This window comes from Pleurodeles waltl, chromosome 2_2 (genome assembly GCF_031143425.1).
Source record: "Pleurodeles waltl isolate 20211129_DDA chromosome 2_2, aPleWal1.hap1.20221129, whole genome shotgun sequence".
NCBI classification, from domain to species: Eukaryota; Metazoa; Chordata; class Amphibia; order Caudata; family Salamandridae; genus Pleurodeles; species Pleurodeles waltl.
The window spans coordinates 1,191,300,265-1,191,444,443 of record NC_090439.1 but is presented as its reverse complement, the minus strand read 5'-3'; the positions used below and the strand labels follow the sequence as shown (position 1 = coordinate 1,191,444,443).

Sequence of the window (144,179 nt, the reverse complement as noted above, 5' to 3'; positions counted from 1 at the left end):
GGGCAGTGGGTCTTTTCAAACAACAGTGGCCATGGCATCAGGGATGTCCCAGCCAATGTTCTCTAACGTGTTGTCCAGAGTGTTATCTGCCCTGCTGAAACACATGCGCAGCTACAACGTGTTCCCTCAGGTGGGTGATTTGCCCACAGTGAAAGGTGACTTCTATGCCCTGGGACACATCCCCAACATCATTGGTACCATTGATGGCACACATGTGGCATTTGTTTTCCCCTGCAGGAACGAACAGGTGTACAGAAACTGGAAGAGCTACCATTCTATGAATGTGCAGATGGTGTGTTTGGCAGACCAGTACATCTCCCATGTGAATGCCAAGTATCCTGGCTCTGTGCATGACGCTTACATTTTGAGGAATAGCAGCATCCCTTATGTGATGGGGCACCTCCAGAGGCACCGGGTGTTGCTAATAGGTGAGCCCAAGGTCCCAATACAGTTGACCAGTACATCTCCCATGTGAATGCCAAGTATCCTGGCTCTGTGCATGACGCTTACATTTTGAGGAATAGCAGCATCCCTTATGTGATGGGGCACCTCCAGAGGCACCGGGTGTTGCTAATAGGTGAGCCCAAGGTCCCAATACAGTTGACATGGGTGTCTGGGTATGGGGCTGTCCCTAAGGGTTAGTGTGTGTCTAAAAGTTGTCCCTCGACATTTGCAGGTGACTCTGGGTACCACAACCTGTCATGGCTACTGACCCCTGTGAGGAATCCTAGGACAAGGGCAGAGGAATGCTACAATGAGGCACATGGGTGAACTAGGAGGGAGATCGAACGCACCTTTGCCCTCCTGAAGCCCAGATTCCAGTGCCTCCATCTGACAGGTGGATCCCTATACTACTCACCGAAGAAGGTATGCCAGATAATCGTGGCCTGCTGTATGCTGCACAACCTGGCATTGCGACGGCAGGTGCCTTTTCTGCAGGCGGATGGTCCAGCTGGTGGTCTTGTGGCAGCTGTGGAGCCTGTGGACAGTGAAGAAGAGGAGGCAGAAGAAGAGGATATTGAAAACCAAAACAACATTATCCAGCAATACTTCCAGTGAGACACAGGTAAAAAGAAGTCACTGCTTCCCACATCTCATACTATTGTTTGAGCTAGCATAAGTCTGTCATTTTCATTTAGTGTATGGACCCTGACTTGTGACTTTGACTTTCCATTTCACAGTTCTGGGTCCCACTTTGTGCCCTCTGCTATGTTTACTGCTGGCCTACAGCTGTGTTACTTTGGTATGTGAACAAGTAAATTGACATTGCTATATTCCATAGTTATTGCAATTACACATTTGTGAAAGCACAGACTGACTCCAGATTGTTTTGTGATTTAAGTATGTTTATTCCTGTGCTAATAAGTGGAGGAGGTTGTAAAATGGGCTGGTGGGATGGTGGAGTAATGTCCATGGTAGAGTCCAGTCTATTTGTTTCACAGATGCATTGTCCAAAGGGACATAAGAAGTGGAGCAATGGCAGTTTAAAGATGGACAGGGTGACATAGTGGGACAGAAGGGTGACATTCAGGGGGGTCTCATTTCCTGGCGGGGGTCTTGGCAATGTTCTCTGTCTTGTTCCTGGATCTCAGGGACCGTTTGCGGGTTGGTTCTCCATCTGCAAGGGGTGGGGTGCTGGTGTCCTGTTGTTCCTGTGGCGGTGCCTCCTGTCCACTAGCGCCGGCGGAGGTGGAGGGTTGTTCATCGTCCAGGCTAGTGTCAGGGGCCCCTTGTTGTGCCACTGTGTCCCTCCTGGTGTTGAGAAGGTCTGCCAGCACCCTTGCAATGGTGACCAGGGTGGTGTTAATGGACATCAAGTCCTCTCTGATCCCAAGTGTTCCTCCTGCAGCCCCTGGGTCTCCTGAAACTTAGACAGTACCGTGCCCATGGTCTCCTGGGAATGATGGTATGCTCCCATGATGATGGAGAGTGCCTCGTGGAGAGTGGGTTCCCTGGGCTTGTCCTCCCCCTGTCACACAGCAGTCCTCCCAGCGTCCCTGTTATCCTGTGCCTCTGTCCCCTGAACTGTGTGCCCACTGCCACTGCCCCCAGGTCCCTGATCGTCCTGTGTTAGTGGGGTTGCCTGGGTTTCCTGTAGTGGTGAACACACTGCTGAATGATGTGTCCTTGGGACAGAGGGATGGGCCCGCTGGGTAGGTGCTGTGCTGGTGTAGGCTGAGGGGGGAGGCTCTGTGGTGGCTTGTGACAGTGGCAGGGGAACTGACTGTCCAGAGGTCCCAGATCGGCCGGGCTGGTCATCTTGATCCAGGCGTGCAGAGCTGCTGTCATCACTGTGGGCCTCTTCTGTGGGGGGACTGGATATGTCTGGCACCTCCTGTCCAGTGACGTTGGGTAGGGGTCCTGTTGGGGTGTAAATGCATAATTATTGTATCTGTGTTTGCCATCGTGTGCAATGCGTGAGTGACCCTCCACTCCTGTGCTTGCATTATTTGCTTGGTCCTTGTGTGATTGGTGATTTGGGGGCATGAGTGAGTCTCTGTACTGGACATGCTTGGGTGAGGGGTGTCCATGCATTGGTGTTACATGCAGGGCTTGGTATTGGGATGGCTGGGTTGTGATAGTGGGGCATATGTGAGCTGTTAGAGTGATGGGGGTGAAGGTGAGGGTGGGGGTATGTGATGGCATGCAGGTGAGGTGTGGGATATAGTAGTAAAGATTTGACTTACCAGAGTCCAGTCCTCCTGCTACTCCTGCGAGGCCCTCAGGAATCAGTATTGCCAAGACTTGCTCCTCCCATGTTGTTAGTTGTGGGGGAGGAAGTGGGGGTCCACCGCCAGTCCTCTGTACAGCAATCTGGTGTCTGGAGACCATGGAACGCACCTTCCCCCATAGGTCTTTCCACCTCTTCCTGATGTCATGCCGTGTTCTTGGATGCTGCCCCACTACGTTCACCCTATCGACAATTCTGTTCCATAGCTCCATCTTCCTTGCAATGGATGTCTGCTGCACCTGCGATCCGATTAGCTGTGGCTCTACCCGGACGAGTTCCTTCACCATGACCCTGAGCTCCTCCTCAGAGAACCTGGGGTGTCGTTGAGGTGCCATGATGTGGTGTGGGTGATGTGTGAGGTGGTGTCTGTTGTGATGTGTGAGGGGATGTTGGTGTGTGTTGTTTGAGGTGTGTGGATGTTGTGTATGTGTTGGTGTTGTGTGTCTGTGGATGCTGGTGTTGTTTTTGGTAGTGCCTGCTTTCAAATTTCTGGTTGTGAGGGTTTGTGGGTAATGTGGGTGTGTGGTTTATATTGGGTTGGGTGTGTGGATGTGGTGTGTGTATGTGTATCAGGTGCGTGTATTTCGAATTGTCCAATGTGGTGGTGTTTTGTAAATGTGTGTGTTTTTGAGCGCAGCGGTGTGTACCGCAAATGGTTTACCACGTTTGAAAGACCGTCACGTTGATTCGTGGTCGTGATACTGTGGCTGTATTCATGTTGGCGTGACAGTGTCGGTTTTGTTTTCACCAGTTTATCACTGACCTTTGGTGTGGCGGACTTGTGTGGGTGTCTCTATTGTGGTGGATTCGGGCTGTGGGTCGTAATACCTGTAGCGGAATTCCGCGGACGCAGCGGTATGTTGGTGGTCTTCTGCACGGCGGTAAGCAGGATTTACTGCCAGGGTTGTAATGAGGGCCTAAGGGTATTACTTATTAACTGATGTCAACATGCTTCTGTTTTTTTAACAGCCTGTATGGGGTTGCGCACATTTGTAAGGACAAAAGTAGCATATGCTATGTGATTATTATCCTGAACATGACTAAGGTAAAAAAAAACAATCAGTCTCCTGGGAGTGTGTAACTGATAATGTATTCTACAGCACCTGTAAAGAAACAATAAACCCTGTTCTGTGTCTGCACTGGTAGGATCACACCCCGAGCACTGATTACAGTCAAGCTCAGTTAGTGGACTGTCATCGGTTAACCCGGATGTAGCTCAGGATAGCTTTCTGATGGAATTAAACTCAAATGAGGGAAAATATTCCCATTTTAGTTACTCTTCCACTGTTCATACTACTCTTAGAGAAGAGACCTTTTAGTATTATGGTAATCAAGAATGATAAACATGCATCGTGCCTACCTCACCATTGTGCAACCGCATTAGAGCATTCAATGTGTGGTTCAGAGACTGTACTAAGTGGTGTTTCACCTATTTCAGAAGGCAAATACCACTAGGAAGTGCTAAGAAAATGATGCCCAGCATGCCATAGTAATATGGCAGGGGATGGCCTCCAGCTTGCCTGCGGCCTCCTCCCCATGGCCTTAACAGGCCACCGGTCAGCCCGCCAAAGTCATAATGAGGCCCTAAGTTTGACCTAAAATCTAACTTTACTCATAGTAAAGTTAAACTTTTGGTCTAAGTTTAGACTTTTGGTCTAAGTTTAAGTTGAGACTGTGCCCGTGCGTCCTGTAATGGCTTCAAAAATGTCTTTCATGTTGAAGCCAGCTAATCAGATCCCTCAATACCATGGACCTGAACCAGCTGGAAGGAAAAAAAGCCCCCACAGTAAATCAAAACACTCTTTTTTATAAAATCTGCACTCCTGCTGGAATTCCATGGGCCTTCCACAGGACCAACCTCCAGATGTTTCTATTTTGCCAAACTGAGGGGCATATTTAGGAATCTCTAGTGCCATTCTAATGCCACATTAGCGTCATTGCTTTACTCTAATGTGGCATTAGTAGGCCAAAAACGCCACGCCATATGTACAAAGTGGCGCAATGCATGCATTACGCCACTTTGTAACCCTTTGCGCTACGTTATGCTTGCAGCAGTTAGAATCTGTGGAAAAGGGGCATTCCCCTGTTAGGAGGGCCAGATTTCCTTGTGTCATTTTTTTCACCACTTCAAAACAGGCGCTAAAAGAGGGCATACCACTGTTTACAATGGTTTACAATGGGCTCCTATGTACTCTGCAGGCGTAGCGCCCAAATAATGCTACTGTCCCCTATCCTGCACCATGGTGAGTCATATTTTAAATACGGTGCTAAATGGTGAAGGAAAAGCACTGAGGAGCACCACCGCTGCGGCAAAAAAATGATGCAGGAGTAGTGCAAAGGCCCAGAGAGAGGGAGAGTGTGTGTGATTTTGCCTGTGTGTAAACATTTGTGGTGAAATCCGACAAGCACCTCGCCATACCCAACTGAATGCACCTTCACCCAACTATTTATCACAAAATACATTCTTTAGGAGGCTGTAAGACCCCAAACACCCCTCTGAAGGTTCAACCCTGCTCCCAGTATTTTATCTGGGTACAACATTCTGAACAATCTTTAGTTTTCCTAATACATACTGAAGTCATCTAGCAGAAACATAATCGCTGTAATGTAGACACGACATAACAGGCACCTGAATGAGGGATCTGTGACAATTAATAGAAATAATTGGTAGAATATTGTGCAGTACTTTCAATGTAGAAATGCAAGTGGCTGTTTTCTGGTTAAAGAGAATGACAATAGTTATTACCATTTCTTGGAGAGGTTGAAGGAGCCCACATTAGTCAGGACCAAAGACTAATTTTGCCTCAATAATTACAAACTTTGGGCCTCATTTATGGGACTCTGGCATGGGGCAGAGCCACAATTCTGCTTGCAGGTCTGTCTTATGCCAATGTGAAAGGGCAGGAATGCACAGAATTTATTAAATATGGTGCAGTCCTGTCCTTTCCTTGTGCTGGTGCCAGTTTGGCAGCCTAGTGCCAAAGTTGGCACTTTTGCACCATGGTGCAAAGGTGCATCTGTTGAATCTAGGATTGTGTTTGTGCAGGAAGGGGCAGTTACCTGGACAAAAACAATACCACTAGGCGTTTTCCAGCACACATGGAAAGAGGAAAAAACAAGGAGAAATAAAAATATGTCTCCTTCTTACGCCTGCTTTGGGGAGGCGTAAGGTTTTGGCTCCGCCCCAGGTTTACACAATTTAATAAATCTGGGGCAGCATCATAATCCATTAGTGTTGTGAGCGAAAACCCACTGCAAAGTCCTTGGAATGCCTATTTGGCGCAGAGCAAGGCAATGCAGTGTTTTGCGCTACCTTGCCATACTCTATATCTATGAGACTATGCTATGCCACGCAGAGTGGCTTTGCATCCCCTCAAAAATTTGATTGAAAAGCCTGCACCACCCCTGTGCACATTAAGCTGGAGCTAAATCTGTTTCTTCCAGATAGCAATGCCACATAAATAATGTCTAAATGTCTCCTGAAGGCAGGGGCGTATCTTGATCAGTAAGGTTGAGGGGGTGTGAGCTTCAGATTTCCCAACAATCATGCTGGCCTATAATGTTACATATATTATGCGACGAGCAGGGCATCCAAGATGGGCATAAGGAGCAGTGGAAAGGGAGAGGAATGCAGAGTGGTAGGGGTATGAAGTTAGATAAAGCACATTATTTTTTGAAATAATGAAACAAATGTAAGTATCCAAACAGACAGAGGGAGAGTGTGTGTGTGTGTGTGTGCATTTTTGACTGTGTGTCCTGGTGAAATCTGACAGACATCTCACTATAGCTGACTGAAAGCACCTATGCCCAGCTATTTATCATAAAAGGCATTTATTATGGGTGTAACACCCCAAATACCCCCACCAAAACTACGTCCCTGCCTGAAGGATCTCTGTTTTGCTTCCTGTAGGTAAAACTGATTGTGCTTCATTTCCGTAGATTGCATCTCGTTGCCAAAAGAGCCTGCCAGCTCTGAGATCGAGGGCCACCTCATCCCTGGTGGCCTAGTGGCCATCTGCTTCTGTCTTTTTTCCACTTTGTCTCTGGATTTCACTCTTTCTCTTGTTTACTTTGCTACTTTGCTACTTTTCTGCTTTTTTTCTGCACCTTTCCCCATTGCTGCTTCCCTGCGCTTCCCTCCCTGTGGCTGCTGACCCTGAGACCCTGCCCATGAAGCACTTTTCCCAACCTCCCACATCTCAGCTGTCCAGACCCTCCCACCTCCCTCCCCTTCTTAAGGGTGGCCACTGTGTGGGCACACAACGGGCGTGCCACTGGCACACCAAAGGTGCTCCAAAGGCCAGCCCATCTGCATCCGTCCACACCTGGAGCACCTCCAGCACCACAGACCTGGTTCTCGCTCCATCCATCGTTTCAACTTCAATACTCTAGTCGCCCTCAACTTGGGAAGCTCCTCAGCCTGCCACCTAGCTGATCCAAGGAACACTCATGGACTCTTCTCGTGCCACTCATGCTGCCACACCCTCCACCGATCACCACCCGATCCTGCACCAAGCCCAGACGGCCACCTCAAGTTCATACTCCTTAACATACGCTCCCTCTTCAAGCATGCAGTAGAAGTCTGGGACCTCCTTGACTCGACCGCCCCGGACGCCACCTTCCTCAAAGAGATCTGGATCACCCAAGACATCACCATTGCCATTCCAGACAACTACAAAATCATCCACAAGGACAGAGTCAACCGTACAGGAGGAGGTATCACCCTCCACCTGACAACCACCAAGTCACAGAACCAGCCAACCCATGAACAACTACACTTCCAGAATCAGACCAACCCTACCTCCTGCCTTCGGGGCATGCTCGTCTACAGACCACCTGGACCCAGACCTCAATTCAGCAAAGCCATCACCGAGCTTGTCACTCCCCAAGTACTCACCTCCAGCGACTACATCCCACTTGGTGACTGTTAGACCTGACAGCCTTAGGGTAGTCACCCCTAACTTTTTGCCTGCCTCCCTCCACTTTTTGGACACTGTTTTTGCTGGCTTTTAGACTCTGCGCACTTTACCACTGCTAACCAGTGCTAAAGTGCATATGCTCTCTCCCTTTTTAAACATGGTAACTTTGGATCATACCTGATTGGTGTGAGAAGGTAGCCTCTTTCTAGCCTTGTTACCCCCACTTTTGGCCTGTTTGTGAGTGTATGTCAGGGTGTTTGTCACTGTTTTCACTGTCTCACTGGGATCCTGATAGCCAGGCCTCAGTGCTCATAATGAAAACACCATGTTTTCAGTATGGTTGTTATGTGTCACTGGGATCCTGCTAGTCAGGACCCCAGTGCTCATAGGTTTGTGGCCTATATGTATGTGTCACTAGGACCCTGTCACACAGGGCCCCAGTGCTCATAGGTGTGCATGTATATGTTCCCTATGTGGTGCCTAACTGTCTCACTGAGGCTCTGCTAACCAGAACCTCAGTGGTTATGCTCTCTCATTACTTTCAAATTGTCACTAACAGGCTAGTGACCAATTTTACCAATTTACATTGGCTTACTGGAACACCCTTATAATTCCCTAGTATATGGTACTGAGGTACCCAGGGTATTGGGGTTCCAGGAGATCCCTATGGGCTGCAGCATTTCTTTTGCCACCCATAGGGAGCTCTGACAATTCTTACACAGGCCTGCCACTGCAGCCTGAGTGAAATAACGTCCACGTTATTTCACAGCCATTTTACACTGCACTTAAGTAACTTATAAGTCCCCTATATGTCTAACCTTTACCTGGTAAAGGTTAGGTGCAAAGTTACTTAGTGTGAGGGCACCCTGGCACTAGCCAAGGTGCCCCCACATTGTTCAGAGCCAATTCACTGAACTTTGTGAGTACGGGGACACCATTACACGCGTGCACTACATATAGGTCACTACCTATATGTAGCTTCACCATGGTAACTCCGAATATGGCCATGTAACATGTCTATGATCATGGAATTGCCCCCTCTATGCCATCCTGGCATTGTTGGTACAATTCCATAATCCCAGTGGTCTGTAGCACAGACCCTGGTACTGCCAGACTGCCCTTCCTGGGGTTTCTCTGCAGCTGCTGCTGCTGCCAACCCCTCAGACAGGCATCTGCCCTCCTGGGTCCAGCCAGGCCTGGCCCAGGATGGCAGAACAAAGAACTTCCTCTGAGAGAGGGTGTGACACCCTCTCCCTTTGGAAAATGGTGTGAAGGCAGGGGAGGAGTAGCCTCCCCCAGCCTCTGGAAATGCTTTGTTGGGCACAGAGGTGCCCAATTCTGCATAAGCCAGTCTACACCGGTTCAGGGACCCCTTAGCCCCTGCTCTGGCGCGAAACTGGACAAAGGAAAGGGGAGTGACCACTCCCCTGACCTGCACCTCCCCTGGGAGGTGTCCAGAGCTCCTCCAGTGTGCTCCAGACCTCTGCCATCTTGGAAACAGAGGTGCTGCTGGCACACTGGACTGCTCTGAGTGGCCAGTGCCACCAGGTGACGTCAGAGACTCCTTGTGATAGGCTCCTTCAGGTGTTAGTAGCCTTTCCTCTCTCCTAGGTAGCCAAACCCTCTTTTCTGGCTATTTAGGGTCTCTGTCTCTGGGGAAACTTTAGATAACGAATGCATGAGCTCAGCCGAGTTCCTCTGCATCTCCCTCTTCACCTTCTGATAAGGAATCGACCGCTGACCGCGCTGGAAGCCTGCAAACCTGCAACATAGTAGCAAAGACGACTACTGCAACTCTGTAACGCTGATCCTGCCGCCTTCTCGACTGTTTTCCTGCTTGTGCATGCTGTGGGGGTAGTCTGCCTCCTCTCTGCACCAGAAGCTCCGAAGAAATCTCCCGTGGGTCGACGGAATCTTCCCCCTGCAACCGCAGGCACCAAAAAGCTGCATCTCCGGTCCCTTGGGTCTCCTCTCAGCACGACGAGCGAGGTCCCTCGAATCCAGCGACACCGTCCAAGTGACCCCCACAGTCCAGTGACTCTTCAGCCCAAGTTTGGTGGAGGTAAGTCCTTGCCTCACCTCGCTGGGCTGCATTGCTGGGAACCGCGACTTTGCAAGCTTCTCCGGCCCCTGTGCACTTCCGGCGGAAATCCTTCGTGCACAGCCAAGCCTGGGTCCACGGCACTCTAACCTGCATTGCACGACTTTCTAAGTTGGTCTCCGGCGACGTGGGACTCCTTTGTGCAACTTCGGCGAGCACCGTTTCACGCATCCTCGTAGTGCCTGTTTTTGGCACTTCTCCGGGTGCTACCTGCTTCAGTGAGGGCTCCTTGTCTTGCTCGACGTCCCCTCTCTCTGCAGGTCCAATTTGCGACCTCCTGGTCCCTCCTGGGCCCCAGCAGCGTCCAAAAACGCCAAACGCACGATTTGCGTGTAGCAAGGCTTGTTGGCGTCCATCCGGCGGGAAAATACTTCTGCACGACTCTCCAAGGCGTGGGGGATCCATCCTCCAAAGGGGAAGTCTCTAGCCCTTGTCGTTCCTGCAGTATTCACAGTTCTTCAGCCTAGTAAGAGCTTCTTTGCACCAACCGCTGGCATTTCTTGGGCATCTGCCCATCTCCGAGCTGCTTGTGACTTTTGGACTTGGTCCCCTTGTTCCACAGGTACCTTCAGACAGGAATCCATCGTTGTTGCATTGCTGATTTGTGTTTTCCTTGCATTCTCCCTCTAACACGACTATTTTGTCCTTAGGGGAACTTTGGTGCACTTTGCACTCACTTTTCAGGGTCTTGGGGAGGGTTATTTTTCTAACTCTCACTATTTTCTAATAGTCCCAGCGACCCTCTACAAGGTCACATAGGTTTGGGGTCCATTCGTGGTTCGCATTCCACTTCTGGAGTATATGGTTTGTGTTGCCCCTATCCCTATGTTTCCCCATTGCATCCTATTGTAACTATACATTGTTTGCACTGTTTTCTAAGACTATACTGCATATTTTTGCTATTGTGTATATATATCTTGTGTATATTTCCTATCCTCTTACTGAGGGTACACTCTAAGATACTTTGGCATATTGTCATAAAAATAAAGTACCTTTATTTTTAGTATAACTGTGTATTGTGTTTTCTTATGATATTGTGCATATGACACTAAGTGGTACTGTAGTAGCTTCACACGTCTCCTAGTTCAGCCTGAGCTGCTTTGCTAAGCTACCATTATCTATCAGCCTAAGCTGCTAGACACCCTATACACTAATAAGGGATAACTGGGCCTGGTGCAAGGTGCAAGTACCCCTTGGTACTCACTACAAGCCAGTCCAGCCTCCTACATTGGTTGTGCAGTGGTGGGATAAGTGCTTTGAGACTACTTACCACTCTTGTCATTGTACTTTTCATAAGAGAAAAATATACAAAACAAGGTCAGTGTATATACACATAGCCAAAAAGTTTTGCATTTCCTCTTTTCACTCTTTTCTAAGTGCTGAAAAGTACTTCTAAACTTTCAAAAAGTTCTTAAAAGTTTAAAAAGTTTTTTCTGTCTTTCCAAAAAGTTCTGAAAACTTTTTTCTCTTTGTCTATCACTTTAACTCTCTCTAAAAATGTCTGGCACAGGCCAAAATGTTAAACTGTCCAAACTTGCATATGATCACCTTAGCTGGAAAGGAGCAAGGAGTCTCTGCATAGAGAAAGGTTTGAGTGTAGGGAAGAATCCTTCCTTAGAACTGTTAATTAATATGCTTAGAGTACAGGATAAGGCCATAAGTGCCCAATCTGTAGAAAAAGTAGCTAATGGTTCTCAATCTGATCCAGGGACTCCCCCAGGAAAAGGTTCAGGAAAGAAACTTCTCAGCCTGCCCATTACTAGACAGTCTAGCATAGTTGGTACAGAGGTTGAATCACATCATACTGATGATGTGCTCTCACATTATGCTGGTAGCCAAGCTGTTAGGGTGCCCTTGGTAAGGGACAGGTCTCCTTCTGTTCATTCCCATCATACCTCTGTATCTAGAAATGTCCCTCCCACCCACCCTGATGACAGATTGTTAGAAAGGGAGCTCAATAGATTGAGAGTGGAGCAAACCAGACTGAAGCTCAAGAAGCAACAGCTGGATTTGGATAGACAGTCTTTAGAAATAGAGAGGGAAAGACAGAAGTTGGGTTTAGATACCCATGGTGGCAGCAGCAGTATTCCCCATAGTCATCCTGCAAAAGAGCATGATTCCAGGAATCTGCATAAGATAGTTCCCCCTTACAAGGAGGGGGATGACATTAACAAGTGGTTTGCTGCACTTGAGAGGGCCTGTGTTGTACAGGATGTCCCTCAAAAGCAGTGGGCTGCTATCCTATGGCTATCATTTAGTGGAAAAGGTAGGGATAGGCTCCTTACTGTAAAAGAAAATGATGCCAATAATTTCCAAGTTCTTAAGAATGCACTCCTGGATGGTTATGGCTTAACCACTGAACAGTACAGGATAAAGTTCAGAGAGACCAAAAAGGAGTCTTCACAAGACTGGGTTGATTTCATTGACCAGGCAGTGAAGGCCTTGGAGGGGTGGTTACATGGCAGTAAAGTTACTGATTATGAAAGCCTGTATAACACAATCCTGAGAGAGCATATACTTAATAATTGTGTGTCTGATTTGTTGCACCAGTACCTGGTAGACTCTGATCTGACCTCTCCCCAAGAATTGGGAAAGAAGGCAGACAAATGGGTCAGAACAAGGGTGAACAGAAAAGTTCATACAGGGGGTGACAAAGATGGCAATAAGAAGAAAGATGGTGAAAAATCTCAAGATAAGCATGGGGATAAGGGTAAAACCAAAGATCCCACTTCAAATCTTAAACACTCTTCAGAGGGTGGGGATAAAACTAATTCTTCCTCTTCTTCTCAACCTGCACACATTAAAAAGCCTTGGTGCTTTGTGTGTAAAAACAGAGGCCATAGGCCAGGGGATAAGTCCTGTCCAGGTAAACCCCCTGAGCCTACCACCACTAATACATCAAGCTCTAGTGCCCCTAGCAGTAGTGGTACTAGTGGTGGGACTGCTGGCAACAGTCAAGCAAAGGGTGTAGTTGGGTTCACTTATGGGTCCATAGTGGAAACTGATGTAATCAGTCCCAAGACAGTTTCTGTCACACCTAGTGGCATTGGCCTTGCCACACTGGCTGCTTGTCCCCTTACAATGGATAAGTACAGGCAGACAGTTTCAATAAATGGTGTTGAGGCCTTGGCCTACAGGGACACAGGTGCCAGTTTCACTCTGGTGACTGAAAACCTAGTGCCTCCTGAACAACACATCATTGGACAACAGTATAAGATTATTGATGTCCATAACTCCACTAAGTGTCTTCCCTTAGCTATAATTCAGTTTAGTTGGGGTGGAGTTACTGGCCCTAAGCAGGTGGTGGTATCACCTAGCTTACCTGTAGACTGTCTCTTAGGTAATGACCTAGAGGCCTCAGGTTGGGCTGATGTAGAGTTTTATGCCCATGCAGCCATGCTGGGCATCCCTGAGGAATTGTTCCCTCTCATTTCAAGTGAAATGAAAAAGCAAAGGAGAGAAGGCCTGAAAACTCAGGATCCCTCTCCATCAACAGGTAAAAAGGGTATCACAGTATCCCCTAACCACCCTACCATTCAGGATACTATTCCTGTGGTGGGAGAAACCTCTCCTGGGGTGGCACCTGTTCCAAGGGAATCATCAGCTGGCAAAGCTGGACTCCCTGAGGTGGAAGTACCTCTCTGTGGGATAACTAACATTGGTGAGAAAAACAGCACCATTTTAGTTAACATGGAGCATCCCTCCAACCCTCCCAGAGAAACTTTAGTGCAGAAACCCTGCACTACCTCACAACACTTAGGACAGCATCCCTGCCCTAGTGTGGAGCTCATAGGACAGCATCCCTGCCCTGCTCCAACTCAAGAGAAACAGCATCCCTGTTCTCTCTTCCAGCCAGATGGACAAAGTTTTTGCCCAGCTATGGCTTTTCTGAGACAGCATCCCTGTCTGGCATTTCCATCATTACAAATAGGTTCAGTGGATAATTCCCACTGCTCTAAACTAAAACTTACTGATAGAAACTCTGAAAATACATCTTCACATTGTTGCTTAGCTAAAAAACTTCAAACAGGGTGGTTTACATCCCCACAGGGAAGTAACCATATAGTGGATGATAAAGGGAGTAACCAGTCTATTGCAGAGCTACTCTCTACTTATCACCACTTAGACAATAAAGTCTCAACTGGCCAAGGTTAGCCTTATTGTCCTTCGTTTGGGGGGGGGTTGTGTGAGAAGGTAGCCTCTTTCTAGCCTTGTTACCCCCACTTTTGGCCTGTTTGTGAGTGTATGTCAGGGTGTTTGTCACTGTTTTCACTGTCTCACTGGGATCCTGATAGCCAGGCCTCAGTGCTCATAATGAAAACACCATGTTTTCAGTATGGTTGTTATGTGTCACTGGGATCCTGCTAGTCAGGACCCCAGTGCTCATAGGTTTGTGGCCTATATGTATGTGTCACTAGGACCCTGTCACACAGGGCCCCAGTGCTCATAGGTGTGCATGTATATGTTCCCTGTGTGGTGCCTAACTGTCTCACTGAGGCTCTGCTAACCAGAACCTCAGTGGTTATGCTCTCTCATTACTTTCAAATTGTCACTAACAGGCTAGTGACCAATTTTACCAATTTACATTGGCTTACTGGAACACCCTTATAATTCCCTAGTATATGGTACTGAGGTACCCAGGGTATTGGGGTTCCAGGAGATCCCTATGGGCTGCAGCATTTCTTTTGCCACCCATAGGGAGCTCTGACAATTCTTACACAGGCCTGCCACTGCAGCCTGAGTGAAATAACGTCCACGTTATTTCACAGCCATTTTACACTGCACTTAAGTAACTTATAAGTCCCCTATATGTCTAACCTTTACCTGGTAAAGGTTAGGTGCAAAGTTACTTAGTGTGAGGGCACCCTGGCACTAGCCAAGGTGCCCCCACATTGTTCAGAGCCAATTCACTGAACTTTGTGAGTACGGGGACACCATTACACGCGTGCACTACATATAGGTCACTACCTATATGTAGCTTCACCATGGTAACTCCGAATATGGCCATGTAACATGTCTATGATCATGGAATTGCCCCCTCTATGCCATCCTGGCATTGTTGGTACAATTCCATAATCCCAGTGGTCTGTAGCACAGACCCTGGTACTGCCAGACTGCCCTTCCTGGGGTTTCTCTGCAGCTGCTGCTGCTGCCAACCCCTCAGACAGGCATCTGCCCTCCTGGGTCCAGCCAGGCCTGGCCCAGGATGGCAGAACAAAGAACTTCCTCTGAGAGAGGGTGTGACACCCTCTCCCTTTGGAAAATGGTGTGAAGGCAGGGGAGGAGTAGCCTCCCCCAGCCTCTGGAAATGCTTTGTTGGGCACAGAGGTGCCCAATTCTGCATAAGCCAGTCTACACCGGTTCAGGGACCCCTTAGCCCCTGCTCTGGCGCGAAACTGGACAAAGGAAAGGGGAGTGACCACTCCCCTGACCTGCACCTCCCCTGGGAGGTGTCCAGAGCTCCTCCAGTGTGCTCCAGACCTCTGCCATCTTGGAAACAGAGGTGCTGCTGGCACACTGGACTGCTCTGAGTGGCCAGTGCCACCAGGTGACGTCAGAGACTCCTTGTGATAGGCTCCTTCAGGTGTTAGTAGCCTTTCCTCTCTCCTAGGTAGCCAAACCCTCTTTTCTGGCTATTTAGGGTCTCTGTCTCTGGGGAAACTTTAGATAACGAATGCATGAGCTCAGCCGAGTTCCTCTGCATCTCCCTCTTCACCTTCTGATAAGGAATCGACCGCTGACCGCGCTGGAAGCCTGCAAACCTGCAACATAGTAGCAAAGACGACTACTGCAACTCTGTAACGCTGATCCTGCCGCCTTCTCGACTGTTTTCCTGCTTGTGCATGCTGTGGGGGTAGTCTGCCTCCTCTCTGCACCAGAAGCTCCGAAGAAATCTCCCGTGGGTCGACGGAATCTTCCCCCTGCAACCGCAGGCACCAAAAAGCTGCATCTCCGGTCCCTTGGGTCTCCTCTCAGCACGACGAGCGAGGTCCCTCGAATCCAGCGACACCGTCCAAGTGACCCCCACAGTCCAGTGACTCTTCAGCCCAAGTTTGGTGGAGGTAAGTCCTTGCCTCACCTCGCTGGGCTGCATTGCTGGGAACCGCGACTTTGCAAGCTTCTCCGGCCCCTGTGCACTTCCGGCGGAAATCCTTCGTGCACAGCCAAGCCTGGGTCCACGGCACTCTAACCTGCATTGCACGACTTTCTAAGTTGGTCTCCGGCGACGTGGGACTCCTTTGTGCAACTTCGGCGAGCACCGTTTCACGCATCCTCGTAGTGCCTGTTTTTGGCACTTCTCCGGGTGCTACCTGCTTCAGTGAGGGCTCCTTGTCTTGCTCGACGTCCCCTCTCTCTGCAGGTCCAATTTGCGACCTCCTGGTCCCTCCTGGGCCCCAGCAGCGTCCAAAAACGCCAAACGCACGATTTGCGTGTAGCAAGGCTTGTTGGCGTCCATCCGGCGGGAAATCACTTCTGCACGACTCTCCAAGGCGTGGGGGATCCATCCTCCAAAGGGGAAGTCTCTAGCCCTTGTCGTTCCTGCAGTATTCACAGTTCTTCAGCCTAGTAAGAGCTTCTTTGCACCAACCGCTGGCATTTCTTGGGCATCTGCCCATCTCCGAGCTGCTTGTGACTTTTGGACTTGGTCCCCTTGTTCCACAGGTACCTTCAGACAGGAATCCATCGTTGTTGCATTGCTGATTTGTGTTTTCCTTGCATTCTCCCTCTAACACGACTATTTTGTCCTTAGGGGAACTTTGGTGCACTTTGCACTCACTTTTCAGGGTCTTGGGGAGGGTTATTTTTCTAACTCTCACTATTTTCTAATAGTCCCAGCGACCCTCTACAAGGTCACATAGGTTTGGGGTCCATTCGTGGTTCGCATTCCACTTCTGGAGTATATGGTTTGTGTTGCCCCTATCCCTATGTTTCCCCATTGCATCCTATTGTAACTATACATTGTTTGCACTGTTTTCTAAGACTATACTGCATATTTTTGCTATTGTGTATATATATCTTGTGTATATTTCCTATCCTCTTACTGAGGGTACACTCTAAGATACTTTGGCATATTGTCATAAAAATAAAGTACCTTTATTTTTAGTATAACTGTGTATTGTGTTTTCTTATGATATTGTGCATATGACACTAAGTGGTACTGTAGTAGCTTCACACGTCTCCTAGTTCAGCCTGAGCTGCTTTGCTAAGCTACCATTATCTATCAGCCTAAGCTGCTAGACACCCTATACACTAATAAGGGATAACTGGGCCTGGTGCAAGGTGCAAGTACCCCTTGGTACTCACTACAAGCCAGTCCAGCCTCCTACAATTGGACTATTTAATTTACTTATAAGTCCCTAGTAATGTGCACTATATGTGCCTAGGGCCTGTAGATTAAAGGCTACTAGTGGACCTGCAGCACTGGTTGTGACACCCACTTAAGTAGCCCCCTTAACCTTGTCTCAGGCTTGCCAATGCAAGGCCTGTGTGTGCAGTTTCACTGCCACTTCGACTTGACATTTAAAAGTACTTGCCAAGCCTAGAACTCCCCCTTTTCTACATATAAGTCACCCCTAATGTGTGCCTTAGGTAACCCCTAGAGCAGGGTGCTGTGTAGGTAAAAAGCAGGACATGTACCTGTGTAGTTATATGTCCGGGTAGTGTAAAACTCCTAAATTCGTTTTTACACTACTGTGAGGCCTGCTCCCTCGATAGACTAACATTGTGGCTGCCCTCATACATTGTTTAAGTGGCAGCTGCTGATCTGAAAGGAGCAGGAAGGTCATATTTAGTATGGCCAGAATGGTAATACAAAATCCTGCTGACTGGTGAAGTCGGATTTAATATTACTATTCTAGAAATGCCACTTTTAGAAAGTGAGCATTTCTTTGCACTTAAATCTTTCTGTGCCTTACAATCCACGTCTGGCTGGGCTTGGTTGACAGCTCCTTGTGCATTCTCTCAGACACACCCCAAACACAGGGTACTCAGCCTCACTTGCATACATCTTCATTTTGAATGGGTCTTCCTGGGCTGGGAGGGTGGAGGGCCTGCTCTCACACAAAGGACTGCCACACCCCCTACTGGGACCCTGGCAGACAGGATTGAACTGAAAGGGGACAAGGTGCACTTCTTAGCCACTCTTTGAAGTCTCCCCCACTTCAAAGGCACATTTGGGTATAAAACAGGGCCTCTGCCCTACCTCATCAGACACTTGCTGGAGAAGAAACCTGAACCAGAAACTAAATCCTGCCAAGAAGAACTGCCTGGCTGCTCAAAGGACTCACCTGTCTGCTTTCTACAAAGGACTGCTGCCTTGCTGTTGGCCTGCTGCCTTGCTGAACTCTTGTCTGGCTGTGAAAGTGCTCTCCAAGGGCTTGGATAGAGCTTGCCTCCTGTTCCCTGAAGTCTCAGGACCAAAAAGACTTCTCTTTTTCACTTGGACGCTCCGTGCGCTGAAATTTTCGACGCACAGCTTGTTCCGCGGCACGAAAAACGCCGCACACCGACGCTGAACGACGCGACGCCTTCGGGACGATCGAAACTTTGACGCACGGCCTCGCAAGGACAACGCCGCGTGACTTCCAAGGAGAAATCGACGCGACTCCTGCCGTGAGATCGAAACTTTGACGCACGGCCTCGCAAGGACAACGCCGCCCGACTTCCAAGGAGAAATCGACGCAACGCCTGCCGTGAGATCGAAACTTCGACGCGCAGCCCCGCAGAACGACGTGCAGCCGGAAAACAAGCAGGAAAATCCACGCACAGACCCGGGACATCTGGTAATCCCCGCGATCCACAGAAAGAGACTGTCCGCGCGCCGGAAAACGACGCACGACTCCCCCGCGTGGAACATAACGACGCAAGTCCGTGTGTGCTGGGGAGAAATCGACGCACACACCCTTTTTCCACACACCTCTTCTTTTGTGGCCCTCTGAGGAGATTTTTCCACTCCAAACCAGGTACTTGTGCTTGAAAGAGACTTTGTTTATATTCTTAAGACTTAAGACACTTTATATCACTTTTCAGTGATATCTCTACAATTTCAGATTGCAACTTTATTCTGTTTGACCTACAATTATCCTGATAAATATTACATATTTTTCTAAACACTGTGTGGTGTATTTTTGTGGTGTTATATGGTAGTATTGTATGATTTATTGCACAAATACTTTACACATTGCCTTCTAAGTTAAACCTGACTGCTCGTGCCAAGCTACCAGAGGGTGGGCACAGGATAATCTTGGATTGTGTGTGACTTACCCTGACTAGAGTGAGGGCTTTTGCTTGGACAGGGGGTAACCTGACTGCCAACCAAAAACCCCATTTCTAACAGTGACTTCAACTTTCACCTTGATATCCACGATGACCCCAACACCACAAACCTCTTGGACAACCTTGCAACACTTGGCCTCAAGCAACTTGTCAATGTCCCCATCTACACAGCTGGGTACACCCTGAACCCCGTCTTCTTGGCAGGGAACAACATCACCATCTTTCACACCTCCGAACACCATTGGAATGACCATAGGTGTGTCCATTTTACGTTCACAAAGAACACTGCATGCCACTATGCCCTCCACCCCACCGGCAGACACTGGAGCAAAGTCACAGAAGAGCAACTCACTGACACACCTAGATGCAGCGAACGCAAATTAATCTGCACGCAATCTACACTGCTGGACCTTGGAATGCGCTAACAGTATAGCTTCCCTCAGGAAACCCGTAGGAAACCAACGAAGCAAAACACCTAGATGGTTCATGACAGACCTACAAGAGTCCAAATGCTACTGCAGACTACTGGAATGGAAATGGAGGAGCAGCAAATTAACCAAAGACAGCATGGCTTACAAGAATGCAGTCACCGTGCACCGCCAGAACATCAGAGCCGCTAAGAAAGCCGCCACTCAAGAACGCCTCAGCACCAGCGGTTACAACACCATTGTCAAAGAGTTCACAAACCCTGGGACAGACATTTCAGTCATCCCTCCCTCTGACGACCTTACCACCTACTTCCACTGGAAACTCGAGGACATCTACAAAGGCGTCAAGAACCAAAACCCGTCGCACCACCCATTAACACCATCTTGGACCCTGCGCCACACCAGATCTTGAACTCCTGGGCCCCATCACCACAGAGGAAACCCAGAAACAAATGAACTCCATCCACTCTGGAGCACCCTTGGATCCATGCCCACATCACATTTTCAACCTGGGCAGCACCACCATAGCACCAGAGCTCTGCCGGACTATCTACCGATCCTTCAAGACTGTCACCTTCCCACCCAAGTGGAAGCATGCCGAGATCAACCCAATACTCAAGAAATCTAAAGCCAACACAAGGGAGCTGAAGAACTACAGACCAATCTCTCTGTTCCCTTTCCCAGCCAAAGTAACATTAAAGGCTGTCAACCAGCATCTCACTGAATAGCATGATACACACCAGATCCTAGACCCATCCCAATCCAGATTCAGGAGCAGCCACAGTACCGAAACAGTACTTCTAGCAGCCACCAATGACATACGTGCCATACTAGTCCATGGAGACACGGCCGCATTTGACAACGTCTCCCTTTCCGCCCTCTGTGCGAGACTCCACAATGCCTGCATACACAATTTAGCACTGGATTGGATCAGATCCTTCCTCACCGGAAGAACAAAGTATCAAACCTCCACTGTTCTCATCCGAACCCAAAGAAACATACTGCAGAGAACAACAATGATCCTTACTCAGCCCGAGACTCTTCAACATATACATGGCCCGCTCACCAAAATCATCATACAACACGGCCTAAACATCGCCTCCTAGGCTAAAAATACCCAACCGATCCTCTCCCTGACCGATGACCCAGCAAATGCCAAAAGAAATTTCAACACAGGAATGAGAGCAGTCGCTTCCTGGACGGAAGCCAGCTGCCTCAAACTGAACTCGGACAAGACAGAGATCATCGTAATCAGCTCCACCCCCTCTGCCTTAAATAACTCCTGGAGGCCTACCGCACTGGGAAACGCCCCAGTTCTCACCGACCAAGCATGCAATCTGGGCATCATCCTGGACTCCTCTCTATCCATGACCCGCCAAGTCAATGATGTCTCTCCGTCATGCTTCCACATCCTTTGACTTCTTCAAAAGATCTTCAAGTGGATCCCCAACGAGACAACAAGGACAGTCACCCATGCACTCGTCACTAGCAAACTTGTCTATGGCAACGCACTCTATGCTGGCATCAACAAGAAACTTCAATCAAGACTACAAAGAATTCACAATGCAGCACCCAGACTCATCCTGGACATCCCCTGGCACAGCCACATCTCCTCCCACCTCAACAACCTATACAGGCTCACAGTCAACAAGCGCATCATCTACAAATGTCTGACACCTATCTACAAGGCACTACACAATATAGGACCGGCCTACCTCAACCACTGCCCTACTTTCTACGTACCAAACAGATACCTCCATTCTTCCCAGCCATTCCTAAGATCTGAAAAAGTACAGCAGGGGAAAGATCCTTCTCCTACCTCACAGCCCAGACATGGAACATGCCACCTCTCAAACTCAGACAGATCGCATCACTGAAGCATTTCAGGAAGGACCTCAAAATCTGGCTATTCGATTGAATAGCACCCCAACAACAGTGCCTTGAGACCCAAGGGTGATAAGCCGCATTATAGAAGTACTGATTTATTGATTGATTGACCTAAAAGGAAACTCAAAGGTTGTATGAAAATGGCTAAAGCTTTAAGGTAACTATTGAATAAAGTAGGGCTCAATGGGTGTAAGAGGCTGGCAATTAGTGAAAATCACTTTAGAGAATAATGGTCCTAGGGGGAGCATAAACCATTTACTAAAGAAATGTAATTCAAGAGTCTGTCCCCCACCTAGGCTGTGGTAGGCTGGGAGTATTATTAAAGTCCAAAGATAAGTACTACAACACCCTCCAGTGACCAGAAAAGCAGAAGTAAATCACTATAATTTCCCCAGAACACCCACCTATAAGAGAAGAAGAAGAATGAAAAATCCAGAAAAGACTGCAAGACACCAATTGTTGGACAAGAGGGCCTGTGGAAGAAGGGTACCAAGTCCAACAAGCACAGCAGAGTTCAGGAAGGACAGGAAGCCCTACCCACCATACTGAAGGTACAAGAGATGAGTCAACGGTGATAAAGGAGAGTCAGCCCTGCAAGCTAGAAGGTGGAGTCAAGTTTGTGGACAATGCAGATGATGTCCCATGCCGGAAGGAAGGTTGCAGTCGGGATCCACGCAGCCGGTCATCGTTGCAGTTGGCGCCTGCAGATGCAGGTGAGTGACTCCTTCACCCCAAGGTAGATTCCTTCTTCTTTCCTGTGCAGACTGAAGGCGAGATGTCCTCAGAGGATGCACAACCGGGGAAATGTTGCAGAAGCTGGTAGGAGCCGGAGAAACAATGTTGCAGGGGAACTTTTCATCCTTGTTACAGATTGTCAGGTCGTGGTCCAGTTTCTTTGATCAGAAGTCAAAGTGGATGTTGCAGAGGCAGCTTGCAAGCTGAATCTGAGGAACCACCCAAAAGAGAGACCCTAAATAGCCCTGAAAGTAGGATTGGTCACCTAGCTGGGTGACCTCCTATCAGGAGGGGGCTCTGACATCACCTACTTGGCTTAGCCACTCAGATGCTCCCAGAGTTCCCTACCAACATTGGATTGAAGATGGCAAAACCCAGGGACCACCTGGAGGAGCTCTGAGCACCACCCCGGGGTGGTGATGGACAGGGGAGTGGTCACTCCCATTTCCTTTGTCCAGTTTCACACCAGAGTGGGGACTGGGAGTCCCTGAACCAGTGTAGACTGGTTTATGCAAGGAGGGCACCAAATGTGCCCTTTAAAGCATTACCAGTGGCTTGGGGAGGCCACCCCTCCCATGTCTGTAACACATATTTCCAAAGGGAGAGGGTGTAACACCCCTCTCCCAAACAAAATCCTTTGTTCTGCCTTCCTGGGCTCAAGCTGCTTGAGCAACAGGAGGACAGAAACCTGTCTGTGGGGTGGCAGCAGCTGGGACTGCCTCGAAATCCTCAGAAGGCTGTTGAGGCAATGCTGGGGGTCCTCTAAGGAGCCCCCATAGTGCATGGAATCATACAACCAATACATGCAAAAGTATTGGGTATGACTCCAACACGTTTGATACCAAACATGCCTAGCTTCGGAGTTACCATTATGTAGTTGGGCGTAGGTAGTGACCTATGTCGAGTACACACACTCACAAAGTCCAGGAAAATGGGTCTGGGGTTTGTGCGGGTAGTTCTGCTAGTGCATGGCTGCCCTCACACACAGGTACATGCACCCTGCTTTCTGGGCTGAGAGAGCCTACCATAGGGGTGACTTATAGTGATCTGTTGTTGTCACCTATAGTGAATATGGGTGTATGCACCCAGTTCATGCAGACTGCAATGATACCTGGGTATCATATACTAGGATCTTTTATGGGGCTCCAGTATGCCAATTGTGAGTGAAATGCAGAGATAAGTTACCAACAACAAAATTTAGGGGAGATAGCATAATCACCTGGGTCCTGGTTAGCAGGATCCCAGTAGACACAGCCAAGTACACTGACAAACAAGCCAAAAAGGAGGGCAACCAAGCTAGAAAGAGGCTACTTTCCCACAGTGAGGAACCCAGCAAAGATTATAATCTAAGGAGCATCAAAGGACATATTGAGTTCAGTCTGGTATACTGCCACCCATTCCAACCTCCCTCAAGTTATGGGTGAGAACCAGTATCAAAGGGCCACCGAGAAGGCTGCCTGACCTCTGACCGGGGGACATGAACCTCATTCAGTACCATTTATAGGCCACACAGAATGCCACTGCTCTCCAGACGGTCAGATAGTTGGGTGTTCACAAGGCCTTCCAGAAGTATTTTCTAAGGAAGGTAAAGATGTAGGATGATGCAAGGTTGGGTCAGCCCATTTATTTTTCAACAGCAGAATAACTGTTGCCTCTTTCTCACTTCACAGAACCTTATGCTCCCTTAGCAACTGAAGGAAGAAGTTAGTGATATTAACACTGACAATATCATTGTCAGCTTAACAGGAATTGTCCTGAAGATGTCTACATTGCTGTGGTATATGGTTTATGGCAGTGGTTCCCAACCTTTGGTCTGGGAAACCCTGAGGTTTCGCGAAGTCTCTCCCGGGTGTCCATAACTGCTTAGAAAATTAATTTAATGATAACAGAATAAGAAAAATATATATAAACGAAATGTCTAAATGTACAATTGAAATTGGACGCTAAAAGAAACAATTTGTATCCTTGATTCGTTGGAGCAGTGCAGCTTCATCAAACAGAATATAGCATGGGCGATGTGCGGCCTCAATTGAATTTAGAAAAGCTCCAACCTTCCTATTTAAATTATTTTTTGTACTTTTTATATTTATATTTGTATGCAAATTAAATAAACTGTGTTATCATTTGTATTTGATGAATGTTTGTTTCTGTATTTTGTGTGTATTGTTTTGTGTTTCAAATCATAGATAATGTTTAAGCTGGGGTCCCCGGCTTTAAGTAATGACTCAGTGGGGGGGGGTACCCAGGTTGCAGTAATGAAACAGTGAGGTTCGAACAGAAGACCAAAGGCTGGGAACCACTGGTTTATGGTTTACGGAGGAGCTCAACAAGCAAGTCAACAGACAAGGTGAAGCGTGTCATGCACCACTGTGTGTATAAGCTCAACCACATTCTATGTTTGCTTGATCCTAGGTCTGCTATGACTTGTAGATGCTGCTATTCATTATCAGCCGTCTTTAAATGTCAATCCAAGACATCTTGTGAAGGGCAGGATTTATCACAGACTGGAACAGCTTGAATGCTGAAGCTGTGAAAAGATTTCCTGATCTCGTTTTCTAGGAGGTCTGAGTGCCACGTTGAACTGCCCCACCTTTTGGGGTATACCAACTGAGCGATAAACGTGTGCTGGTCAATAGTTCCCTCTGGATTGGGAAGTAAATGTGCCCTCATTGCATCCACAGCTTCAAGATATTTCAAGAAATGTATCCTTAAATTCCATGTGCTAGATAAACAGATGTATGAAATGGGCCTGAGATAACAAGATGCAGCACAGTATCTTTACCAAAGATGGCAGTGCTATGACATAAATGTAAGAATCCAATGATTCATTGTAGGAGGCTGGCCTGGCGTATAGTGGGTACCTGATGGTACTTACACCTTGTGCCAGGTCCAGTTATCTCTTATTAGTAGATTAGTATTGTTCTAGCAGCTTAGGCTGATAGAAGGTAGCTATAGCAGAGCCGCTTAGGCTGAACTAGGAGACATGCGAAGCTCCTACTATACCACTCATGTCATATAGCACTATATCATAAGAAACACAATATTCAGGGTTACTAAAAATAAAGGTACTTTATTTTAGTGACAATGTGCCAAAAATATCTCAGAGGATATACTCCCTTAGGAGGTAAGTAAAATACACAAAATATACACACAAACCAAAATCAGGTAAGTAAACAGTTAGAAAAGTAGTACAAACACTGTAGAATACAATAGGATGCAATAAGAGACAATATGCCTAGGGGCAACACAAACCATATACTCCGAAAGTGGAATGTGAACCACAAATGGACCCCAGGCCTAGTGTAGTGTGTAGAGGGACGCTGGGAGTGTAAGAAAACACTAAGGGTGTCCAAGATACCCCACCCCAAGACCCTGAAAAGTAGGAGTGAAGTTACCCTACTAAAACCGGAAACACAGTAGTGTTGTGATAGGGGATTATGCAAAGACAACAACTGACTGCAAAGCACTGAAGATGGATTCCTGGACCTTAACAGAGACATGCAATCGTTGAGTTCCAGGTATATTGGTCACATTTCCAGATGGACATTTCCACAATCTTCCATCTTGTTTAGTTAGTGACTCCTTTCTACATGATACAAGTCTCTATCAGGTGTAAATACACTTTTCTGATGATTGTGAAAAGAGCAGAACTTGTGATGTAAGGTGTAAGAAGTAGAATGAATGAATGTTCTTGCACCCTCACTGAATTCTATCACACGTTATAAATCACAATAACACGTACACAAATAATTAGTGTGCTATCAAACTATAACTAAGCAAATTTTATATGTTGGACACGTGCAATCAGTACTTAATGGAGTACATATCTGATAATTAAAAACATGCACTTCGATACATGGATATATGATTATATAAAATGCAATGGGGGAACATATGGAGGAAGAGCAAATATTTGGATGAACTGCTGCAGAACTTACGTATTCAGACCAATGAGCATGGGCAAGAGGCAAAAGACACGGGCAACAGAACGTGAGCAGACCAAGGGCCAGATTTTATGAAAAGTGGCGCAGCGCGCTGCTGCGCCAAAAATGGCAGTGCCGCACTGCGTCACTATAGAAACGCAAGGATACGCTGTATTTAAGGGAATACAGCGCACCCCTGTGTTTCCCCCTGCACTGGTGCTAAATTTGGCTGCCAACGCAGGCAATAAATGCACCATGATGCAAGGATGTCTGTGTTGAGGGGTGTGATTGTTTATGTGCGGGAAGGTGTCCCTTCCCGCACATAAACAATCACTAATGGCGCTTTGGCACTACTGTGTGTGCTGCACAATGCAGCACACACAGAAGGGCCAAAGCGTCATTTTCAAATGATTGTTTATGTGCAGGAAGGGACACCTTCCCGCACATAAACGATCATTTCTGGCAGAATGCAGCACACATAGAAAAAGCAAAAAATTAGGAGGAATAAAAGTATTCCCCCTCTTTGTGCCCTGCTAATGCCACCCCTAGGGGTGGTGTTAGATTTTGGCGCTGCCTAAGGTTTACGAAATTTCATAAATCTGAGGCAGCGTCAAAATGCAATTGGTGTTGCTGTGGCACGCTCACAGCAACACCCATTGCATGCCTCTTCCACGCACAGTGCTGCGTGGGAAGGGGCCGTATTTACAAGGTTGCTTAACGCCACCTTGTAAATACTCATGTTAGTCTGATCCCTTCTGTAACTTGTTGGCTCCCGGCGTAGAAACATAAAAATGAGGTCCCTCATCTACAGACACATCCCAATTGGCTCCTATCCCACCCGTCCCTTCATGTCACGAAGTGCTCAGTAAGCTCTAACCCATCCCTGTTAGGCGGGCCGCAATGATGGATGCCCCCCAGGAGAAAAACTATATAATTATTCAGGTGTTGAAGAAGCTTGTTGTTCTGTTGGAAATAACCCATTCACTTCGACTTCATGCTGCTGTTGGTCCCTCCAAGAATACACAGATAGTCCATCCTACCTCTGATCCAATGCATTCTCCTTCTATTTCTCTTCTCTTCTACCCTCATTGTTCACATAACTTCCAAGACTTCTTTCAAACCCTGTATAAAAGAGGTCTTCAGCTGGATGCATATGAGCAAGTTAAAGTGCAATTTAGACTTAGACCAAAATGCTGTTGTTCGGTTCCTTCACCCCCACCTCCCTGTCCAAAGGTGGCAAACAACCTGAGTTTTAAATGTGACAACCATTTATCTTTTCAAGCCCAGATGTCAGCAATTGTTGGTTTCTGCTTCAGGCTTCACCAGGCCCTCAAGATTTTTCTCTATTTTTTAACTACTGCACTCTTGATGACCTCACAGTTGGACTATGCTAATGCTCTCTACCTTGGTTTGTCAGAGGGTCTAACCAGGAGCTACAGCTCACCTCATCCTTAGAATACCTTAGGGTGCATCTACATCTGCTCATCTAAGCTCTCTTCAACAACAAGAACAAGTAGCAGAAGAAGATTATATTTAAGTTTTTTGTTCTGGTCCATTGGGCTCTTTTCTAATCAGGGACTCAGTATCATACTGACAGATTTCAGTTTTATTGAGATCTCCGGTGAGCATCGATCGGGCTGGCAGTGGTGCCTAAGCTTGAGAAAGGGGGAAATCTTGTTTGCTTACCTAGCTATGAAGGCCTGAAACCAATTTTCTTGGCATCTCCGTACTCGTTCGGAAAGTCCATTTCATACAAAATCCAAGACATCATTGTTACCCTGCCCCAATTGCCTGGGCCTCCTTTTGCTTCTTGACTTGCAGACCCTTAGCATCAGGAGTAGCCGTGCCTTTGCAAAAAACGTCATTCCTTTTTTTATCCAAAGTGACAGGGCACCTAGTTTCACGGGATACACAGGGCAATGATGATGGCCAGCTTGGTTGCCATCCAGCAAAGACGGGGCTGTTACAGACTTCCAATTATCGGAAGCACTTTATTATTTGACATGTTTTAGAAGATTGCATTTTTCCCTTTTACTGCAATCTTGAATATTAAAATATCTACATTTTTACCACCGGATTTATTTTGTGAGAAAGACTTCACTTTCTCTGTGGTGTGTATTTTTTTGGATTCCCCACCCATCTTCTACTCACCCCTTTTTCAGAAGACAGAAAATATATATAGGTTCTGAATTTACTCATACACACCATAGAAATTCGGCAGTCTTGGTTAGAGTTCTATGGAAACATGGTCCTAACTATTACTACCTAGTGGTGATCGCCACTCGGTAGTTATAGCTAGGACCATGTTCCCATAGAAATGTGTTTGTTTGACTTGCTTATTTCTTTGGCCCAGTTTAACGAATCTTTACAAACCTTCCAAAAAAAAGTGTGCCGGTGATACTTGTTGCACACTGAAAATTTTGGAGTGATCTGTCAAATGGGGGCCGAGAAAAAGGGGGGGTCAAAAAAGTTTTGTTTGCTATGTTAATTCACATAGGATCTTTAGACTCAACTACAGCCCGAACCACTGGATGAAATAACACCAAATTTGGCAGAAAGCTAGGTTTCAGCACGCAGATTTACTCGTATAAAACCATAGAAATTCAGCAGATATAGGGGGTCATTTTGACCCTAGCGGTCCGAGACCGCCAGGGCTAAAATGACTGAAGCACCGCCAACAGGCTGGCGGTGCTTCCTGGCCTATTACAACCGCCGTTTTAGCCCCGGTTTTAGCAGCGCTTCCCTGGGGATTATGACACCCCTACCGCCAGCCTGTTTCTGGCGGTTTGCACCGCCAGGAAGAGGTTGGCGGTAAGGGGTGTCCTGGGGCCCCTGGGGGCCCCTGCACTCCCCATGCACAGCAGACAGTGAAAAGCGCGACGGGTGCAACTGCACCCGTCGCACGGCCGCAACACCGCCGGCTCCATTAGGAGCCGGCTCCTATGTTGCGGCCTCATTCCCGCTGGGCCTGCAGGCGCAAACTTGGTTTGCGCCCGCCGGCCCAGCGGGAATGTCGTGATGGGGGTCACGGGAGTGCGGCCGCATTGGCGGCCGCACGGCGCTTACTGCTTGGCGGGCGGCGGTAGGCGCCCGCCAATGTTGTAATGACCCCCATAGTTAGAGTTATTTCAAGCAACTATGGGGGTTATTCTAACTTTGGAGGAGTGTTAATCCGTCCCAAAAGTGACGGTAAAGTGACGGATATACCACCAGCCGTATTACGAGTTCCATAGGATATAATGGACTCGTAATACGGTTGGTGGTAAATCCGTCACTTTTCCGTCACTTTTGGGATGGATTAACACCTCCTCCAATGTTAGAATAACCCCCTATATGTCCTGCCCTGAGGTAACTATAACTCACCTTGGCATGCACAGTTTTCTTATCAATAATTTTATTGCAAATGTTTCAGTGATAATATCAAAGATGCCATAGAAGATGCCATCAATGATACAATGTGTGGAGTAATCATCTGTGCATGGTGAAGGTGTGAGCTATAGATATCTGAGGGCATGAGTTATAGTTAAAAAATCATTTCATAAAGGTTTGAAGATAGTTTCTTGGGAGTGATTCTGTAGACCATCAATTCACATGTATTAGTGTAAAAATGAGCCACTCCAACTGGAATACTTCAGCCAATGTTTATTCACAAGAAAATAACGTATACATAAAGTATGACGCATTTTGACCCTACTTGGGTCTCGGTATAATGACCTGCAATGATGTTCAATGCATTTATAAATGCCATCACATTAACAAGCAGTGAGAGGTACTCAGATTCAAACCATAATAAAGTTGTTAGGTCCACATAGTAAAATGTACATTCAATTGCGTCATGTTACAATAACAATTAATTAAGTCTTGTTGCCATTATTATTATTGCGATAATTAAAAAGGCATATTATCTATATCTCACGTTTCACAGACTAAAAGTAGCCAATACATCTGAGAACGTCAATAGGTCAACAAAGTGAAAAATGCTTCATCGGTGATCATGGAATATCCCAAATTTACCAGATATAGTGGAAAAATTCACATAGTAAAATGATTATCAATGACATTTAGTTATGAACCTGTTGTGTTAATATATTTCATAGGCTTAAGGTAGCCAATCCAACAATACTTTTCCACCTTACATATTGTTTCACTGCAACAATGATTCACGATCAAATCAAACCAAAAGGGTAATTATTCTACTTTGGTGCTTCCAAATCATTGTTTCACGGATTGAGAGTAGCCTTTAAATTTGTTTGTATCCTCCCATTTTACGACTGAGTTCATTAGAACAGGAAGTCAATTCCTTTTTTGCACCAAAGTCCATCTGTAAAAATAAAATACACAACAAAAAAAAGAAGAAATGTGTTACAAAAATACAGTATCTAACTATTTAAAATCACTTAACAAAAAATCAACTCATTTCACAAATCTACAGATCATATTTCTGAAGGGGGTGCAGGAAGCTAACTTCTATTTCTAGTAGTCATACGTGTTACAAATGAACAAATAATTCTCCATGCATGTCCATCCCTACTGGTGCAATGCGTCAGACTTCCAGAATGAACCTGGATTCTAATCTCCAGAGGGATAATATCCTATTCCCTCTTTTTGGGTGACCTGGTACTGAGTCAATACCAAAGTATTTACCCTTTCTCCGATCACTTTCATGAGTTTCACTGTAGCTCTGATCATTACTGGTTGTTGCTCACATGTGTCTAAAATGCACTTCTTTACAGAGAAAGTAGTTGAACGGATGTAGCACTTGCCACAAGGGAAGAGAATGACAAACATAAGACAATCTGTTTTACTTGTGATCTGCTTCGCTATACGCTACATTTTTGGGCATGCTAATACCACTTCCTGTGCACTGCTGCTGTATTTGAATGATTCACGCTGTCCGCATCAACTAAACCCCTTTCCCTGTTTTAGCCAGTTGTTTCACTTGGGTGACAGAAAACTGTGGACTAGTTGGCCTTTCAGGGCTGTGTTTCTCTGAGAAGTCAAAGATGGCTGAGCACCAACCTTGTCTTTCAAAATTGGGTCATGTGATAAAACAGCCCATCTTCTCTGTAGTATCTGTGTATATTTGTATGATCGCTACTTGAACTTTGTGATAAAGCAGCCTCAGAAGGAGTCCCACAGCACAGGGACAAAGAAGGTGCAAAAGGAGGCCCACGCAGCACTAGACAAAGGCATCCCACGCTGCCGGAGAACCACTCAGGAGGCTGTGCATTGCAGGAAGGAGTGTCAGGACGAGAGCTGCACAGTGCACAAAGAAGTTCGTGGAAAGATGCCAACAAGCCTTGACAACTGCAAAACACGTGGTGCACGGGGGTACTGTCTTGCGTGGGAAGGCAAGCTCTTCCTAGAATATCAAGTGTATATTCATATACAAAAAGTAAAAACAGAATAAACTGTGCCCCATTTCTAGTTTCATTAACAGGGAATTAGACGCATTGGGCCTAGTAAAGATTGCATGTAAAAGTAAGTAGCAACGTACTCTTTAGTACTACTTCCCATACCCATAAACACTTTTGTGAATCAGCCCCACATGTTATACTGTATGTTTCAGTCAATAATTGACATTGAATGTGTATCTCATCATCTTTGGAACTAAATAGGAAATGGCTATGACTAGTGTTCATGAAACAAAGGAACTGCTTCATGTGAAGAGACTGTAACATTAGAAATGAAACGTGACAGCCCAGGTGAAGTGTTTTATAATTATGCAGCCACCCGATGGGAAATGAGTTCATAACCATTCAGAAGTGGAGTGTTAACAAATGTCTTATTCATTTGTACAAACCACAGTAGTTGACACGACCTTCCATTTTGTATATGTGTGCAGAACTGTGACAATGTGCATTTTTTTATGTTTTGCTTTAATTTCCTTAATTTTATAATGTTTTAGAAACTTTACAAATACCTTTGATTTGACAATAAGCTACTAGTAAAGTTCAGTGATATTTTCATTCAGTAAGACAAATTGGGAAGCTATGCTCCTATCTGTTGTTGCTTGCTGAGCAGTGTTTTACTGTGAAACTTGTGGACTTTACTGTAGAGCTGTGATTAACAAGTCACTAACTGCAGGTTCTTTAGAAACTGGTCTGTCTCTTAAAAGTGTGGACTACTGAAATTTAGAATAGGTAATCTTGTGCCTCAAGTATTATAGAACGAGTAGCAGAGGGGGATTAAATTAATCTAATTACGTTATATACTTGTATGGTCCAAATATGTATCTCCCCTAGTAATGAATTCTCAGTTCCAACACAAACCCAGTAACATTTTGATCAAAGAACCTTTCACAGCCATTTATCTTGTTGCCTGTAGCCATTGATGGAACTCATGAAACTGTAGTTATGTAAGTAAACCTGTGGTCCACAGAGCTGCTACCATGTATCAATACAAAACATGTGTTTTTATAAATGGAACAGATTCAAAGAAGTCAAAGCTATTTGTTGGGCTACATGTTCATCATTGGGATCATCTTTCAGCGTATTAACGTTCTAATTGACTGTAGTAGCCAAAGCTGATTTTTCGCTTAATTCAGTCTTACAGTCTGTGCTATAGACAAGGTAACGAGATATATGTGTCAGTCAAAGACTAATTTATCCAGCAGAATCTGCTAAATTATGCAGCAAGAAAAGGTAAATTCACTTCATGGCAGTATTATTCGACTATATTGTAATTTTAGCACACCTTAATGCTCATCGGTCAACAGTGTCACCTAATTTGCAGCTGTTTAGCACAGGCATACAGCACTTCACAGCTTTCTTTTAATAACTTTTGATCCATCTCTGCTAGATGCAAGTTATGCAGGAAATTATGTTGCAAGTGTTCATCCATGTATTTGGGTGCAACATTGCACCAATTGAAATTAATAATTGCAGTTCCATGCCTGTAGGCAAATGACTCAATATTCATAGCAGTGAAGTCCCATGAACACCGTAGCAGCCATGCACCCAAGTATCTCAAGTGTGTTTCTACCTCTTGAAATCTACAGTGATATTCACTGCTTCTCCAATTTTCTGTCATTTGAAGGTTTTTACAAATACCCCATGTTTTGTCTCCTCCAGAAATTGCCTGTCTGATATTGACTGCTGATCTAAGCTACTTCTGACCTTAACAAAATATGAAACAGCTCTATTTTGTAGAGGACTCAGCCTTTTGTGACTTGACTAGTTACAATAAATAAATCCTGTAAATTTCAGCCAGTTGACCAATATCGACTAGACTGCTGTGTTTTGTTGTTTGGAATGATTTAATAAAGCACTTTAATAACCAGAGGTTACAAAGTATTTAAGTTCTCCTTAGGAGTCACAAATGCACAGAGCCACGTATACAGCCACGTTCACCTGTTAAATGAAACACACATGATATATTGTTTTTTAATCTACTTAATTTCTAGTTGAAGTCACAGGTCTTCATGGTCAAATGAATGCTGTTATTGTGAATAGATCTAATTGAAAGCATGGTAGTATTATGATATGTAAAATAGTTATCCAGGGACCTTATTACAGACAGACTGTCATGCTGCATGTGATTTTTTTCAGGACAATGGGTATCCCACAGAGAACATCTGGATCACCTTTCCAGATTTTCAAGAAAACTATTAAGTATACAGATTAGGGGGGTCATTCTGACCCTGGCGGTCATGGACCGCCAGGGCCAACGACCCCGGGAGCACCGCCAACAGGCTGGCGGTGCTCCCATGGCATTCTGACCGCGGCAGTACAGCTGCGGTCAGATACGGTTTCCCGCTGCCCAAGGGAATCCTCCATGGCGGCGCTGCAAGGAGCGCCGGCATGGGGATTCCGACCCCCTTACCGCCAGCCTTGTTCTGGCGGTTTTGACCGCCAGAACCTGGCTGGCGGTAACGGGTGTCGTGGGGCCCCTGGGGGCCCCTGCAGTGCCCATGCCAAGATTTTCAGCATGGGCACTGCAGGGGCCCCCTAACAGGGCCCCACCAAGATTTTCAGTGTCTGCCACGCAGACACTGAAAATCGCGACGGGTGCAACTGCACCCGTCACACCCCTTCCACTCCGCCGGCTCCATTCGGAGCCGGCATCCTCATGGAAGGGGGTGTCCCGCTGGGCTGGCGGGCGGCCTTCTGGCGGTCGCCCGCCAGCCCAGCGGGAAACTCAGAATTACCGCTGCGGTCTTTTGACCGCGTAGCGGTATTCTGCCGGCGGGACTTTGGCGGGCGGCCTCCGCCGCCCGCCAAAGTCAGAATGACCCCCTAGGTGTTTTATTTGTAAGTGTATCTTATGTATTCAAAGTAATATTTTCCTGAACCACATAGATAGTATGGGGGAGGACGTTGTGTCAGTAGTTTGTTATGTGGTTTGGGTGTGTACACCAGAAAGATGGGATCCTCACTGTCAAACTGTAGTCAATACTTTGAAATGTCAATATAGTCTAAACTGTTTTGCAATATACCTGAAATTGAAAACACATAGCGGGCATATTTATACTTGTTTTGCGTCAATTATGCATCATTTTTTTAAACGCGAACTCAGTGCAAAACTAGACCCGTCTAGCGCCAAAGTTATGGATTTAAAGTAATTTTTGGGACTTGGAACCCTACCTTGCGTCAATGAGATGCAAGGTAGGCGTTCCCGTGCAACAAATGACTCTAAGGCCCCAATGCCATATTTCTCCTCCATGCTAAAATCACAGATGGGGAGGAGGGGGGCAAAATAATGGTGCAAAGCTTGCTTTGCACCATTATTTAATGCCTTGGTCAAGGTAGGCGTTAGGAGACCTGTGGGCCTATTTCCATGGTGGAACACCATGGAATAGGCCCATAGGTGCCCTCCCCAGGTGCCAGGGACACCCCTACCCACACCAGAGGGACATAAGAGGATGGGGGACCCCATCACAGTATAGGTAAGCACAGGTAAGTATTTATTTTCTTAAGTGCCTTTGGGGGCTCTGAAATGAGCCCCCTGCATGGCAATGGGTGCAATGGCCATGCCCAGGGGACCCTAGTCCCTTGTGCTGGTCATTGGGGTGGTGGGCTTGACTCCTGTCTTTTCTAAGACAGGGGTCTTGTGGTATGAATGGTTTTGCATCATAAAGTGATGTTAGGCTGGTTAAAGTCATTTTTTTGTACTCTAACCTGTCTAATGTCATTTTTTGGTGCAACGCCCCCTTCCCACATCCCCCCTCCCCACCAGGCTAACGTTTTTTTTTTTTTTTCACGCTAACCTACCCTTTGCGCCGGATTGCACCATTCCATAAATATGGTGCCCGGCTGGCGCTCAAGAATGTTGCAAGCCAGTGGAAAACATTATGATGTAAAACTGCGTTAGTGCATATGTATAAATATGCCCCATACTTTCTTCTTTTTAGCACCTTACCTTTAGACTGGAGAGGGTTGAAACACCAGATAGTTTTCGGTATGCTGTCATCGTAGCAGCAGCCTTTTAGAGTGCATGCTTCTTTGGTGATTCCTCCATGGCCACAGTTGACTCTTGATTTGGGTTCAATGCCACATTTCTCTGTGGAAAACATGTTTGATAACTTTTAGTTAAAAAAAAGTATTTTGCAAATACTGGTTTGTAAATAAAACTGCAGATTGCCTATCAAAATCCATGAGGTTGCGTTTATATTATACATAACTTAATTGTGAATCTGTGTGCATAATTCAGAGATTAAGTAACAGATGATTGATCCACTATTGTGGTGCATTTTCCTTCTCTGCCGAGACAGAGTTGGAATTTCCAACAAATGTAGAGTTGTTGCTGCAGCAGAAGCTGTTTCTCCACCAACGCATATGTAAGCAGCATGGAAAAAGACACTTCAATGGAAAATCTACAAATTCACTCTCTTACAGTGGATTTTCATTATTAGTGGAATTTCCATCTCAAAGTGTGGACACTTGAGATGCACCCACAAATTGGAATCACTGCCAATGACAACATGTCTACTCTACCTAACATGCGTGGTGAAGTAGTCTATACTAATTGTTAAGTGAAAGTTCATTCCCTTTGTGCAGCAGACTGACCATAGGAATAACTCCAACAGACAAAGGTGGTCATTACAACCCTGGCGGACGGTGTTAAAGCGGCGGTAAGACTGCCAACAGGCCGGCGGTAATAAAATTGTAATTGCGACCGTGGCGGAAACCGCCAACATAGACAGCCACTTTAACACTCTGACCACCACGGCGGTACAGACAGCTTGGCGGTCACCGCCAACAGACAGACGGAAGACAAAGTACCGCCCACAGTATCACATCCTACCAATCCGCCACCTTTTCCGGGGCGGATTCACCGCGGATAAAAACACGTCAGAAACAGGATTCCGAATGGAAAACGCTCACCTTTACACACCCCACGAGGATCCAGGACACCAAGGAGCCGGGACTCCAAATTCTCCCTGCGACAGTCTTCCTGCTCCTCTACCAGGAGCACGAACGCCGGTGGCGAAGACCACGGTGAGTACTGCACCTTCGACACAGGGGAGGGAAAAAACAGGGACACACACACGCAACACGCAACACCCGTACCCCCACCCTCACCCACTACAACACACACACCAATACATATTTATACATGATAGTTACACCCCCCAACCCTCCCGGAAGAATGCAAAGACAAAAGAAAATGAGTAATTTATTAAAATCAAGTAGGCAAAAATATATATATACACCATAAACAAAATATACATCAAGCTCATGAGTCCAGGTAGTGCTCCAATGAAGTCCGTGGAACACTGGGCCCACACGGTATGGGCGAGGCCCACACAAGATCCCCGACCATGACGGAGAGAACACTGCAGGAGCATCAGAGAGCAAGAAAACAGGCACCTCAGGGGGAGGGAAAGGGGGGGCACCTCAGCCGGTTGAGTGCACAACGCCAAATCCATGAGAGGGCCACATGCCCACTGTTCAATCCTGGGGAGTGCAAAGCCATAGTCTCACAAGTCTCTACAGTGGGTGGGTTGGCCACTGTTCAATCCTGGGGAGTGCAAAGCCGCAGTCTCTCAAGTCTCTACAGTCGGTGGGTTGCCCACTGTTCAATCCTGGGGAGTGCAAAGCCACAGTCTCACAAGTCTATATAGTGGGTGGTTTGCCCACTGTTCAATCCTGGGGAGTGCAAAGCCCCAGTCTGTCAAGTCTCTACAGTGGGTGGGTTGCCCACTGTTCTATCCTGGGGAGTGCAAAGCCACAGTCTCTCAAGTGGATGACAGTCTCCACTGGTTCTGGAGGGGGACTGGTGCCCAGAGTGCTTCATCCTGCTAAAGACAGAGGTAGTGGATGACAGTCTCCACTGGTTCTGGGGGGGCATGGTGCCCAGAGTGCTTCATCCTGCTAAGGACAGAGGTAGTGGATGTATCTCTCCACTGGTTCTGGAGGGGGCATGGTGCCCAGAGTGCTTCATCCTGCTCGTGATGGACTCAGTAGTGTCAGTACCCTTGGTGCTGATGGGCCAGCGGTGCTTGAGGTGGCGGTGCCCTGTTCAGCGGTGCTTGAGGCGGTGGTGCCCTGTTCAGCGGTGCTTGGAGCAGCAGTGCCCTGTTCAGCGGTGCTTGAGGCGACGGTGCCCTGTTCAGCGGTGCTTGAGGTGGCGGTGCCCTGTTCAGCGGTGCTTGAGGCGGCGGTGCCCTGTTCAGTGGTGCTTGGAGCGGCAGTGCTCTGTTCAGCGGTGCTTGAGGCGGCGGGCTCCTTTGCAGTGACTCAGCTGCTGGCGGTCCTCTCTGTCCCAGCGGGGCTTGTGCTGGCGGTCCTCTCTGTCCCAGCGGGGCTTGTGCTGGCAGTCCTCTCTAGCCCAGCGGGGCTTGTGCTGGCAGTCCTCTCTAGCCTAGCGGGGCTTGTGCTGGTGGTCCTCTCTAGCCCAGCGGGAATTGTATTGGCGGTCCTCTCTAGTCCAGCTAGGCTTGTGCTGGTGGTCCTCTCTAGCCCAGCAGGGTTTGTGCTGGCGGTCCTCTCTGTCCCAGCGGGGCTTGTGCTGGCAGTCCTCTCTAGCCCAGCGGGGCTTGTGCTGGCAGTCCTCTCTGTCCCAGTGGGGCTTGTGCTGGCGGTCCTCTCTAGCCCAGCGGGGCTTGCACTGGCAGTCGTCTCTAGCCCAGTGGGGCTTGTGCTGGTGGTCCTCTCTAGCCCAGCGGGGATGATGGCGGTTGCCTCCTGGCCAGCGGGGATGTTGGCGGTGGCCTCCTGGCCAGCAGGGATGATGGCGGTGGCCTCCTGGGCAGCGGGGATGATGGCGGTGGCCTCCTGGGCAGCAGGGATGATGGCGGTCTCCTCTGCCGTGCCGCTCTTCCCAGACTTTCCTGGTTTCTTGTGGCCCTTCCCCACCTTGGAAGGTGTCGCAGCTGACTCCACACTCCCACCGGGACCCCTGGGAGCAGCTTTGGTGGCTGGAGTCTTCCCCCTCTCCCGCCGGGCACTGGCTAACTTTTGATGCTTCACAGGTGGGGGACTGTCCGTGCTGTGGCTCCGTGCCACACTGGCTGCCCTGGTGGCCGGTGCACTCCAGATTCCAGTGACTACGGGCCCCACTGGTTCCGGAAATGTTGTGGCTGAGGTGCTAGTTCTGGACCTAGGAGACGGACGGGGTGGGGGAGGTGGGGGAAAGAGGTCAAGATTGGACATTAAAAGTTTTTTGGAGACACTGGGACGGGTAGCTGGAGGGGGTTTGGGAGTGGAGGAAGAGGTTGTGGTTGTAGGAGGTTTCGTTTGCTGACTTTGGGTGAAGGTGCATGGGCTGGAGGCTGTCGTGAGGTGGATGGCTGTTGGGTGGGTGTGTGCCTGCGTTTGTGTATCTTGGGAGGTGGCGTCACAGACACACTGGGAGAGGACACAGGGGACATGTGAATGGTAGTGGGGGTGGTGACTGCATGTGAGCGGGGTGTGGTGGTGGGTGTGCTGGTGATGGCAGTAGTGGCTGTAGATGTAGTGCATGCAGGTGTGAGTGTAGACGAGACTGGGAGGGAGGAGGGAGACAAGGAGGAAGGGGACACAGTGGAGGCAGTAGATGTTGGAGTGTCTGCATGTGTGTGATGTTTGCGTGAGTGCCTGTGGGATGTGTGGTGCTTATGTTTGCCAGAGCTTCCTTGTGTGTTGACGTGTGTGATCTCTGGGACCGTTTAAGAGGTGGTTCTCCCTCTGTAGGGGGTGGGGTGCTGGTGTGTTGGTCCTGTGGCGTTGCCTCCTGTCCACTAGCACTGGCGGAGGTGGTGGGAAGTTCATCATCCAGGCTAGTGTCAGGGGCCCCTTGTAGTGCCACAGTGTCCCTCCTGGTGTTGAGTACTTCCTTCAGCACCCCTACGATGGTGCCCAGGGTGGAATTGATAGCTCTGCGTTCCTCCCTGAAGCCCAAATAATGTTCCTCCTGCAGGCGCTGGGTTTCCTGAAACTTGGCCAGTACCGTTGCCATCATCTCCTGGGAGTGGTGGTAGGCTCCCATGATGTTGGAGAGGGCCTTGTGGAGAGTGGGTTCCCTTGGCCTGTCCTCCCCCTGTTGCACAGCAGCCCTCCCAGTTCCCCTGTGTTCCTGTGCCTCCGTCCCCTGGACCGTGTGCCCACTGCCCCCAGGTCCCTGTTGTTGTTGGGTTGGTGGGTTAGCCTGGGTTCCCTGTAGTGGTGGACACACTGCTGATTGACGTGTCCTGGGGACGGAGATATGGGCCTGCTAGGTGGGTGCTGTGCTGGTGTTTACAGGGGGGGAAGCTCTGTGGTGGCCTGTGACTGTGTGATGGGAACCGACTGTCCCGAGGTCCCCGATGGGCCAGACTGGTCATCTAGATCCAGTTGGACAGAGGTGCTGTCATCACTGTGGGCCTCTTCTGTTGGTGGTGTGGACATGTGTGGACCCTCCTGTCCGGTGACGTTGGGTAGGGGTCCTGCAGGGGTATAAAAGGATGTTTATTACATCTGTGTGTGGCATGGTGTACAATGGGTGGGTGACCGTGTACCCCAGTGCTTGCATTCCCGTGTGGGACCTTGTGTGATGATGGTTTAGGGGGGTGTATGGGTATGTGCAGTGGACATGCTTTAGTGATGGGTGTCCATGCTTTGTTGTTGCATGCAGGGCTTGGTGTTGGGATGTGTGGTTTGTGATGTTGGGACATTTGTGAGGAGTTGGAGTGATGGGGGTGAGGGTGGGGGTATGTGATGGCATGCAGGTAGGGTGGGGGATGTAATAGTTAAGATTTGACTTACCAGAGTCAATTCCTCCAGCTACTCCTGCGAGGCCCTCAGGATGCAGAATCACCAAGACCTGCTCCTCCCATGTTGTTAATTGTGGGGGAGTAGGAGGGGGTCCGCCGCCAGTCCGCTGAACCGCAAGGTGGTGTCTTGAGACCACGGAACGCACCTTCCCCCGTAGGTCGTCCCACCTCTTCCTAATGTCATCCCGATTTCTTGGGTGGTGTCCCACTGCGTTGACCCTGTCCACTATTCTTCACCATAGCTCCATCTTTCTTGCAAAGGAGGTGTGCTGCACCTGTGATCCGAATAGCTGTGGCTCTACCCTGACGATTTCCTCCACCATGACCCTGAGCTCATCCTCCAAGAACCTGGTGTGTCTTTGCCTTGCCATGGGGTGGTGTGGGTGATGTGTGGGGTGGTGTGTGTGGTGATAAGTGGGCTGATATGTAGTGGGGTGTTGTGTGAGGGGCATGGATGTTGTGTGAGTGATGGTGTTGTGTGCCGGTGGATGCTAGTATTGTTGATGGTGGTGTCTCTCTGTGTGCTTCTTTCTCAATTGTGGTTGTAGGGGTTTGTGGGTGATGTGGGTGTTTGTTTTATATTGTATTGGGTGTGTGGGAGTGGTGTGTATGTGTATCAGGTGTGTGTATTTCGAATTGTCCAATGTGGCTGTGTTTTGTAAGTGTGTGTATTTTGAGTGCGGTGGTGTGTACCGCCAATGAAATACCGCGTTGAAAGACCGCTGCGTGGATTCGTGGGTCATGATAGTGTGGGCGTATTTCTGTTGGCGTGACGGTAGAGGTTTTGTTTTCGCCAGTTTATCACTGACCTTTGGTGTGGCGGACTTGTGTGGGTGTCTAAATATTGGCGGATTCCGTGCTGTGAGTCATAATAGCGGTGGCGGAATTCCCCGTCCGAGGCGGTGTGTTGGCGGTCTTCTGCCCGGCGGTAAGCGGCTTTTACCGCCAATGTTGTAATGACCGCCAAAGTGACATATCCATCATATCAGATTAGGTGACTGATATGTAACTACTTTTTAGAGTTTAAAGTACTCCTTACACTGGACAGATACTTTACAGTTATATCCTGATCAAACCACTGCCACAAAAATTGGCAGAAAAGTGAAATGAGCTTCTCCAGTTAATGTGTTGTGGGATAAATAGACATCAACATTCAACCTTCAAGTATCATTGCTCATACCCCACAAGGAACAAATTGCACAGCTGTTTTATTTAATCCTTAGTTGCTTTATGATTTAAAAAAAATCAAATTATCTTTCACTATGCAAAGATATTGCTCAAATTGGCTATCTTATGAATATTTACTTGAGGCCATCTGACAAAGTTGTTCTCAGGATTTTGTGTTAGAGCATTGTGGAATACAATGCTTGATTACTTAAATGCCATATTTGAAAGCATGACCTTTTTCATACCCTATCACTCAGCCGCTCAAAGCCCAAATAAAGTTGAAATTTGATATGGTAATGCAATATTTAACAGGAAAAGCATCCTTCCTGTAGCTGTGCTTTAGGTTTAGGAAAGGTACACATGAAGCTCTATGATTGTTGTTCTATGTCAAGATATTTTTGAGCAGGGCTCACAGGGAAATCCAGGCACACAGGCCCATAGTTATACTTTTTGAGGCAGGTTTGCGGCAAAAAGATTAACGCCGACTACCACCATTCCAACATGCCAGCCGGGCGATGTATTCAAGGAATGACACAAGTCGGCACTGCGGTCTGGTTAGTGTCAAAATAAATGACGCAAACCGGGCAGCGGAGGCGTAGGGAGGAATGGAGATTGTGTATCAAAGAATGGTGCAAGTCAGGTTAGCGTCAAACATTTTGACTCTAACCTGACTGTCGTCATTTTCTGACACACAACCCCCATGGAAATGACTCCTGTCTTAGGAAAGACAGGAGTCATGCCCCCCTGCCCAATGGCCCTGCCCAGGGGACTTCTGTCCCCTGGGCATGGTCATTGGGCACAGTGGCATGTAGGGGGGGGGGCAAGTTAGGCCTCCCATGCCACTTTAAAAAATAAAATGGAAATACGTACCGGGACTTACCTGGGATGGGTCCCCCCATCCATGGGTGTCCTCCAGGGGTGAGTGAGGGTGGCAGGGGGTATCCCAGGCTGCAGGGAAGGGCACCTGTGGACTGCTTCCATGGTCTCCCACCATGGAAATTATCCCACAGGTCCCCTAACTCCTGCCCTGACCCAGGCGTTAAAAATTGGCACTAATCAGGTTTAGCTCAATTTTTTTAAGGTCTGCCTCCTCCTGTGCATCATTTTTGCATGGGAGGATAAATAAGGCGCAAATGCCTTAGAGCCATTTTTTGCACGGGTACGCCTAACTTGCATCTCATTAGCGCAAGGTAGGTTTCTACGTCCATAGAATGACGCACACTCCATAACTTTGATGCTAGACGGGTCTAGCACCAAAGTATAAATATGGAGTTACGTTTGCGCCGGATTTGGGTAAAAAAAATTGACGCAAGTCCGCCGCAAACAGAGTATAAATATGCCCCTCAGTTTCTAGACACTGAGATAGAACTCATGAAACTGAAATTATGTAAGTAACACTGTGGTACACAGAGGTGCTACCATGTACCAATACAAAACGTGTGTGTTTATAAATGGAACAGATTAAAACAGGTCATGCCTATTTATTGGGCTACATGTTCATCATTGAGATCATCTTTCAATGTATTACCATTCTAATTGACTGTAGTAGCCAAAGTTGATTTTCGCTTAATTCAGTCTTACAGTCTGTGCTACAGCCAAGGTAACAAGATTTATGTGTCAGTCAAAGACCAATTCATTCCGAAGAATCAGCTAAATTATGCAACAAGACAAGGTAAGTTCACTTCATGGCAGTAATATGTGACTATATTGTAATTTTAGCACACCTTAATGCTCATCGGGCAACAGTGTCACCTAATGTGCAGAAGTTTAGCACAGGCATACAGCACTTTGCAACTGTGGTACTATGCGTAAAGCTTTCTTTTAGAAAGCTTTCAATACATCTGAGCTAGATGCAGGTTATGCAGGGAATTATGTTGCAAGTGTTCATACATATATTTGGGTGCAACATTGCAGCAATAGAAATTAATAATTGCAGTTCCATGCCTGTAGGCAAATGACTCAATATTCATAGCAGTGAAGTCCCATAAACATCGTAGCAGCCATGCATCCAAGTATCTCAAGTGTGTTTTCTACCTCTTGCAATCTACAGTGATTCTCCAATATTCTATAGTGAAGGTTTTACAAATAACATGTTTTTTTTTCTCCTCCAGAGAACAAAATGAATGACTTCAAAGATTCTTGTCTGATATTTACTACTGATCTAAGTTACTTCTAATCTTAACATAATATGAAACAGCTCTATTTTGTAGAGGAGTCATACTTTTGTGACTTGTCTAGTTACAACAAATAAATCCAGTACATTTCAATCAGTTGACCAATATTTACCAGCCTTCTGTGTTGTGTAGTTTGGAGTGATTTAATTAAACACTTTAATAACCAGAGGTTCATTACATAGGGGGTCATTCTGACTCCCGCCGCCCGCGGTAACTGCAGGGCCGGCGGGAGCCGCCAGAATACCGCTGCGCGGTCAGAAGACCGCCGCAGTTATTCTGAGTTTCCCGCTGGGCGGGCGGGCAACCGCCAGAAGGCCGCCCGCCCGCCCAGCGGGAAACACCCTTCCACGAGGATGCCGGCTCCGAATGGAGCCGGCGGAGTGGAAAGGGTGCGACGGGTGCAGTTGCACCCGTCGCGATTTTCAGTGTCTGCATGGCAGACACTGAAAATCTTGGTGGGGCCCTGTTACGGGGGCCCCTGCAGTGCCCACGCCATTGGCATGGGCACTGCAGGGGCCCCCAGGGGCCCCACGACACCCCTTACCACCATCCTGTTCCTGGCGGCCAAAACCGCCAGGAACAGGATGGCGGTAAGGGGGTCGGAATCCCCATGGCGGCGCAGCAAGCTGTGCCGCCGTGGAGGATTCCCCAGGGCAGCGGGGAATTGAAGGTACACCGCCGGTTTCCCGTTTCTGACCGCGGCTGTACCACCGCGGTCAGAATGCCCAGGGATGCACCGCCAGCCTGTTGGCGGTGCATCCGCGGTCCCCGGCCCTGGCGGATTTTACCGCCAGGGTCGGAATGACCCCCATGGTATTTAAGTTGTCCTTTGGAGTCACAAATGCATAGAGCCACATATATAGCCAAGTTCACTTTTTAAATGAAACAAACATGATGTACCCTTTTTAATCTAATGAATTTCTAGTTCAAGTCACAGATCTTCATGGTCAAATGAATGTTGTTATTGTGAAAAGATCTAAATGAACGCAGGGTAATACTATGACATGTACAATAGTTATCCAGGGACCTTATTACAGACAGACTGTCATGCTGTCCACATTTTTTTTCAGAACAATGGGAATGCTACAGAGAACATCGGGATCACATTTCCCGATTTTCAAGAAACCTTTTAAGTTTACTAATTAGGTGTTTTATTTGTAATTGTATCTTTGTTTTCAAAGACAAACTTTCCTGTACCACATGGATCGTATGGTGGAGGACATTGTCTCAGTAGTTTCTTATCTGGATTGGGTGTGCACTCCAGAAAGATGGTGAATTCCCTGTCAAAATCTAGTCAATACTTTAAAAAGCCAATATAGACTCAAATATTTAATTGAAAAACAGAAATTGAAAAGACATACTTTCTTCTTTGTCGCACCTTACCGTTCAATGGGAGAGGGTTAAAGCACCAGGTAGTTTGCGGTACGCTGTCATCGAAGCAGCAGCCTTTTTGATTGCATGTCTCTTTGGTGATTCCTGGATAGCCACAACCGACTCTTGATTTGGGTTCAATGCCACATTTCTCTGTGGAAAAAAACATTTGATAACTTTTAGTTCACAAAAACATTTTCAATAACAGGTTCTAAAATAAAACTGCAGATTGTCTATCAAAATCCAAGAGGTCGTACACATTATATGTAACCTTATAGTGGATTTATGGGCATAATTCAGAGATTAAGTGACAGATGTTTGAGTCACCATTGTGGTGCATTTTCCTTCTCTGCCAAGACAAAGTTGGAATTTCCAACAAATGTAGAGTTGCCACTGCAGCAGAAGCTGTTTCCGACTAAAACATATGAAAGCAGCATGGAAAAAGACACTTCAATGGAAAATCCACAAATGCACTCTCTTACAGTGGATTTTCATTATTAGTGCAATTTACTTCTCAAAGTGTGGACATTTGAGATGCACCCACAAATTGGAAGTTCACTGCCATTGACAACATGTCTACTCTACCTAACATGTTGGGTGAAGAAGACTATACTAATCGTTAAGTAAAAGTCCAATGCCTTTGTTCAGCAGACTGCCACAGGAATAACTCCAACGGACAAAGTGGCATATCCATCACTCAGATCAGGCGACTAATATGCAACTACTTTTAGCATAATTTCCTTTCAGGATTTTTTGGTGCAGGAAAGTGTCCCTTTGTGTAGAAAAGACATTCCTTACTGTAATGCAGGCACTCTTGCTTTGCAAGGATACCTTCATTGGAGCCAAGAAGCAGACAGTGCACTAGCAGAAGGGGGCAGCAGATATGCACCGTATCTTTGTAAATATGGAGCTTCATTGATGTCTCTCTTTCACGCAACTCAGCCAGCAAGGCGCCTAGCTGCACTGCGAAAAATGGTAGAAAAACTGGGCCTTTGATTCTGTCACTGAAAATAGCCAGATAACTTATTTAATTTTGAAATTGTTTCTCCTAGTTTAAAAATCATATTATTAAAGACATAGACTCTATGAGGCTTAATTACAAAGACATGTGGGAGTACATGAAGGAATACCTCTCTGGTTTTCTTTTATACATGCCCTTTTACATTGGCCTCAAAACACGCAAGATGAGAACAAAAATGGAATACCCACTGTATATTCATATACAAAAAGGAAAAACAGAACAAACTCAGCCCTATTCCTAATTTCATTAACAGGGAGTTAGACAATTTTCACCTGGTAAAAATTGTAAGTAAAAGTAAGTAACAACATACTCATTAGTACTACTTCCCATACTTACTTTTGTGAATTGGCCCCACTTGTTTCATGTTTGAGTCAGTAATTGGCATTGAATGTGTATGTCATCATCTTTGTAACTCCATAGGAAATGGCTATGACTAATGTTTATGAAACAAAGGAACTGGCTCAGGTGAAGAAAATGTAATATTAGATATGAAAGGCGACAACCCACAGTTCCAGGTGAAGTGTTTTACAATGATTCAGCTAGCTGATGGGAAATGTGTTCATATACATTCAGAAATGGGCTATCAACAAATGTTGTATACATTTGTACAAACCACAGTAGTTAACACAACTTACAATGTTGTATATTGGTGCAGGATTTTGATTATGTGCATTTTTTAATGTTTTGCTTTTCTGTCCTTAATTTTATAATGTTTTTAGAAACTTTACAAATACGTTTGATTTGACAATACGCTACTAGTAAAGTTCAGTTTTATTTTCATTCAGTAAGACAAATTGGGAAGCTATGCTCCTATCTGTTGTTGCTTGCTGAGCAGTGTTTTAATTGGAAATTTGTGGAATTTACTGTAAAGCTATGATTCAAAAGTCACTAACTGCAGCTCCTTTAGAAATTATTCTGTCACTAGAAAGTGTGTCCTACTGAAATGCATAGTAGGTAATCTGGTGTCCTAAGTATTATAGAAAGAGTAGCAGAGGGGCATTAAGTGAATCTAATTACGTTATATACTTGTATGGTCCAAATATGTATCTCCCCTAGTAATGAATTCTCAGTTCTAACACAAACCCAGTAAAATTTTGATCAAAGAACCTTTCACAGCTGTTAGAAATGGGGTCCTTGGTTGACAGTCAGGTTACCCCCTGTACAAGCAAAGACCCTCACTCTAGTCAGGGTAAAAGAGAATCACCCTCAGCTAACCCCTGCTTACCCCCTTGGTAGCTTGGCAGAGCAGTAGGCTTAACCTCAGAGTGCTAGGCATAAAGTATTTGTACCAACACACACAGTAACTCAATGAAAACACCACAAAATGACACAACACAGGTTTAGAAAAATAGGAAATATTTATCTAAACAAAACAAGACCAAAACGACAAAAATCCACCATACACAAGTCAAGTTATTAATTAAAAATCAAAAAGAGTCTTTAAGTAGTTTTAAAAACACACTAGCGCTGCTAGAGTGAAAATGTACCTGGTGTGCGTCCAAAATAACCCCGCACGGGCGGGCGTGTGTCGAAAATAACTCCGCACGGCGGTACTCGAGTAAAAAATCCAGCCGCACGATGAGTTGACGATCCAGCCGCGCAGGTTGCGATCTCCCAGCCTCCGTCAGCGATGCTGCGCGTCGTTTCTACTCCTCCGTGCTTCGATTCTTCGGTCGCGTTTCCTGCGAGCGTCGTTTCTCAGCCGCGGAGCTGGCGGCGCGTCGTTTTTCAGCCGCCGATCGGATTCGCGTCGATCTTTTCCCCGCACGGCGCTCTGTGCGTGGATTTTCTTGTCTTTAGGCTGCCAGCTTCTCCTTTCAGGGTCCCAGGACTGGATGGGCACCACAGGGCAGAGTAGGAGTCTCTCCAGAGGCTCCAGGTGCTGGCAGAGAGAAGTCTTTGCTGTCCCTGAGACTTCAAACAACAGGAGGCAAGCTCTAGATCAAGCCCTTGGAGATTTCTTCTCAAGATGGAAGGCACACAAAGTCCAGTCTTTGCCCTCTTACTCTGGCAGAAGCAGCACTGCAGGAAAGCTCCACAAAGCACAGTCACAGGCAGGGCAGCACTTCCTCCTCAGCTAACAGATCTTCTCCAGGCAGAGGTTCCTCTTGATTCCAGAAGTGTTTCTCAAGTCTGTAGATTTGGGTGCCCTTCTTATACCCATTTTAGTCTTTGAAGTCACCTTTCTTCAAAGGGGACTCACACCTACTTGTGAAATCCTGCCTTGCCCAGGCAAGGCCTCAGACACACACCAGGGGGTTGGAGCCGGCATTGTTAGAGGCAGGCACAGTCCTTTCAGATGAGAGTGACCACTCCACCCCTCCCTCCTAGCAGAGATGGCTAATCAGGAAATGCAGGTTACACCCCAGCTCCCTTTGTGTCACTGTCTGGTGTGAGGTGAAAAACAACCCAACTGTCAAACTGACCCAGACAGGGAATCCACAAACAAGGCAGAGTCACAGAATGGTTTAAGCAAGAAAATGCTCACTTTCTAAAAGTGGCATTTTCAAACGCACAATCTTAAAATCAACTTTACTAAAAGATGTATTTTTAAATTGTGAGCTCAGGGACCCCAAACTCCACATGTCCATCTACTCTCTAGGGGAATCTACGCTTTAATCATATTTAAAGGTAGCCCCCATATTATCCTATGAGAGAGACAGTCCTTGCAACAGTGAAAAACGAATTTAGCAGTATTTCACTGTCAGGACATATAAACCACATTACTACATGTCCTACCTTATCCATACACTGCACCCTGCCCTTGGGGCTTCCTAGGGCCTACCTTAGGGGTGCCTTACATGTAAGAAAAGGGAAGGTTTAGGCCTGGCAAGTGGGTACACTTGCCAAGTCGAATTTACAGTGTAAAAATACACACACAGACACTGCAGTGGCAGGTCTGAGACATGATTACAGAGCTACTTATGTGGGTGGCACAACCAGTGCTGCAGGCCCACTAGTAGCATTTGATTTACAGGCCCTGGGCACCTTTAGTGCACTTTACTAGGGACTTACTAGTAAATCAAATATGCCAATCATGGATAAACCAATCACATACAATTTCACACAGAGAGCATATGCACTTTAGCACTGGTTAGCAGTGGGAAAGTGCTCAGAGTTCAAAAGCCAACAGCGACAGGTCAGAAAAAAATAGGAGGCAGGAGGCAAAAAGACTGGGGATGACCCTGCATAAGCAAAAGTCCAACACGACACCCTACCAGCCTAAAGCCAGGGGAGAACAATCAATACCTTGATGTACTTCCCTGATTGGGGCGATAGAACAAGGACCCAGGCCCACAACAGCAGGGGCATGTTCCAGTTCTACGCCTTCCTGACTCCAGTTGGATCCCTCTGTCCATACTCTCCGGGCCCACTAAGCTAACCCATGGGGAACCCTTCTCCACATCTACAGACACCATCTGTGCAGCACCTAACTTTACTTTGCTCACAGATGAATTGCAATGGGCAGATAGTACCACCAGGGCCAACACAGTGGTGTTGCCCACTCCACCCCCGGGGTGTGACTCTCGCCCCCCCCCCCAGGGGCAACTCTGTCCACCAGGACAGCAAGCCACGGTGACCCCTGACAACTGTCAGGGATGAGAGCCCGACCTCAGGCCTCTCTAACCACTGTGACTGTGGAGAGTGGGGGGCGGTAGCCCCAGGTGCCTGGCACCCTTTGACCACTCTCTCTTCCACCAGGTCAGGGATGACAACCTGACCCTGGTCCTCCCCTCTGGGGCTCAGTACCCTCCCTGCAGAAGCGGCACCCCCAGAGTCAAAAACTGTCAGGGTGCTTGTAGAAGCAGTCCTGCACAATTCTTCCACCAGTGCAGGGCTGTTAACCTGCAACTGGTCCGCCAACCTGGGGTCTGTACCTTCAGGTTGGACCAGGGCCAGGGGTGAGGCTTCCCTCCCCCTGCCCTCCCTTCTGGGGTCCTGCACCCCCCAACTAGGGGTGGCCCCCTCAGAGGACAACATGGGATGGGCACTGTTAGCAGTAGCCCCTTCCTCCAGGTCAGGGGGGACACCCTGAACCCGGCCTTCCAATCCAGGGTCTGTACCCTTAGATTGCACTGGGGCCAGGGGTGAGGCTCTTTCTCCCCTGCCCCTACTCTCAGGGTTCTGCATCCCCCCCTCAGGGAGAGTACCCCTTGAAGTCACACCAGGGGGGGTGATTGGGCAAACCGCCCACCCCTTCAGGTCAGGGTTTACCCCCTGCACCTGATCCTTCAGTCCAGGGTCTGTACCCACAGACTGGACCACTGCCTGGCAACCCAGGACTTCCTGGGGGGCATACCTACCCCCCACCAGGTCAGAGTTTACCCTCTGAACCTGGTCATCCAACCCAGGGTCACCACCCTGCGGTTGAACCACTGCCTGGCGCACCAGGACTTCCTTGGGAGCACACTTACCCCCCATCAGGTCAGAGTTTACCCCCTGAACCTGATCATTCAACCCAGAGTCACCACCCTGCAGTTGAACCACTGCCTGGCACACCAGGACTTCCAGGGGGGCACACTTACCCCCCTCAAGGGACACACTGTCCCCAAGGGCCACACAAGAGTCTGGCTGGCGCAGGTCTCCTGACCTCTGCCCATCTGACAGAGTCTGGATTCCCCCCAACCCAGAAATGGTCTTACCAAGGTCATTCCTGGGGGGCTCTGCTCTCAGAGCTGACCCCTGACCCTCCAGGTTCTCCACTGGGGTCCGCAACCCCCTCTCAACCCTCTGTCTGGACTTCTGCACCCCCTCACTAGGAGTGGTACTGCCAGACACCAGAACTGGTGGGACGCTGGCTACAGCCGCCCCCCCAAGTTCTCCTGACACTGTGGGGTCTCCCTCAACAGATGGCCCTATGGTACAGGCTAGGCTCCCCTCCTGGTGTTCCCTCATGGAACCCTCCAGGACCTGGGACCGGATCTCGGGCACCTTGGACCTCAGCCCATCCCCATTCCCTCTCCTCAGAGACTGGACATGGGGTCCCTCACCCATCCCACTACACTGGGACCTACCTGGGACACTACAATCCTTCCCTACCTCACCTGGTTGGGAAATACCTAGACCACTCCTCTCAGGAGCACCCCCAAATGCCTCTTCAGACTCTCTGGTACTCACCAAGAGGTCTGCCTCCATTGTAAGCTCCCTGGGGTCAGAGAACTCACACTCCACCTGGTGTTGGCATAGCTCTGGAAAATAAGGACTAGACATATGCTCTCCAGCAATTACATCACTCAGCCCCTCACATGAATTAACCAAAGTACCCTTCACCCAACCATCCAGTGACTCTGCTTTGAAAAAGCACCCCACATCACCCTCCTGAGACTGGTGAGACAGTACCTGACTGTCCCTGACACTCAACCCACACTCTTCTGGGATGTCTTCACACTCCATAACCAGGACTTCTACCTGGGGGGAACCCCTCTCCCTGTCACTCTCACCTAGAGTCAGTAGAGTGTCCTTCCCACCAGTAGGAATATGACTCCCCATGCCAGTTCCCCAATCCACCTCAGGGACCCTGTGCATCACTGGAGCTACCTCACACCCCTGAACCTCCTGGTGTGTGTTAACTCCCTCCTTCAAGTAGGGCACCACATCTCTGGGCATGTGCATTTCTTCAGCAGCACTAGATATAAAATTGTTGCTGCCACCATTCCAGCTGGATTCAGCCCTCATGACTTCCAGCGGTTTCAATTTAAGCTTGTAAGCATAAATCATCCTTTGTATCTCGAAGTCCCTTTCCCACTTGTCATACTCCCTTTGCATCCTCAACTTTTCTGCCTTCAACCGGCGAACCCTTTCTGCCTGTCTGTCCTGCACATCTTTAGGAGTCAGACCCTTAGACGACACCCTAATACCCCTCCTGGGGACCCTCCCCCCAGGCGTAACAGGTACCTCCACTACACCACTGTGTATCCTCTGCACTTCCCCACCCACATTCTCCTCCTCTGTGTGCCCTCCAGCCTTCTTGATTGTCACCCCGGCCCTCTGTGCCTTTTGCAGCTCCCCCTCCCTGGTGGAGCTCTTAGTGGGACAGTCAAGATCTTTAAGGAACTGTTTCAATTGAGCAACTGAGTACTACTTCAGTTTCTCCATTTCAAACACAGCTCCAGCTGTTGCATCTCCAGATTGAGACATGATGGTCACAAGTGCAAAGTTCCAAAGGCAGAAAATAAGTTCCCAATGAAGTAAAAAGAATCAGTCAAGGGATCAGCAAAATCATGGAAGTAGAACAAAAAGGAGTCCTTAAGAGAAAAAGCAAAAGATCACCAAACAAGTAGTATGTGGTCACGTAGTGGTCTGAGATCAAAACAGTAGTGTACACTCAATCACTGTATGTCAGGCACAAATACAAGTCCAAATCCCACCGCTGCCACCAATGTTAGAAATGGGGTCCTTGGTTGACAGTCAGGTTACCCCCTGTTCAAGCAAAGACCCTCACTCTAGTCAGGGTAAAAGAGAATCACCCTCAGCTAACCCCTGCTTACCCCCTTGGTAGCTTGGCAGAGCAGTAGGCTTAACCTCAGAGTGCTAGGCATAAAGTATTTGTACCAACACACACAGTAACTCAATGAAAACACCACAAAATGACACAACACAGGTTTAGAAAAATAGGAAATATTTATCTAAACAAAACAAGACCAAAACGACAAAAATCCACCATACACAAGTCAAGTTATTAATTAAAAATCAAAAAGAGTCTTTAAGTAGTTTTAAAAACACACTAGAGCTGCTAGAGTGAAAATGTACCTGGTGTGCGTCAAAAATAACCCCGCACGGGCGGGCGTGTGTCGAAAATAACTCCGCACGGCGGTACTCGAGTAAAAAATCCAGCCGCACGATGAGTTGACGATCCAGCCGCGCAGGTTGCGATCTCCCAGCCTCCGTCAGCGATGCTGCGCGTCGTTTCTCCTGCTCCGTGCGTCGATTCTTCGGTCGCGTTTCCTGCGAGCGTCGTTTCTCAGCCGCGGAGCTGGCGGCGCGTCGTTTTTCAGCCGCCGATCGGATTCGCGTCGATCTTTTCCCCGCACGGCGCTCTGTGCGTGGATTTTCTTGTCTTTAGGCTGCCAGCTTCTCCTTTCAGGGTCCCAGGACTGGATGGGCACCACAGGGCAGAGTAGGAGTCTCTCCAGAGGCTCCAGGTGCTGGCAGAGAGAAGTCTTTGCTGTCCCTGAGACTTCAAACAACAGGAGGCAAGCTCTAGATCAAGCCCTTGGAGATTTCTTCTCAAGATGGAAGGCACACAAAGTCCAGTCTTTGCCCTCTTACTCTGGCAGAAGCAGCACTGCAGGAAAGCTCCACAAAGCACAGTCACAGGCAGGGCAGCACTTCCTCCTCAGCTAACAGATCTTCTCCAGGCAGAGGTTCCTCTTGATTCCAGAAGTGTTTCTCAAGTCTGTAGATTTGGGTGCCCTTCTTATACCCATTTTAGTCTTTGAAGTCACCTTTCTTCAAAGGGGACTCACACCTACTTGTGAAATCCTGCCTTGCCCAGGCAAGGCCTCAGACACACACCAGGGGGTTGGAGCCGGCATTGTTAGAGGCAGGCACAGTCCTTTCAGATGAGAGTGACCACTCCACCCCTCCCTCCTAGCAGAGATGGCTAATCAGGAAATGCAGGTTACACCCCAGCTCCCTTTGTGTCACTGTCTGGTGTGAGGTGAAAAACAACCCAACTGTCAAACTGACCCAGACAGGGAATCCACAAACAAGGCAGAGTCACAGAATGGTTTAAGCAAGAAAATGCTCACTTTCTAAAAGTGGCATTTTCAAACGCACAATCTTAAAATCAACTTTACTAAAAGATGTATTTTTAAATTGTGAGCTCAGGGACCCCAAACTCCACATGTCCATCTACTCTCTAGGGGAATCTACGCTTTAATCATATTTAAAGGTAGCCCCCATATTATCCTATGAGAGAGACAGTCCTTGCAACAGTGAAAAACGAATTTAGCAGTATTTCACTGTCAGGACATATAAACCACATTACTATGGGCCTGATTCTAACTTTGGAGGACGGTGTTAAACCGTCCCAAAAGTGGCGGATATACCACCTACCGTATTACGAGTTCCATAGGATATAATGGACTCGTAATACGGTAGGTGGTATATCTGCCACTTTTGGGACGGTTTAACACCGTCCTCCAAAGTTAGAATCAGGCCCTATATGTCCTACATTATCCATACACTGCACCCTGCCCTTGGGGCTTCCTAGGGCCTACCTTAGGGGTGCCTTACATGTAAGAAAAGGGAAGGTTTAGGCCTGGCAAGTGGGTACACTTGCCAAGTCGAATTTACAGTGTAAAAATACACACACAGACACTGCAGTGGCAGGTCTGAGACATGATTACAGAGCTACCTATGTGGGTGGCACAACCAGTCCTGCAGGCCCACTAGTAGCATTTGATTTACAGGCCCTGGGCACCTTTAGTGCACTTTACTAGGGACTTACTAGTAAATCAAATATGCCAATCATGGATAAACCAATCACATACAATTTCACACAGAGAGCATATGCACTTTAGCACTGGTTAGCAGTGGGAAAGTGCTCAGAGTTCAAAAGCCAACAGCGACAGGTCAGAAAAAAATAGGAGGGAGGAGGCAAAAAGACTGGGGATGACCCTGCATAAGCAAAAGTCCAACAACAGCCATTTATCTTGTTGCCTGTATCCATTAATGGAACTCATGAAACTGTAGTTATGTAAGTAAACCTGTGGTTCACAGAGCTGCGACCATGTATCAATACAACACATGTGTTTTTATAAATGGAACAGATTCAAACAAGTCACGCCTATTTGTTGGGCTACATGTTCATCATTGAGATCAGCCTTCAGTGTATTAACATTCTAATTGACTGTCATAGCAAAAGTCGATTTTTCGTTTAATTCAATCTTACAGTCTGTGCTATAGCCAAGGTAACGAGATTTATGTGTCAGTCAAAGACCAATTCATCCAGCAGAATCAGCTCAATTATGCTGCAGGAAAAGGAACATAATACAATATAATATAGGACACTTCATGGCAGAATTATCCGACTATATTGTAATTTTAGCACACATTAATGCTCCTTGGGCAACAGTGTCTCCTAATTTGCAGTTGTTTAGCACAGGCATACAACCCTTTGCAGCAGTGGTACTATGCGTAAAGCTTTCTTTTAGTAACTTTCGATCAATCTTAGCTAGATGCAATTATGCAGGAAATTATGTTCCAAGTGTTTATCTATACATTTGGGTGCAACATTGCAGCAATAGAACTTAATAATAGCAGTTCCGTAACTGCAGTCAAATGACTCAAAATTCATAGCAGTGAAGCCCCATAAACATCGTAGCAGCCATGCATCCAAGTATCTCAAGTGTGTTTCTACCTCTTGCAATCTACAGTGATATTCACAGCTCCTCCAATTTTCTATGGGTTGAAGGTTTTACAAATAACATGTTTTTTATCCTCCAGAGAACAAAATTAATAACTTAAAAAAATCCTGTCTGATTTTGACTACTGATCTAGGTTACTTCTAATCTTATCATAATATGAAACAGCTCTATTTTGTAGAGGAGTCATACTTTTGTGACTTGTCTAGTTACAACAAATAAATCCAGTAAATTTCAATCAGTTGACCAATATTTACCAGACTTCTGTGTTGTGTAGTTTGGAGTGATTTAATTAAACGCTTTAAAAACCAGAGGTTCATTACATCGTATTTAAGGTGTCTTTTAAAGTCACAAATGCACAGAGCCACATGTACAACCAAGTTCACTTTTTAAATGAAACAAACATGATGTACCCTTTTTAATCTAATGAATTTCTAGTTCAAGTCACAGATCTTCATGGTCAAATGAATGTTGTTATTGTGAATAGATCTAAATGAACGCAGGGTAATACTATGACATGTACAATAGTTATCCAGGGACCTTATTACAGACAGACTGTCATGCTGTCCACATTTTTTTTCAAAACAATGGGAATGCTACAGAGAACATCGGGATCACCGTTCCCGATTTTCAAGAAAACTTTTAAGTTTACTAATTAGGTGTTTTATTTGTAAGTGTATCTTTGTTTTCAAAGACAAACTTTCCTGTACCACATGGATCGTATGGTGGAGGACATTGTGTCAGTAGTTTCTTATCTGGATTGGGTGTGCACTCCAGAAAGATGGCGAATTCCCTGTCAAAAACTAGTCAATACTTTAAAAAGCCAATATAGACTCAAATATTTAATTAAAAAACAGAAATTGAAAAGACATACTTTCTTCTTTGTCGCACCTTACCGTTCAATGGGAGAGGGTTAAAGCACCAGGTAGTTTGCAGTACGCTGTCATCGAAGCAGCAGCCTTTTTGATTGCATGTCTCTTTGGTGATTCCTGGATAGCCACACTCGACTCTTGATTTGGGTTCAATGCCACATTTCTCTGTGGAAAAAAATGTTTGATAACTTTTAGTTCACTAAAGCATTTTTAATGACAGGTTCTAAAATAAAACTGCATATTGTCTATCAAAATCCAAGACGTCGTACACATTATATGTAACCTTATAGTGGATTTATGGGCATAATTCAGAGATTAAGTGACAGATGTTTGAGTCACCATTGTGGTGCATTTTCCTTCTCTGCCAAGACAGAGTTGGAATTTCCAACAAATGTAGAGTTGCCACTGCAGCAGAAGCTGTTTCCCACTAAAACATATGAAAGCAGCATGGAAAAAGACACTTCAATGGAAAATCCACAAATGCACTCTCTTACAGTGGATTTTCATTATTAGTGCAATTTACTTCTCAAAGTGTGGACATTTGAGATGCACCCACAAATTGGAAGTTCACTGCCATTGACAACATGTCTACTCTACCTAACATGTTGGGTGAAGAAGACTATACTAATCGTTAAGTAAAAGTCCAATGCCTTTGTTCAGCAGACTGCCACAGGAATAACTCCAACAGACAAAGTGGCATATCCATCACTCAGATCAGGCGACTAATATGCAACTACTTTTAGCATAAGTTCCTTTCAGGATTTTTTTGTGCAGGAAAGTGTCCCTTTGTGTAGAAAAGACATTCCTTACTGTAATGCAGGCACTCTTGCTTTGCAAGGATACCTTCATTGGAGCCAAGCAGCAGACAGTGCACTAGCAGAAGGGGGCAGCAGATATGCAACGTATCATTGTAAATATGGAGCTTCATTGATGTCTCTCTTTCACGCAACTCAGCCAGCAAGGCGCCTAGCTGCACTGCGATAAATGGTAGTAAAACTGGGCCTTTGATTCTGTCACTGAAAATAGCCAGATAACCTATTTAATTTTGAAATTGTTTCTCCTAGTTTAAAAATCATATTATTAAAGACGTAGACTCTATGAGGCTTAATTACAAAGACATGTGGGAATACATGAAGGAATACCTCTCTGGTTTTCTTTTATACATGCCCTTTTACATTGGCCTCAAAACACTCAAGATGAGAATAAAAATGGAATACCCACTGTATATTCATATACAAAAAGGAAAAACAGAACAAACTCAGCCCTATTCCTAATTTCATTAACAGGGAGTTAGACAATTTTCACCTGGTAAAAATTGTATGTAAAAGTAAGTAACAACATACTCATTAGTACTACTTCCCATACTTACTTTTGTGAATTGGCCCCACTTGTTTCATGTTTGAGTCAGTAATTGGCATTGAATGTGTATGTCATCATCTTTGTAACTCCATAGGAAATGGCTATGACTAATGTTTATGAAACAAAGGAATTGGCTCAGGTGAAGAAAATTTAATATTAGATATGAAAGGCGACAACCCACAGTTCCAGGTGAAGTGTTTTACAATGATTCAGCTAGCTGATGGGAAATGTGTTCATATACATTCAGAAATGGGCTATCAACAAATGTTGTATACATTTGTACAAACCACAGTAGTTAACACTACTTAAAATGTTGTATATTGGTGCAGGATTTTGATTATGTGCATTTTTTAATGTTTTGCTTTTCTGTCCTTAATTTTATAATGTTTTTAGAAACTTTACAAATACGTTTGATTTGACAATACGCTACTAGTAAAGTTCAGTTTTATTTTCATTCAGTAAGACAAATTGGGAAGCTATGCTCCTATCTGTTGTTGCTTGCTGAGCAGAGTTTTAATTGGAAATTTGTGGAATTTACTGTAAAGCTATGATTCAAAAGTCACTAACTGCACCTCCTTTAGAAATTGTTCTGTCACTAGAAAGTGTGTCCTAATGAAATGCATAGTAGGTAATCTGGTGTCCCAAGTATTATAGAAAGAGTAGCAGAGGGGCATTAAATGAATCTAATTATGTTATATACTTGTATGGTCCAAATATGTATCTCCCCTAGTAATGAATTCTCAGTTCTAACACAAACCCAGTAACATTTTGATCAAAGAGCCCTTCACAGCCATTTATCTTGTTGCCTGTATCCATTAATGGAACTCATGAAACTGTAGTTATGTAAGTAAACCTGTGGTTCACAGAGCTGCTACCATGTATCAATACAAAACATGTGTTTTTATAAATGGAACAGATTCAAAAAAGTCACGCCTATTTGTTGGGCTACATGTTCGTCTTTGAGATCATCTTTCAGTGTATTAACATTCTAATTGACTGTCATAGCAAAAGTCGATTTTTCGTTTAATTAAATCTTACAGTCTGTGCCATAGCCAAGGTAACGAGATTTATGTGTCAGTCAAAGACCAATTCATCCAGCAGAATCAGCTAAATTATGCAGCAGGAAAAGGAACATCATACAATATAATATAGCAAACTTCATGGCAGAATTATCTGACTATATTGTAATTTTAGCACACCTTAATGCTCCTTGGGCAACAGTGTCTCCTAATTTGCAGTTATTTAGCACAGGCATACAGCACTTTGCAGCAGTGGTACTATGCGTAAAGCTTTCTTTTAGTAACTTTCGATCCATCTTAGCTAGATGCAATTATGCAGGAAATTATGTTGCAAGTGTTTATCTATACATTTGGGTGCAACATTGCAGCAATAGAAATAATAATTGCAGTTCCGTAACTGCAGGCAAATGACTCAAAATTCATAGCAGTGAAGTCCCATAAACATCGTAGCAGCCATGCATCCAAGTATTTCAAGTGTGTTTTCTACCTCTTGCAATCTACAGTGATATTCACAGCTTCTCCAATTTTCTATGGTTTGAAGGTTTTACAAATAACATGTTTTTTATCCTCCAGAGAACAAAATTAATAACTTAAAAAATTCCTGTCTGATATTGACTACTCTTCTAGGTTACTAGAAACAGCTCTATTTTGTAGAGGAGTCATACTTTTGTGACTTGTCTAGTTACAACAAATAAATCCAGTACATTTCAATCAGTTGACCAATATTTACCAGACTTCTGTGTTGTGTAGTTTGGAGTGATTTAATTAAGCGCTTTAATAACCAGAGGTTCATTACATAGTATTTAAGGTGTCTTTTGGAGTCACAAATCCAGAGAGCCACATATACAGCCAAGTTCACATTTTAAATGAAACAAACATGATGTACCCTTTTTAATCTAATAAATTTCTAGTTCAAGTCACAGATCTTCATGGTCAAATGAATCTTGTTATTGTGAATAGATCTAAATGAACGCAGGGTAATACTATGACATGTACAATAGTTATCCAGGGACCTTATTACAGACAGACTGTCATGCTGTCCACATTTTTTTTCAGAACAATGGGTATGCTACAGAGAACATCGGGATCACCTTTCCTGATTTCCAAGAAACCTTTTAAGTTTACTAATTAGGTGTTTTATTTGTAAGTGTATCTTTGTTTTCAAAGACAAACTTTCCTGAACCACATGGATCATATGGTGGAGGACATTGTGTCAGTAGTTTCTAATCTGGATTGGGTGTGCACTCCAGAAAGATGGTGAATTCCCTGTCAAAATCTAGTCAATACTTTAAAAAGCCAATATAGACTCAAATATTTAATTGAAAAACAGAAATTGAAAAGACATACTTTCTTCTTTGTTGCACCTTACCGTTCAGCCGGAGAGGGTTAAAGCACCAGGTAGTTTGCGGTATGCTGTCATCGAAGCAGCAGCCTTTTTGATTGCATGTCTCTTTGGTGATTCCTGGATAGCCACACTCGACTCTTGATTTGGGTTCAATGCCACATTTCTCTGTGAAAAAAAACGTTTGATAACTTTTAGTTCACTAAAGCATTTTCAATGACAGGTTCTAAAATAAAACTGCATATTCTCTATCAAAATCCAAGAGGTCGTACACATTATATGTAACCTTATAGTGGATTTATGGGCATAATTCAGAGATTAAGTGACAGATGTTTGAGTCACCATTGTGGTGCATTTTCCTTCTCTGCCAACACAGAGCTGGAATCTCCCACAAGTGTAGAGTTGCTACTGCAGCAGAAGCTGTTTCCCACTAAAACATATGAAAGCAGCATGGAAAAAGACAGTTCAATGGAAAATCCACAAATGCACTCTCTTACAGTGGATTTTCATTATTAGTGCAATTTACTTCTCAAAGTGTGGACATTTGAGATGCACCCACAAATTGGAAGTTCACTGCCATTGACAACATGTCTACTCTACCTAACATGTTGGGTGAAGAAGACTATACTAATCACTAAGTAAACGTCCAATGCCTTTGTGCAGCAGACTGCCACAGGAATAACTCCAACAGACAAAGTGGCATATCCATCACTCAGATCAGGCGACTAATATGCAACTACTTTTAGCATAATTTCCTTTCAGGATTTTTTTGTGCAGGAAAGTGTCCCTTTGTGTAGAAAATATATTCTTTACTGTAATGCAGGCACTCTTGCCTTGCAAGGATGCCTTCATTGGAGCCAAGCAGCAGACAGTGCACTAGCAGAAGGGGGCAGCAGATATGCACTGTATCTTTGTAAATATGGAGCTTCATTGATGTCTCTCTTTCACGCAACTCAGCCAGCAAGGCGCCTAGCTGCACTGCGATATATGGTAGTAAAACTGGGCCTTTGATTCTGTCACTGAAAATAGCCAGATAAATTATTTAATTTTCAAATTGTTTCTCGTAGTTTAAAAATCATATTATTAAAGACGTAGACTCTATGAGGCTTAATTACAAAGACATGTGGGAGTACATGAAGGAATACCTCTCTGGTTTTCTTTTATACATGCCCTTTTACATTGGCCTCAAAACACTCAAGATGAGAATAAAAATGGAATACACACTGTATATTCATATACAAAAAGGAAAAACAGAACAAACTCGGCCCTATTCCTCATTTCATTAACAGGGAGTTAGACGATTTTGACCTGGTAAAAATTGTATGTAAAAGTAAGTAACAACATACTCATTAGTACTACTTCCCATACATACTTTGGTGAATTGGCCCCACTTGTTTTATGTTTGAGTCAATAATTGACATTGAATGTGCATGTCATCATCTTTGTAACTCCATAGGAAAAGGCTATGACTAATGTTTATGAAACAAAGGAACTGGCTCAGGAGAAGAGAATGTAATATTAGATATGAAAGGCGACAACCCACAGTTCCAGGTGAAGTGTTTTACAATGATTCAGCTAGCTGATGGGAAATGTGTTCATATACATTCAGAAATGGGCTATCAACAAATGTTTTATACATTTGTATAAACCATAGTAGTTAACACAACTTAAAATGTTGTACATTGGTGCAGGATTTTGATTATGTGCATTTTTGCTTTTCTGTCCTTAATTTTATAATGCTTTTAGAAACTTTACAAATACGTTTGATTTGACAATACGCTACTAGTAAAGTTCAGTTTTATTTTCATTCAGTAAGATAAATTGGGAAGCTATGCTCCTATCTGTTGTTGCTTGCTGAGCAGTGTTTTAATTGGAAATTTGTGGAATTTACTGTAATGCTATGATTCAAAAGTCACTAACTGCAGCTCCTTTAGAAATTGTTCTGTCACTAGAAAGTGTGTCCTACTGAAATGCATAGTAGGTAATCTGGTGTCCTAAGTATTATAGAAAGAGTAGCAGAGGGGCATTAAGTGAATCTAATTACGTTATATACTTGTATGGTCCAAATATGTATCTCCCCTAGTAATGAATTCTCAGTTCTAACACAAACCCAGTAAAATTTTGATCAAAGAACCTTTCACAGCCATTTATCTTGTTGCCTGTATCCATTAATGGAACTCATGAAACTGTAGTTATGTAAGTAAACCTGTGGTTCACAGAGCTGCGACCATGTATCAATACAACACATGTGTTTTTATAAATGGAACAGATTCAAACAAGTCACGCCTATTTGTTGGGCTACAAGTTCATCATTGAGATCAGCTTTCAGTGTATTAACATTCTAATTGACTGTCATAGCAAAAGTCGATTTTTCGTTTAATTCAATCTTACAGTCTGTGCTATAGCCAAGGTAACGAGATTTATGTGTCAGTCAAAGACTAATTCATCCAGCAGAATCAGCTAAATTATGCTACAGGAAAAGGAACTTCATACAATATAATATAGCACACTTCATGGCAGACTACATTGTAATTTTAGCACACCTTAATGTTCCTTGGGCAACAGTGTCTCCTAATTTGCAACTGTTTAGCACAGGCATACAGCACTTTGCAGCTGTGGTACTATGCGTAAAGCTTTATTTTAGTAACTTTCGATCCATCTTAGCTAGATGCAATTATGCAGGAAATAATGTTGCAAGTGTTTATCTATACATTTGGGTGCAACATTGCAGCAATAGAAATTAATAATTGGAGTTTCGTGACTGCAGGCAAATGACTCAAAATTCATAGCAGTGAAGTCCCATAAACATCGTAGCAGCCATGCATCCAAGTATCTCAAGTGTGTTTTCTACCTCTTGCAATCTACAGTGATATTCACAGCTTCTCCAATTTTCTATAGTTTGAAGGTTTTACAAATAACACATATTTTATCTTCTAGAGAACAAAATGAATAACTTAAAAAATTCCTGTCTGATATTGACTACTGATCTATGTTACTTCTAATCTTATCATAATATGAAACAGCTCTATGTTGTAGAGGAGTCATACTTTTGTGACTTGTTTAGTTACAACAAATAAATCCAGTAAATTTCAATCAGTTGACCAATATTTACCAGACTTCTGTGTTGTGTAGTTTGGAGTCATTTAATTTCACACTTTAATAACCAGAGGTTCATTACATAGTATTTAAGTTGTCTTTTGGAGTCACAAATGCACAGAGCCACCTACATAGCCAAGTTCACTTTTTAAATGAAACAGACATGATGTACCCTTTTTAATCTACTGAATTTCTAGTTCAAGTCACAGATCTTCATGGTCAAATGAATGTTGTTATTGTGAATAGATCTAAATGAAAGCAGGGTAATACTATGACATGTACAATAGTTATCCAGGACCTTATTACAGACAGACTGTCATGCTGTCCAGATTTTTTTTCAGAACAATGGGTATGCTACAGAGAACATCAGGATCACCTTTCCCGATTTTCAAGAAACCTTTTAAGTTTACTAATTATGTGTTTTATTTGTAATTGTATCTTTGTTTTCAAAGACAAACTTTCCTGTACCACATGGATCTTATGGTGGTGGACATTGTCTCAGTAGTTTCTTATCTGGATTGAGTGTGCACTCCAGAAAGATGGCGAATTCCCTGTCAAAATCTAGTCAATACTTTAAAAAGCCAATATAGACTCAAATATTTAATTGAAAAACAGAAATTGAAAAGACATACTTTCTTCTTTGTCGCACCTTACCGTTCAACCGGAGAGGGTTAAAGCACCAGATAGTTTGCGGTATGCTGTCATCGAAGCAGCATCCTTTTTGATTGCATGTCTCTTTCGTGATTCCTGGATAGCCACAACCGACTCTTGATTTGGGTTCAATGCCACATTTCTCTGTGGAAAAAAACGTTTGATAACTTTTAGTTCACCAAAGCATTTTCAATGACAGGTTCTAAAATAAAACTGCAGATTGTCTATCAATATCTAAGAGATCGTACACATTATATGTAACCTTATAGTGGATTTATGGGCATAATTCAGAGATTAAGTGACAGATGTTTGAATCATCATTGTGGTGCATTTTCCTTCTCTGCCAAGACAGAGGTGGAATTTCCAACAAATGTAGAGTTGCTACTGAAGCAGAAGCTGTTTCCCACTAAAAAATATGAAAGCAGCATGGAAAAAGACACTTCAATGGAAAATCCACAAATGCACTCTCTTACAGTGGATTTTCATTATTAGTGCAATTTACTTCTCAAAATGTGGACATTTGAGATGCACCCACAAATTGGAAGTTCACTGCCATTGACAACATGTCTACTCTACCTAACATGTTGGGTGAAGAAGACTATACTAATTGTTAAGAAAAAGTCCAATTCCTTTGTTCAGCAGACTGCCACAGGAATAACTCCAACGGACAAAGTGGCATATCCATCACTCAGATCAGGCGACTAATATGCAACTACTTTTAGCATAATTTCCTTTCAGGATTTTTTTGTGCAGGAAAGTGTCCCTTTGTGTAGAAAAGACATTCCTTACTGTAATGCAGGCACTCTTGCCTTGCAAGGATGCCTTCATTGGAGCCAAGCAGCAGACAGTGCACTAGCAGAAGGGGGCAGCAGATATGCACCGTATCTTTGTAAATATGGAGCTTCATTGATGTCTCTCTTTCACGCAACTCAGCCAGCAAGGCGCCTAGCTGCACTGCGATATATGGTAGTAAAACTGGGCCTTTGATTCTGTCACTGAAAATAGCCAGATAAATTATTTAATTTTCAAATTGTTTCTCCTAGTTTAAAAATCATAATATTAAAGACGTAGACTCTATGAGGCTTAATTACAAAGACATGTGGGAGTACATGAAGGAATACCTCTCTGGTTTTCTTTTATACATGCCCTTTTACATTGGCCTCAAAACACTCAAGATGAGAATAAAAATGGAATACCCACTGTATATTCATATACAAAAAGGAAAAACAGAACAAACTCGGCCCTATTCCTAATTTCATTAACAGGGAGTTAGACGATTTTGACCTGGTAAAAATTGTATGTAAAAGTAAGTAACAACATACTCATTAGTACTACTTCCCATACTTACTTTTGTGAATTGGCCCCACTTGTTTTATGTTTGAGTCAATAATTGACATTGAAAGTGCATGTCATCATCTTTGTAACTCCATAGGAAATGGCTATGACTAATGTTTATGAAACGAAGGAACTGGCTCAGGTGAAGAAAATGTAATATTAGATATGAAAAGCGACAACCCACAGTTCCAGGTGAAGTGTTTTACAATGATTCAGCTAGCTGATGGGAAATGTGTTCATATACATTCAGAAATGGGCTATCAACAAATGTTTTATACATTTGTATAAACCATAGTAGTTAACACAACTTAAAATGTTGTACATTGGTGCAGGATTTTGATTATGTGCATTTTTTAATGTTTTGCTTTTCTGTCCTTAATTTTATAATGCTTTTAGAAACTTTACAAATACGTTTGATTTGACAATACGCTACTAGTAAAGTTCAGTTTTATTTTCAGTCAGTAAGATAAATTGGGAAGCTATGCTCCTATCTGTTGTTGCTTGCTGAGCAGTGTTTTAATTGGAAATTTGTGGAATTTACTGTAATGCTATGATTCAAAAGTCACTAACTGCAGCTCCTTTAGAAATTATTCTGTCACTAGAAAGTGTGTCCTACTGAAATGCATAGTAGGTAATCTGGTGTCCTAAGTATTATAGAAAGAGTAGCAGAGGGGCATTAAGTGAATCTAATTACGTTATATACTTGTATGGTCCAAATATGTATCTCCCCTAGTAATGAATTCTCAGTTCTAACACAAACCCAGTACAATTTTGATCAAAGAACCTTTCACAGCCATTTATCTTGTTGCCTGTATCCATTAATGGAACTCATGAAACTGTAGTTATGTAAGTAAACCTGTGGTTCACAGAGCTGCGACCATGTATCAATACAACACATGTGTTTTTATAAATGGAACAGATTCAAACAAGTCACGCCTATTTGTTGGGCTACATGTTCATCATTGAGATCAGCTTTCAGTGTATTAACATTCTAATTGACTGTCATAGCAAAAGTCGATTTTTCGTTTAATTCAATCTTACAGTCTGTGCTATAGCCAAGGTAACGAGATTTATGTGTCAGTCAAAGACCAATTCATCCAGCAGAATCAGCTAAATTATGCTGCAGGAAAAGGAACATAATACAATATAATATAGCACACTTCATGGCAGAATTATCCGACTACATTGTAATTTTAGCAAACCTTAATGCTCCTTGGGCAACAGTGTCTCCTAATTTGCAGCTGTTTAGCACAGGCATACAGCACTTTGCAGCTGCAGTACTATGCGTAAAGCTTTCTTTTAGTAACTTTCGATCAATCTTAGCTAGATGCAATTATGCAGGAAATTATGTTCCAAGTGTTTATCTATACATTTGGGTGCAACATTGCAGCAATAGAACTTAATAATAGCAGTTCCGTAACTGCAGGCAAATGACTCAAAATTCATAGCAGTGAAGCCCCATAAACATCGTAGCAGCCATGCATCCAAGTATCTCAAGTGTGTTTCTACCTCTTGCAATCTACAGTGATATTCACAGCTCCTCCAATTTTCTATGGGTTGAAGGTTTTACAAATAACATGTTTTTTATCCTCCAGAGAACAAAATTAATAACTTAAAAAATTCCTGTCGGATTTTGACTACTGATCTAGGTTACTTCTAATCTTATCATAATATGAAACAGCTCTATTTTGTAGAGGAGTCATACTTTTGTGACTTGTCTAGTTACAACAAATAAATCCAGTAAATTTCAATCAGTTGACCAATATTTACCAGACTTCTGTGTTGTGTAGTTTGGAGTGATTTCATTAAACGCTTTAATAACCAGAGGTTCATTACATAGTATTTAAGGTGTCTTTTAAAGTCACAAATGCACAGAGCCACATGTACAGCCAAGTTCACTTTTTAAATGAAACAAACATGATGTACCCTTTTTAATCTAATAAATTTCTAGTTCAAGTCACAGATCTTCATGGTCAAATGAATGTTGTTATTGTGAAAAGATCTAAATGAACGCAGGGTAATACTATGACATGTACAATAGTTATCCAGGGACCTTATTACAGACAGACTGTCATGCTGTCCACATTTTTTTTCAGAACAATGGGTATGCTACAGAGAACATCGGGATCACCTTTGCCGATTTTCAAGAAACCTTTTAAGTTTACTAATTAGGTGTTTTATTTGTAAGTGTATCTTTGTTTACAAAGACAAACTTTCCTGTACCACATGGATCGTATGGTGGAGGACATTGTGTCAGTAGTTTCTTATCTGGATTGGGTGTGCACTCCAGAAAGATGGTGAATTCCCTGTCAAAATCTAGTCAATACTTTAAAAAGCCAATATAGACTCAAATATTTAATTGAAAAACAGAAATTGAAAAGACATACTTTCTTCTTTGTCTCACCTTACCGTTCAATGGGAGAGGGTTAAAGCACCAGGTAGTTTGCGGTACGCTGTCATCGAAGCAGCAGCCTTTTTGATTGCATGTCTCTTTGGTGATTCCTGGATAGCCACACTCGACTCTTGATTTGGGTTCAATGCCACATTTCTCTGTGGAAAAAAACATTTGATAACTTTTAGTTCACAAAAACATTTTCAATAACAGGTTCTAAAATAAAACTGCAGATTGTCTATCAAAATCCAAGAGGTCGTACACATTATATGAAACCTTATAGTGGATTTATGGGCATGATTCAGAGATTAAGTGACAGATGTTTGAATCATCATTGTGGTGCATTTTCCTTCTCTGCCAAGACAGAGTTGGAATTTCCAACAAATGTAGAGTTGCCACTGCAGCAGAAGCTGTTTCCCACTAAAACATATGAAAGCAGCATGGAAAAAGACACTTCAATGGAAAATCCACAAATGCACTCTCTTACAGTGGATTTTCATTATTAGTGCAATTTACTTCTCAAAGTGTGGACATTTGAGATGCACCCACAAATTGGAAGTTCACTGCCATTGACAACATGTGTACTCTACCAAACATGTTGGGTGAAGAAGACTATACTAATCATTAAGTAAAAGTCCAATGCCTTTGTTCAGCAGACTGCCACAGGAATAACTCCAACAGACAAAGTGGCATATCCATCACTCAGATCAGGCGACTAATATGCAACTACTTTTAGCATAATTTCCTTTCAGGATTTTTTTGTGCTGGAAAGTGTCCCTTTGTGTAGAAAAGACATTCCTTACTGTAATGCAGGCACTCTTGCTTTGCAAGGATACCTTCATTGGAGCCAAGCAGCAGACAGTGCACTAGCAGAAGGGGGCAGCAGATATGCACCGTATCTTTGTAAATATGGAGCTTCATTGATGTCTCTCTTTCACGCAACTCAGCCAGCAAGGCGCCTAGCTGCACTGCGATAAATGGTAGTAAAACTGGGCCTTTGATTCTGTCACTGAAAATAGCCAGATAACTTATTTAATTTTGAAATTGTTTCTCCTAGTTTAAAAATCATATTATTAAAGACGTAGACTCTATGAGGCTTAATTACAAAGACATGTGGGAATACATGAAGGAATACCTCTCTGGTTTTCTTTTATACATGCCCTTTTACATTGGCCTCAAAACACTCAAGATGAGAATAAAAATGGAATACCCACTGTATATTCATATACAAAAAGGAAAAACAGAACAAACTCAGCCCTATTCCTAATTTCATTAACAGGGAGTTAGACAATTTTCACCTGGTAAAAATTGTATGTAAAAGTAAGTAACAACATACTCATTAGTACTACTTCCCATACTTACTTTTGTGAATTGGCCCCACTTGTTTCATGTTTGAGTCAGTAATTGGCATTGAATGTGTATGTCATCATCTTTGTAACTCCATAGGAAATGGCTATTACTAATGTTTATGAAACAAAGGAACTGGCTCAGGTGAAGAAAATGTAATATTAGATATGAAAGGCGACAACCCACAGTTCCAGGTGAAGTGTTTTACAATGATTCAGCTAGCTGATGGGAAATGTGTTCATATACATTCAGAAATGGGCTATCAACAAATGTTGTATACATTTGTACAAACCACATTAGTTAACACAACTTAAAATGTTGTATATTGGTGCAGGATTTTGATTATGTGCATTTTTTAATGTTTTGCTTTTCTGTCCTTAATTTTATAATGTTTTTAGAAACTTTACAAATACGTTTGATTTGACAATACGCTACTAGTAAAGTTCAGTTTTATTTTCATTCAGTAAGACAAATTGGGAAGCTATGCTCCTATCTGTTGTTACTTGCTGAGCAGTGTTTTAATTGGAAATGTGTTGAATTTACTGTAAAGCTATGATTCAAAAGTCACTAACTGCACCTCCTTTAGAAATTGTTCTGTCACTAGAAAGTGTGTCCTAATGAAATGCATAGTAGGTAATCTGGTGTCCCAAGTATTATAGAAAGAGTAGCAGAGGGGCATTAAATGAATCTAATTATGTTATATACTTGTATGGTCCAAATATGTATCTCCCCTAGTAATGAATTCTCAGTTCTAACACAAACCCAGTAACATTTTGATCAAAGAGCCCTTCACAGCCATTTATCTTGTTGCCTGTATCCATTAATGGAACTCATGAAACTGTAGTTATGTAAGTAAACCTGTGGTTCACAGAGCTGCTACCATGTATCAATACAAAACATGTGTTTTTATAAATGGAACAGATTCAAACAAGTCACGCCTATTTGTTGGGCTACATGTTCGTCATTGAGATCATCTTTCAGTGTATTAACATTCTAATTGACTGTCATAGCAAAAGTCGATTTTTCGTTTAATTCAATCTTACAGTCTGTGCTATAGCCAAGGTAACGAGATTTATGTGTCAGTCAAAGACCAATTCATCCAGCAGAATCAGCTAAATTATGCAGCAGGAAAAGGAACATCATACAATATAATATAGCACACTTCATGGCAGAATTATCTGACTATATTGTAATTTTAGCACACCTTAATGCTCCTTGGGCAACAGTGTCTCCTAATTTGCAGTTATTTAGCACAGGCACACAGCACTTTGCAGCAGTGGTACTATGCGTAAAGCTTTCTTTTAGTAACTTTCGATCCATCTTAGCTAGATGCAATTATGCAGGAAATTATGTTGCAAGTGTTTATCTATACATTTGGGTGCAACATTGCAGCAATAGAAATAATAATTGCAGTTCAGTAACTGCAGGCAAATGACTCAAGATTCAAAGCAGTGAAGTCCCATAAACATCGTAGCAGCCATGCATCCAAGTATTTCAAGTGTGTTTTCTACCTCTTGCACTCTACAGTGATATTCACAGATTCTCCAATTTTCTATGGTTTGAAGGTTTTACAAATAACATGTTTCTTATCCTCCAGAGAACAAAATTAATAACTTAAAAAATTCCTGTCTGATATTGACTACTCTTCTAGGTTTCTAGAAACAGCTCTATTTTGTAGAGGAGTCATACTTTTGTGACTTGTCTAGTTACAACAAATAAATCCAGTAAATTTCAATCAGTTGACCAATATTTACCAGACTTCTGTGTTGTGTAGTTTGGAGTGATTTAATTAAGCGCTTTAATAACCAGAGGTTCATTACATAGTATTTAAGGTGTCTTTTGGAGTCACAAATGCAGAGAGCCACATATACAGCCAAGTTCACGTTTTAAATGAAACAAACATGATGTACCCTTTTTAATCTAATAAATTTCTAGTTCAAGTCACAGATCTTCATGGTCAAATGAATCTTGTTATTGTGAATAGATCTAAATGAACGCAGGGTAATACTATGACATGTACAATAGTTATCCAGGGACCTTATTACAGACAGACTGTCATGCTGTCCACATTTTTTTTCAGAACAATGGGTATGCTACAGAGAACATCGGGATCACCTTTCCTGATTTCCAAGAAACCTTTTAAGTTTACTAATTAGGTGTTTTATTTGTGAGTGTATCTTTGTTTTCAAAGACAAACTTTCCTGTACCACATGGATCGTATGGTGGAGGACATTGTGTCAGTAGTTTCTAATCTGGATTGGGTGTGCACTCCAGAAAGATGGCGAATTCCCTGTCAAAATCTAGTCAATACTTTAAAAAGCCAATATAGACTCAAATATTTAATTGAAAAACAGAAATTGAAAAGACATACTTTCTTCTTTGTCGCACCTTACCGTTCAGCGGGAGAGGGTTAAAGCACCAGGTAGTTTGCGGTACGCTGTCATCGAAGCAGCAGCCTTTTTGATTGCATGTCTCTTTGGTGATTCCTGGATAGCCACACTCGACTCTTGATTTGGGTTCAATGCCACATTTCTCTGTGGAAAAAAACGTTTGATAACTTTTAGTTCACTAAAGCATTTTCAATGACAGGTTCTAAAATAAAACTGCATATTCTCTATCAAAATCCAAGAGGTCGTACACATTATATGTAACCTTATAGTGGATTTATGGGCATAATTCAGAGATTAAGTGACAGATGTTTGAGTCACCATTGTGGTGCATTTTCCTTCTCTGCCAAGACAGAGCTGGAATCTCCCACAAGTGTAGAGTTGCTACTGCAGCAGAAGCTGTTTCCCACTAAAACATATGAAAGCAGCATGGAAAAAGACACTTCAATTGAAAATCCACAAATGCACTCTCTTACAGTGGATTTTCATTATTAGTGCAATTTACTTCTCAAAGTGTGGACATTTGAGATGCACCCACAAATTGGAAGTTCACTGCCATTGACAACATGTCTACTCTACCTAACATGTTGGGTGAAGAAGACTATACTAATCATTAAGTAAAAGTCCAATGCCTTTGTGCAGCAGACTGCCACAGGAATAACTCCAACAGACAAAGTGGCATTTCCATCACTCAGATCAGGCGACTAATATGCAACTACTTTTAGCATAATTTCCTTTCAGGATTTTTTTGTGCAGGAAAGTGTCCCTTTGTGTAGAAAAGACATTCCTTACTGTAATGCAGGCACTCTTGCCTTGCAAGGATGCCTTCATTGGAGCCAAGCAGCAGACAGTGCACAAGCAGAAGGGGGCAGCAGATATGCACCGTATCTTTGTAAATATGGAGCTTCATTGATGTCTCTCTTTCACGCAACTCAGCCAGCAAGGCGCCTAGCTGCACTGCGATATATGGTAGTAAAACTGGGCCTTTGATTCTGTCACTGAAAATAGCAAGATAAATTATTTAATTTTCAAATTGTTTCTCCTAGTTTAAAAATTATATTATTAAAGACGTAGACTCTATGAGGCTTAATTACAAAGACATGTGGGAGTACATGAAGGAATACCTCTCTGGTTTTCTTTTATACATGCCCTTTTACATTGGCCTCAAAACACTCAAGATGAGAATAAAAATGGAATACCCACTGTATATTCATATACAAAAAGGAAAAACAGAACAAACTCAGCCCTATTCCTAATTTCATTAACAGGGAGTTAGACGATTTTTACCTGGTAAAAATTGTATGTAAAAGTAAGTAACAACATACTCATTAGTACTACTTCCCATATTTACTTTTGTGAATTGGCCCCACTTGTTTTATGTTTGAGTCAATAATTGACATTGAATGTGCATGTCATCATCTTTGTAACTCCATAGGAAATGGCTATGACTAATGTTTATGAAACAAAGGAACTGGCTCAGGTGAAGAAAATGTAATATTAGATATGAAAGGCGACAACCCACAGTTCCAGGTGAAGTGTTTTACAATGATTCAGCTAGCTGATGGGAAATGTGTTCATATACATTCAGAAATGGGCTATCAACAAATGTTTTATACATTTGTATAAACCATAGTAGTTAACACAACTTAAAATGTTGTACATTGGTGCAGGATTTTGATTATGTGCATTTTTTAATGTTTTGCTTTACTGTCCTTAATTTTATAATGCATTTAGAAACTTTACAAATACGTTTGATTTGACAATACGCTACTAGTAAAGTTCAGTTTTATTTTCATTCAGTAAGATAAATTGGGAAGCTATGCTCCTATATGTTGTTGCTTGCTGAGCAGTGTTTTAATTCGAAATTTGTGGAATTTACTGTAATGCTATGATTCAAAAGTCACTAACTGCAGCTCCTTTAGAAATTATTCTGTCACTAGAAAGTGTGTCCTACTGAAATGCATAGTAGGTAATCTGGTGTCCTAAGTATTATAGAAAGAGTAGCAGAGGGGCATTAAGTGAATCTAATTACGTTATATACTTGTATGGTCCAAATATGTATCTCCCCTAGTAATGAATTCTCAGTTCTAACACAAGCCCAGAAAAATTTTGATCAAAGAACCTTTCACAGCCATTTATCTTGTTGCCTGTATCCATTAATGGAACTCAAGAAACTGTAGTTATGTAAGTAAACCTGTGGTTCACAGAGCTGCGACCATGTATCAATACAAAACATGTGTTTTTATAAATGGAACAGATTCAAACAAGTCACGTCTATTTGTTGGGCTATATGTTCATCATTGAGATCAGCTTTCAGTGTATTAACATTCTAATTGACTGTCATAGCAAAAGTCGATTTTTCGTTTAATTCAATCTTACAGTCTGTGCTATAGCCAAGGTAACGAGATTTATGTGTCAGTCAAAGACCAATTCATCCAGCAGAAGCAGCTAAATTATGCTGCAGGAAAAGGAACATAATACAATATAATATAGGACACTTCATGGCAGAATTATCCGACTATATTGTAATTTTAGCACACATTAATGCTCCTTGGGCAACAGTGTCTCCTAATTTACAGTTGTTTAGCACAGGCATACAACCCTTTGCAGCAGTGGTACTATGCGTAAAGCTTTCTTTTAGTAACTTTCGATCAATCTTAGCTAGATGCAATTATGCAGGAAATTATGTTCCAAGTGTTTATCTATACATTTGGGTGCCACATTGCAGCAATAGAAATTAATAATAGCAGTTCCGTAACTGCAGGCAAATGACTCAAAATTCATAGCAGTGAAGTCCCATAAACATTGTAGCAGCCATGCATCCAAGTATCTCAAGTGTGTTTCTACCTCTTGCAATCTACAGCGATATTCACAGCTTCTCCAATTTTCTATGGTTTGAAGGTTTTACAAATAACATGTTTTTTATCCTCCAGAGAACAAAATTAATAACTTAACAAATTCCTATCTGATATTGACTACTCTTCTAGATTACTTATAATCTTATCATAATATGAAACAGCTCTATGTTGTAGAGGAGTCATACTTTTGTGACTTGTCTAGTTACAACAAATAAATCCAGTAAATTTCAATCAGTTGACCAATATTTACCAGACTTCTGTGTTGTGTAGTTTGGAGTGATTTAATTAAACGCTTTAATAACCAGAGGTTCATTACATAGTATTTAAGGTGTCTTTTAAAGTCACAAATGCACAGAGCCACATGTACAGCCAAGTTCACTTTTTAAATGAAACAAACATGATGTACCCTTTTTAATCTAATAAATTTCTAGTTCAAGTCACAGATCTTCATGGTCAAATGAATGTTGTTATTGTAAAAAGATCTAAATGAATGCAGGGTAATACTATGACATGTACAATAGTTATCCAGGGACCTTACTGCAGACAGACTGTCATGCTGTCTAAATTTTTTTTCAGAACAATGGGTATGCTACAGAGAACATCGGGATCACCTTTCCCGATTTTCAAGAAACCTTTTAAGTTTACTAATTAGGTGTTTTATTTGTAAGTGTATCATTGTCTTCAAAGACAAACTTTCCTGTACCACATGGATCGTATGGTGGAGGACATTGTGTCAGTAGTTTCTTATCTGGATTGGGTGTGCACTCCGGAAAGATGGCGAATTCCCTGTCAAAATCTAGTCAATACTTTAAAAAGCCAATATAGACTCAAATATTTAATTGAAAAACAGAAATTGAAAAGACATGCTTTCTTCTTTGTCGCACCTTACCGTTCAACCGGAGAGGGTTAAAGCACCAGATAGTTTGCGGTATGCTGTCATCGAAGCAGCAGCCTTTTTGATTGCATGTCTCTTTGGTGATTCCTGGATAGCCACAACCGACTCTTGATTTGGGTTCAATGCCACATTTCTCTGTGGAAAAAAATGTTTGATAACTTTTAGTTATCAAAAGCATTTTCAATGACAGGTTCTAAAATAAAACTGCAGATTGTCTATCAAAATCCAAGAGATCGTACACATTATATGTAACCTTATAGTGGATTTATGGGCATAATTCAGAGATTAAGGGTAGATGTTTGAGTCACCATTGTGGTGCATTTTCCTTCTCTGCCAAGACAGAGGTGGAATTTCCAACAAATGTAGAGTTGCTACTGCAGCATAAGCTGTTTCCCACTAAAAAATATGAAAGCAGCATGGAAAAAGACACTTCAATGGAAAATCCACAAATGCACTCTCTTACAGTGGATTTTCATTATTAGTGCAATTTACTTCTCAAAGTGTGGACATTTGAGATGCATCCACAAATTGGAAATTCACTGCCATTGACAACATGTCTACTCTACCTAACATGTTGGGTGAAGAAGACTATACTAATCGTTAAGTAAAAGTCCAATTCCTTTGTTCAGCAGACTGCCACAGGAATAACTCCAACAGACAAAGTGGCATATCCATCACTCAGATCAGGCGACTAATATGCAAATAGTTTTAGCATAATTTCCTTTCAGGATTTGTTTGTGCAGGAAAGTGTCCCTTTGTGTAGAAAAGACATTCCTTGCTGTAATGCAGTCACTCTTGCCTTGCAAGGATACCTTCATTGGAGCAAAGCAGCAGACAGTGTATTAGCAGAAGGGGGCAGCAGATATGCACCGTGCCTTTGTAAATATGGAGCTTCATTGATGTCTCTCTTTCACGCAACTCAGCCAGCAAGGCACCTAGCTGCACTGCGTTAAATGGTAGTAAATCTGGGCCTTTGATTCTGTCACTGAAGATAGCCAGATAAATTATTTCATTCTCAAATTGTTTCTCCTGGTTTAAAAATCATATTATTAAAGACGTAGACTCTATGAGGCTTAATTACAAAGACATGTGGGAGTACATAAAGGAATACCTCTCTTGTTTTCTTTTATACATGCCCTTTTACATTGGCCTCAAAACACTCAAGATGAGAATAAAAATGGAATATCCACTGTATATTCATATACAAAAAGTAAAAACAAAACAAACTCGCCCTATTCCTAATTTCATTAACAGGGAGTTAGACGATTTTGACCTGGTAAAAATTGTATGTAAAAGTAAGTAACAACATACTCTTTAGTACTACTTCCCATACTTACTTTTGTGAATTGGCCCCGCTTGTTTTATGTGTGAGTCAATAATTGACATTGAAAGTGTACGTCATCATCTTTGTAACTCCATAGGAAATGGCTATGACTAATGTTTATGAAACAAAGGAACTGGCTCAGGTGAAGAAAATATAACTTTAGATATGAAACGCGACAACCCACAGTTCCAGGTGAAGTGTTTTACAATGATTCAGCTAGCTGATGTGAAATGTGTTCATATCCATTCAGAAATGGGCTGTCAACAAATGTTTTATACATTTGTACAAACCACAGTAGTTAACACAACTTAATATTTTGTATATTGGTGCAGAATGTTGATTATGTGCATTTTTTAATGTTTTGCTCTTCTGTCCTTAATTTTATAATGTTTTTAGAAACTTTACAAATACATTTGATTTGACAATACGCTTCTAGTACAGTTCAGTGTTGTTTTCATTCAGTAAGAAATATTGGGATGCTATGCTCCTATCTGTTGTTGCTTGCTGAGCAGTGTTTTAATTGGAAATTTGTGGAATTTACTGTAAAGTTGTTATTCAAAAGTCACTAACTGCAGCTCCTTTAGAAATTGTTCTGTCACTAGAAAGCTTGTCCTACTGAAATTCATAGTAGGTAATCTGGTGTCCCAAGTATTATAGAAAGAGTAGCAGAGGGGCATTAAATGAATCTAATTACGTTATATACTTGTATGGCCCAAATATGTATCTCCCCTAGTAATTAATTCTCAGTTCTAACACAAACCCAGTAACATTTTGATCAAAGAACCTTTCACAGCCATTTATCTTGTTGCCTGTATCCATTATTGGAACTCATGAAACTGTAGTTATGTGAGTAAACCTGTGGTTCACAGAGCTGCTACCATGTATCAATACAAAACATGTGTTTTTATAAATGGAACAGATTCAAACAAGTCACGCCTATTTGTTGGGCTACATGTTCATCATTGAGATCAGCTTTCAGTGTATTAACATTCTAATTGACTGTCATAGCCAAAGTCGATTTTTCGTTTAATTCAATCTTGCAGTCTGTGCTATAGCCAAGGTAACGAGATTTATGTGTCGGTCAAAGACTAATTCATCCAGCAGAATCAGCTAAATTATGCTGCAGGAAAAGGAACATCATACAATATAATATAGCACACTTCATGGCAGACTACATTGTAATTTTAGCACACCTTAATGTTCCTTGGGCAACAGTGTCTCCTAATTTGCAACTGTTTAGCACAGGCATACAGCACTTTGCAGCTGTGGTACTATGCGTAAAGCTTTATTTTAGTAACTTTCGATCCATCTTAGCTAGATGCAATTATGCAGGAAATTATGTTGCAAGTGTTTATCTATACATTTGGGTGCAACATTGCAGCAATAGAAATTAATAATTGGAGTTCCGTGACTGCAGGCAAATGACTCAAAATTCATAGCAGTGAAGTCCCATAAACATCGTAGCAGCCATGCATCCAAGTATCTCAAGTGTGTTTTCTACCTCTTGCAATCTACAGTGATATTCACAGCTTCTCCAATTTTCTATAGTTTGAAGGTTTTACAAATAACACATTTTTTATCTTCTAGAGAACAAAATGAATAACTTAAAAAATTCCTGTCTGATATTGACTACTGATCTATGTTACTTCTAATCTTATCATAATATGAAACAGCTCTATGTTGTAGAGGAGTCATACTTTTGTGACTTGTTTAGTTACAACAAATAAATCCAGTAAATTTCAATCAGTTGACCAATATTTACCAGACTTCTGTGTTGTGTAGTGTGGAGTCATTTAATTTCACACTTTAATAACCAGAGGTTCATTACATAGTATTTAAGTTGTCTTTTGGAGTCACAAATGCACAGAGCCACATACATAGCCAAGTTCACTTTTTAAATGAAACAGACATGATGTACCCTTTTTAATCTACTGAATTTCTAGTTCAAGTCACAGATCTTCATGGTCAAATGAATGTTGTTATTGTGAATAGATCTAAATGAAAGCAGGGTAATACTATGACATGTACAATAGTTATCCAGGGACCTTATTACAGACAGATTGTCATGCTGTCCAGATTTTTTTTCAGAACAATGGGTATGCTACAGAGAACATCGGGATCACCTTTCCCGATTTTCAAGAAACCTTTTAAGTTTACTAATTAGGTGTTTTATTTGTAATTGTATCTTTGTTTTCAAAGACAAACTTTCCTGTACCACATGGATCGTATGGTGGAGGACATTGTGTCAGTAGTTTCTTATCTGGATTGGGTGTGCACTCCAGAAAGATGGCGAATTCCCTGTCAAAATCTAGTCAATACTTTAAAAAGCCAATATAGACTCAAATATTTAATTGAAAAACAGAAATTGAAAGGACATACTTTCTTCTTTGTCGCACCTTACCGTTCAACCGGAGAGGGTTAAAGCACCAGATAGTTTGCGGTATGCTGTCATCGAAGCAGCATCCTTTTTGATTGCATGTCTCTTTCGTGATTCCTGGATAGCCACAACCGACTCTTGATTTGGGTTCAATGCCACATTTCTCTGTGGAAAAAAACGTTTGATAACTTTTAGTTCACAAAAGCATTTTCAATGACAGGTTCTAAAATAAAACTGCAGATTGTCTATCAAAATCTAAGAGATCGTACACATTATATGTAACCTTATAGTGGACTTATGGGCATAATTCAGAGATTAAGTGACAGATGTTTGAATCATCATTGTGGTGCATTTTCCATCTCTGCCAAGACAGAGGTGGAATTTCCAATAAATGTAGAGTTGCTACTGAAGCAGAAGCTGTTTCCCACTAAAAAATATGAAAGCAGCATGGAAAAAGACACTTCAATGGAAAATCCACAAATGCACTCTCTTACAGTGGATTTTCATTATTAGTGCAATTTACTTCTCAAAGTGTGGACATTGGAGATGCACCCACAAATTAGAAGTTACTGCCATTGACAACATGTCTACTCTACCTAACATGTTGGGTGAAGAAGACTATACTAATCGTTAAGAAAAAGTCCAATTCCTTTGTTCAGCAGACTGCCACAGGAATAACTCCAACGGACAAAGTGGCATATCCATCACTCAGATCAGGCGACTAATATGCAAATAGTTTTAGCACAATTTCCTTTCAGGATTTGTTTGTTCAGGAAAGTGTCCCTTTGCGTAGAAAAGAAATTCCATACTGTAATGCAGACACTCTTGCCTTGCAAGAATACCTTCATTGGAGCCAAGCAGCAGACAGTGCACTAGCAGAAGGGGGCAGCAGATATGCACCGTATCTCTGTAAATATGGTGCTTCATTGATGTCTCTCTTTCACGCAACTCAGCCAGCAAGGCACCTAGCTGCACTGCGTTAAATGGTAGTAAATCTGGGCCTTTGATTCTGTCACTGAAAATAGCCAGATAAATTATTTAATTTTCAAATTGTTTCTCCTAGTTTAAAAATCATATTATTAAAGACGTAGACTCTATGAGGCTTAATTACAAAGACATGTGGGAGTACATAAAGGAATACCTCTCTGGTTTTCTTTTATACATGCCCTTTTACATTGGCCTCAAAACACTCAAGATGAGAATAACAATGGAATATCCACTGTATATTCATATACAAAAAGTAAAAACAGAACAAACTCGGCCCTATTCCTCATTTCATTAACAGGGAGTTAGACGATTTTGACCTGGTAAAAATTGGATGTAAAAGTAAGTAACAACATACTCATTAGTACTACTTCCCATACTTACTTTTGTGAATTGTCCCCACTTGTTTTATGCTTGAGTCAATAATTGACTTTGAATGTGTATGTCATCATCTTTGTAACTCCATAGGAAATGACTATGACTAATGTTTATGAAACAAATGAACTGGCTCAGGTGAAGAAAATGTAACATTAGATATGAAAAGCGACAACCCACAGTTCCAGGTGAAGTGTTTTACAATGATTCAGCTAGCTGATGGGAAATGTGTTCATATACATTCAGAAATGGGCTATCAACAAATGTTTTATACATTTGTACAAGCCACAGTAGTTAACATAACTTAAAATGTTGTATATTGGTGCAGAATTTTGATTATGTGCATTTTTTAATGTTTTGCTTTTCTGTCCTTAATTTTATAATGTTTTTAGAAACTTTACAAATAATTTTGATTTGACGATACGCTACTAGTAAAGTTCAGTTTAATTTTCATTCAGTAAGACAAATTGGGAAGCTATGCTCCTATCTGCTGTTGCTTGCTGAGCAGTGTATTAATTGGAAATTTGTGGAATTTACTGTAATGCTGTGATTCAAAAGTCACTAACTGCAGCTCCTTTAGAAATTGTTCTGTCACTAGAAAGTGTGTCCTACTGAAACGCATAGTAGGTAATCTGGTGTCCCAAGTATTATAGAAAGAGGAGCAGAGGGGCATTAAATGAATCTAATTACGTTATATACTTGTATGGTACAAATATGTATCTCCCCTAGTAATGAATTCTTAGTTCTAACACAAACCCAGTAACATTTTGATCAAAGAGCCTTTCACAGCCATTTATCTTGTTGCCTGTTTCCATTAATGGAACTCATGAAACTGTAGTTATGTAAGTAAACCTGTGGTCCACAGAGCTGCTACCATTTATCAATACAAAACATGTGTTTTTATAAATGGAACAGATTCAAACAAGTCACGCCTATTTGTTGGGCTACATGTTCATCATTGAGATAATCTTTCAGCGTATTAACATTCTAATTGACTGTCATAGCCAAAGTCGATTTTTAGTTTATTCAGTCTTACAGTCTGTGCTATAGCCAAGGTAACGAGATTTATGTGTCAGTCAAAGACTAATTTATCCAGCAGAATCAGCTACATTATTCAGCAGGAAAAGGAACATCATACAATATAATATAGCACACTTCATGGCAGAATTATCCGACTATATTGTAATTTTAGCACACCTTAATGCTCCTTGGGCAACAGTGTCTCCTAATTTGCACCTGTTTAGCACAGGCATACAGCACTTTGCAGCTGTGGTACTATGCGTAAAGCTTTCTTTTAGTAACTTTCGATCCATCTTAGCAAGATGCAATTATGCAGGAAATTATGTTGCAAGTGTTTATCTATACATTTGGGTGCAACATTGCAGCAATAGAAATTAATAATTGCAGTTCGGTGACTGCAGGCAAATGACTCAAAATTTATAGCAGTGAAGTCCCATAAACATCGTAGCAGTCATGCATCCAAGTATCTCAAGTGTGTTTCTACCTCTTGCAATCTACAGTGATATTCACAGCTTCTCCAGTTTTCTATGGTTTGAAGGTTTTACAAATAACATGTTTTTTATCCTCCAGAGAACAAAATTAATAACTTAAAAAATTCCTGCCTGATATTGACTACTGATCTAGGTTACTTCTAATCTTATCATAATATGAAACAGCTCTATTTTGTAGAGGAGTCATACTTTTGTGACTTGTCTAGTTACAACAAATAAATCCAGTACATTTCAATCAGTTGACCAATATTTACCAGACTTCTGTGTTGTGTAGTTTGGAGTCATTTAATTAAACACTTTAATAACCAGAGGTTCATTACATAGTATTTAAGTTGTCTTTTGGAGTCACAAATGCACAGAGCCACATATATAGCCAAGTTCACTTTCTAAATGAAACAAACATGATGTACCCTTTTTAATCTAATGAATTTCTAGTTCAAGTCACAGATCTTCATGGTCAAATGAATGTTGTTATTGTAAAAAGATCTAAATGAACGCAGGGTAATACTATGACATGTACAATAGTTATCCAGGGACCTTATTGCAGACAGACTGTCATGCTGTCCAAAAAATTTTTCAGAACAATGGGTATGCTACAGAGAACATCGGGATCACCTTTCCCGATTTTCAAGAAACCTTTTAAGTTTACTAATTAGGTGTTTTATTTGTAAGTGTATCATTGTCTTCAAAGACAAACTTTCCTGTACCACATGGATCGTATGGTGGAGGACATTGTGTCAGTAGTTTCTTATCTGGATTGGGTGTGCACTCCAGAAAGATGGCGAATTCCCTGTCAAAATCTAGTCAATACTTTAAAAAGCCAATATAGACTCAAATATTTAATTGAAAAACAGAAATTGAAAAGACATACTTTCTTCTTTGTCGCACCTTACCATTCAACCGGAGAGGGTTAAAGCACCAGATTGTTTGCGGTATGCTGTCATCGAAGCAGCAGCCTTTTTGATTGCATGTCTCTTTGGTGATTCCTGGATAGCCACAACCGACTCTTGATTTGGGTTCAATGCCACATTTCTCTGTGGAAAAAACGTTTGATAACTTTTAGTTCACAAAAGCATTTTCAATAACAGGGTCTAAAATAAAACTGCAGATTGTCTATCAAAATCCAAGAGGTCGTACACATTATATGTAACCTTACAGTGGATTTATGGGCATGATTCAGAGATTAAGTGACAGATGTTTGAGTCACCATTGTGGTGCATTTTCCTTCTCTGGCAAGACAGACTTGGAATTTCCAACAAATGTAGAGTTGCTACTGCAGAAGAAGCTGTTTCCCACTAAAACACATGAAAGCAGCATGGAAAAAGACACTTCAATGGAAAATCCACAAATGCACTCTCTTATAGTGGATTTTCATTATTAGTGCAATTTACTTCTCAAAGTGTGGACATTTGAGATGTACCCACAAATTGGAAGTTCACTGCCATTGACAACATGTCTACTCTACCTAACATGTTGGGTGAAGAAGACTATACTAATCGTCAAGTAAAAGTCCAATTCCTTTGTTCAGCAGACTGCCACAGGAATAACTCCAACGGACAAAGTGGCATATCCATCACTTAGATCAGGCGACTAATATGCAACTACTTTTAGCATAATTTCCTTTCAGGATTTGTTTGTACAGGAAAGTGTCCCTTTGCGTAGAAAAGACATTCCATACTGTAATGCAGGCACTCTTGCCTTGCAAGGATACCTTCATTGGAGCCAAGCAGCAGACAGTGCACTAGCAGAAGGGGGCAGAAGCTATGCAATGTATCATTGGAAATATGGAGCTTCATTGATGTCTCTCTTTCATGCAACTCAGCCAGCAAGGCGCCTAGCTGCACTGCGATGAACGGTAGTAAAACTGGGCCTTTGATTCTGTTACTGAAAATAGCCAGATAAATTATTTAATTTTCAAATTGTTTCTCCTAGTTTAAAAATGATATTATTAAGGACGTAGACTCTATGAGGCTTAATTACAAAGGCATGTGGGAGTACATGAAGGAATACCTCTCTGGTTTTCTTTTATACATGCCCTTTTACATTGGCCTCAAAACACTCAAGATGAGAATAAAAATGGAATACCCACTGTATATTCATATACAAAAAGGAAAAACAGAACAAACTCGGCCCTATTCCTAATTTCATTAACAGGAAGTTAGACGATTTTGACCTGGTAAAAATTGTATGTAAAAGTAAGTAACAACATACTCATTAGTACTACTTCCCATACCTACTTTTGTGAATTGGCCCTACTTGTTTTATGTGTGAGTTAATAATTGACATTGAATGTGTATGTCATCATCTATGTACCTCCATAGGAAATGGCTATGACTAATGTTTATGAAACAAAGGAACTGGCTCAGATGAAGAAAATGTAACATTCGATATGAAGAGCGACAACCCACAGTTCCAGGTGAAGTGTTTTACAATGATTCAGCTAGCTGATGGGAAATGTGTTCAAATACATTCAGAAATGGGCTATCAACAAATGTTTTATACATTTGTACAAACCACAGTAGTTAACATAACTTAAAATGTTGTATATTGATGCAGAATTTTGATTATGTTTATTTGTTAATGTTTTGCTTTTCTTTCCTTAATTTTATAATGTTTTTAGAAACTTTACAAATAAGTTTGATTTGATAATACGCTACTAGTAAAGTTCAGTTTTATTTTCATTCAGTAAGACAAATTGGGAAGCTATGCTCCTATCTGTTGTTGCTTGCTGAGCAGTGTTTTAATTGGACATTTGTGGTATTTACTGAAAAGCTGTGATTCAAAAGTCACTAACTGCAGCTCCTTTAGAATTTGTTCTGTCACTATAAAATGTTTCTTACTGAAATTCATAGTAGGTAATCTGGTATCCCAAGTATTATAGAAAGAGTAGCAGAGGGGCATTAAATGAATCTAATTACGTTATATATTTGTATGGTCCAAATATGTATCTCCCCTAGTAATTAATTCTCAGTTCTAGCACAACCCCAGTAACATTTTGATCAAAGAACCTTTCACAGCCATTTATCTTGTTGCCTGTATCCATTAATGGAACTCATGAAACTGTAGTCATGTAAGTAAACCTGTGGTCCACAGAGCTGCTACCATGTATCAATACAAAACATGTGTTTTTATAAATGGAACAGATTCAAACAAGTCACGCCTATTTGTTGGGCTACATGTTCATCATTGAGATCAGCTTTCAGCGTATTAACATTCTAATTGACTGTCATAGCCAAAGTCGATTTTTCCTTTATTCAGTCTTACAGTCTGTGCTATAGCCAAGGGAACGAGATTTATGTGACAGTCAAAGACTAATTTATCCAGCAGAATCAGCTAAATTATTCAGCAGGAAAAGGAACATCATACAATATAATATAGCACACTTCATGGCAGAATTATCCAACTACATTGTAATTTTAGCACACCTTAATGCTCCTTGGGCAACAGTGTCTCCTAATTTGCAGCTTTTTAGCACAGGCACACAGCACTTTGCAGCTCTGGTACTATGCGTAAAGCTTTCTTTTAGTAACTTTCGATCCATCTTAGCTAGATGCAATTATGCAGGAAATTATGTTGCAAGTGTTTATCTATACATTTGGGTGCAACATTGCAGCAATAGAAATTAATAATTGCAGTTCCGTGACTGCAGGCAAATGACTCAAAATTCATAGCAGTGAAGTCCCATAAACATCGTAGCAGCCATGCATCCAAGTATCTCAACTGTGTTTCTACCTGTTGTAATCTACAGTGATATTCACAGCTTCTCCAATTTTCTATGGTTTGAAGGTTTTACAAATAACATGTTTTTTATCCTCCAGAGAACAAAATTAATAACTAAAAAAAATCCTGTCTGATATTGACTACTGATCTAGGTTACTTCTAATCTTATCATAATATGAAACAGCTCTATGTTGTAGAGGAGTCAAACGTTTGTGACTTGTCTAGTTACAACAAATAAATCCAGTACATTTCACTCAGTTGACCAATATTTACCAGACTTCTGTGTTGTGTAGTTTGGAGTGATTTAGTTAAACACTTTAATAACCAGAGGTTCATTACATAGTACTTAAGTTGTCTTTTGGAGTCCCAAATGCACAGAGCCACACATATAGCCAAGTTCACTTTTTAAACGAAACAAACATGATGTACCATTTTTAATCTAATGAATTTCTAGTTCAAGTCACAGATCTTCATGGTCAAATGAATGTTGTTATTGTGGAAAGATCTAAATGAACGCAGGGTAATACTATGACATGTACAATAGTTATCCAGGGACCTTATTACAGACAGACTGTCATGCAGTCCACATTTTTTTTCAGAACAATGGGTATGCTACAGAGAACATCGGGATCACCTTTCCCGATTTTCAAGAAACCTTTTAAGTTTACTAATTAGGTGTTTTATTTGTAATTGTATCTTTGTTTTCAAAGACAAACTTTCCTGTACCACATGGATGGTATGGTGGAGGACATTGTGTCAGTAGTTTCTTATCTGGATTGGGTGTGCACTCCAGAAAGATGGCGAATTCCCTGTCAAAATCTAGTCAATACTTTAAAAAGCCAATATAGACTAAAATATTTAGTTGAAAAACAGAAATTGAAAAGACATACTTTCTTCTTTGTTGCACCTTACCGTTCAACCGGAGAGGGTTAAAGCACCAGATAGTTTGCGGTATGCTGTCATCGAAGCAGCAGCCTTTTTGATTGCATGTCTCTTTGGTGATTCCTGGATAGCCACACTCGACTCTTGATTTGGGTTCAATGCCACATTTCTCTGTGGAAAAAAACATTTGATAACTTTTAGTTCACAAAAGCATTTTCAATGACAGGTTCTAAAATAAAACTGCAGATTGTCTATCAAAATCCAAGAGGTCGTACACATTATATGTAACCTTACAGTGGATTTATGGGCATGATTCAGAGATTAAGTGACAGATGTTTGAGTCACCATTGTGGTGCATTTTCCTTCTCTGCCAAGACAGAGTTGGAATTTCCAACAAATGTAGAGTTGCTACTGCAGAATAAGCTGTTTCCCACTAAAACATATGAAAACAGCATGGACAAAGACACTTCAATGGAAAATCCACAAATGCACTCTCTTATAGTGGATTTTCATTATTAGTGCAATTTACTTCTCAAAGTGTGGACATTTGAGATGCACCCACAAATTGGAAGTTCACTGCCATTGACAACATGTCTACTCTACCTAACATGTTGGGTGAAGAAGACTATACTAATCGTCAAGTAAAAGTCCAATTCCTTTGTTCAGCTGACTGCCACAGGAATAACTCCAACGGACAAAGTGGAATATCCATCACTCAGATCAGGCAACTAATATGCAACTACTTTCAGCATAATTTCCTTTCAGGATTTGTTTGTTCAGGAAAGTGTCCCTTTGCGTAGAAAAGACATTCCATACTGTAATGCAGACACTCTTGCCTTGCAAGGATACCTTCTTGGAGCCAAGCAGCAGACAGTGCACTAGCAGAAGGGGGCAGCAGATATGCACTGTATCTCTGTAAATATGGAGCTTCATTGATGTCTCTCTTTCACGCAACTCAGCCAGTAAGGCGCCTAGCTGCACTGCGATGAACGGTAGTAAAACTGGGCCTTTGATTCTGTCACTGAAAATAGCCAGATAAATTATTTAATTTTCAAATTGTTTCTCCTAGTTTAAAAATCATATTATTAAGGACGTAGACTCTATGAGGCTTAATTACAAAGACATGTGGGAGTACATAAAGGAATACCTCTCTGGTTTTCTTTTATACATGCCCTTTTACATTGGCCTCAAAACACTCAAGATGAGAATAACAATGGAATATCCACTGTATATTCATATACAAAGAGTAAAAACAGAACAAACTCGGCCCTATTCCTGATTTCATTAACAGGGAGTTAGACGATTTTGACCTGGTAAAAATTGTATGTAAAAGTAAGTAACAACATACTCATTAGTACTACTTCTTTTTACTTTTTGCTTTTGTGAATTGGCCCCACTTGTTTTATGTGTGAGTCAATAATTGACATTGAATGTGCATGTCATCATCTTTGTAACTCCATAGGAAATGGCTATGACTAATGTTTATGAAACAAAGGAACTGGCTCAGGTGAAGAAAATATAACTATAGATATGAAACACGACAACCCACAGTTCTAGGTGAAGTGTTTTACAATGATTCAGCTAGCTGATGGGAAATGAGTTCATTTCCATTCTGAAATGGGCTGTCAACAAATGTTTTATACATTTGTACAAACCACAGTAGTTAACACAACTTAATATTTTGTATATTAGTGCAGAATGTTGATTATGTACATTTTTTTATGTTTTGATTTGCTGTCCTTAATTTTATAATGTTTTTAAAAACTTTATAAATACGTTTGATTTGACAATACGCTACTAGTAAAGTTCAGTTTTATTTTCATTCAGTAAGACAAATTGGGAAGCTATGCTCCTATCTGTTGTTGCTTGCTGAGCAGTGTTTTAATTGGAAATTTGTGGAATTTACTGTAATGCTGTAATTCAAAAGTCACTAACTGCAGCTCCTTTAGAAATTGTTCTGTCACTAGAAAGTGTGTCCTACTGAAACGCATAGTAGGTAATCTGGTGTCCCAAGTATTATAAAAAGAGGAGCAGAGGGGCATTAAATGAATCTAATTACGTTATATACTTGTATGGTACAAATATATATCTCCCCTAGTAATGAATTCTCAGTTCTAACACAAACCCAGTAACATTTTGATCAAAGAACCTTTCACAGCCATTTATCTTGTTGCCTGTATCCATTAATGCAACTCATGAAACTGTAGTTATGTAAGTAAACCTGTGGTTCACAGAGCTGCTACCATGTACCAATACAAAACATGTGTTTTTATAAATGGAACAGATTTAAACAAGTCACGCCTATTTGTTGGGCTACATGTTCATCATTGAGATCATCTTTCAGTGTATTAACATTCTAATTGACTGTCATAGCCAAAGTAGATTTTTCGTTTAATTCAGTCTTACAGTCTGTGCTATAGCCAAGGTAACGAGATTCATGTGTCAGTCAAAGACTAATTCATCCAGCAGAATCAGCTAAATTATGCTGCAGGAAAAGGAACATCATACAATATAATATAGCACACTTCATGGCATAATTATCCGACTATATTGTAATTTAGCACACCTTAATGCTCCTTGGGCAACAGTATCTCCTAATTTGCAGCTGTTTAGCACAGGCATACAGCACTTTGCAGCTGTGGTACTATGCGTAAAGCTTTCTTTTAGTAACTTTCGATCCATCTTAGCTAGATGCAATTATGCAGGAAATTATATTGCAAGTCTTTATCCATACATTTGGGTGCCACATTGCAGCAATAGAAATTTATAATTGCAGTTCCGTGACTGCAGGCAAATGACTCAAAATTCATAGCAGTGAAGTCCCATAAACATCGTAACAGCCATGCATCCAAGTATCTCAAGTGTGTTTTCTACCTCTTGCAATCTGCAGTGATATTCACAGCTTCTCCGATTTTCTATAGTTTGAAGGTTTTACAAATAACACATTTTTTATCTTCTAGAGAACAAAATGAATAACTTAAAATATTCCTGTCTGATATTGACTACTGATCTATGTTACTTCTAATCTTATAATAATAAGAAACAGCTCTATGTTGTAGAGGAGTCAAACGTTTGTGACTTGTCTAGTTACAACAAATAAATCCAGTACATTTCAATCAGTTGACCAATATTTACCAGACTTCTGTATTGTGTAGTTTGGAGTGATTGAATTTAACACTTTAATAACCAGAGGTTCATTTCATAGTATTTAAGTTGTCTTTTGGAGTCACAAATGCACAGAGCCACATATATAGCCAAGTTCATTTTTTAAATGAAACAAACATGATTTACCCTTTTTAATCTAATGAATTTCTAGTTCAAGTCACAGATCTTCATGGTCAAATGAATGTTGTTATTGTGAATAGATCTAAATGAACGAAGGGTAATACTATGACATGTACAATAGTTATCCAGTGACCTTATTACAGACAGACTGTCATGCTGTCCAGATTTTTTTTCAGAACAATGGGTATGCTACAGAGAACATCGGGATCACCTTTCCCGATTTTCAAGAAACCTTTTAAATTTACTAATTTGGTGTTTTATTTGTAAGTGTATCTTTGTTTTCAAAGACAAACTTTCCTGTACCACATGGATCGTATGGTGGTGGACATTGTGTCAGTAGTTTCTTATCTGGATTGGGTGTGCACTCCAGAAAGATGGCGAATTCCCTGTCAAAATCTAGTCAATACTTTAAATAGCCAATATAGACTCAAATATTTAATTGAAAAACAGAAATTGAAAAGACATAGGTGGTCATTCTGACCCTGGCGGTCTTTGACCGCCAGGGCGGAGGACCGCGGGAGCACCGCCGACAGGCCGGCGGTGCTCCAATGGGGATTCCGACCGCGGCGGTAAAGCCGCGGTCGGACCGGCACCACTGGCGGGGTCCCGCCAGTGTACCGCGGCCCCATTGAATCCTCCGCGGCGGCGCAGCTTGCTGCACCGCCGCGGGGATTCCGACCCCCCCTACCGCCATCCAGATCCCGGCGGTCGGACCGCCGAGATCCGGATGGCGGTAGGGGGGGTCGCGGGGCCCCTGGGGGCCCCTGCAGTGCCCATGCCACTGGCATGGGCATTGCAGGGGCCCCCGTAAGAGGGCCCCTACATGTATTTCACTGTCTGCTGCGCAGACAGTGAAATACGCGACGGGTGCAACTGCACCCGTCGCACAGCTTCCACTCCGCCGGCTCGATTCCGAGCCGGCTTCATCGTGGAAGCCTCTTTCCCGCTGGGCTGGCTGGCGGTCTGAAGGCGACCGCCCGCCAGCCCAGCGGGAAAGTCAGAATTACCGCCGCGGTCTTTCGACCGCGGAACGGTAACCTGACGGCGGGACTTTGGCGGGCGGCCTCCGCCGCCCGCCAAAGTCAGAATGAGGGCCATACTTTCTTCTTTGTCGCACCTTACCGTTCAACCGGAGAGGGTTAAAGCACCAGATAGTTTGCGGTATGCTGTCATCGAAGCAGCAGCCTTTTTCATTGCATGTCTCTTTGGTGATTCCTGGATAGCCACAACCGACTCTTGATTTGGGTTCAATGCCACATTTCTCTGTGGAAAAAAACGTTTGATAACTTTTAGTTCACAAAAACATTTTCAATGACAGGTTCTAAAATAAAACTGCAGATTGTGTATCAAAATCCAAGAGGTCGTACACATTATATGTAACCTTATAGTGGATTCATGGGCATAAGTCAGAGATTAAGTGACAGATGTTTGAGTCACCATTGTGGTGCATTTTCCTTCTCTGCCAAGACAGACTTGGAATTTCCAACAAATGTAGAGTTGCTACTGCAGAAGAAGCTGTTTCCCACTAAAACATAGGAAAACAGCATGGAAAAAGACACTTCAATGGAAAATCCACAAATGCACTCTCTTACAGAGAATTTTCATTATTAGTGCAATTTACTTCTCAAAGTGTGGACATTTGAGATGCATCCACAAATTGGAAGTTCACTGCCATTGACAACATGTCTACTCTACCTAACATGTTGGGTGAAGAAGACTATACTAATCGTTAAGTAAAAGTCCAATTCCTTTGTTCAGCAGACTGCCACAGGAATAACTCCAACGGACAAAGTGGCATATCCATCACTCAGATCAGGCGACTAATATGCAACTACTTTTAGCATAATTTCCTTTCAGGATTTTTTTGTGCAGGAAAGTGTCCCTTTGTGTAGAAAAGACATTCCTTACTGTAATGCAGGCACTCTTGCCTTGCAAGGATACCTTCATTGGAGCCAAACAGCAGACAGTGCACTAGCAGAAGGGGACAGCAGATATGCACCGTATCTTTGTAAATATGGAGCTTCATTGATGTCTCTCTTTCAAGCAACTCAGCCAGCAAGGCGCCTAGCTGCACTGCGATAAATGGTAGTAAAACTGGGCCTTTGATTCTGTCACTGAAAACAGCCAGATAAATTATTTAATTTTCAAATTGTTTCTCCTAGTTTAAAAATCATATTATTAAAGAGGTAGACTCTATGAGGCTTAATTACAAAGACATGTGGGAGTACATAAAGGAATACCTCTCTGGTTTTCTTTTATACATGCCCTTTTACATTGGCCTCAAAACACTCAAGATGAGAATAAAAATTGAATATCCACTGTATATTCATATACAAAGAGTAAAAACAGAACAAACTTGGCCCTATTCTAATTTAATTAACAGGGAGTTAGACGATTTTGACCTGGTAAAAATTGTATGTAAAAGTAAGTAACAACATACTCATTAGTACTACTTCTTTTTACTTTTTGCTTTTGTGAATTGGCCCCACTTGTTTTATGTTTGAGTCAATAATTGACATTGAATGTGTATGTCATCATCTTTGTAACTCCATAGGAAATGGCTATGACTAATGTTTATGAAACAAAGGAACTGGCTCAGGTGAAGAAAATGTAACATTAGATATGAAAAGTGACAACCCACAGTTCCAGGTGAAGTGTTTTACAATGATTCAGCTAGCTGATGGGAAATTTGTTCATATCCATTCAGAAATGGGCTGTGAACAAATGTTTCATACATTTTTACAAACCACAGTAGTTAACACAACTTAACATGTTGTATATTGGTGCAGAATTTTGATTATGTGCATTTTTTTATGTTTTGCTTTTCTGTCCTTAATTTTATAATGTTTTTAGAAACTTTACAAATAAGTTTGATTTGACAATACGCTACTAGTAAAGTTCAGTGTTATTTCCATTCAGTAAGAAAAATCGGGAAGCTATGCTCCTATCTGTTGTTGCTTGCTGAGCAGTGTTTTAATTGGAAATTTGTGGAATTTACTGTAGAGCTGTGATTCAAAAGTCACCAACTGCAGCTCCTTTAGAAATTGTTCTGTCACTAGAAAGTGTTTCCTACTGAAATTCATAGTAGGTAATCTGGTGTCCCAAGTATTTTAGAAAGAGTAGCAGAGGGGCATTAAATGAATCTAATTACGTTATATACTTGTATGGCCCAAATATGTATCTCCCCTAGTAATAAATTCTCAAATTAAAAATGTCCTCTTTTAGAAGGGTGTGTTGCTGTCTCCAGAAATTCAGGAACTTGTGTTCTTGTTTTCACAGATCATCGCATGAAGGTGGTGGGTGCCCAGGGAGCTTCTACCAGATGGAGTCCTACGTCTGTCCAAGTGGTTTGTAGGGTGCAATTAAAATCTCTGCCTAAGACCTCCTTGTGGCCACATCAGGGTATTTAATTGGAAGAATCCAATGTCTCTTTGTCATGTGTTGTAACTGGGAGTGAGCTTTCGTGGTCCTCGAAGGATATTTTCCACTTTTCCTTTGTCAGTTGAAGCACTATGTTTCTGTACCAGAAGTTTAATAGATGTGCAATGATGAGCAAGCAGGGGCACCCGGTGAAGGTCTGACCACCAAAGACCTGTGCGCCCTTTCCACCACCAGTAGGCACAAGAAAGCTTCTGATCCACAAACTCAGGTCATTACAACATCCCCACTGAGGGCCCAGGCAGGTGCTGGTATGACGTGTGAGCAGGACTGCTGGTATGAGGTAGAGGGGTCAGTCTCAGGGTCCCAGCAGAACAACCACTAGGTCCACAGAGGCAATATTCTCAGTTCCATTGTCACACTCACATCTGCTGTCTGCACTGGCCAGACATATATTTAATCAGTGATTTTCAGATTATGTCAGGTAATTTTCCCTGACCACAGGAACTTCACACAACTGCATCAATCCTACATACTGGCTCTCTAAAAGCGCAGTCACTTGGACCTTAACCCATTTTCAAGAAACATTGCTTCTTGGTTTTTGGTACCCTCTCTGAATGTTTATGTCATTTTCCAGCACATAGATTGTGTTCTATCTCTATTCATGAGTGGAGCAATTTCCTGAACTTCTTTACGTATCAATGCTTCCTTTGTCTTTGCCCTTTTGAGCTGACATCCATGCAATCCCAAGAAGGAGTGCCATGGACCACAATGCAAGTAAGGGTACTCAGCTTCTTGTCCATCTAGGAGGTGAAAGATAAACGTAATTAGGGCTTTGTGGGATGCCAGTAACTTTCGTGCTTTGTGACACATGCCTGCTGTACTATTGAAAGTTATGCCTCATGTCCCTTATTTGAGATATCTGATTTGTCCAGCACTAAATGCATACAGTTTATTTCATGTTCATCTCATAAAAAATCCAACTTGAAAGACTTAATGACTTGCTTACCTGAGGTTAAGCTTTGAGTGTATCCATAGGCTGTTACTGTAACAGAAAAAGAAAACACTTAATTTTTCATGTAGGCAATGGACATTCCAAGACACCTCTAATCTGGGTTGTGGTGTCTACTTCTAAAAATATTCATGTACAATCACTTACCTCTGCTTTGTCTTTGCCCACAGAACAAATTCATTTGATTCATTATAACTTATTAGACTCCTGATTCTTATAAACATCAAAGATTTCTTGTTAATACAGACCAATCAGACAAAAGTTTATAACATATAAGTTTAAAACAATACAACAGAGTACAAAACATGATTTCAAAACAACTCATAAATATGTATGTGTTGCAATAGTGACAGGAGAGCAGCCTCTTGCAAATAGAAATATGATTCAAGGGTGTCTGTATAGGAATTGCTCTGTCTAGCTCTATCCCTCTCTTTGTCTGCTATGCAACCAGTACAACACAGCCACACCTACAGTCACCTGTCATGTTTAACTCTATCTTAGTTACTTTTTTACAGCCCGGTTTACAAATGCAGGTTTTGTGCTTGGTTGGTGATGTGAGTCACGGCACGCTGAAAGTTCAATGAATAAAATAACAGGTGCATTTCTGTGGTTTTGCACATTTGAGTCAAAGCCTTAGCTCACTGTTTTAACTGTGTTTTTCAGTGAATGTCTATGTTTTTTACAATACACTTTATTCCCAGCCCCAGGGTGCACAGGTTTCGCTGAGCGCAGCAGGGCTTGGTCACAGGCCTGTCTACAACCACTACTGCACAAGGCATTTGGCACTGTTCCTTTCTGTCTCTCTGTCTCACAACCCTGGTGTCTTTCTCAGCACTTTGTGGAAGCCATGAATTGTATTTTTTCACAAAAGTGCACATTAATTAACTTCTTAAAATGGTGGCTCTCTAGATGGCGAACCCACCTTGAGTGGATTATCACACACAGGTTTCTTTGTTTTGTTCTTACTGGTCTATTAGAGAAGTTTGTTATGCTTCTGGGTCCCTCTTACCACAGTCTGGGTTCAGACACTTTTGTTGTGCCTCATCATTCCTGTGGAATTTATTTTCCAAAGCTCAGTAGATTAATCATAATCGAGTCACAAATTTGAAGATGAGAAAAACGTCTGCAGAAGATTTCACTAACCAATCCCATTTGTTTAAAAATGTAAGTGTGGTTTAGAGAATTTCTGAATCACTGGATTCTGACTTTAAATGGCAGAGCTATTCAAGATGGTACTTTCCTACAGAGCACAGCAGCAAAAACACTGCAGGGCTGAAGTTGGCAACTTATCAGGTAAAGTTTAAAACGCTTTACCTGAGCAAGTTATATAACATCCAACAACTGGAAGTTGTGGGATTTATTATAACAATTAATTTGATACCAAACTTCTAGTACCTGTTACTTAAGGGGACTTTTAAAATTAAAATACATTCTCCCAATTCTAGCCTATGGAGGCCATTCACTACAATGAGGGAAAAACGAATTTGGCTGTTTTTACCTCACCAGGGCTTATAAAACTATTTTTATAAAGTCCCTGCTTATAGTTACATGGCACCCAGCCCTAGGGGCACACAGGGCACACCTTAGGGGTGACTTATATGTAAAAATAAGGTAGTTTAAGACTTTGGAACTACTTTTAATTCCAAAGTCGAATTTGCATATAACTTTAATTTAAAAGCAGCCAGCAAGGCAGGCCTGCCTTTAAAATGACCCTGGGCACCTCAGCAGTGCACCTATGGGTGCACTACCTATGCTGTGGTCCCTAAACCTACATGCCCTACCATCTTCTAGGGACTTATAGGTAGGTTAACTTAGCCAATTATAATTAGCCTAATTTGCATATTGATTTTACACAGAGCACAGGCCCTGGGACTGGTTAGCAGTACCCAGGGCACCATCAGGAAAACACCTGCAAAAAGTGGAAAATGGGGGCAAAAAGTTAGGGGGCCTCTACTTTTCCCCCTCATAAGTCTCCAGTATAATGTACCAGTAGTACCCAGGGCATGGGTAGTAAAGGGGTTACCAGGGCTACAACACTGTATTGTGCCACCCAGTGCCTACTTGAGAGAGTCCCTGCACACACCATGTGCTGCAAGGTCACTATTATTGCCTTAATATAAATAGGTCACTTCTAAGCTAGGCCCAGGAGTCAGGGTGCATTATGTTAAAGGTGTGGATAAAGCATGATTTAATGTAAGTAACCTGCAGTCTATAGGATAACATGGTCTGTCTACTGAGCAAACTCGAGATAGCCAGCTCCATTATGGTACCACTGAATTGTATCATGTTTGGCCTCAAACTCCATGCTTTTTTACCCTGACACGATTCCTGTGTCAAAGGTGAGCTGGAATGCGCATGTGTGCCACCCTGTGCCTTGGTAGGCTCCCCTGAGCCATTTGCCAAGACAAGAGTCTACCCTCCTGCTGGTTGTTCTAACACGTCCACAGGATGGGAGACAAAGGACCTCAGCAGGACGGAGGTCCCAGGATGGCTAGTGAAAGAGTAATCGTGGAGGTGGGCCTCAAAGGCTTCACTGCCCTTTATATGTGATTAACTTATCCCCACAGTGGGGGACAAAGACCTTCCAGTGCCTCAGGCAGATTAGCATGCACGCAGTCCGGAAAAGTAGTGAGTCAAAAGTAGTGAGTTCTGTGCAGAAAGGTGATTTTCACCAACAGGATATTGTCACCTCAGAGGCAGATTAGCCGCAGGAACCAGTAGCCCAATGGCCACTGCAATTGCACAAAACTTTCTAAAAAAAAAAGTGTGCTGGTGATTCTGTAGCGCACATAAAGTTTTGGGGTAATCCGTCAAGCGGGGCTGAGAAAAAGGTGAGTCAAAAGTTGTGTTTTTAATGTTAATTCGCATAAGAAATTGAACACGACCACAGCCCGAACCGCTGAACACCAGACTTGGCACAACACTCCCTTCCAGAGCACAGATTGTGTTTGTGCTTATTTGGTGTAAATCTGTTCAGTAGTTCTTCAGATATTAAAGGTACAATTAATGTGCATATCCAGGGCAGAGGAAGTTCTGGCAGCCTTTTTGGGACTCTGCTGCAGCCGTGTCAAGTGTAAAAATAGGAAAAGGGGCCAGGGTAGGGACACCCTGACTGCCTAGCTCTGGCGGTGGGGTCCCAGAGGAACAACCGCAGGAGAAAAAAAGCATTTGAAAAAACTTTTTTGCTGCAAATTTGTGAAATTTGTGAATTTGTGACAAATTTAAAAAACAAGTGCTCCATGATTGATTTTTTTAAAGCCCCCGGGTGGGCCATGTCCCAGAGGGCAATGTAAGCAATAAAGAGGGGTGCATGGGTCCCCCTCCTGGGCTTCTCAGGGGCTTCTTTTTCATTTTATGTGGGGGGGCTGTGCCGCACCCCCCCCCAAACTCTGCGACCGCCACCTCCCTGGGGCAGAATCACGAAAGTAAAGAAAGGGGCCCGCCTGCCCCACCAGCAGCCCAGTAAACAGAAAATACCAAAATCACTCAGAGTGTGGCCTCAGATCTGTCTTTGGAGTGAGCAGCGTGGTGAAGCAGAGCGGATAGCCCTACCACAGAGGCTCGCACCTCATACAGCAAAAGTGCGCCTCACATGCCTATCCAGGGCAACATTGGAGAGGAAATATGTATCACCACTAGGTAGTTATAGTTAGGACCATGCCAGTGCAGCCTGAGTGAAATAACGTCCACGTTATTTCACAGCCATTTACCACTGCACTTAAGTAACTTAGAAGTCACCTATATGTCTAACCTTTACCTGGTAAAGGTTGGGTGCTAAGTTACTTAGTGTGTGGGCACCCTGGCACTAGCCAAGGTGCCCCCACATCATTCAGGGCAAACTCCCCGGACTTTGTGAGTGCGGGGACACCATTTCACGCGTGCACTATACATAGGTCACTACCTATGTATAGCGTCACAATGGTAACTCTGAACATGGCCATGTAACATGTCTAAGATCATGGAATTGTCACCCCAATGCCATTCTGGCATTGGGGAGACAATTCCATGATCCCCTGAGTCTCTGGCACAGACCCGGGTACTGCCAAACTGCCTTTCCCGGGGTTTCACTGCAGCTGCTGCCAACCCCTCAGTTAGGTTTCTTCCCTCCTGGGGTCCAGCCAGGCCTGGCCCAGGAAGGCAGAACAAAGGACTTCCTCAGAGGGAGGGTGTTACACCCTCTCCCTTTGGAAATAGGTGTCAAGGCTGGGGAGGAGAAGCCTCCCCCAGCCTCTGGAAATGCTTTGATGGGCACAGATGGTGCCCATCTCTGCATAAAATGGTCTACACCGGTTCAGGGATCCCCCAGCCCTGATCTGGCGCGAAACTGGACAAAGGAAAGGGGAGTGACCACTCCCCTGACCTCCCAGGGGAGGTGCCCAGAGCTCCTCCAGCATGCCCCAGACCTCTGCCATCTTGGATTCAGAGGTGTGCTGGCACACTGGACTGCTCTGACTGGCCAGGGCCAGCAGGTGACGTCAGAGACTCCTTCTGATAGACTCTTACCTGTGTTACTAGCCTATCCTCCTTCCTAGGTAGCCAAACCTCCTTTTCTGGCTATTTAGGGTCACTGCTTTGGGGAATTCTTCAGATACCGAATGCAAGAGCTCACCAGAGTTCCTCTGCACTTCTCTCTTCACATTCTGCCAAAGGATCGACCGCTTACTGCTCAGGACGCCTAAAAAACCCCAACAAAGTAGCAAAGACAACTACTGCAACCTTGTATCGCTTCATCCTGCCGGCTTTCTCGCCTGTTTTCTGGTGGTGCATGCTCTGAGGGTACCCTGCCTCCTTCTTGCACCAGAAGCTCTGAAGAAATCTCCCGTGGGTCGACGGAATCTTCCCCCTGCAACCGCAGGCAACAAAAGACTGCATAACAAGTTTGGTGGAGGTAAGTCATTGCCTCCCCACGCTAGACTGCATTGCTGGGTACCGTTTGATTTGCAGCTGCTCCGGCTCCTGTGCACTCTTCCAGGGTTTCCTTCGTGCACAGCCAAGCCTGGGTACCTGACACTCTAACCTGCAGTGCACAACCTTCTGAGTTGTCCTCCGGCATCGTGGGACTCCCTTTTCTGACTTCGGGTGGACTCCTCTTCCAAGTGCCTGTTTTGGTACTTCTGCGGGTGCTGCCTGCTTCTGTGAGGGCTCCCTGACTTGCTGGACTCCCCCTCTGTCTCCTCACGCAATTGGCGACATCCTGGACCTTCCTGGGCCACAGCAGCATCCAAAAACCCTAACCGCGACTCTTGCAGCTAGCAAGGCTTGTTTGCAGTCTTTCTGCACGGAAATCCCTCTGCACGACTCTTCACGACGTGGGACATCCATCCTCCAAAGGGGAAGTTCCTAGTCCTCTTCGTTCTTGCAGAAACCAAAGCTTCTTCCATCCGGTGGCAGCTTCTTTGCACCCTCAGCTGGCATTTCCTGGGCATCTGCCCACTCTCAACATTGTCGCGACTCTTGTACTTGGTCCCCTTGTTTCACAGGTACTCAGGTCTGGAAATCCATTGTTGTTGCATTGCTGGTGTTGGTCTTCCTTGCAGAATTCCCCTATCACAACTTCGGTGCTCTTTGGGGAACTTAGGTGCACTTTACACCTACTTTTCAGGGTCTTGGGGTGGGCTATTTTTCTAACCCTCACTGTTTTCTTACAGTCCCAGCGACCCTCTACATGCTCACATAGGTTAGGGGTCCATTTTTGGTTTGCATTCCACTTTTGGAGTATATGGTTTGTGTTGCCCCTATACCTATGTGCTCCTATTGCAATCTACTGTAACTTTACATTGCTTGCATTATTTCCTTTTGCTATTACTGCATATTTTTGGTATTGTGTACATATATCTTGTGTATATTTGGCATCCTCATACTGAGGGTACTCACTGAGATACTTTTGGCATATTGTCATAAAAATAAAGTACCTTTATTTTTAGTATATCTGTGTATTGTGTTTTCTTATGATATTGTGCATATGACACCAGTGGTATAGTAGGAGCTTTGCATGTCTCCTAGTTCAGCCTAAGCTGCTCTGCTATAGCTACCTTGTATCAGCCTAAGCTGCTAGAAACACCTCTTCTACACTAATAAGGGATAACTGGACCTGGTACAGAGTGTAAGTACCCCTTGGTACCCACTACAAGCCAGGCCAGCCTCCTACACCTCCCCATGCCAGACAGCAATCCTGTGTACTCCGTGATCTGCAACTGTTCGGGCTTTTGTGCACTTTTCCAAGACTTCCTTTATGCACAGCCTAGCCTGGGTCCCCATCACTCCGTCCTGCATTGCCCAACTCGCTGAGTTGGACTCCAACGTCGTGGGACCCTCCTTTGTGACTCTGAGTGCCTTTTCTGGTACTTCTGCGGGTGATGCCTGCTTCTGCGGGGGCTCTCTGAGTTGCTGAGTGCCCCCTGTGTCTCCTCTTCCAAGGGGCAACATCCTGGTCCTTCCTGGGCCCTAGCAGCACCCAAAATCCTTGACCGTGACTCTTGCAGCTAGCAAGGCTTGTTTGTGGTATTTCTGCGTGGAAACAACTCTGCATCCTCCAGCACGCCGTGGGACATCTTCTGACTAAAGGAGAAGTCCCTGGCACCTTCCGTTGTTGCAGAATCTTCAGCTTCTTCCACCTAGAGGCAGCCCTTTTGCACCTTCATCCGGGGTTTAGTGGGCTCCTGTCCCCCCTGGACACTTGCGTGACTCTTGGACTTAGTCCCCTTCCTTTACAGGTCCTCAGGTCCAGGAATCCATTTACAGTGTTTTGCTGGTGGTCATTGTTCTTGCAGAATCTCCTATCTCGACTATACTGTCTTTCCGGGGTAGTAGGGTAACTTTACTCCTACTTTTCAGGGTCTTGGGGTTGGGTATCTTGGACACCCTTAGTGTTTTCTAACAGTCCCAGCGACCTTCTACACACTACACTAGGCCTAGGGTCTATTTGTGGTTCGCATTCCACGTTTGGAGTATATGGTTTGTGTTGCCACTAGGCCTATTTCTACCTATTGCATTCTATTGTGATTCTACATTGTTTGCACTACTTTTCTTACTGTTACTTACCTGTTTTGGGTTTGTGTACATATCATTTGTGTATATTACTTACCTCCTAAGTGAGGGAATCCTCTGAGATACTTTTGGCATATTGTCACTAAAATAAAGTACCTTTATTTTTAGTAACTCTGAGTATTGTGTTTTCTTGTGATATTGTGCTATATGATATAAGTGGTATGGTAGGAGCTTTGCATGTCTCCTAGTTCAGCCTAAACTGCTTTGTCATAGCTACCTCTATCAGCCTAAGCTGCTAGAAACACCTCTATTCTACTAATAAGGGATAACTGGACCTGGCACAAGGTGTAAGTACCACAAGGTACCCACTATAAGCCAAGCCAGCCTCCTACACACGACGAGGAAACAGTTGCAGTTGCTGGCAGGAGCTGGAGTTACAATGTTGCAGAAGGCTTCTTGCTTCTTTATTGCAGGCTTTGTAGAGTTCCTGGATGCCCAGATGCAGTTTCTTCAGGTCAGAAGTTGAAGCAGGAAGGCAGAAGATTCCTGCTGGATTCTTGCAATCCGAATCTGATGAAATACCCAGCAGAGAGCCCCTAAGTAGCCCTGTTAGGAGGAGTGGTCAGTGAAGTGAGTGTCCACCTATCAGGAGGGAGCTATGGCGTCACCTGCCTGGCCTGGCCACTCAGATGCTCCCAGAGTGTCCTGCCCATCTGGAAATCAAGATGGCTGAACACAGGAAAACTCTGAAGGAGCCCCACCCCTGGGGTGGAGATGGATAGGGGAGTGGTCACTCCCCTTTAATTTGTCCAGTTTCGCACCAGAGCAGGGACTTGGGGTCCCAGGACCGGTGTAGACTGGTTTATGCAAGGAGGGCACGAAATGTGCCCTTCAAAACAAATCCAGTGGCTTGGGAGGCTACCCCTCCCAAGCATGTAACACATTTTCCAAAGGGAGAGGGTGTAACATCCCTCTCCCAAAGGAAGTCCTTTGTTCTGCCTTCCTGGGACTTGATTAAATCAAGTAACAGGAGGGCACAAACCTGTCCGTGTGGGTGGAAGCAGCTGGGGCAGCCTTGAAAACCCCAGAAGGCTGGCATGGCAGTACTGGAAGTCCACTGTGGAGCCCCCAGGGTGCATGGAATCACAAAAACAATGCCAGGCTTAGCATTGGGGTATTCTTCCTACATGTTTGACACCAAACATGGCCATATTCGGAGTTACCATTGTGAAGCTGTACATAGGTATTGACCTATGTTTAGTGCACACTTAAAATGGCATCCAGCACTCACGAAGCCTGCGGAATTGGCCCTGGACAATGTGGGGGCATCTCTGCTAGTGCAGGGGTTACCTCACACTCAGTTACTCTGCACTCAGCCTTCAGGGTTGTAAGGTTTAGTATATGGGTGAATAATAAGTGTCCTGGTGCAGTGTAAATGGCAGTGAAAAGGTGCATGCACCTTTTCACACAGGCTACAATGGCAGTCCTGTAGATGCTTTGCATGGGCTCCCTATGGGTGGCAAATGAAATGCTGCAGCCCATAGATATCCCCTGGAACCCCAATGCCCTGGGTACCTAAGTACCATATACAAGGGACTTATAAGGGGGCACCAGTATGCCAATTGTGGATTGAGTACTGAGTTAACAGTATCCAAATAATCATAATTTAAGGGAGAGAGCATAACTACTGGGGTCCTGATTAGCAGGATCCTAGTAGGCACAGTCAAACACACTGACAAACAGGCCAACAATGGGGGTAACCATGATGGAAGGAAGTTACCTTCCTACAGTCGTCATGCAGATTATATAGTGCTTGAACCCCCAGGCCCTTTCTGGAATGCTGCACAAACATCCATGTCTCCAGTGGATGCTAGATGCTTATCTGTGCAGAATGACAGCTCTGGCATCTAATTCCACATCCTGATGGACTAGCAAGTGCCTCTTACACATGAAGAGCCTTTGAACTGATGTCACAAATTGATTTTTTTGCCTCCTAATCATAATAGTCTCCAAGCAGCAGGGGAAGCCCTTAAAATACCATACGGTTTGCCCAGATATAGGTGTAGTCAATTGTAATTCCACGCTAATCCTCTGCTAGCCAGGAGCCAGTACATGGCCCCTTCCTCCTCACTGACCCCTGAAATTTTTTCTGAAGGACTGATATTGGCCACTGCCCGTGCTGCTCAGTTCTGTGTCACATATAACTTGCCAATGCTTGTTCTGAATGCCCCCACCTGCCGTTTCCCTCTTCACCCCTCAAAGGTGTTAAAGTTGTCCAACCTAATCCAGGATGGAGAAGATGATATAGGTGTCACCTGCATGATTAATGAGTGACACTGCGAGATCACATCTGATCACTTGTGATGATGGCATGACACTTTAAGATCACATAGCATTCTGAGGAAGGGTTGGCTGTGGACTGTAATAGTAGTTGCTGGACCTGGCCCTTTTTATAGGGTCATCCCCAAACATTTTGCCTTCTTCCCCCTATTTTTTCTGACCTGTTTTAGTTCGCTCTAGGACTCTGGGCACTTCATCATTGCTAACCAGTGCTAAAGTGCATATGCTCTCTGTCTAAATTGTTTTGGTAATTGGCTTTTCCATTTTTGACATATTTGATTTACCAGCAGGTCCCTAGTAATGCCTAGTAGGCCTAGTAGGGCCTGTAAATCAAATGCTACTAGTGGGCCTGCCGCACTGATTGTGGCACCCACAGGAGTAGCCCTGTAAATGTGTCTCAGACCTGCCATTCCAGTGTCTTTGTGTGCAGTTTTGTATTGCCAGTTCGACCTGGCAAGTGTACCCACTGACCATAGTCCAAAGCTCTTGCCATCTCTAGGTTCAGAGCTTGCAGTTTGTTTTTGTTCCATGATTCAAAGACGGGGCTACGCCCAATTCACAAAGGGTCTCAATCTGATATCACGGAGACGCCTTTATTCAAGAGTCTACTGGTGAGTTATACTGTTATGAATGAGTATATGCATATTTGTTCTAACCTTTTCTTTTCAGATCTCTCTCCCTGCAGTTCCCTACCCTAATTCCCTTCCCCTCACCAGGCTTCATCATAACTCTGTGCTCTAATAGCTTTCTGAGTTGGTGACGCCGGGAGGTGGGCCTTTTGTTCAGCAGTGTGCAGATCCCGAGGAAAGGGCACTGTGACAACCTGAGTTATATTCTAGAGAAGTCCCTTGTTACTGTCTGATGCGCTCTCCATTTTCGGTACCACGTGAATTCTGGAAATCAAAATCAACTCCTAGCCACAGACACATGGAGCATCAACACACAGAAGTGAAACATTCTCACGTGTCATCCATGACCCACATGGATCGACAAAAGATCTGGTTGCCTAACTGGCAGACCAATTTCAACATACAGAAGAGGCCAGTAGGTCATGCTTTCCTGGCAGGTGACACATAAATAAAGGCATGTCCTGCCACTATAATCAGTTGCTGCCACCAGTGACAGACATAAGTAGCCCATTGAGCAGACATCAGTCATACTCAGTAAAAGAATTGGTGCACATAGTGTGACCTTTTAGGCGTTATATCCCCTCTAAGGGTTGTCAATTGTGTCAGAGGAAGCCCTCAACCTCAACAGAACATGTTTGGATAGTCAAAAACCCACTCCAGACCTTTCTATGGTGAACCCTCAAGAGCCAGCGGGGGACCTTTTACTCCTTAACACATTCTTGCAGAGTCCATTAAGATAACCAGCTGCTCCTGAGGAACACCTATCAGACTTGACTTGTTAATTGTATGCATTTATATTGGAAAGAAGGCTGCATAGGGGACTACAATTGAGGCAGAGACACATTCTCCCCTACTGATCAGGGGCATGCATCAAGGCATCCCAGAGAGAGCTGACCCAGTGCTATGACAAGGATGATGCAATAAAAGCTTAAGGCCTCATGGAGGTAGAGTGGTCAGGTCTTTTTAAGTTTTCCTGAAGATTGCTGGAGCAAGTGAGGCAGGGCCTTCTTTCAAGAATCAGTGCAGATCACAAGTAAATTCCCCACCAGCAATCAGGGCCAGCACCTGGATTGCTGGTGAAGAGGAGTGCCTCAGCTATGGAAAGAAACCCTTGAAGAGAATCATAGAGCCGCAAACTCTATGTAAGAAAGGCAGGTGTGGTTGAGCATTAGTTGCACTATTATTGAGCACAAAAATGAACCACTGCCTCAATATACATATTTACATATATTTATATATACACACATCAATATATGTGAATGTGCACATATATATATATAAATATATATATATATATATATATATATATATATATATATATATATATATATATATATATATATATATATATATATATATAGTAGGTACCTATATATGTGTGTATATATATATATATATATATATATATATATATATATATATATATATATATATATATAATATATATCCTTTCTAAACTCCCTAATCCCTAAACCCCTACCCACCTTAAAAAATTCCTTGCCACCCAAAAACCGATACCCACCATAAAATTGCCCTTGCCACCCCAAAACCCATACCCACCTAAACCCTAAAAATTCCTTGCCACCCAAAAACCCAGACCCACCATAAATAATCCCCTGCCACCCAAAATCCCATACCAAAACCCCACAAAAATCCCTTGCCACCCAAAAGTCCGTACCAACCCTATAATTACCCTTGCCACCCAAAAACCCCAAACCACCCAAAATCCTTAAAATCTCTTACCACCCAAAAAAACATACCCACCCTAAACATGCCCTTGCCAACCCAAAACTCATAACCAGTCTACACCCTAAAAAAAGAAAACCTTTCCCGTATATATATTTACAACTATATATATATATGAACTCTATCCACTCTGGATCCCCCTCTGACCCCGTGCCCCCACTGCATCTACAACAAAGCCAGCCCAACCATCGCCCCCAAGCTTCGCGACATAATCAACACATCATTCGACACCGCCACCTTCCCAGACCCCTGGAAGCACGCAGAAATCACCGCACTCCTAAAAATGCCCAAAGCTGACCCAGACAAGACCTCTCCAACTACCGCCCCATCTTTCTCCTCCCTTTCCCCCCCAAGTTCACGGAAAAATTTGTAAACACACACCTATCTCACTTCCTGGAGGAAAACAACACACTTGACCCCTCCCAGTCCGGTTTCCACAAGAACCACAGCACAGAAACCGCCCTCATTGCATGCACTGACGACATCAGAACCAGAGTCGATAAGGGTGAGACCATCGCACTCATCCTCTTAGACCTCTCCGCGGACTTTGACACAGTCTGCCATCACGCACACTCATCCACAACGCAGGGATTTGACACAAAGCCCTAGACTGGCTCACCTCCTTCCTCACCGATAGAACCCAAAAAGTCCACCTCCCTCCTTTCCAATCCACTGCCACCAAAATCATCTGCGGTGTTCCCCAGGGATCCTCCCTCAGCCCCACCCTCTTCAACATTTACATGACCCCGCTCGCCAACATACTCCGACCATACGGAATCACCATCCTCTCCTATGCAGACGACACCCAAATCATAATCTCCCATCAATGCAACCCTACTACCGCCAAAACCTACCTCCACGCTGCACTCCTTGACACTGCCACCTGGATGACTGCCAACCACCCCAAGCTCAACTCCAATAAAACCGAAATAATCATTTTTGGACCAAACACAACCATATGGGATGACTCCTGGTGGCCCACCGCCCTAGGCCCCGCCCCTACCCCCGCAAACCACGCACACAACCTCTGCATCATCCTGGACCCCTCCCTCTCCGTGACCCAGCAAATCAACGCTGTCACCTCCTCCTGTTTTAACACACTCCGCACGCTGAAAAAACCTTCAAATGGATTCCCATAGAGACCAGAAAGACCATCACCCACGCACTCATCAGCAGCAGGCTAGACTACGGTAAGGCTCTCTACGCCGGCATCACACTCAAACTCAAACGCAAACTCCAGAGAATCCAGAACACGGCCGCAAGCCTCTTCCTGGATCTCCCTCGCCATGAGCACATCTCACCACACCTCAGATCCCTTCACTGGCTCCCCATTGACAAGAGGATCACCTTCAAAATCCTCATCCACATGCACAAATCCCTCCACAACGACGGCCCAGCCTACCTCAACCAAAGAGTAAACTTCCACACTCCCATCCGCCACCTCCGATCTGCCGACCTCGCACTCGTCACAATCCCTGCATCAAACGCACCACCATAGGAGGCAGATCCTTCTCCTACCTCGCCCCCGGAGGCAGAAACAGGGGGTAGAAACTGGACATAGGCATAAAAAGAGGGCAGGAAATAAGCATAAAAGAAGCAGAAAGGAATGGACAGAGGAAAGAAATGAGCAGAGAGGGAGAAACAGAAGGCAAGGAGAAACAGAAGGCAAGAAACAAGCAGTAAATGAACAGAGAGGCAGAAACAGAGGACAAGAAACAGACAGAGAAGCACAAACAGAGGGCAAGAAATGAGCAGGAAATGGGCAGAGGCACATACAGAAGTCAGGAAACTGACAGAAAGGCATAAGTAGAGGGCAAAAAATGGACAGAGAAGCATAAACAGAGGGCAAGAAACGAGCATTAATCAAGCAGAAAGGCACCTACAGAGGGAAGAAATGAGCAAGGAGGCAGAAACAGAAGACAAGAAACTAGCAGAAAATGGGCAGAGAAGCAGAAAGAGAGGACAGGAAATGGATAGAAAGGGAGAAACAGAGAGCAAGAAACATGTATAAAGGCAGAAACAGCGGGCAAGACGATGCAGGTTTGATGTTAAAGGTCATGCTTGGTGCAGGTTAGGGTGGATATAGGCGGTTGGACGACCCCCTTTGGCCATGCGCGGCAGTGGTTGAATTAACGTATAGTAGTTAAAATAACTTTATGTTAAAAAAAAATATTGAAATACCCTGAAAAGTGTTATAAGGACGTTATAGTTAGGTTCTGAATTTACTCGTGCAAAACCATAGAAATTCAGCAGTTATAGTTAGAGCTATTTAACCTCATTGGAACGTGTGTCAGCCACTGTCCGGCGCACGCACATCCTCCATGGTGCAGGTCACAACCAGTGGCTGACGTCAGGGAGGGGTTTTAAAAATCCTCTGGTGCGTCGCCAGGTAAGGACTTTGTTTTTATTTGAAAATCCCGCAGGAGACACAGAAGAGCTTCCGCGTCTCCTCCGACCTCTATCCACCCCTCTGTGACATCAGCACGTCGCGATGCACGCTGACATCACAGTTGGTTTTCCCTACCAGAGAAGGAAGCAGCAGGTAAGGCCGCTTTCTTCCCCGGTGGGGAAAACAGGCTTGAAAGGGCCTCCCCACCTTTCAGGAAGGCCTCGTTTGAAATGGAAGATTCTCTCCTTTTGAACGAGGCCTTCCTGAAATGGTTTCCTGGCCGTGGATCACAGCCATGCTGTGATCCATGAAAAAAGAACAAGTGATGGACGGAATGTTGAACAATGTCAAACATTCACCCCAGTACAGAGATCTGGGCCTAAATCCATTGTTTTTTTGCTACCCATGCCGTTCCAGTTTGGATCCAGCCAGGAAACCCCACTAGAAACCAGGGATTATACTTGGGGGAGTCAGCCCCTCTGAAAATGGGCTGCCCTCGCCCCACCCCCGGGGGCATATTTTCTTTCTAAAATACATCCCCAGGGGTCAAAAACAAATAAAAACAGTTTAAGGAAAAATTAAAAATGAAACTGACAGCGGGTCACCATGAGCAGGGCTGACCCCCAGGGGAGCAATTTTTAAAAAAAGATGTATGGTTTACCTGGGGGCCACAATGGCCACCCTCCCCCAGGGAGACCACACAGCTAAAGTGATCTCCATATATATATGTATAGAGCTAGATCACTTTTGTTAATGCGTGTGGTTTTCACTGAGGGCTTCGATCGGCCCCAAGGGATACCAGGCACACATATAAAAGTGATCTCTTTACATAAGGCTAGACTCTCTCTCCCTATATATATATATATATATATATATATATATATATATATATATACACACACACACATATATATTTGCCTCCAGTTGTCTCAGAGCACGCGTCTTCAAAGCAATGCACATACTCCAACCAACGCATTTCAACCATAGCTTTTAGGCAGCAATAAAAAAATCCATGCTAACTCTTGTGGTTATGTTTCTGCTAGAGAAGGATCAGACTTTTGTTCCAGTTGAAGTTTTGATGCCATAAAGTAGTGCAGAAGGATTATATGCCTGCTGCAAAGATTTTATAGCTGAGTGGATTAGTAAAGCCAGCCACTCTATAATACAAATTAAATGTATGTGCAAGAGATACAGGATACTTTTGCTGGGTGGTAGTGAGGGAATCCGAGGAGGAGGTCATGGGAGCACCAATAATGATTGCCAGACTGGGCGCCAGAGGCCCTAACAACTGTGACAATGGGTATGTGACAAGGTGAAGGTGAAGAAATAGGCCCTCATTCTGACCCTGGCAGACGGGGGAGAAGTGGCGGTAAAACCGCCAACAGTCCGGCAGAAAATAAATGGAATTATGACCATGGTGGTTACCGCCAGGGTCATCCCCCACTTCTCCACTCCGACCACCAGGGCGGTGATGACCCTGCATACCGCCAGGGATTTCGGGTGGTTTGGAACCGCCACGAAATCCATGGCGGTAGGCACTATCAGTGCCGGGGAATTCCTTCCCTGGCACTGATAGGGGTCTCCCTCATCCCCTTCTCCCACCCCGAGTCCTCCCCCACACCTCCACGCCACAGGCACCCTCCAAAGGTGGCAGGACCCCCCTCCTCCCCCAACTCCCAACATGCACAGACACACACCCCTACACGCACACATAAACAACAACACATACCTGCGCACATACAAGCAGACATGCACACAGACTGACACGCACACATTTTCCATACACACAACACACCCCTGCATGCATACACGCACTCACACACCTCCTCTACATACTCGCACGCACACCCCCATGTACGCACTCAACACACAACACCCCAAAAGGACGATCAACTTACCTTGTCTGTTGATCCTCCGGGGGGGGACGGGATCCATGGGGGCTGCTCTGCCACCAGCTCCCCGTCACCAGAACACCACCACACCGAATCATGGGATGTGATTCGGTGGGCGGTGTTCTGTTGACGGGGCAGTGGAGGTGGAGCAACCTCCACTTCTCTGCCAACCGCCAGTATGGCTGCTGCCGGCTCTCCATCTGAAAAAGGACGGAGGGCTGCCAGCAGTCATAATACGGCGCGCGGAAAACCACCTGCACTGGCGGTCTTCAGCACAGCGGTAAGACTGCTGAGGTCGAAATGAGGCCCTTAGTGTCTTTTTTTGTTTTTTTGAGTGTCTTCAGAGAATCTGCTGATTGAGGGAAGAAGCGAAGGTCAGGTGACTGACCTTCACTGTTGCACATATCACACACAAACCCACCAGCAATTCTGTGACTATCTAAGTAGGCTAGTGTTTTAGAGGGACAGTTTAGCCAGTAGCAGAAATGGCGTCTCGTTGGATGACTGCTTCTCAAGTCCTAACTCGAGTTACGGAGGACAACTCTGACATAGGATCAGAGACTGAGACAGTTGATACTGAGACAGCATCTGAGGGATAGGACAAGGGGGCAGAATCTGGGAGTGATTTTTCAGTCAGCGGATTCCCAATCCTACATCTCCTCTTCCAGTGTTTCTGACGGAGATGATGAGGACAATTGTGCTGTCCCTTCTCATCACAGTCTGTGCAGTGGGACAACAGCGGGTTAGCCCAACCCAGAGAGCAGGTGCACAGAGTGAGTGCTCTCTTGGGAGCTCCCCAATTTAGTTCAGCCCCAAATTCCACCGTCCAAATCAAATTGTGGAGACAATAAAATTATCAATCACAAAACAACCTGGTTTTGTAAGGCATGCACCTGCGTTTTTGGTCCTGGGCTTGGTGGCCATATAGGGAAACCTACCAAACTCAGACATTTCTGGAAACTAGACACCCAGTGGAGTCCACAGAGGTGTGGCTTGTGTAGATTCCCCTAAGTTGCCTTACCCAGAATACCCTGCAAAAGTAAAATGTTGAATAAAAACTCTATTTTTTCCTGAATTTCAGTCACAACTACAGGAATATGCTGGGATCCCAAAAAACCTACCATCCAGTGTTTCCCCACCATCCTGGTAAAAACACTACCCCACTTGAGTGCCTGTGCCTAGTGCTTGCGTCAGAAATGGATCATCCCGAGGTCAACAGTTGCCCTCATGTAAGGACTAACATTGACCGTTCCTGTCACGGGCACTATGCCTACCCATACAAATGAGGTACCATTTTTATTGAGAGACTTGGGGAAATGCTGGGTCGAAGAACGTTTGTGGGTCCCCTCAGATTCCAGGACTTTGCAACACCGAAAGGTGAGGAAAGAGTGTTTTTTTAGCCCAATTGTGAGGTCTGCAAAGGATTCTGGGTGACAGAATCCAGTGAGAGCCCCACAAGTCACCTCATCCTGGATTCCCCTCAGTGTCTATTTTCCATAAATGTAGAGGTTTGGTAGGTTTCACCAGGTGCCGGCTGAGCTACAGTCCAAAATCCACAGCTAAGCAATTTGCAATAAACACATCGTCAATGTAAAAAAGAGATGTGTCCGTGTTGCGTTTTTGGACGTTTCCTGTCGCGGGGACAAGGCATATCCACACAAGTGAGGTACCATTTTTATCAGGAGACTTAGGGGAACACAGAATAGAAGAACAAGTGTTATTGCCAATTGTCTTTCTCTACATTTCTGCCTTCCAAATACTATGAAAGTGTGTAAGAAGGAAGTCATTTTGAGAAATGCCCTGTAATTCACATGCTAGTATGGGGAATCCTGAAATCAGATATGTGCAAATAATTACTGTTTTTAAATTCCTTATCTTGTGCCAATTTAGAAATGCATAGGTTTCCTTGATTCCTATTTTTCACTCTTTATATTTTACCAAATAATTTGCTGTATACAATGAAAAGACATTGCAAGGTGCAGCTCATTTATTGGCTCTGAGTAGCTAGGGTTCTTGATGAACCTACAAGACCTATATATCCCTGCAACTAAGAGGGTCCAGCAGACATAACAGTATATTGCTTTAAAAATTCTTTCATAGCTGGAAAAAATTACAGAAGAAGACATAGTCAGAAACGGCTGTTTTTTTCAACTCAATATCAATTTTTTGTTGCATTTCAACTGTTACTTTTGTGTAGGAAAATCTTGAAGGATCCACACAAATGACCACTTGCTGAATTCAGAATGTTGTCTACTTTTCAGAAATGTTTCGCTGTCCGGGATCCACCACTGGTTTTATACCCATTTCTGGCACTAACTGGAAGGAGGCTGAAAGCATAAAATAGTAAAATTGTATTGAAAAATGTGGTTTTCTGATTCAAGTCTGCCTATTCCTGAAAGCTGGGAAGATGGTGATTTTAGCACCGCCAACCCTTTGTTGATGCCATTTGCAGGGCAAAAAAACAGATGCTTTCTTCTGCAGCACTTTTTTCCCATTTAAAAAAAATAAATAAACACACACATTTTAGCTGTATTTTGGCAAATTTCTTGGTCTCCTCCAGGGGAACCCACAAACTCTGGGTACCTTTACAATCCCCAGAATGTTGGGGAAAAAATGTCACAAATTTGGCGTGGATAGCTTATGTGGACAAAGCAATGGGGGGGAGGCCCAGCAGCAAAGGGATTAAGGGCCAGATGTAGCAAATTCCGGCATTGCGATTCGCAAATTGCGAGTCGCAATGCCGGATGCAGGATGGTGTCCCTGACACCATCTGCGAGTCGCAAGGGGGTCGCAATGTAGAATCACAATAGGATGCAATAGGTAGACGTAGGTCTAGGGGCAACACAAACCATATACTCCAAAAGTGGAATGCGAATCACGAATGGACCCCAGACCTATGGGAGATTGTAGAGGGTCGCTGGGACTGTAGGAAAACAGTAAGGGTGTCCAAAATACCCCACCCCAAGACCCTAGAAAGTAGGAGTGAAGTTACCCTACTACAGCAGAAAGACACAATAGTCGTGATAGGGGATTCTGCAAGAACCACAAGAACCAGCAAAAGACTGAAGACGGATTCCTTGACCTGAGGACCTGTAAAGGAAGGTGACCAAGTCCAAGAGTCGCGATAGTGTCCAGGGGGAGCAGGAGCCCAGGAAACCCTGGATGAAGGTGCAAAAGGGCTGCCTCCTGGTGGAAGAAGCTGAAGATTCTGCAACAACGAAAAGGGCTAGGAACTTCTCCTTTGCATAGAAGATGCCCCACGGCGTGCTGGATGTTTCAAAAGTGTTTGCATGCAGAAATACTGTAAACAAGCCTTGCTAGCTGCAAGGGTTATGGTAGAGTTTTTTGGGTACTGCTGGGGGGGCAGAATGGACCAGGATGCCACCCCTTGGAGGAGGAGACAGAGGGGGTGCTCAGGAACTCAGAGAGCACCCACAGAAGCAGGCAGCACCCACAGAAGTACCAGAGCAGGCACTTGGAAGATCTGAGGACAGCGGTCGGCTCGGAGTCACAAAGGAGGGTCCCACGACGTCGGAGTCAAACTCAGCAAGTTGGGCAATGCAGGACGGAGTGTTGGGAACCCAGGCTAGGCTGTCCACAAAGGAAGTCCTGGAAAAGTGCACCGAAGCCAGAGCAGCTGCAAATCACGCAGTACACAGTTTTGCTGTCTGGTGTGGGGAGGCAAGGACTTACCTCCACCAAACTTGGACAGAAGGACCACTGGACTGTGGGGGTCTCTTGGATCCAGCTCCTGTGTTCCACGGACCACGCTCGTTGGGATGAGAGGGGACCCAGAGGACTGGTTAAGCAGAAGTTTGGTGTCTGCGTTAGCAGGGGGAAGACTCTGTCAACCCACAGGAGATTTCTTCGGGATTTCTAGTGCAGGGTGAAGGCAGACAGTCCTCAGAGCATGCACCGCCAGGAAGCAGTCGAGAAAGCCGGCAGGATTAGGCCCTACAATGTTGCTGGTAGTCATCTTGCTACTTTGTTGCGCTTTTGCAGGTGTCCTGGAGCAGTCAGTGGTCAATCCTTGGCAGAAGTCGAAGAGAGAAGTGCAGAGGAACTCTGGTGAGCTCTTGCATTCGTTATCTGAAGAATACATCAGAGGAGAGACCCTAAATAGCCAGAAAAGGAGCTTTGGCTACCAAGAAAGGAAATTTGGCTACCGAGAGAGGTAAGAACCTATCAGAGGGGGTCTCTGACATCACCTGCTGGCACTGACCACTCAGAGCAGTCCAGTATGCCCCCAACACCTCTGAATCCAAGATGGCAGAGGTCTGGGACACACTGGAGGAGCTCTGGGCACCTCCAGTGGGAGGTACTGGTCAGGGGAGTGGTCACTCCCATTTCCTTTGTCCAGTTTCACGCCAGAGCAGGGCTGGGGGATCCCTGAACCGGTGTAGACTGGCTTATGGAGAGAGGGGCACCATCTGTGCCCATCAAAGCATTTCCAGTGGCTGGGGGAGGCTACTCCTCCCCAGCCCTTCACACCTATTTCCAAAGGGAGAGGGTGTAACACCCTCTCTCAGAGGAAATCCTTTGTTTTGCCTTCCTGGGCTGGGGCTGCCTGGATCCCAGGAGGGCAGAATCTTGTCTGAGGGGTTGGCAGCAGCAGCAGCTGCAGTGGAAACCCCGGAAAGGCAGTTTGGCAGCACCTGGGTTCTGTGCTAGAGACCCGGGGGATCATGGAATTGTGTGAAAATTCCATGATCTTAGACATGTGACATGGCCATGTTCGGAGTTACCATTGTGACGCTACACATAGGTAGTGACCTATGTGCAGAACACGCGTGTAATGGTGTCCCCGCACTCACAAAGTTCGAGGAATTTGCCCTAGGAGGGTTAGACATATAGGTTACTTATAAGTTACTTATGTGCAGTGAAAAATGGCTTTGAAATAACGTGGACGTTATTTTACTCAGGCTGCAGTGGCAGACCTGTGTAAGAATTGTCTGAGCTCCCTATGGGTGTCAAAAGAAATGCTGCAGCCCATAGGGATCTCCTGGAACCCCAATACCCTGGGTACCTAAGTACCCTATACAAGGGGATTATATGGGTGTACCAGTGTGTAGGAGGCTGGACTGGCTTGTAGTGAGTACCAAGGGGTACTTGCACCTTGCACCAGGCCCAGTTATCCCTTATTAGTGTATAGGGTGTCTAGCAGCATAGGCTGATAAATAATGGTAGCTTAGCAGAGCAGCTTAGGCTGAACTAGGAGACGAGTGAAGCTCCTACAGTACCACTAATGTTACTTGCACAATATCATAAGAAAACACAATACACAGTTATACTAAAAATAAAGGTACTTTATTTTTATGACAATATGCCAAAGTATCTCAGAGTGTACCCTCAGTGAGAGGATAGGAAATATGCACAAGATATATGTACACAATACCAAAAATATGCAGTATAGTCTTAGAAAACAGTGCAAACAATGTATAGTTACAATAGGATGCAATGGGGACACATAGGGATAGGGGCAACACAAACCATATACTCCAAAAGTGGAATGCGAACCACGAATGGACCCCAAACCTATGTGACCTTGTAGAGGGTCGCTGGGACTATTAGAAAATAGTGAGGGTTAGAAAAATAGCCCACCCCAAGGGGTGGGTTCGAATCCCACCGCTGCCACCAATGTAGGAGGCTGGACTGGCTTGTAGTGAGTACCAAGGGGTACTTGCACCTTGCACCAGGCCCAGTTATCCCTTATTAGTGTATAGGGTGTCTAGCAGCATAGGCTGATAGATAATGGTTGCTTAGCAGAGCAGCTTAGGCTGAACTAGGAGACGAGTGAAGCTCCTACAGTACCTCTAATGTTACTTGCACAATATCATAAGAAAACACAATACACAGTTATACTAAAAATAAAGGTACTTTATTTTTATGACAATATGCCAAAGTATCTCAGAGTGTACCCTCAGTGAGAGGATAGGAAATATGCACAAGATATATGTACACAATACCAAAAATATGCAGTATAGTCTTAGAAAACAGTGCAAACAATGTATAGTTACAATAGGATGCAATAGGGACACATAGGGATAGGGGCAACACAAACCATATACTCCAAAAGTGGAATGCGAACCACAAACGGACCCCAACCCTATGTGACCTTGTAGAGGGTCGCTGGGACTATTAGAAAATAGTGAGGGTTAGAAAAATAGCCCACCCCAAGACCCTGAAAAGTGAGTGCAAAGAGCACTAAAGTTCCCCAGAGGACATAGAAGTCGTGATAGGGGAATTCTGCAGGAAAGACACAAACCAGCAATGCAACAACGATGGATTTCCAGTCGAGGGTACCTGTGGAACAAGGGGACCAAGTCCAAAAGTCACAAGCAAGTCGGAGATGGGCAGATGCCCAGGAAATGCCAGCTGTGGGTGCAAAGAAGCTTCTACTGGACAGGAGAAGCTAAGGTTTCTGCAGGAACGACAAGGGCTAGAGACTTCCCCTTTAGAGGACGGATCCCTCACGCCATGGAAAGTCGTGCAGAAGTGTTTTCCCGCCGAAAGACCGCCAACAAGCCTTGCTAGCTGCAAATCGTTTGGTTAGTGTTTTTTTTTATGCTGCTGTGGCCCAGGAGGGACCAGGATATCGCAAATTGCGCCAGGAGATAGAGGGGACGTCGAGCAAGACAAGGAGCCCTCTCAGCAGCAGGTAGCACCCAGAGAAGTGCCAGAAACAGGCACTACGAGGATGCATGAAACGGTACTCACCCGAAGTTGCACAAAGGAGTCGCACGTCGCCAGAGACCAACATAGAAAGTCGTGCAATGCAGGTTAGAGTGCTGTGGACCCAGGCTTGGATGTGCACAAAGGATTTCCGCCGGAAGTGCACAGAGGCCGGAGTAGCTGCAAAAGTCACGGTTCCCAGCAATGCAGTCTGGCGTGGGGAGGCAAGGACTTACCTCCACCAAACTTGGACTGAAGAGTCACTGTACTGTGGGGGTCACTTGGACACAGTTGCTGGATTTGAGGGACCTCGCTCGTCGTGCTGAGAGGAGACCCAAGGGACCGGTGATGCAGTTCTTTGGTGCCTGCGGTTGCAGGGGGACGATTCCGTCGACCCACGGGAGATTTCTTCGGAGCTTCTAGTGCAGAGAGGAGGCAGACTACCCCCACAGCATGCATCACCAGGAAAACAGTCGAGAAGACGGCAGGATCAGCGTTGCAGAGTTGCAGTAGTCGTCTTTGCTACTATGTTGCAGTTTTGCAGGCTACCAGCGCGGTCAGCAGTCGATTCCTTGGCAGAAGGTGAAGAGAGAGATGCAGAGGAACTCGGATGAGCTCTTGCATTCGTTATCTAAAGTTTCCCCAGAGACAGAGACCCTAAATAGCCAGAAAAGAGGGTTTGGCTATCTAGGAGAGAGGATAGGCTAGCAACACCTGAAGGAGCCTATCAGAAGGAGTCTCTGACGTCACCTGGTGGCACTGGCCACTCAGAGCAGTCCAGTGTGCCAGCAGCACCTCTGTTTCCAAGATGGCAGAGGTCTGGAGCACACTGGAGGAGCTCTGGACACCTCCCAGGGGAGGTGCAGGTCAGGGGAGTGGTCACTCCCCTTTCCTTTGTCCAGTTTCGCGCCAAAGCAGGGCTAAGGGGTCCCTGAACCGGTGTAGACTGGCTTTTGCAGAAATGGGCACCAAATGTGCCCATGAAAGCATTTCCAGAGGCTGGGGGAGGCTACTCCTCCCCTGCCTTCACACCATTTTCCAAAGGGAGAGGGTGTAACACCCTCTCTCAGAGGAAGTCCTTTGTTCTGCCATCCTGGGACAAGCCTGGCTTGACCCCAGTGGGGCAGAAACCTGTCTGAGGGGTTGGCAGCAGCAGCAGCTGCAGTGAAACCCCAGGAATGGCAGTTTGGCAGTATCAGGGTCTGTGCGACAGACCACTGGGATCATGGGATTGTGCCAACTATGCCAGGATGGCATAGAGGGGGCAATTCCATGATCATAGACATGTTACATGGCCATATTCGGAGTTACCATTGTGAAGCTACATATAGGTAGTGACCTATATGTAGTGCACGCGTGTAATGGTGTCCCCGCACTCACAAAGTTCAGGGAATTGGCTCTGAACAATGTGGGGGCACCTTGGCTAGTGCCAGGGTGCCCTCACACTAAGTAACTTTGCACCTAACCTTTACCAGGTAAAGGTTAGACATATAGGTGACTTATAAGTTACTTAAGTGCAGTGTAAAATGGCTGTGAAATAACGTGGACGTTATTTCACTCAGGCTGCAGTGGCAGGCCTGTGTAAGAATTGTCAGAGCTCCCTATGGGTGGCAAAAGAAATGCTGCAGCCAATAGGGATCTCCTGGAACCCCAATACCCTGGGTACCTCAGTACCATATACTAGGGAATTATAAGGGTGTTCCAGTAAGCTAATGTAAATTGGTAAAATTGGTCACTAGCCTGTTAGTGACAATTTGAAAGAAATGAGAGAGCATAACCACTGAGGTTCTGATTAGCAGAGCGTCAGTGAGACAGTTAGTAACTACACAGGTAACACATTCAGGCACACTTATGAGCACTGGGGCCCTGGATGACAGGGTCCCAGTGACACATACAACTAACACACAAGTGACACAATGGCAAAAACAAATATACATACAGTGAAAATGGGGGTAACATGCCAGTCAAGATGGTGCTTTCCTACAGTAACACAACACCAAATATACTGTAGAGGCAATACACCCTCAGGAGGAAATTAATACACAAGTTATGTACACTAGTACTCAGAAAAAGACATAAAATAGAGAACAGTGAGAAATAGTGTAAAACACAATAGAGAATAGTGACCCTAGATGGAGAACAAACCATATACAAATAAAATGGAAAGCAAAAGCTGCACCCTCACCTATGTAAGTGGAGTGTGTGGAGGGGAGCTGGGGTATCAGTAAAGCCCAAAGGTAAGTACCATTGCACCCCTCAGCGACCAGGAAAGCAGGAGTAAATCACTGGCATTTCCCTAAAACACCCACTAGGAAGAAAAGAAGAGGAATGCAAACCCCTGAGAAGACTGCAAGAAACCACCAGTGGATTCCTGAAGAAGAAGACCTGTGGAAAAAGGGGTCCAAGTCCAGAAGACACAGCAGAGTCCAGTGGGGGAAGGAGCCCCTACCCACCAAGCTGAGGATGCAGGAAATGGTCGACGGTGAGGAAGAAGAGTCAGCACTGCACCCCTGAAGTTGGAGTCGAGTCCCTGGAGGATGCAGGTGATGTTCCACACCGGAAGGAGGATTGCAGTCAGGTTTGCGGGTTCTGATTCAACCAACAAGCCCTGGCAAAGGCAAAACTCACAGTTGAAGGTAAGTGGTGCAGATGGAGACCAGCAAGGCCCAGGAGGACTCAACCCTGAGGGAGCCCTCACCATCTCAGAAAGCCCACAGAAGCAGAGGCAGCACTCTCAGGAGTCCCACAGGACAGGGACACAGAAGTCGAGGATGGAGCCCACGCAGCACTTCATAAAAGAGTCTCACGCCGCAGGGGAGACACTCAGGGAGCTGTACGTAGCAGGATGGAGTGGTGGGGGCTGGAGCTTCACGATGCCTAAAAATCCCTTGGAGGGGATGCCGACAAGCCTTGGCAGCTGCAAATGATGTGGTGCATTGGGGTATGTCGTACATGGGAAGGCAAAGGTTTACCTCCACCCAAGTTGGACAGCTGGTAGAGAGGACCGACGGGACCATGGCAGACCACTACCTGTGATGCAGGATACACGCAGCTCAGCAGGAGAGAGGATCCACACAGCCAGTTGTTGTTGCAGTTGGTGCCTGCAGATGCAGGGGAGTGACTCCTTCACTCCAAGGGAGATTCCTTCTTCTTTCTTGTCCAGACTGAAGACGGGCTGTCCTCAGAGAATGCATGACTGGGGAAATGTTGCAGAAGCTGGCAGGAGCCTTGGATACAATGTTGCAGGCAGAGCCTGTGTCTTTGCTGCAGCTAGTCGGTCCTGAAGAGACCAGATGCAGTTTCTTTGGTCAGAAGTCTAAGTGGAGGCTGCAAAGGAATCCTGCAAGCCGAATCAAGGATCCACCCAAAAGAGGGAACAGGAGGGCAGAAACCTGTCTGTGAGGTGGCAGCAACTTGGGCTGTCTGGAAAACCTCAGAAGGCTGTAGGAGCAATGCAAGGGGTCCACAAAGGAGTCCCCAGAGTGCATGGAATCATACAAACAATGCTTGCAAAAGCCTTGGGGTATGATTCCAACATGTATGATACCAAACATGCCTATGTTCGGAGTTACCATTATGTAGCTGGACATAGGTATTGACTTATGTCCAGTACACGCATAAAATGGCACCCCGCACTCACGAAGTCCATGAAAATGGAGCTGCAGTTCATGGGGGCACCTCTGCTTGTGCAGGGTGCCCTCACACACAGGTACTTGCATCCTGCCCTCTTGGCTAGGAGGGCCTGCCATAGGGGTGACTTAAAGTGACCTGGTGCAGTGAAGTGGCAGTGAAAGGGTGCATACACCTTTTCACGCAGGCTTCAATGGCAGGCCAGCGGAACACTTTGCATAGACTCCCTATGGGTGGCATAATATATGCTGCAGCCCATAGGGTTCCCCTGGTACCCCAATTACCTGGGTACCATATACTAGGGACCTACGTAGGGGCACAAGTGTGCCAAATGTGGGAAGAAATACAGAGTTTTGGGAGAGAGAGCAGGATCCAGTGAACACAGTCAAACACACTGACATCAGGCAGAAAAGGGGGTAATAATGCCAAGAAAGAGGGTACTTTCCTACACAAACATGAACCTAGTGACATCACAGAGCTTTCTACCAAGGTGCGGGCCATTATTAATTTTCGATCCCTCTCCAATAGGTTTTTTCTGGCAGTGATGGACAGAAAAAAAATAGTGACCCCCCACAACCTGGTACAAATCTCCCCAGGTGTGAGGGACATTAGCTTTTTGCTTTTTCTTGACACAAACTCCGATAAGATATTTAATGGTTGTAAGGGAAAGGGGAAAAAATCATCCACTAAAAAAAGGGCTGCAGTGTAATGTTTTTCCTCTGACATCCCTACTATGCCTTGCTGTTTGAGGAAATCGCTGTAAAGGAATCCAATGGATGCTTAGTCTACAAAAAACTCTAAGAGTCATATTTATACTTGGTTTGTGCAGTTTTAGGGTCATTTATTTTGATGCTAAAACAGGGCAAACCTAACTTTATATTTATATTTTGACGCTAGACCTGTCTAGCATCAAAATATAGGAGTTAGCATCAGATTGTGGATGCGACAAACTACCTTGTGCAAATTATATGCAAGGTAGGTGTTCCTGTCCACAATATCATGATAACCCCCTACCGTCTTATTTATACTCCGGTGCAAACATGACGCGCACAGAGTAGGCTGACCCTAATAATGGTGCTAAGCCTGCTTAGCATGATTATTTAACGCCTTGGTCTGACCAGGCATTAAGGGTCCTGTGGACCCATTTCCTTGCCTAAACACCACGGAATGAGCCCACGGATGCCCACCCCAAGCCCCATAAACACCACCCATACCAGAGGGATGCTGTAGGATGGAAGACCCCATCCGGGTCAAGTATAAGTAAGTATATTATTATTATTTTTTTCTGTGCCATTAGGGGCCCCTTACATGGGGCACTAGCCTGGAACTGGGTATTTTGGCCTTGCCCAGGGGACTTTGGTCCCTTGTGCTGGCCATTGGGGTGGTGGGCATGACTCCTGTCTTTACTAATTGACAGGAGTACATTTTGGGTGGTAGGGTGTCAGAAAATGACACCTTTTACCCTCTTCCCTTCCCCCCTGACTAGCGTCTTTTCTTTAGATGCTAGGCTGTTCTTTGTGCCACCATGCACCATTCCATAAATATGGCGCCCGGCTGGCAATATGGAATGGCGCTAGCAGGCGCTATGGATTTAGGCACAAAACTGCGTGTGCGCAGTTTTGCGGAAGAATCCATAAATATGGCCCTAAATGAAGAAGGCGGACTAAGGCTTTGTCGGACATTGTACACCATTTATTTTGGAAAGGAGAACCCTCTCTGACAAACTGTAAATCAGGCCAGAAGCTCTGTATGGGTGAAAGCATGGATGCCATTTAGGGGTTGCCAGGGATCCCAGCTGGGACCCCAGGCTTGCCCTTTGTTACCCCTGGCACTGTTTTTATGACCCCTGGCCTGAGACATAGGTCCTTGGGTGGCGGATGTCGTAAGTGAAAATGTGTGCGTTTGCAAGTGAGAGTGGAGCGCATCTCCAAAGTGTAAGCATGTGTGTGTTTGTGAAAGTGAGTGAGAGTCAGTGGCAGGTAGTGAAGTGATATTGTGTGAGATGGAGTCCCAGATTTACTATCCTTTAACACAAGGTGACTCAGCACTAAAGTTGCTGCGTGGCCGTGCGTTTTTCAGCCATGTACAAAAGATATGCTTTAACGCACTTTACATGTATGCTACAGAATGCAGTACACATGCAAATAACACCAAAGAGAAATGTAAACATTCCCCTCTTTATGTCTGTCTCGAGGAGGCGCAAGGTTATGGGTCCAATTCTTATCTAACAATGTTTGTAGATCTTGATTTGCGTAAAAACCCATGGAATATCCTCATGATGCAAAATAAAGAATGCAACTCAACTTACATCCAGATTTGTGTTGGCGAGCGAACCCTCCCCCAACAGCCTTGGTAAACCTGTCAGTGTCAGAAAGTAGGAATGTATGAGAATGGGTAAGAGTGAATGTACCTGAGTGAGAGTGAATGAGAATGAGTGTAAGCAGATGTGAGTGTGAGTTAGAACAAATGAGTGAGTGTGAGAGAATGAGTGAGTGAATGTGTATGTGAGTGACAACGTGATGTGAAGCTTACTGAAGGCACCAAGACACCCAAGGTAAATAATACTGGTCCTGGCTTTCTTGCACCAATTCTTACCTTGGCAGACACTTGTGAACAAAAATATTGGCACACTGGGGTAATTCTTGGCACAAAGGCAGGAATGGTAAATTCCTGCCACTGACATACTAGAGATAATTTATTAAACATAGGGCCCCCATTGGAGAATACCATCTTTTTACCATAGAGGTCCCCCTCCCTTGCACCCCAGGAGTTGGAAAGAGACATAAATATTACAGATTTACCTGCTAGGAGCACAGTCACAGACAGGAGCTTCATGGCCACGACGAGATCTCTGTGATCCCCAAGAAGCACTGTCACCTTTTATTCTGCCGCATGTGCCATTGTCCTTCTCATCAACCAAAGAAGACTGACGAACCCGCCCTCAAAGACAAACAGATCACACTTCAGTCTGCACCTGTCACTTCTCACCTACTGGTTCCTGTTCAACTGGATCCCTGGAGAATGTGCTTGCATTTCACTGAAAACAGGACTTTGGAATGTCTGTCTTCACACCACAAAAGTTCCACGCTTGGAACCTTGATTTTTGCTTACAAGTTTGAAGTTCTGAACTTAATTTAGAGAAAAAAGGGGAACCAGAGGTGCTTTAGAAAGAAATGTAAAAGTTTTACAGGTTAACGGTCCAACTCATTGTAGGTAAAGCTGAGCCTGGCCACCTTTGCGGCAGGGCCCCTGATGCCACCCTTTAGCAGAGCATCTTGGATACAGCCAAGCCTCTCTCTCCTAAGGGATGGTGAACCTTCATTGTAGCGTCTGCGAATAGGACACTCTTAGGGAGTTTAGATAGCTACTTGTTGCTATAAATCATTCTGTTCATGAAAGTGTTGGCAGAATTCAAGGACACCCCAAAATATGATCTGGTCGATGAGAGTAGGCACGCCGCTAAGCACAGTGAGAATTGGCAGAACCACACATATCAATGCTACACGCAGTGAAGTGGCACCGGAGCCCAAAGGGGTGAGCATACATGCCAACTTTTTAGAAGAGGAAAGTGAGGGGTTTAAAACAAATGATCAGGGAATGCATTTCTCTTATTGACTTTGAGTGAAGCAAAAGCAGTTTCAGAGGGGAGACAACCATTTTTGTCTTCTAAAATCAGGAGTCTCCCGTCTGAAAGGGGTATATTGGCATGTATAGGTGAGGGATACCTTCCAAGTTTCCCATGTCCATGTGTAATTAGTTAGGCCAGTCCTGGCCTTTTCTCAGACTTCTTGATCTTGTAGTCCTATTTGACTTAATATAAGCCAGGACTACAAGTCTCATAATTCTAAGAAGAAACTGGGACTGGACTAACTAGTCACACATGAACCTGGGAAACTTGGCAGCTATGCCAGCCTGATATGCACTAGCTACAGGTTACTTGGTAGGCCATCCACTCTGATTTTGGGAAAGTGTCTGCCTGGCATTTTGCCAGCGTAGGGGGTAGCATAGAATGTTGGGGGGTTGCAGGGGCACAGTCACCAATAGCAAGACTGGCACCCGACAGGCACAGAAGCATTGGGACGAAATGAAGATTTTTAGTTCCTATGTATGTGAATCTATTGATCTATCTATCTATCTATCTATCTATCTATCTATCTATCTATCTATCTATCTATCTATCTATCTAACATCTTTCTTGTGGTTAGCTTGGGGAACAACTTCCTGTTTTGACTTGTAATGTTGTTCCAGTGTCAAGTGGTTCCCAAGACACAGGATTGGTGGGTGAGTCAGACATCTGATGTGAATTCCAGCACCTCCCCCCGACAGAGAACCCCTTTGAAGATAGAGAGTTTTCCTGGCACTGACATCCTTCTGGGCCTTTGATTTATAGAAAAGCCTCCCCCACAGGTTAACAGGTACTAAACCGAGGCAGCCTCCCTTATCTTTGTGCATTTGTTTTGAGTTGCTACTAATGGTGACTCTCATCTTCACACCATGTTGCTGCTTGATAACAATGACCTGAAGTTGACAAGTCTCAGTGAAATTATTCAAAAGGCAGAATAGCCTGGAACCAGACTCAGAAGTTAAAATTGGAATGCACAACTGCTAACTGCAAGTTTGGTATTACAAATTAGGCATAAACTTCCATTAAGTATGTCATGGCTTACTGATGAGAATCCCAGATACTCAAGCCAATGGTGAAAGGGAATGTCCTGTGAGTTCCGGGGTTGACAATTCTCACCAATTCCTCGAGCTGGGTGTGGGAATAGAACTAGAGGACCTTAGACTTCCTTGCTAGGAGAATCTGTTGCAGAAGGCTTCTTGCTTCTTTGTTGCAGGCTTTGTAGAGTTCCTGGAGGCCCAGATGCAGTTTCTTCAGGTCAGAAGTTGAAGTGAGGATGCAGAGAATTCCTGCCGGAGTCTTGCAAACTGAATCTGAAGAAACACCCAGCAGAGAGTCCCTAAGTAGCCCTGAGAGGAGGAGTAGTCAGTGAAGTGAGTGTCCACCTATCAGGAGGGAGCTACGGCGTCACCTGCCTGTTCTGGCTACTTAGAAACTCCCATAGAGTCCTGCCCATCTGGAAATCAAGATGGTTGAACCCAGGAAAACTCTGGAGGAGCCCCACCCCTGGGGTGGAGATGGACAGGGAAGTGGTCACTCCCCTTTCCTTTGTCCAGTTTCATGCCGGAGCTAGGACTGGGGGTCCCAGGACCGGTGTAAACTGGTTTATGCAAGGAGATCACCAAATGTGCCCCTCAAAGCAAAGCCTGGCGCTTGGGGAAGCTACCCCTCCCAAGCCTGTAACACCTTTTCCAAAGGGAGAGGGTGTAACATCCCTCGCCCAAAGAAAGTCCTTTGTTCTGCCTTCCTGGACTTGATGAAATCAAGTAACAGGAGGGCAGAAACCTGTCTGTGTGGTGGCAGCAGCAGAGCTGCCTCAGAAAACCCCATAAGGCTGATGTGGTAGTACTGGAAGTCCACTGTGGAGCCCCCAGAGTGCATGGAATCCCAAAACCAAAGCCAGGGTTAGCTTTGGGGTATGATTTCTACATGTTTGACACCAAACATGGCCATATTCGGAGTTACCATTGTGAAGCTGTACATAGGTATTGACCTATGTCCAGTGTACATTTAAAATGGCGTCCCGCACTCACGAAGTCCGGGGAATTGGCCCTGGACAACGTGGGGGCACCTCTACTAGTGCAGGGGTTCCCTCACACTCAGTTACTCTGCACCCAGCCTTCAGGGTTGAAAGGCACGGAATATGGGTGACTTTTAAGTGACCTGGTGCAGTGTAAATCACACCTTTTCACACAGGCTGCAATGGCAGTCCTGTAGATGCTTTGCATGGGCTCCCTATGGGTGCCAAAAAAAATGCTGCAGCCCATAGGGATCCCCTGATACCCCAATGCCCTGGGTACCTAGGTACCACATACTAGGGACTTATAAGAGGGCACCAGTATGCCAATTGTGGGTGAGATACTGAGTTAATAGTATCCAAATAACCATAATTTGAGGGAGAGAGCATAACTACTGGGGTCCTGATTAGCAGGATCCCAGTACACACAGTCAACCACACTGAAAAACAGGCCAAAAATGGGGGGCAACCATGCTGGAAGAAAGCTACCTTCCTAAAATGACAGTACTTACTTGCCCAGACGCTTACTGTCTGATACTACTGCCTCTTTCCCTAACACATACCATTTAGTCACCCAAAGCTCACTCATTGTCACTCCACACTCAACCAAAAGTCCAATCACTGTCACTCCACACTCAACCAAAAGTTCACTCACTGTCACTCCACACTCAACCAAAAGTTCACTCACTGATAGCACTCTCTTACCATTTGCTCATCCACTCACTCACACTACTTCCTCTTGAAAACTCCTACCACTCACCGACAAGATCACTGGTACTCACTCCCTAACCATCTGATACGACTCGCTCACTGTGCTCATCGACTCACAAATCCACTTGCTTACAGCACTCATTCACTCCATCCCTCACTAACTTAAACTATCCACCCTCTCAGTAATGTTGATAAAATCCCCCTTCCCTTTCTTCGATCCCAAAATGTGCCTTCATGAACAACATGCATTTTAGGATTACACACGCTGACACTATAAGCTTGTATTACTCAGCAGCATTTCTTCATCTGACTGTCAAAGGTGCTTACTTCTCCTGAGCCCCGGTGTTTACTCAAACCCTCTAAACAGCTATGTACCTATCCTCTGTGTTTAACTCAACAAGTGGCTAATTTAAGGCACCCTCACCTGCTTTGTACACATAGAGAAGCTTCATTCAGAGACCTTCTGGCCAGACGCCTTGATGCTATCAACTACACAATACAAAGGTGAAAACTGATTAAACATAAAAAACAGTTTGTGTGTTCCCCAAATTCAAAAGGTAATTCCGTGACCCTGAAATGGCACTTTATTGTGAGTTGCACCTGCTACAACCATGACAAGCTTGTGGCACCTGAATGAGGGAACAGTCAGAGTTCATTGTTTTTCAGCACCTGTAGTTCTGTGTGTCATTGTCTGATTCCTGCTCATTGCCCTTGTGGGGGAGTCTGGTGAAGTTAGCTCTGGTACTGTTCCTTATTTCTTTTCTCAAGCATTGCTCAGTGTGAAGTGGTTGATTCTTTCCTCCTGCAAGCAGTCATGCACTTAACAATCCATCCATCCATCCTTTCATAACATTCATTCAAACAATGTCCCATCTGACCATGCACTCCATCATTCATTCGTTCACCCGCCCACACCACCCAGTCAGCCATCTAACCATTTACTCATTACCACATTCCAAAAACTACACAACCACTCACACAAACTCATTAATCAGAGAAGACAAATGCTTGTGAAATAGGCTGACCCATTAGCTTTACCAATACTTGTTTTTCCTTGACACTGTTTTATTAATGAAGACATGCCTTCACTACTTTTCAAAGTGCTGAAACAAGTTGCGACTTTAGGTAGACTTTGGGCCTTATTACGACTTTGGCAGAGGGGGTTAATCCGTCCCAAATGTGACGGATATCCCGCCCGCCGAATTACGAGTCCATTATATCCTATGGAACTTGTAATACGGCGGGCAGGATATCTGTCACATTCTGCAGCACTCATAGAAGGAGGAAAATGCCATTAATGATTGTTTAATTACAGGAAGGGAGGCAGGAAGGTGTCCCTTCCTGCACATAAACAATCATCCCTGTAGCCCCTGAGTGGGTCCATTGTACAATAAAGCCTTTTTATTGTACACAACTGACCATGACTCTATGTATATACTGTATATATCTGCGATGGCGGTCTATCTGCAAATAATAAGAGCATATACAGTCAAAAGACTGGGGCTACTGAGAGGTAGCTGCCAAAAGAGAGGCCCTTGAAAAAACCCTCACCTCATTTTAGGAGAGCAAATTTAGGAAAGAGGCTTCCTCCTTGGAAGAAGACCCCATAGAGGTTGAGGAGAATGGTCTGACCCCAGAAACGAAAAGGGAAGGAGGTTGGGACCATATTTGTGAACCCTTGTCCAGACCCCCTCCACCAGTGGGAAGTGGCAGCAGTCATACTAGTAGCCCTTCCCACCCCACCCACTGGTAGGGCGCTTAGGACCCTTAAGGCAAGCTGAGGAACATCTCCCTGGAGGAGAAAAAGCTTGAACTCGAGGAGAGGAGACTAGCCCTAGAAGAGAGAACAGTTAGACTGGGACTAGTTCTCAGGAATGGTGGCTGCAAGATAAATAGGGGAAGTGAAGGTTTTTGTGACCCTAAGGTCTCCAAGGGGATTGTCCCCATGTACAGTGCAGGAGATGACATTGACCAATGGTTTGCAGCCTTTGAGAGGTGCTGCAGAATGAGGAAGGTACATCCACAGCACTGGGGCTCTCTGTATTTTGAGAATTATTCCCAGCTAAGCGCAGAGATAGACTTGTGAGGAAGTGGCTGAGTCCTATCCCCACATGAAAGAGACCCTCATAGAAGGGTTTGGACTCACCACAGGGGAGTAGAGAGTAATGTTTAGGGATACCTGAAAAGGTACAGACCTCACTTGGGCAGACTCTTCAGTCAAGGCACTAGGGGGCTTGATCACGGGCAATATAGTGGACAAATATGAATGGCTTTACAATCTGTTGATGAAAAAGCACATTTTGACCAATTGTTCGACAGAGAAATTGAGACACATCTAGTAGATTTAGAGCTGTCTTCTCCCAGAGAGCTGAGAAAGATATCAGACGATTGGGTCTGGTCCCGAGTTATTCAGAACAAGGTCCATAGCGGAGGTGACTCCAAGATGGGTGCTCAGACTTCCCAACAGGTGAAAGGGGGTAGCACAAACAAGGCTAAAAAGACAGAGGGCGTCATTACAACCTCGGCGGTCTTTTGACAAGACCGCCGAGGGACCGCTGTGCTGAAGACCGCCAGTGGTGGCGGTTTTCTGCTCTGCGTATTATGACTGTTGGCAGCTCTACGTCGTTTTTCCAACGGAGAGGCGCCAACAGCCATAGTGACGGGCAGCGGGGAAGTGGAGGTGGCTCCACCTCCACCGCCACGCCAACAGAACACCACCCAGCGAATCACGTCCTGCGGTGTGGTGTCGGCGGAGCTGCCCCCATGGCTCCCGTCTCCTCCCGGAGGATCGACGGAACAGGTAAGTCGATCGTCCGTTAGGGAGGGGGGTGGGGGGGTGTTGTGTGTTGTGTGGGTGTATGGGGGTGTGCGTGGGTGTATGTAGAGGGGGTGTGTGAGTGCGTGTATGCTTGCGGGGGTGTTGCATGTTTTGGGAATGAGTGCGTGTATGTCTGTGGGTATGTCTGTATGGATGTGTGCATGTATGTTTGAATGTGGGTGTGCGTGTCTGACTGTGTGTGTTGATGTTGGCATGTATGTCGGTGTGTGTGCGTGTATGTGTCTTGGTGGTGCCTGCGTGCGTGTCATGTGTGTGTGAGTTTTGTGATGTTGGGGGTCGGGGTGGGTAGGGGGTGTAGGGGAGGGAGTCGGGGTGGGGGTGGGGGGTGGCTGGAGACCCCTATCAGTGCCAGGGAAGAAATCCACAGCGGTAAGCCGGGTCAAAATACCGGGAGCGGTTTTGTCACGGCCGCGGGCTGGAGACCCAGGTCTCCAGCCCAGCGGTCGTCTCCGCCCTGGCGGGTGGATCGGAGAAGCGGCGGATGACCATGGCGGTAACCGCCGCCGCTTTAACACCGTCCGCCAGGGTTGTAATGACCCCCGGAGTCCTCTTTAGGCCCCCAAAAGACTTCTAAGGAGGATGGGATTCAAGACTTTTCCCAGTCCAAAGGAAAGGGATATCAAGGTAAGAACTGGGATCCCAAGAATGCTGGGAGATGCTTTGGCTATCAGCAGGCAGGGCACACAAGAGGTGACCCAGTCTGTTCACACAGGGTAGTTATCACTGGGCTGTCCAGAAAAGTCATAGGGGAGGACACCTCAGATGAGGAGGTCCTCATAGCATTTAACTGGGAAAAGGTTCCATATGGTGAGCCAGTAGTACCTGAGTTTGCTAGTAGGCACTTCCACTCCATTCAGGTGAATGGGATCCCTGCCATTGTCCTAAGAGACACATCTGCCAGTCACACCATAGGGGGGTGACAGGCCGGTGTCCCAGAGCAGTTTGTAGAAGGCGAAACCAGAAAGAGAAGAGTGATCCCCGGGGAGGCCAGTGAGACACCTGTAGCAATAGTGCTTCAAGGGAGGGAGGGTACCCTCAGTTGGCAAAAGGTGGTAGTCAGTTCTGACCTCCACTCGGATTGTCTCAGGGGTAATGACCTACCGGAGGTTGGTCAGAACCCAAGTGGGGTGGTTTCCCAGAGCACCCCTCAACCCAAAGTTCTTGGGGATCCAGTCCTCGTAGTTATGAGACAGGGGTCCCAAAAGAAATGGAAGAGAAAAAAGAAAGGGAATCCACTGTTAACTGGAGTTCCAGTGAGTCAAGGGCCATCTAGCCCAAAACGGGGAGAACCCAAAGTTGGCCCTGTTTAGGCTTCTCCTGTTCCAAAAGATGTTGTGAGCAGTCTGATAGCTGTCGTGTCACAGGATGTCCTCTCTGTACTGACAGAAGGGGGAGTGGAAAAAGGGTGCCACCCACTCCCAACAGCATAAGAGGTTCCAAGAACCCACTGTCAAACCTAGGGCTGCTCAGCCCACTGTCAAGGGAGAGATTAGGGTGTGTTTCTGGACTTTGACAGCTGTCAGGAGCCTCTGCTGGGTGCTAGGCTTCATGGGAGTATTGACTTTGGCATGGGAGCAGACCCCATGGACAAAAGTAAGTTAGGCCTTCTGACCCTGCTGGTCATGGTGGGGTTGCTCAAATGTTGGGCGACCTCTGTAGGTAAGTTAGATGTTGCAACGATAAGGGTGGGGGGGGTACCTTCCCACCCAAGCTAGATGGGAAAAAAGAAAAAGGCACAGCTGAAGGTAAGATTCAGTTTAAAATGGGTCCTGTCACTGTTGGAAGTGGCTGAGACAAAAGGGCACAAGGCAGAGTAGGCCCTGCAATACTACAGTCACTTTCTTTAAATTCTTTCTAGCATTACATGCCAGGAAGACTGCATGGGCTCCCGATGAGTGGCATTTTATATGCTGCAGCCCATAGGCTTCCCCTGGTACCCCAATTCCCTGGGTACCATATACTAGGGACTTACATAGGGGCACCAGTGTGCCAAATGTGGGATGAAATACAGAGTTTTGGGAGAGAGAGCAGGATCCAGTGAACACAGTCAAACACACTGACATCAGGCAGAAAAGGGGTTAACCATGCCAAGAAAGAGGGTACTTTCCTACACAAACATGAACCTATTGACATCATAGAGCTTTCTACCAAGGTGCGGGCCATTATTAATTTTCGATCCCTCTCCAATAGGTTTTTTCTGGCAGTGATGGACAGAAAAAAAATAGTGACCCCCCCCACAACCTGGTACAAATCTCCTCAGGTGTGAGGGTCATTAGCTTTTTGCTTTTTCTTGACAGACTCCCAGGGAAAGGGGAAAAAATCATCCACTAAAAAAAGGGCAGCAGTGTAATGTTTTTCCTCTGACATCACTAATATGCCTTGCTGTTTGAGGAAATCGCTGTAAAGGAATCCAATGGATGCTTAGTGTTGGACTTTTTGCCTTATGCAGGGTCATCCACAGTCTTTTTGCCTCCTTCCTCCTGGTCTTTCTGACCTCTCGCTGTTGGCTCTAGGACTCTGAGCAATTTATCACTGCTGACCAGTGCTAAAGTGCAGGTGCTCTCCCATCTAAAGTTGGTATGATTGGCTTATACCTAATTGGCATATTTAATTTACCTATAAGTCCCTTGTACAGTGGTATCTCTATACCCAGGGCCTGTAAATTAAATACTACTAGTGGGCCTGCAGCGCTGCTTGCGCCACCCACTGAAGTAGACTTTCAAACCTGTCTCAGGCCTGCTAGCTCAGGGCCTGTGTGCGCAGTTTTCTGCCACAGGGACCTGGCATCTAAACTTACTTGCCAGGCCCAGAACTCCCCTTTTACTACATGTAAGTCACCCCTAAGGTACGCCCTAGCTAGCCCTATGGGCAGGGTGCCATGTATGTAGAAAGGCAGGACATGTGCCAAGTTGTGTGGCCTGTCCTGGTAGTGACAAACAGCCTAACTGGTGTCTCACTGCTGTGAGTGCAGCCTTCTCATAGGATTGCATTAGAAATGCCCTGCCTTATGTGTAAGGGGTATTGTCTGATTTATGAGGGGTAGCGTAGGCATGTTTGGTATGGTTGTGATGGTGATAATAAATGCTGCTTACTGGTGTGGGTGTATTTTTTATTACTATCACAGAAATGCCACTTCTAGAAAGTGCGCATTTGTCTGTGCTTATGACTCTGGAGTTTTGCAGCTTGACTCCAATCCACGTCTGGGCAGAGTGATAGCTGGGGCTTTGTGCATACTTTTCAGACAGCCTGTACACAGGGAGTGTGGAGGTGTCACAGAGGTGCATCTGCATACTGAATAGTCGTCCTGGGCTGAGAGAAGGGAGAGGCGGGGCACACCTGCATTTGTAAAGACTGTGCCCTGGCCTCACACAATAGGGTCGTTAACCCCCCACTGATGTTTGGAGCCTGTGCTGAAAGGAGAGAGGGGGCACTCCCAGAACCAGTTGTAACTGGCTGGAACCTCCTCTCCCTACCATTGTAAAACACTGTAAGAACTGACTATAAGTACAGGGGAATTTTCCCCACAATTTGGAGACTCTTAATCATCTTGGAACTGGACACAGAAATGCTGGAAGAACTCACCAGGAACCGCCATGGACTGCGGCTGCTGTGCTGACCTGTGACCTGCTTGGTCACTGAAGGGGACTTTTCTCTTGCTGCATGCACCTTGTGCTGGCCTGTTGTTGAGCCCTCCACCTGTGGACCTTTTCTTTGGACTTAGTCCCCTAGGGGCAGGGTGCTGTGGCCCCTGAACCCTGCAACCACCTGTTATCAGCGCTTTCCCTTGAATTGGGTAGCGCTTGAAGAGGGCTGTGCTTTGGGCCCCTGGCGCCTCATGAGTGCTTTGGAGTTATCTACATAGCGCTTTGGGAGCGCTTTCCCCAACGCTAAAAATCACCGCCGCAGCCGGGTCCCGTGCAATTCTGAAGCGCGTTGTATCGCGCTGTATTTTAGCCTCGGGGAACTGTTGCCGAGCAGGGAGGAGCTGGCGCGCCCCTCTCCGTGCCCCCGGGGCACCTGAAACATCATCTAAAAACAAAAGTGGAGCACGAGTGCTCCTGTTGTGCCCCCGTGGAGAGCCCCCGGGGCACTGGCAGGCACCGACTTTGGTGCCTGTCTCCGTCTCAAATGGCCGGGCAGGCCGCCGCGTGCAATTAAAGGCCAGGTGGAGGGAAGGAAACCTCATCGGAGGTTCCCTCCGGCCCCAACGAGGCAGTCCTGCTTTTTGGTGACCGCGGGCAGGGCTGAAGCCTCGCCGAAGGCCCCCTGCGACGCCAGTCCCTGGCTTGGCCCTTGCGTGCGCCAGTACTGATTTGTTTTGGTCCCCCCCCTTTCGTGGAGGGCCAGTTAAGACCCAGGGGGCCCTACAACGGTCGCGTGTCCCAGGAGGGGCCCGCCCTTGACACGGAGGGGGTGCGTGGCGCCCCTCTCCTTTTTACATTCTCCCTGGATGGTGGCCCCTCTCTGGAGGGCCGGTGGAGGTCCGGGGGGTCCCCAGTGTTCGCGGGCCCCAGGAGGGGCCCTTTAGGAGTATAGAGGGGGTGCGTGCCCTCGCCCTCTCCCCCACAATTTCCAGGGAGGCCCCCACATTGCGCAGAAAATCGCCGGTGGCCCCTTCTTGGTCTCCTAGGTACTGGAGGTGCCTGTTTCATTGTAACCAGGTACTGATTAAGGATCCATATATATAATCTAAAGTTCTTGCTAAAGACTTTGCGAATTAATATATATTGCCTGCCTGTTTTATGATGCTTTTACATATATGTGCAGATGTTCCTGTTATGGGCATGACATGCTAATATGCTTTTCTAACTTGCCATATGTTTTCTAATGTTCCTACTATGGGCGTTTTATGATATTCCTATGACAAGTGCTTCAGTGTAATAACGTGGTTCCTGACTACTGCTTATGTTGCAGAATATTGAGTAACCTGTGTGTTATTTGTGACTACTGCTAGTTTGCAGATTAACTGATGTGTAACGTTTTGACAACTGCTAAGGTAGCAGAATACTACTGTTATGTGATGTTTGGTCTGATAATTTCCTTGTGTACAATACAGTATATTTTCATATAATCTGGTGTTGTGTTTCCTTTGTGGTGGGGATATTGCATCACGTGTGTTGTGTGTGTTGTGCAAACGCTTTACACATTGCCTCCGGGTTAAGCCTGACTGCTCGTGCCAAGGTACCAAGGGGGTGAGAAGGGGTTATCTTGGACGTGTAACTCCCTTGCCCTGACTAGAGTGGGTAAGTTCTGCCTGGCTGAGGTGCATACCCTAGCCAACCAGCAACCCCATTTCTAACAGTTAGTCTACAAAAAACTCTAAGGGGCATATTTATACTTCGTTTGTGCAGTTTTAGGGTCATTTATTTTGATGCTGAAACAGGGCAAACCTAACTCTATATTTATATTTTGACGCTAGACCTGTCTAGCATCAAAATATAGGAGTTAGCGTCGGATTGTGGATGCGACAAACTACCTTGCGCTAACTATATGCAAGGTAGGTGTTCCTGTCCACAATATCATGATAACCCCCTACCGTCTTATTTATACTCCAGTGCAAACATGACGCGCACAGAGTAGGCTGACCCTAATAATGGTGCTAAGCCTGCTTAGCATGATTATTTAACGCCTTGGTCTGACCAGGCATTAAGGGTCCTGTGGACCCATTTCCTTGCCTAAACACCACGGAATGAGCCCACGGATGCCCACCCCAAGCCCCATAAACACCACCCATACCAGAGGGATGCTGTAGGATGGGAGACCCCATCCGGGTCAAGTATAAGTAAGTATATTATTATTATTTTTTTCTGTGCCATTAGGGGCCCCTTACATGGGGCCCTAGCCTGGAACTGGGTATTTTGGCCTTGCCCAGGGGACTTTGGTCCCTTGTGCTGGCCATTGGGGTGGTGGGCATGACTCCTGTCTTTACTAATTGACAGGAGTACATTTTGGGTGGTAGGGTGTCAGAAAATGACACCTTTTACCCTCTTCCCATCCCCCCTGACTAGCGTCTTTTCTTTAGATGCTAGGCTGTTCTTTGTGCCACCATGCACCATTCCATAAATATGGCGCCCGGCTGGCAATATGGAATGGCGCTAGCAGGCGCTATGGATTTAGGCACAAAACTGCGTGTGCGCAGTTTTGCGGAAGAATCCATAAATATGGCCCTAAATGAAGAAGGCGGACTAAGGCTTTGTCGGACATTGTACACCATTTATTTTGGAAAGGAGAACCCTCTCTGACAAACTGTAAATCAGGCCAGAAGCTCTGTATGGGTGAAAGCATGGATGCCATTTAGGGGTTGCCAGGGATCCCAGCTGGGACCCCAGGCTTGCCCTTTGTTACCCCTGGCACTGTTTTTATGACCCCTGGCCTGAGACATAGGTCCTTGGGTGGCGGATGTCGTAAGTGAAAATGTGTGCGTTTGCAAGTGAGAGTGGAGCGCATCTCCAAAGTGTAAGCATGTGTGTGTTTGTGAAAGTGAGTGAGTCAGTGGCAGGTAGTGAAGTGATATTGTGTGAGATGGAGTCCCAGATTTACTATCCTTTAACACAAGGTGACTCAGCACTAAAGTTGCTGCGTGGCCGTGCGTTTTTCAGCCATGTACAAAAGATATGCTTTAACGCACTTTACATGTATGCTACAGAATGCAGTACACATGCAAATAACACCAAAGAGAAATGTAAACATTCCCCTCTTTATGTCTGTCTCGAGGAGGCGCAAGGTTATGGGTCCAATTCTTATCTAACAATGTTTGTAGATCTTGATTTGCTTAAAAACCCATGGAATATCCTCATGATGCTAAATAAAGAATGCAACTCAACTTACATCCAGATTTGTGTTGGCGAGCGAACCCTCCCCCAACAGCCTTGGTAAACCTGTCAGTGTCAGAAAGTAGGAATGTATGAGAATGGGTAAGAGTGAATGTACCTGAGTGAGAGTGAATGAGAATGAGTGTAAGCAGATGTGAGTGTGAGTTAGAACAAATGAGTGAGTGTGAGAGAATGAGTGAGTGAATGTGTATGTGAGTGACAACGTGATGTGAAGCTTACTGAAGGCACCAAGACACCCAAGGTAAATAATACTGGTCCTGGCTTTCTTGCACCAATTCTTACCTTGGCAGACACTTGTGAACAAAAATATTGGCACACTGGGGTAATTCTTGGCACAAAGGCAGGAATGGTAAATTCCTGCCACTGACATACTAGAGATAATTTATTAAACATAGGGCCCCCATTGGAGAATACCATCTTTTTACCATAGAGGTCCCCCTCCCTTGCACCCCAGGAGTTGGAAAGAGACATAAATATTACAGATTTACCTGCTAGGAGCACAGTCACAGACAGGAGCTTCATGGCCACGACGAAATCTCCAAGAAGCACTGTCACCTTTTATTCTGCCGCACGTGCCATTGTCCTTCTCATCAGCCAAAGAAGACTGACGAACCCGCCCTCAAAGACAAACAGATCACACTTCAGTCTGCACCTGTCACTTCTCACCTACTGGTTCCTGTTCAACTGGATCCCTGGAGAATGTGCTTGCATTTCACTGAAAACAGGACTTTGGAATGTCACTCTTCACACCACAAAAGTTCCATGCTTGGAACCTTGATTTTTGCTTACAAGTTTGAAGTTCTGAACTTAATTTAGAGAAAAAAAGGGGAACCAGAGGTGCTTTAGAAAGAAATGTAAAAGTTTTACAGGTTAACGGTCCAACTCATTGTAGGTAAAGCGGAGCCTGGCCACCTTTGCGGCAGGGCCCCTGATGCCACCCTTTAGCAGAGCATCTTGGATACAGCCAAGCCTCTCTCTCCTAAGGGATGGTGAACGTTCATTGTAGCGTCTGCGAATAGGACACTCTTAGGGAGTTTAGATGGCTACTTGTTGCTATAAATCAGTCTGTTCATGAAAGTGTTGGCAGAATTCAAGGACACCCCAAAATATGATCTGGTTGATGAGAGTAAGCACAGTGAGAATTGGCAGAACCACACATATCAATGCTGCACGCAGTGAAGTGGCACCGGAGCCCAAAGGGGTGAGCATACATGCCAACTTTTTAGAAGAGGAAAGTGAGGGGTTTAAAAACAAATGATCAGGGAATGCATTTCTCTTATTGACTTTGAGTGAAGCAAAAGCAGTTTCAGAGGGGAGACAACCATTTTTGTCTTCTAAAATCAGGAGTCTCCCGTCTGAAAGGGGTATATTGGCATGTATAGGTGAGGGATACCTTCCAAGTTTCCCATGTCCATGTGTAATTAGTTAGGCCAGTCCTGGCCTTTTCTCAGACTTCTTGATCTTGTAGTCCTATTTGACCTAATGTAAGCCAGGACTGCAAGTCCCATAATTCTAAGAAGAAACTGGGACTGGACTAACTAGTCACACATGAACCTGGGAAACTTGGCAGCTATGCCAGCCTGATATGCACTAGCTACAGGTTACTTGGTAGGCCATCCACCCTGATTTTGGGAAAGTGTCTGCCTGGCATTTTGCCAGCATAGAGGGTAGCGTAGAATGTTGGGGGTTGCAGGGGCACAGTCACCAAGAGCAAGACAGGCACCCGACAGGCACAGAAGCATTGAGACGAAATGAAGATTTTTAGTTCCTATGTCTGTGAATCTATCTATCTATCTATCTATCTATCTATCTATCTATCTATCTATCTATCTATATATCTATCTATCTATCTATCTATCTATCTATCTATCTATCTATCTATCTATCTAACATCTTTCTTGTGGATAGCTTGGGGAACAACTTCCTGTTCTGACTTGTAATGTTGTTCCGGTGTAAAGTGGTTCCCAAGACACAGGATTGGTGGGTGAGTCAGACATCTGATGTGAATTCCAGCACCTCCCCCCGTCAGAGAACCCCTTTGAAGATAGAGAGTTTTCCTGGCACTGACATCCTTCTGGGCCTTTGATTTATAGAAAAGCCATCCCCACAGGTTAACAGGTACTAAACCGGGGCAGCCTACCTTATCTTTGTGCATTTGTTTTGAGTTGCTACTGATGGTGACTCTCATCTTCACACCATGTTCCTGCTTGATAACAATGACCAGAAGTTGACAAGTCTCAGTGAAATTAATCCAATGGCAGAATAGCCCAGAACCCGACTCAGAAGTTAAAATTGGAATGCACAACTGATAACTGCAAGTTTGGTATTAAAAATGAGGCATAAACTTCCATTAAGTGTGTCAGGGCTTACTGATGGGAATCCCAGATACTCAAGCCAATGGTGAAAGGGAATGTCCTGTGAGTTCCGGGGTTGACAATTACCACCAATTCCTCTAGCCGGGTGCGGGAATAGAACTAGAGGACCTTAGACTTCCTTGCTAGGAGAATCTGTTGCAGAAGGCTTCTTGCTTCTTTGTTCCAGGCTTTGTAGAGTTCCTGGAGTCCCAGATGCAGTTTCTTCAGGTCAGAAGTTGAAGCGAGGATGCAGAGGATTCCTGCCGGAGTCTTGCAAACTGAATCTGAAGAAACACCCAGCAGAGAGTCCCTAAGTAGCCCTGAGCGGAGGAGTGTCAGTGAAGTGAGTGTCCACCTATCAGGAGGGAGCTACGGCGTCACCTGCCTGGTCTGGCTACTCAGAAACTCTCATAGAGTCCTGCCCATCTGGAAATCAAGATGTCTGAACCCAGGAAAACTCTGGATGAGCCCCACCCCTGGGGTGGAGATGGCCCCGGAAGTGGTCACTGCCCTTTCCTTTGTCCAGTGTCATTCCAGAGCAAGGACTGGGGGTCCCAGGACCGGTGTAGACTGGTTTATGCAAGGAAGTCACCAAATGTGCCCTTCAAAGCAAAGCCTATGGCTTGGGGAAGCCACCCCTCTCAAGCCTGTAACACCTTTATCAAAGGGAGAGGGTGTAACATCCCTCTCCCAAAGAAAGTCCTTTGTTCTGCCTTCCTGGACTTGATGAAATCAAATAACAGGAGGGCAGACACCTGTCTGTGTGGTGGCAGCAGCAGGGCTGCCCCTGAAAACCTCATAAGGCTGATATGGCAGTACTGGAAGTCCACTGTGGAGCCCCAAGAGTGCATGGAATCCCAAAACCAAAGCCAGGGTTAGCTTTGGGGTATGATTCCTACATGTTTGACACCAAACATGGCCATATTCGGAGTTACCATTGTGAAGTTGTACATAGGTATTGACATATGTCCAGTGTACATTTAAAATAGCGTCCACGCACTCACGAAGTCCGGGGAATTGGCCCTGGACAACCTGGGGGCACCTCTACTAGTGCAGGGGTTCCCTCACACTCAGTTACTCTGCACCCAGCCTTCAGGGTTGAAAGGCGCGGAATATGGGTGACTTTTAAGTGACCTGGTGCAGTGTAAATGGCAGTGAAAGGGTGCATGCACCTTTTCACACAGGCTGCAATGGCAGTCCTGTAGAAGCTTTGCATGGGTCCCTATGGGTGGCAAAATTTTTTTGCAGCCCATAGGGATCCCCTGATACCCCAATGCCCTGGGTACCTAGCTACCACATACTAGGGGCTTATAAGAGGGCACCAGTATGCCAATTGTAGTGAGATACTGAGTTAATAGTATCCAAATAACCATAATTTGAGGGAGAGAGCATAACTACTGGGGCCCTGATTAGCAGGATCCCAGTACACACAGTCAACCACACTGAAAAACAGGCCAAAAATGGGGGGCAACCATGCTGGAAGAAAGCTACCTTCCTAAAATGACAGTACTTACTTGCCAGAAGCTTACTGCCTGATACTACTGCCTCTTTCCCTAAAACATACCATTTAGTCACCCAGAGCTCACTCATTGTCACTCCACACTCAACCAAATGTCCAATCACTGTCACTCCACACTCAACCAAAAGTTCACTCATTTTCACTCCACACTCACCAAAAGATCACTCACTGTCACTCCACACTCAACCAAAAGTTCACCCACTGTCACTCCACACTCAACCAAATGTTCACTCACTGATAGCACTCTCTTACCATTTGCTCAACCACGCACTCACACTACTTCATCTTGAAAACTCCTACCACTCACCGACAAGATCAATTGTACTCACTCCCTCACCATCTGATACTACTCACTCACTGTGCTCATCGACTCACAAATCCACTTGCTCACGGCACTCATTCACTCCATCCCTCACTAACTTAGACTATCCACTGACTCAGTAATGTTGGTAAAATCCCCCTTTCCTTTCTTCGATCCTAAAATGTGCCTTCATGAACAACGTGCACATTAGGTTTACACACGCTGACACTATAAGCTTGTATTACTCGGCAGCATTTCTTCATCTGACTGTTGAAGGTGCTTACTTCTCCTGAGCCCCGGTGTTTACTCAAACCCTCTAAACAGCTATGTGCCTATCCTCTGTGTTTAACTCAAAAAGTGGCTAATTTAAGGCACCCTCACCTGCTTTGTACACATAGAGAAGCTTTATTCAGAGACCCTCTGGCCAGATGCCTTGATGCTATCAACTACACAATACAAAGGTGAAAACTGATTAAATATAAAAAACTGTTTGTGTGTTCCCCAAATTCAAAAGGTAATTCCGTGACCCTGAAATGGCACTTTATTGTGAGTTGCACCTGCTACAACCATGACAAGCTTGTGGCACCTGAATGAGGGAACAGTCAGAGTTCATTGTTTTTCAGCACCTGTAGTTCTGTGTGTCATTGTCTGATTCCTGCTCATTGCCCTTGTGGGGGAGTCTAGTGAAGTTAGCTCTGGTACTGTTCCTTATTTCTTTTCTCAAGCATTGCTCAGTGTGAAGTGGTTGATTCTTTCCTCCTGCAAGCAGTCATGCACTTAACAATCCATCCATCCATCCTTTCATAACATTCATTCAAACAATGTCCCATCTGACCATGCACTCCATCATTCATTCGTTCACCCGCCCACACACCCAGTCAGCCATCTAACCATTTACTCATTACCACATTCCCAAAACAACACAACCACTGACACAAACTCATTAATCAGAGAAGACAATTGCTTGTGAAATAGGCCGACCCATTAGCTTTACCAATACTTGTTTTTCCTTGACACTGTTTTAATAATGAAGACATGCCTTCAATACTTTTCAAAGTGCTGAAACAAGTTGCGACTTTAGGGAGACTTTGGGCCTTATGACGACTTTGGCAGAGGGGGTTAATCCGTCCCAAATGTGACGGATATCCCACCCGCCGAATTACAAGTCCATTATATCCTATGGAACTTGTAATACGGCGGGCAGGATATCCGTCACATTCTGCAGCACTCATAGAAGGAGGAAAATGCCATTAATGATTGTTTAATTGCAGGAAGGGAGGCAGGAAGGTGTACCTTCCTGCACATAAACAATCATCCCTGTAGCCCCTGAGTGAGACCATTGTACAGTAGAGCCTTTTTAATGTACACAACTAACCATGACTCTGTATATACTGTATATATCTGCGAGGGCGGTCTATCTGCAAATAACAAGAGCATATACAGTCAAAAGACTGGGGCTACTGAGAGGTAGCTGCCAAAAGAGAGGCCCTTGAAAAAACCCTCACCTCATTTTAGGAGAGCAAATTTAGGAAAGAGGCTTCCTCCTTGGAAGAAGACCCCATAGAGGTTGAGGAGAATGGTCTGACCCCAGAAACGAAAAGGGAAGGAGGTTGGGACCATATTTGTGAACCCTTGTCCAGACCCCCTCCACCAGTGGGAAGTGGCAGCAGTCATACTAGTAGCCCTTCCCACCCCACCCACTGGTAGGGCGCTTAGGACCCTTAAGGCAAGCTGAGGAACATCTCCCTGGAGGAGAAAAAGCTTGAACTCGAGGAGAGGAGACTAGCCCTAGAAGAGAGAACAGTTAGACTGGGACTAGTTCTCAGGAATGGTGGCTGCAAGATAAATAGGGGAAGTGAAGGTTTTTGTGACCCTAAGGTCTCCAAGGGGATTGTCCCCATGTACAGTGCAGGAGATGACATTGACCAATGGTTTGCAGCCTTTGAGAGGTGCTGCAGAATGAGGAAGGTACATCCACAGCACTGGGGCTCTCTGTATTTTGGGAATTATTCCCAGCTAAGCGCATAGACTTCTGAGGAAGTGGCTGAGTCCTATCTCCACATGAAAGAGACCCTCATAGAAGGGTTTGGACTCACCACAGGGGAGTAGAGAGTCATGTTTAGGGATACCTGAAAAGGTACAGACCTAACTTGGGCAGACTCTTCAGTCAAGGCACTAGAAGGCTGGATCACGGGCAATAAAGTGGACAAATATGAATGACTTTACAATCTGTTGATGAAAAAGCACATTTTGACCAATTGTTCGACAGGGAAATTGAGACAACATCTAGTAGATTTAGAGTTGTCTTCTCCCAGAGAGCTGGGAAAGATAGCAGACAATTGGGTCTGGTCCTGAGTTACTCAAACAAGGTCCATAACGGAGGTGACTCCAAGATGGGTGCTCAGACTTCCCAACAGGTGAAAGGGGGTAGCACAAACAAGGCTAAAAAGACAGAGTCCTCTTTAGGCCCCCAAAAGACTTCTAAGGAGGATGGACTTCGAGACTTTTCCCAGTCCAAAGGAAAGGGATATCAAGGTAAGAACTGGGATCCCAAGAATGCTGGGAGATGCTTTGGCTATCAGCAGGCAGGGCACACAAGAGGTGACCCAGTCTGTTCACAGAGGGTAGTTATCACTGGGCTGTCCAGAATAGTCATAGGGGAGGGCACCTCAGATGAGGAGGTCCTCATAGCATTTAACTGGGAAAAGGTTCCATATGGTGAGCCAGTAGTACCTGAGTTTGCTAGTAGGCACAGGTGAATGGGATCCCTGCCATTGTCCTAAGAGACATATCTGCCAGTCACACCATAGGGGGGGGGGACAGGTTGGTGCCCCCAGAGCAGTTTCTAGAAGGCGAAACCAGAAAGAGAAGAGTGATCCCCGGGGAGGCCAGTGAGACACCTGTAGCAATAGTGGTCCAAGGGAGGGAGGGTACCCTTAGTTGGCACAAGGGGGTAGTCAGTTCTGACCTCCACTCGGATTGCCTCAGGGGTAATGACCTACCGGAGGTTGGCCAGAACCCAAGTGGGGTGGTTTCCCAGAGCACCCCTCAACCCAAAGTTCTTGGGGATCCAGTCTTTGTAGTTAGGAGACAGGGGTCCCAAAAGAAACGGAAGAGAAAAAAGAAAGGGAAGCCACTATTAACTGGAGTTCCAGTGAGCCAAGGGCCATCTAGCCCAATACGGGGAGAACCCAAAGTTGGCCCTGTTGAGGCTTCACCTGTTCTAAAAGATGTAGTGAGCAGTCTGATAGCTGTTGTGTCACAGGATGTCCTCTCTGTACTGACAGAAGTGGGAGTGGAAAAAGGGTGCCTGCTACAAAATGTGGCAACCCCCCACTCCAAACAGCATAGGAGGTTCCAAGAACCCACTGTCAACCCTAGGGCTGCTCAGCCCACTGTCAAGGGAGAGATTAGGGTGTGTTTCTGGACTTTGACAGCTGTCAGGAGCCTCTCCTGGGTGCTAGGCCTCATGGGAGTATTGACCTTGGCATGGGAGCAGACCCCATGGACAAGTGGTAAGTTAGGCCTTCTGACCCTGCTGGTCATGGTGGGGTTGCTCAAATGTTGGGTGACCTCTGTGGGTAAGTTAGGTGTTGCAAAGATAAGGGTGGGTGGGGGGTACCTTCCCACCCAAGCTAGATGGGAAAAAAGAAAAAGGCCCTGCTGAAGGTAAGATTCAGTTTAAAATGGGTCCTGTCACTGTTGGAAGTGGCTGAGACAAAAGGGCACAAGGCAGAGAAGGCCCTGCAATACTACAGTCACTTTATTTAAATTATTTTTAGCATTACAGGCCAGGAAGAGTCTCCAAGAGTTGAGTTGAGTATCCTGGAATGCTGGCTGAGGGTAACTGTATAAGAAACTGGGCTCTTTGCAGATGTCCCCCACTTTTTGCCCTCTTTTAGATCACTAATGCTGCCGTTTTTGATCTGGAAGAGCACTGAGGCCTGCTAATCAGACCTCAGTGCCAGTGCTCTTTCCCTTAAATTGCACTACGATATTGTGAACCCAATTGGCAATGACTTT

At 44.6% G+C, this 144,179-nt stretch overlaps 1 protein-coding gene across 3 annotated transcripts; it reads right to left on the bottom strand.

The window, feature by feature from the left end:
* Positions 1 to 29,627: 29,627 nt before the first annotated feature.
* Positions 29,628 to 122,886, bottom strand: LOC138283069 (integumentary mucin C.1-like). 3 transcript variants are annotated; one of them, XM_069221217.1, is made up of 15 exons: positions 122,762 to 122,886; positions 93,673 to 93,708; positions 90,408 to 90,548; positions 86,031 to 86,171; positions 82,292 to 82,432; positions 78,553 to 78,693; positions 74,822 to 74,962; positions 71,081 to 71,221; positions 67,358 to 67,498; positions 63,617 to 63,757; positions 59,894 to 60,034; positions 56,171 to 56,311; positions 44,898 to 45,038; positions 35,361 to 35,501; positions 29,628 to 30,321 (listed from the first exon to the last, which is right to left on the bottom strand). In XM_069221217.1, the coding sequence occupies exons 1-15, from the start codon at positions 122,793 to 122,795 to the stop codon at positions 30,281 to 30,283; spliced, it is 1,803 nt and encodes a 600-aa protein (XP_069077318.1). In that variant the 5' UTR covers positions 122,796 to 122,886; the 3' UTR covers positions 29,628 to 30,280. The 3 variants fall into 3 exon arrangements, with proteins under 3 accessions (XP_069077318.1, XP_069077319.1, XP_069077320.1); XM_069221218.1 differs by lacking the exon at positions 35,361 to 35,501; XM_069221219.1 differs by lacking the exons at positions 67,358 to 67,498; positions 71,081 to 71,221.
* Between the last annotated feature and the right edge of the window lie 21,293 nt (positions 122,887 to 144,179).

What these genes read in the sequence shown, in the direction of transcription:
- LOC138283069 (XM_069221217.1), bottom strand. Translation starts at nt 122,795, where the DNA reads ATGAAGCTCCTGTCTGTGACTGTGCTCCTAGCAG. An exon ending in TAACCCTCTCCGGTTGAACG is followed by an intron (nt 86,172 to 90,407) that starts GTAAGGTGCGAC and finishes TTTTTTCCACAG; the next exon opens with AGAAATGTGGCATTGAACCC. An exon ending in TAACCCTCTCCGGCTGAACG is followed by an intron (nt 56,312 to 59,893) that starts GTAAGGTGCAAC and finishes TTTTTTCCACAG; the next exon opens with AGAAATGTGGCATTGAACCC.